The sequence below is a fragment of the Pagrus pagrus genome (assembly GCF_965226575.1).
Source record: "Pagrus pagrus genome assembly, chromosome: 2".
Taxonomy (NCBI): Eukaryota; Metazoa; Chordata; class Actinopteri; order Spariformes; family Sparidae; genus Pagrus; species Pagrus pagrus.
In genome coordinates, this window is record NC_140186.1 from 15,495,253 (window position 1) to 15,608,465 (window position 113,213).

Genomic DNA, 113,213 nt, shown 5'->3' on the forward strand with positions numbered 1-113,213 from the left:
GGAAAGCTCAATACAGCTGAAATTAATGGATCAAAGGAGAAGAAGAATGGTGTGAAAAATGGGAATGTGAGACAGAGGAAGATCGAGATGAAAAGGGAGTGAATGAAAATCACACGTGTAAGACTTTCAGAGGAGAGACTTATGGCTGCCTGTTTGAAAAGCAGATTAATGTTTGACTCCATGCGGTACAGGCCATCAGCGACTGATGATGAACGGCAGTACTTGGCACCGACGCGCTATAAACATAACGGCTCCCAAAGATGGCGCGAAGACAGATACCCGAGATCTGCTCCAGCGGTCGCTACGTAGGGCCGTGTAGACGACGAGGGCCGTAATGAGAAGAGACACGCAGACCAGTCGGTCCTCTAAATTACGCCCGGCTGTTTAATGTGCCTCCGCCGAGCGAGTCGCATTTCCCAACTCCCAATGGGTTGAACAAAACGTGCCATGACTGAAGGAGTGATTGCCTGTCTGTCACGCTTTCACGCAATCAGTGTGCATGTGATACATGCTGATTGCAACACGCTTAGAGCATGTTAAGCTGCATGGGTGGGGAAGGGAGGAATTTTCAAAGGAAAACATGATTACGGGAATTCCTTGAAGATTATTTATAGGATCTTTATGTACTGCTCTGTACTTCATGCCAATAGTATAGCGATGGTTTATTTATCTATACAGCAGATCATGCATATATTCTATTTATACAACTCTCTCTCTCTCCCCAGACATTCGCATTGCACATGTGGGGTAAAGCAACATATCTGGATTTTGTATACCGTTGTTGGTCTCACATTGTTTGCCTGAAGAATTGCTCTCATCTTCAGTGAGCACAAACTCCCATCAGAGTAAACAAACACACCCACACGCACACACCCAGATGCGCTTTTGACTACACAAGCCATTGAGCAGCACTGTGTATGTCTGCCGCTCTCCTCCCTAAGTGGCCAATTGCTGTCAATCACCGAGCCGACACAAGCAATTTTAGATCCTAATCACGCTAATTGAAGTAATGAAATGGAGGGCCAGGTGGACTGGGCTAAAACAAACACAACTAACGCAGCCGATGATGGAGATGGACAACGGAGAGCGTGCTGCACTGGAGAGCTGCGATGTCGTGGGAGGGGCTGAACCGGCCTGGCTGGAGCGTGAGGGGTTAATAACTGAATGGATATTCTAAATATATTTCTCAAGAGCCACTGGAGTGAAGGGCGCTGAGATTCATTGTACATGTCACACAAACAAGAAGCACATAGAATACAAACAGACACAAAAGAGGCAGAAATTAGAAAAGCACTCAGCGAGGTCATTACTCCACCAGAGCAGCATAATTCTTTAAATCTGTTACTTTGATAGGAGAAAATATTTTTCTGCATCAGGATGGGAGTCGTCATCAGAATACACGCAGCGACAGACATCATGATGATTGGCTGATGGTGGTCATGATTTTTGAAGCATACTCAAATCCTGTTTGAGGGTATTAGGGATTTGTGCAAGGATGAATTGCGGAAAATTTCAAGTGAGTCACGCTCATTAGGACTGTTAAGGCTTTCGACTTGATCATGTGCCAAAAGCATCATAAATAGTTTGAATTTAGCACATTTTTCTTAACTAAACAACAAAATACTGGTTGTGTTTCTGTTTTCTGATCAGACAACCCTGTCATCTGGACAACAGTCAATACAGTCGGAGTGTTCCTGGTCTGTTCTGTCACCTCTATGGTCTAGGTTTAGCGAGGTTAGGTTTAGCGATAACTCTCACAGCTGCCAGAGGTCCTAATTTGGAAAACAGACATTTTGAAGAGGCTACAGCCGGACGACAAAACAAAGGAAAAACAAACACGAAGTCTCTCAATAAGGTGTTGAGCCACCATGTGCCGCCAGAATAGCTTCACTGCACCTTGGCATTAACCGAAGTATTCACTGGAGGGATGGAGCACCATTCTTCCAAAGATATTCCCTTGTTTGGAGCACTGTCCAACATTTTGGTCCAAAATGTCCCATACTGTATGTGTCCAATTGGGTTGTAGTCTCTGCATAGTCAGACCTAACTCCACAGCGCTCTGTCAGCGCTGGAGGATGGTCTGGTAGCACCAAGTTCAACACACACTGGTTTTTATGTTTCTTTAAGTGAATAAGGATTGTCATAGATGGGCTAAACCCAGGATGCAGCAATGGTGCCCCTGGCATTAAAATGGCTTAATCCCCACAAAAACAGCTGCTAACGTCTTTGTGTAACTTGCCATTTTCAGCGTGTAGTTTGCTAGCTTGGAGGTGGTGGTTGTTGCTTCATGTAGCGAAGGGGATTTTGAAAACAATAATTCGCAGATAGCAGAAGGAAGACGGCGATGCCATCTGAAGCAGGTGTCCAATAGTAAGCTTTATACTAACAGACTACATCTGGTGTGTCAGACTAATTGGGTTGAGATCTGATGAAGATCACAGCAGATGAATCACATCATCATGCCCTATGGATGGAGGCATTGTCATCTTGAAAGAGACCCTCCCGTCAGGATAGAGATGTTTCATCACAGGATGAAGATAAGATAAGGTAAGTTCCTGTTAAGTGCTCGGGTTTGTAATTTACGCAACAGCAATTGAATACAACACAGAAGCTATTTGTTGCTTTCCAGACGGCAAACCTTCATGTGGGACTCGGATTTGGGTTTGGACGTCAGAGACAGAACGCCTGTCAGGTTCAGGTCAGGCTCGACCTGGAGCCACTGGACCCCCTTACTGTAGCGGTCAAGCATTCTGGCCTGTACCGTTCTCTTGGTGTAGGCCACACATGTACTCGCCCACTTGACGAGAATATCAGTGTTTTGCAGCACTTAACTCTCAAATGTGCTTTTATCTTTGTAATGAGGGGTTTATGCACTGCACCCCCTCTGTAATACCCCTCTCTATGTGATTGTCGCTGTGGCTGTTCTTGCTGAAACAGTCTAATCACGTCCTTCACCGACATTCTACGTCACTCGAAGAAGAGTTGCTCCTATGTTTTTCTTTACGTATCACACTAAAGCACGAGCACCACGGTCATCAAATGTGCGCTGTCGACTACAATTTGCTGATGTGTCTCCCGCAGATCGACATGCAGTGACTCACTGTTTCTACTGAAACATGAGCCAGTTGAGCCGTCTTTGTGACTGAAGCTCCTGCCCCAACAATGAACTTTCTGTGAAAGTCACGTAGATCTTTTTTCTCTTATCATCGTCATACAAAATCAGTGCTTAGCATTTTCATGTATATATGCCAGAGACAGGCTGTACACTTGCGTGGAAGCATCTGCATTTGTTATAATTCTCCATTACGTACAAATGTGAAATAGCAGTGAGCATCGGAGTCATTATACTATTCAAATCATTAGTCCCACAACATACCACGTTTTCACTTTGCACCCAGGCAGATTGACACATAGCTCGCACACACATGCACAGGAATGCACCGCTCATGTTAAATAGTCATTGAAGTGCCGATGCCAGGCTTCTGAGTTTACGGTTGGTCACGCACTGTCGCCACAAAGAGCCTTGATTAATGAGAGTATACGAGGTAGGGAGATGGGGAAACATGACAGGAAAGAAAAGTAAGATGGCAAAAGTGAATAGGGAGAAAAGAAAGGGATGAAATGAAGAGGAAAAGAAGGAACAAATGAACTAAGCAAAATAGGCATGAAGGGTAACAAGAAAGAAAGGAGCTTGAGCTGTAAGGTTTGATTTGTTTATTATTATCTGATAAATTGTGTCAAATTTATTGAGATGTTTCATTCAAATGTTTGGTTCCATGCGTTGGATTTGAAGTTATTTGCTATTTGAAAAAACAGAAAACAGTAGTAGGCCTATCAGTAGCCTGTCCCGGAAAGCTATTATGGTCATGGTTTTAGTTGTGGTTTTGTTATTTCCTGTTTTATTTTGAAGTTCTGCCCTCATGTGTTCTGTTTTAGTTTCCATGTCCTCCCTTTGTGTGGTTTCCCTTTTCCCTTTTTCTGTGTTCACCTGTGTCCTATAAGTTAATCAGCTCTTGTATATATAGTCTGTGTGCTTCCTGCTGTCTTTGTCAGTTTGTCTGTTCCTCTGTCTCAGGTCTGTTCCTCTGTCTGGTTTCATCTCAACGTCGTTTCCCCATTTGGTGGTTGTGACTTAGAAAACAGAGTGAGTTCTTAAAAAATCTTGCTTTTAGTTAACTAAAATGACTGAATTGTTCTTGTCAATGTCTGTGAGGTCAGGAGTTACAAAGAAAACCACATTATAAGAGAATTCTTGTAATGTGTTAAGCATTGCTCTCCTATAACAGCCACAGACTCACGATGTACAGCTGAAAGACCAAAAGGATCAAAAGATAACGTCATCTTTAGCCTCAAGCAGAGATGAGGAGCAGGCTTCTGTTGAGCTCACTTCCTTCCAACTACACACCCCCCAAATTTAATTTTCCCACTTTTTAGTCTTCAGCCCTTAACTGACGCTGACTCAAGCAACATCACTTAAGGACATTTGTCAGATTTTGCTCAGCTCCCTGCGGAGCCACAAAAGCTTCATACAATTATTTTCACATATGCACCAGTCCTCCCCAAGACCTGTAAACAGACTTTGATGTGTAAAATTGGTGGAATCCCTTTAAGCGTTTTATATTTTTTCACATACTGTATCTGTTCACAGAAAATTGTCAAAATCAAAACACTCGTTCCTTGGCAGATGATCTAAATTTGCACAGTATGTCACTGAATAGATACTCTTCCAATTAACAGGCAGACAGTCAAGCAAATGGGAACCAAAATTGACCTCCCTGGCAGGAAAAAGACACACAGATCCACTCAGATTGGCTTCACGTTCACGTGAGGCTTCACCCATCTTTGTACTCTCCTTCTGTTCCCTCTTTGTTTTTCGTATTATCTTTCCACTCGCCTGCTGTCCAGTCAGAAGACAATCAATCCCAAAGGGGCCAAACCAGCCTGTGTCTGATCCATAAACAACCGATAGTAATGCAATCAGGTCTGGCACTCCATCTTATCTTCACCTATCTTAACACCTCTCCAGCACTTCTTCCTCCTCAGACAACCCCACCCTCCGCTTCCCCCAGCACTGATTTCATGTCACGGCTCTGAAATGAGACTGTCGCTTTCAGTATTGGTGCAGATAGGAGGGAACAGAGGGCGAGAATGAAATATTTTTCTCAGCCACAGACATCTGTTCCTGTCTCTTCATTTGGGACAATCTCCTTATTGCTGCTTTGTATAATTCTTGTCTAATTACCACCTCTTCCTCCACGCCTAGCCTGATAAGCAAACACTGGAGCTGGTTTAAATAAGTCCGCTGATGTGATTGCAGGAAGCGGCGGGGGCACAAATATTGAACCAAAATGAACAAAAACAGTTTGCTGGCCATCTGTCAGCTTGTACAGCAAAACGTACTCAAGATCTAGATAATCATATATTATGAAGCAGAGAGGAGACGTCTGTCAGTCCCATTAAAGTGTGAGAGGCTATATCTAAAACATGATCTGTACAAAATGAACCAAAGCTGATTCCAGTTGTAGAAGCTTCACTATAAATTATTGCTACAGCAAATAACTGCATTTTCTGCAAGCTTACCTTGTTCAGCCACAAAAAGAAATTAAAGAAATAGAAAATTGAAATCTGTGTTTGCTCTGTTTTAATCTGATTGTCCTTCTTGTTAGTCTTTGCTGATGATGATGTGAATGAGGTATCTCTATTGTATGAAGCCGCACCTCACCTGAGGATTATATAATGAAGGGTGATTATCCAGCTAAATATGTCGGGATTAGAGATGTAGCCGTCTGCCTCTGTCCTCAAGAGCAAAAAGGGCAATGATATTGTCTTACTGCAGATATGTTAGGGCGGCAGATGAGCCATTCTGTGACTCCGGATTAATTTATATGTTTCATTTCAGTTTATTTCAGTTTGATTCAAGATGCGGAGTCATGAAACCTTTACAAATCTGATCGACCAACCTGTGCAAATTCCAGTCAATATGAAACTGACAAAAAGACAACAGGGGACAAATTTGTACCTGTCTGGTCAGACAATGAACACAAGAGTGGGACACAAAATGAATATTAGGAAATCTTACATTAAACTAATACGAAGGGATAACATTAAAGTACAACAGCAGATACAAAACAGTGTATTCTCCTAAACAACTGAAGTAGATGAGGACTTGTTTTAAAACCTAATAAAACAACATAAAAATGGCTCCATACAGCTCATCCGGTGTAACCCAAGTCTCCGGGAGCCTGGTCACCCCAAATTGATTTGAAAAGATGTTATTTACCTCTACTGCAGCAACTACAGATCGGGTGTGCGCTAACACTAAGCTCATCAGGGTGAACAGTGTAGATATAGGCTTCAAAATGGTAAATAACGTCTTTTCAAATCAATTTGGGGTCTAGGGGCTCTCTGAGACTTGGATTTGGCCGGATGAGCTGTATGTTTGTTTTTTTTCCGTTATGTTTTCATCAGCTGTGCAGGAAAATGCTGCTTTACGAAACTTCAACTGACTTTCTGTCTGCATGGGGTTATGGCTAAATTTTCACTTTTGTGAAAACTTCTCCTTACATAACAATAGCCTCAGATTGATCCACAATATTACTCTACCCAGTAAACATAATTCTTATTGAACACCACACAAACACACCATATGGCTTACGTTTCAAGCTCACTCCATTATTCCTGATGACTTGGTTGTGACCAAATAATACGCCTATAGAGAGATGCAATGAAAAATTAACTTTTGGGATCTAGCCTCGGAGTGGAGCATTTCTAATATCGTTGCTTATTCAATATTTATGTTTAGTTGTTGCCTTTAATGAACACGATTACACATGAGGGGTTGCGACTAGCACTGATGTGTCTGTAACTGCAGGACCGAGAGGACTGAACACTGTGGAAGCTTTTACATGGCTTTGATTACAACTAAGACGTTGAAACAATGAGTTTAGGAGAGTGCCGGTGAGTTTTATGGATACGGATGGAAGCAGTCTTTTCTATGCTCACTAAGTGATCCTTGGTAAACTGATTCGACATTCAGAAGATCTGCACATGATGAACAGTCATGTTGAAGCTTGGATATTAATTCAAGTGCTGCAGCAAGTGGCTGAAGGATGTATACTGTATATATGGCAATAAGTGTGAAAAAAGCCCAATGGAAGAGGGGAGATTTCATAGTTCAAGAAGTTAATTAACTCACAGCTGAAAAAAAAAAAAAAAATGGGAACGTCCATTTAAGCCTGAAGTGACAAGTCCACATACTGACGTGTGGGATGTTAAATGTCAGCAGTATAATGACAGTGGATTTACTTTTTGAGCTTTAAGCTAAAGACGTTTTGTAAAGCTGTCCCTGCAGTGGTGTGTGTGTGTGTGTGTGTGTGTGTGTGTGTGTGTGTGTGTGCTTCACATTTACATACTGTAGCTTGAGTGACAATCCTGTCCTCTTTGTTCTGTTCATCCCTTCATCACATAGTCTTTGCTTCACTGATTGACTCCTGTTAGTCAGGCAGAGCATATAGGGAGCCACTTCCCATAGAGCACCACACAGTTCATTGACAGCCAAATTGTCCCAAACATGATTGCTGTTTTCGCTGAAAGGACGCCTGAAAGTTCACCTGTAAACTTCTTTATGTTGAAGCTTGACATTTGTTTTTCTCTTATTCATGCTGTTCTAATGCTCTGCTTCGGTTTAGGCAAAAAAAACCCGCTTGGTTAGGGTTCGGAAAACATCACGATTTGCCTGTTTGGCAACCTTGTGGCTTATTATAACAGCTCCACCTTCCCCTCCATGTCTGGATGTGAAAGTCAGCTAGTGAGCATATAATGAGAGCGTGACATGCCATGCAAACACTTGTCAACCTTGAAACCCTGGCTGCTAACATTGTTTCCTGGTGACTTGGCTGGTAAACAAGGTCAAAATTGTCTTTGTCTCAGATTTGATACTTTTCCTCCCAATAAAAGTAGCCTGAACAACACATTTTCAGCCCCTCTGACCATCAAAGAGGTTCAACTGTCCATACAAACTATTGTTCCTCTCCTTGGCATTTTGCTTTGCTCTGAAGTGGTCAGTGTATGAACTTTGTCTCACTTCACTGGACAAACCTGCTGCACGACCTATGACTCACGGAAATGTCACATCTCGCTTTGAAATGCCCATAAATGCAAAATCACCGAATCTCCTCTCATGGTCGGAAAAATATGCTGTAATTTTGCAGATGCATGAGTTGTCGGGTCTACTGAAGCGATTTTAAATGGGTAGATGATAGCCCAGCAAGTAGAGCAAAAAACTTTCTTGTGCTCATGAGAAAACAAAAACTGCACGCAAGGCATAATCTAATTTTTATGCTCTCTTCCCCTGTCACAGTTTCTCTCACTTTGTCTTCCTCCCTCTCTCTTTATTTGCCCAGCGAGGCGGTGCTGCAGTGGGAATCTGTTGAGGAACGTATTCCCCTGTGCGTTCAGACCCTCGCCACGCTCAAATATGCTTAGTGCGTCCAGCGAAAGCACTTATTTAGCGCTTTGCTTTTCATGAAGAAGTGGAAACTTCACCTCTTACCTTCACAGAAAGACAAGGGAGTGCAATAATGTTGTCGATTTCATGCACCAGTCAGCTCCCAATGGAGTGTAGACCTTTGAATTGTTTACTGAAGTGGAAATAAACTTTTGTATTTGGCTTGGCTTGGATTGGCTGGACGCAGTGGTGCAGTTTTGAGCAAAATCTTGCACATGCTGATTAGAAGGCCATATGCTGAGCAGATGCAGTGATGTAAGGGGCATTTTTCCAACCCTGACTCAGACAAATTAGATGAATGTCCTACTGCTTTGTTACATTCTGATGAAAGTGCACAAATACAGGACTTTGGCACTGGAGACCTGCTCATGGTTAGTGCGTTGTTACAGTTAGCAAAATGGTTGGGACCCAAATGCAAAACAGCACGGCAGGCAGGTTAAGAAACAAAAAGCAAGCTTCAATAATTTTACCTGAAGCCCAAAAATTTGACATTGACAGCTGTTTCAGGTATTTGAGTGACAAAGAAGAGCAAAGGAAATGGATCATGTTCACCATGAAATATATTTCACAAATACACGTTATCACCAACCCAATGTTTGCTTTCTTCCGCCATGTTTCAGCGTCATATGATGTCAACTCGCGTACCAAAGTTTTCTCTGACTTTCCGAGTTGTTGCTCCTACATGAGGGGGCATTCACTTGAACTTTCCCCCGTCAGAAATACGTTTTTCCGATTATTCTAACACCACATGAACACGCTATTAAATGCACGGGGAATAATAAACAAATGAAATGCAGGTGTACGCAGAAAGAAGGGCGGGAAAGAGATAAAGACGGGAAGTGGAAAGTCACAACAAGACACATGAGGATGAATTCTACAAAATTAAACAGGCAACATCTTAATTTAAAATCAAAACCATGACACGTGGTTAGCTTTAAGGCAACAAAAACACTGGCTGTGAATACATGTTGGTACACTGTTGGTACACTGTTGAGTTTTTTCTGCATTTAATCAAGACCATGACGTTTACGACATGTCCAAGTGCTGCGAGGAGCCTAAACATAAGCATAAAACATTTACAGCTCAGTCTCATCGAGTGGTTATTACATTGAGTTACTTTGCCATGTGGGATATTGATAACCATGTAATGATATACTTTACAGAATTCAAGATCGCGCAATCGCTTAGAGAAAATCGATGACCCTGATTATAAAACACAAAAGTACAAAATGTGAACTGTTTCACACATTTCTATAGCTTGTCTGTCATCGTCTCCTCCTGTCAGGCTCTTGGAAGCAGGAACACAGATTTTTCTCAGACATTTCTCAGACTGTCTTTTTGAGACCGTCTTTTTCATCATCTGTGACACCAGCAGTTCTTGGCTGCATGAAAGCTGATTCAGTCCTCGGTATATTTCTACAGTCGACGTCGGGAGACACTTTCAACAGACATACTCTCCTGTGGGTTGAACTAAGGACTCACTAACGGCTGACAGACTCTAAAAGACACTTGAGGACACTAACAATGAGGTTACAAAAACCCCAAAATGCAACAGTTTCTGCAGGAGGACACACTTTCTATTCAAGAAAATCCCCTCCATGATTTCACACCAATTTCCAGACAATATGTCAGCTTGTATTGAGACAATACAGTTGTTTTCAGAATGCCGTCTTGACTGCGTGGCACTACATTATTTCCAAGCGCGTGCACATGCAGTATGCAGGTATGACGGCATTAGAAATAGATTCATCTATCTATATGTATATGTCTTAACTGAGGTAACTGACTTATTTTAACCCAAACCATAATCTTTTCCTCAACCTAACCAAGTAGTTTAGATGCTTAAACCAACCAAAATGCGAGTGTTTAACAACATTAATTTAATTTTCATTATAAGTGACTAAGGTCACCTAACTGTTGTTATCATCAAATCCTTTCCTACAAATCCAAATACACAAAGATAATAAGGGCAAAAAACTACAGGGAGAGTGTGTATTTTCGGAATAACAGGCTGTCGACCCAATGGGACATCTTTTTGGACTATATGGGTTTATGGGAACAACAGGCAGCCCCCGTTGAAAATTTGTAGCATTGGAACATAATTTCAGGAGACGGTTGATTTTTCCCAGTTAAGAATTAAATGTCACACAGTTATTGATTATATTTGGGCCCTATGAATGCTCCAGAGAAGAAAATAAAAAGGAACATTATTGGCATTATGTCGATTCATTAAAAGTAATTGTCCTCTGTGTTTAGGGAAACATGTTTGTATCTGAGCAAGAGGCATACTCTGAGGGTCTATTGGAGGGGTCTCATAGTTAATGATGTGTTCACTTATTGGTGACGGATAATGTCATATCAGGAACTAATTGCCTGCACTGTTGCCTCATTAAGCACAGCGTGACGTCTTGCCACGGGGCACTGACTGCACACCTCGCTACAGTCACTGTTATTTCAACACGTCCTCGATTCACTCCTTCATCTCCTTCATCTCCTTCATCTCATGCTCTGCTGTTCATTCTCCTGTCATGTTCTGCATTTACGCTCCCTTTATTGTGTGAATAGGAGGCCTTCTTTTCTCCATATTATGAAAGGACTCAGGGATTTCATTTCTCGCTGTGGAGATTGGTCTGACATCCTCACGCAATCCACCTTTTAATTCAGCCGTCCTGTCAATATCTCCATGTTTCTCTGACATTTTTACTTCACATCCTCCTTCTCTAATCTCTCTATCCCTATGCATCCCCTTTCGTCTGTCTATTTTCTGCTCTTTAACATTTGCATCCTCTCTTCCATTTCATCTCTTTTTCTCTCCGTCTTATTCTCTGCAGTCACCTTCACACTCCTGATCTGGAGCAGTTGGCTCGCCTCTCCCCCTTCTCTCGCCATCCATTCACCCCTCCACTTCGCACATGCCCACTGCCCTGCCTCTGGGCCACACTTCCCTCCTCCACCCCCCTCCCCTCTATCTCAACCTCTCCCCCTCTTTTATTTATGGGAATATGCTGATGGGGCAAACCCAGGTAAAGATAGAATATTTCTCGGTACGCAGGGGTGAGAAACAGAAATTGAAATAGAAAAAGAAGCGAGGAGGCGAAAGAGTGAAAGTGCACACGCAATTAATCACAGAGCTGTCATTTGTCCTAAAAAGCAAAGCTATTCATCAAAGGGAGCAGAGGAAAAAATAAAGGGTGAGCAAAGAGAAGAGGGGAGTGAGAAAAATATGTATCACAGTATCTATGCAAAATCTAATTGGGTCAGTGGCAAATAATGTGGCTGTGTTAGTGCTGAGCTTCACTTGGGAGTTACAACAGCAGGCTGGTTGGAGATCAGCGTCAGTGGGTGAGTGATTCAACCTCATGAGAGATAAAAACAACAAATAAGACAACCTCAAACCCCCTCAGCAACCTGACTCGCTACGCTTCAAATCCAATCGCTTGTTTCTTACAAAACCATTTAAGCTGCTATATGAAACATGGAATAGAGACCAAAACACATCACCTAAATGTCGGAGGGACTTCTCTCCAAGAGTACACATAAATGGAAAGAGGGAGAGGTATAAAATAAACAAAGAGTGAAATAACACATTTAACCTGAGGGAATATCCTTCTGTCAATCTGTCATTTTATTTGACAGGGGTCATTCTTTCTCTTGCATTGCTGGCTTGGCTTGTCACAAAACGTTAGAAAAATGAAAACTTGAATTCAGATTTTTTTCTTTTTTAAAAACACGTCTGCTCTTTTTGTGTGCGCCCCTGCTTGTCAGAGTTAAGGACAAATCGCTGGTAGGGTTAATGGGATCTGTCTGCGCTGGAAAAGCCCTCCAGAGAGAGAGGAAGACTGATAAAATGAGGGAAAGGTGAAAGTGGAAGGTGATATCAGTGGTGGATGATAGCAGCGGTGGGAAAGGTAGAGGGAGATGCCTCTTGTGTGAGGCCAGAAGGCATGCAGGGGCTGAAGTTGGGGACGTGGCGCGTGGTGAGAAGAATAATGCACCTTGACAGAACAGCACTCTCTGCCAACACGACCAATGATTCCCCCCGAAGCAGAGTGATGTGGAGCGCAAGCAGCACCTGTGACACCAACTGCCACCCCGGGGGAACATCAGCAACCAGCCACCTGTTAAAAAAATGCACTCGGCAGCATCACACTGCCTATTAAATTCATTACATTTCTTGTCATTGACGTTGCTTTGAGATGTGATGACTTCAAATGCCACTAATGTCAGATAGTCACGGAAAATTAGCATCGTGTCGCTATCATCAGGAAAGTTATCTATCTATTACCGCACAATGACAAAAAAGTGTAACATTTTTCCTTTTTCAAATGAACTCACAAACAATAAAACACACCCTTGCTTAAATCACTATACTCATGATCAGTAGCTACAGTATTGTTTTGATATCAGCTGGCGAAGCGAATTTCACCAGAACACCAGACATCAAGGGTGTTTGTGTGATATCCTCTGAATAAAGTCAGCATTCACCAGAGACCTCTGGTTCTTTCTGTTATACACTGTTAGACAGTGTCTTTTATTTTTCTCCATCTCCTCTCTGGACGTTCATGAAGTACATTTCCCCTTCAGCAGTCCAATAAGACAGAATAGCAGTACATAGCGGATTTCATCTGCTCTGAACTTGTTGTTGCAGAGGTTGAGACGTGAGAGTGAAGATAAATTCACTTTTTATCCCAAAAGTTCCAAAAATAAACTCTGTGCTCTCCTCGTCTCAGGGTGTTTATTCCTCCAGAAGCTACAGGCTCAGCCCACAGCTGTCTCCCTCAAAACTCACAAGCTCCAGCAGCTATCTGCCGGCTCAAAGTGAGCTGGCTTCTGTCCTTCTACTCTTGTCTGTTACATATCCTATCCAGCGTGAGCGTGCATGGCCTATTGATACAGATGATGACATGAATTTCTTTTACCCTCATTGAAAGTAAGGGAAAGCGGGAGAGAAAGACGGACGGAAAGAAACAGAGCGTACTGGACAAATGCTGCCCTTCACCTATTGTGTATATTCTTTTCATGTCTGTGACATATTTTACAGATACAGACTTTGAATTTGAATATGACTGTCCACAGATAGTTTTCAGGTGTAGTTCTGCAGCGAGGCACATGCTTTGCAGAAAAAACGGGATACTCTGAATCTCTTGATGATGTGGCGCGGTGTGGCTGCTCTAACCTGCGCGGAAATGAAAAACAAGATGTTACACCGTGCACATGCATTAGGGAAGAACTGAAACTAGCGATCCAAGGGCTATCGCTAGCATTAGCTGTCTTTCTTTCATAAGTGCAGTTGTGGCAATGGCAAAAGATCGGACTGTCATAACCTACAACAAATAGTAGTCATGTAAGCTCAACACTTTATACATCACCCAGTGATTTGATTCATGACACTGAGTGAAATACTGAGTCATGGAGGAGGCTAACGCAGGGAGTGCTCATATCACACATGGGCACCAGCTAACGTCGACCGTGGCGCTAGTTAAAAATGTATGTTTGGTTAGGGAGCGGTGTCGTGACACACTCAGCATCGCAATGTAAAAGAAGCAGAGAAGTAACTCAGGAATTCAAGATATGTCTGCATGTTCTTTCAAGGACGAGTGTAGGATAGGGCGAGTGTTTCGTTTGATCTTTATCAGGAAATTTATGCATTTTCCCATCTTGTGTGGTGCCAAATGTTGAAAAATTCAGCATGCGGCACTGCTACAGTATGTAAATAGAGGTTTACTTAATCTCAAAGCTAATGGCTGGCTGAGAGGCTGGGGAGGCTGTGGTCGTACACTTAATGGAAAACCTGCACGGCTTTGTGCTGTAGTAATGGGAGGAGATTATCTTGCCATGCAGAAGGACTGGATGAATGCTCCTCCACAAATTGGTCGTCCCCTCTCCCTCTTTCCCACCAATCTCTCTCTCCCTCTCTCATTCTAGATGTTAATTATTTATATTGTATACAAGAGCGACGTGAATGCTTTAATCATGCTGAAATGGAGGCTGAGGGATGTACGTTTGCATTTTATTTTTCTTTACACACTCTATTATTTGTCACTGAGGTAGGTTTTATGATTTCTTTTGTTTGCAAACGATGCAGCATTACTAAATAATAATTCTCATCTGGTTTGCATCTCGCATCTTTTTCCGTCTTTGACTATCATTTACTTTTGTCAGCTCACGGGCAGTGCCACTGTGTTACATATCCATCTGACAGACTACCTAATGTTTACCCCAGAAAGATCAATACCACAGCGCCATTGTCCAGACTTCATTCTTCAAGCACAATTGATTGCGTTTCTTCCTCAGAACTGTCCCGGACGCGGTAAACCAGACAAATCCATGTGGTTTGATGTCACTGCGGATGAAAATGGTGTCAATTAAGCCTGTGCCTGTCGAATGTACTTATCACCTCGCTCACCGCATTGTCAATCTGTGGTTATGATGTTGTCACCTTTCCATTCATATAATATTGAGTGTAGGAGTCATCTGAAGTCACTCATTGAGTCACCGGTGAGTCAGTATTCAACTTAAATGTACAATATGTCACTTTTGCCGCTATAGGGGGCTCTGTATCAAAGAAACAAAACAAAAGACATTTGCTGAGAGTTGTTTAAGGAGGGTTCAGAGCCTGAATTTAAACACAAACAAGCGTTAACATTAGCTTGCGTCTATTGCACAGTAAAGTAATCTGGGGAGTGTTTGGGGAGGATAAATGATCCTGCCATCAAACTCACCATTGCTGACTAAAATCTATCTGATGTGACTCAGGCACAAATGTTGAAGATGAGGTAATGCTTTAAAGGTTCATTCATGTTCAGTTTAGTCTCTTTGGCTGACGTGCCTATCCCGGAAGTATCGACAGGCGACCACATGAAACGCACCGTTACCTTGAGTAAACTTTGGGGTACTCTAAGTTCACAACTCAACAAAATATATAACAAAGGTCAAGTCATTTTTTTTGTTTTTTGTTACAGAGTTACATATTATATCTGTAATTAAAACATGTTTTGTTCTGCATGTGTTATTGTTTCTCCATGCTTTGTTGTATTTAAGAAAGGTCTTTTTCACACATTGCCCAGGGCACTACAGAGGAAATACAGCCTTTTAGCCATGTCAAGTTGAGTCATGCGGTCGTGTCACCGCAGACACGACACCTGTCTCACGGGTGAAAGTCCTGTGGTAGTTGTTCCTTTTAATAAATTAGCTGACTTTCTCCTTTTCTCTCATAATTAATAAAACAAAAAGTACTGTAGACACTAGACTACATCTTAATAAGCTTCTTGCACAGACAAGCAGTTCTTTGTGGGGAGGATGGTCTGAACTAAACTGTAACTGAAAGTGTCTTAAAAACCTTTTGTACAAAGTTTGTGCCAAATTAAAAAGTTCTTAAGCCAATTTATTTCCCAACTGAAAGGTCCAAATGCTGCTTAAAAGCCCTCACATACTGCCAGGAATAAAAATATGATGTTTTTTTTTTTTTGGCGGAGTCTAAAAGTACTGGCAACAAATACACAACATAACATAACATATGATATAAAATCCCCAAGAAAGCCAAAAGCCCTGAATTCCCTCCGCCAAGGATGTTATGGATTCACCCTTGTCTGTTTGATTGTTGGTTGGTTGGTTTGTCAGTTAGATTTCACAACAATTACTAAATGTATTTCCACAAAACTTGGACAGAAGATGGGTCTTGGCCCCATTAACTTTTGGTGCGGATCCGGATAAAGAGACAGAGCCAGGATTTTTTTCGTCACTTTTCTTTAACATTGGCAGAGAGGGTGATTTTCAACGTTGTCGTTAATTTCTCATTGAATAATGCATGAATCTTGATCTCTGTGTAAATCACCCGTGACCTAAAGGTGTTGACGCTACAGTAAGAGCCCTCTTGGTATAGTAAACTGTGTCTCTTGGGTGCTCAGCCACATGGAGAGTGTCTGAGAGTCCTGGTGGTCAGCAGGTCAGCTGTGAGAGCTCTGCAGATGCTTGATCGCTGACGCTGTGGGTGGAGCAAGCACTCACCTATGCATAGTTTCACACGTGCACTTTTTCATTTTTTGCTCCAAAGGGACGTAGATAATGACTCTATGAGGACCGTGAGAGGACTCTGTCATCTCCCCAGAAAACCAGAGGTACCAGTACTTCAGCAGCACTTCTGCATTCATTCCGAGCTACTTCAGGCATGTATCCCGTGTCTACAGCGCATATTTATAGACAGATAGTTTGGCATCGGTAGACTGAGCATTCATTTATCTCATTTCAGCTCATTTAGCCCTCATGTTCTTTTTGCAAATTAATGAATATACAGTGTAATGGTCTGTTAGCGCAATATTGATGAGATGACGCTGATAGTAATGAGATGCCCAAAGTAAATCAAAGTGTTTACAGATTGGCGAGCACACGCAGTCACCTCACATCTTCCTCCAGCTGACCATTAATTTAATTGACCAGCGTTGTTGTTGTTCATCTGTTACTTTTCAACCGTGGAAAATTAGATGGTTATCAATTAGTGATTTGATGGTTTTCCAACCATTAATGCGTCATTGAAATGTTTATTTTCTGTGTTCTCTATCTTGCTCTAATCAAAGGAGCCCTCCTGCTATTTGTGACATAGAAGAAGTGTTTTGGCTCTCTTTCTTAGTGAGTTTTTCATTTTTTATGGCCATTTTAATCCTTTGAAGTCTTCTTTTCAACCTACCTACCTCTCAACTTTTAATGTTTTCCTTTTGAAATGTATTCCTCTTAACCCTTTCAGCTTTATTCTCATAGAACCCAATTTTGTTAGTATCATAATAACCAGTTTTTTCCCTTCATATATTTTCTTCTTCCCTTCTGACTTTATAATCCCTGTAATCATTTTTACTACCCCAAATAAGGAAGTATTTCATGTTTTATGCAGTATCTGGGCTATTCTTGAACTATTTATATATTCATTTCTTTACCAAAAGGTTATTTCAGAACAAGCAATCTACAGTGTGTTAGTGTTGTGGTTTTTACTTTCAAAAAAGTAATGCATTACTTCACAGATTTATGTAAATGTGTGCCCTAACATGTGCCCTATGTAACAATTGTAACTTGGCGTAAAAAATGAGACCTTCCCCGTCTCTCTCAGTTGCCTCGTCTCACTGACTCTCTAAAATCGCTAACAGAGAACAACATTAGCTAACGTCAGTCTAGAAATGGAGTCTGCTAACATAAACTAACAACGGGCTTACAGCACAACACAGAAGTTCCACGGAGCCCCTAAACGTTACATATGTCCACATCAGCTTTATCATTATAAGAAGGAAATAAACAAGAGCTTTCTTTTATGCTCTTTAAATGACAAATGAACTGCATTTAATGGGACAAACACACTCAAACAAACTCCCTTGAGTCCCTCGCTCACCAAACCATGGCTTTATAAGTCTAGTCCAACTTAATTGACATACAGTATTTATCACTAAAGCAGTGGTTTCACCACATAAGGGGGAGGAATCCAACACAGCGACTGTCGAGAGGCTCTTCAGCCTCGGCAGCTTTAGTGCAGACTATGATTCGAGAGATGTCAGGTGAGCGTTGTGAAAGCGAGCATGATAAGGCACGTTTGATGAGTTTTTCAGTCCATTATGCAAATATTTGAATTAAAAACTGTACTGTGATTACTGAGAAACAGTAAAGCGTAACAGTAAAGCGTTACTGCCAAACTGCCGATGTTGTCTTTAGGATTGATTAGACCTCAGACAGGTATAACTCAATGTTAAACTCATTTATTTCACCTTTATTTTAGCAGGAATTCCCACTGAAATCAAGAACTGGACCTGGCCGAGGTATCAGCCGTACAAAATCACAACATATCGTATCATAATCAAAACATTATAAACAAATATCACATAAAAGAGAAGAATAGGTATTCAAACAACATGGCTCCCCTAAGTACCACCAACAGAAGCTCCTCTCACCCACAGAAAACACTGCTCCTGAACACCTCATCAGTAGTCCCGCCTTAAAGTCCATGACTTTGTGACATCACACTACGTCACTTTGTCATACAGGTGCATAATTTATGCCTCACGGCAAGTTTGGCACGTGAAAATTGCTTTAGCAGAGCTGCTCTGTTGTTGTTAGCAGTGGCGGCTCAGGCGTGTGTGAGCTGACCAATCAGAGCAGTCTGGGTATTCAGGAGTGGGAAGCTTAAAGAGACAGGAGCTAAAACCGACAGAGGGGGATTACAGAGCTGCAGCACTGGGCAGTACGAGGAAACTGATGTGGGTGATGTCCAACCCACCAAATCCAAAGTGAGTGAGATGTATTGCTTTTGTAATAAAATGTAAAGAAGACTGCTACACTGAGTCAAGGCTTGATAAAATGGCGGAGGCTGCATGCATATACAATATGTCATCATCGTCAATCACAGGTGTAATCAAAATGACAGAAATACAAATTGACGTGTTTGATATTTGTGCGGGGCGTGCTTTGTAAAATGTCAAAACCCATCACAGACACCGATGATATGATTCATTGTTTCCGTACAGAGCATGACGTCTCCAACAGCAGAACATTAGTGGTTTAACTCCATTCCTTCTCCTTCTCGTTCATCCTTTCATTCTTGTGGTCCAGAAGTAATTTACTGCAGCATCACCCCGAACAGATCCACACTGTTATTGATGTATTGTCGTGTTTGGTTCGTTTTATTACTGTGGCAGGTGTCAGACGATACTGCGAGGGCTGCCACAGTTGGATGCGTGCTGACAAACACACACACAATCACTGACACACACATATGCTTGGCTGATATTGGCCATAGTCATAACCAACACAAAGTAATCTGGCAGTGTGATTGTATGGCTGGCAGAGTATTTTGTTCAGCTAAGTCAACACGTAGAATTTAATTTCCTCTCTCCGTCCTTCAGCTTGTGGGGGTTTTTGTCTTTCTGATCCCGGGGCAATGTTTCCTTTTGTGTGATGTTTTCACACTAATGTTCCTCTCTTTCTACTGTTTATACATCTGCCTATGTGTGCTTGTTTTTACTGGTGTCTCCCTGTGTTTGTCTGTGTGATGTCAGTCTGTCTCCTCATCTGTCTCTCCGTCTTGCTCTGCCCGTCCGTCCGTGACTTTCTCTCTCATCTCACACACACTCGCGCCTGCTTTTTTCCCGGGTTTCCTTAAATCCATCCCCAATGCTGAGAAAGTGAGTGACGGCACTATATGCACAGTCTGCAAACGACTGACTGGGATTTTAACCAGATACGTCACAAGTAAAGGGGAAGGGGAAGAGGGAGGGACAGGGGAGAGGAGAGGAGGAGAAACCAACAGAGACAGGCAGAGAAAGAGGGAGAGAGAGAGTACAGAGGGATATATTGACTCAAAGCTGGTCTGCGTGCTCCTCAGTGTGTGAGAAACAGGACGTGAGAGCAGGCAAGATGGAGTGCTGGCACAGATGAAGACTGTCCCTGGGTATGTATTTCTGGCTATATTTGTGCATGTCTGAGTGTGTGCGCGCACATGTGCCTGCATGTGTGCGTCTGGATGTAAGAGGGGCGAGAGCGGCTGAGTTTGTGAGCAACATGCTGCAAGTGATCATCCGTATGTGGGTACCAGAGCAGTGAATTTGGGTGTTGTTACATAAGACGAGTGTGAGTGACTGAATGAGTGTAGGTATCGAAGATGGGACCCGGCAGTTTGGGGTCTTTATCTGGTCTAAATGCACATGTGTGTGAGAGAGAGAACGAGAGAGAGAGACGGCGAGAGTCTGTTTAAGTGCTGCAACTTAGTATAGTGAGGAAGGAGGGATGTGCTGCCAGAAAGGCAGTTCACAACTGAGTCAAGTCTTGTTCTGTTTGGATGGGTAGGACGGCTGCAGTGTGTGTTCAGGTTCTGAACACGTATGTCAGTGTGTGTGAAAGATGGAGAGAGTCGCTATGTTTTATGACGCGTGAGAGGTGAGTTAAGTCAAACAACATCTTCAGTATTTCCTCCCACACTGTGGAGTCCCCTCAGTACCCGTCTGGTTCTGCTCCTGGGGTGTTTTTCGTTCCATTGAGACGATGTCGACGTTAAGAGTCTTATCTACTGACAGGCATGCTGTATATGAAAACGCACAGGAGGTCGTGCACGTTGATTTAAAGCAACAAAATGAACTTCCTTGAGAAAGATAGTTGATTGTTGAGTCACATCCCCAGACAGTCAAATACTGGCGCTTTGGGTTAGCAGCCGCCCCAAGGCGTCAACTCACGGATCAACTAGCTTTCTTCAGGAAGTTTCATTTTGTTGTTTAAACCAAAGTCTGAAAATCTGAACTTAACCAAAAGCAAATGTAACCAGTTAAACAGCAAATGGACGGACTCTGCACGCAAGCACTGCGAGGAAACAATTGATTCAACCCCTGATCGACAGAGAATAAATCTGCGACAGTTCTGATGAGCGATTGATTGTTTGAGCCATTTCTCAATCAAAAATGCCAATGAATTTGCTTCTTTTCCGTGTTTTATGTAATTGTTAATGGATTATCTTTAAGTCAGACAAAACAAGCATTTCCACGAAGTCAGATTGGGCTCTGGGAATCTTCATATTTTCCGGACATTTTGTAATCCAAATGGCGAAATCGATTAACTGAAAAGAAAAGATGGATTAACCGGTACGGGTGAAATTGATAATCATTAGTCGCAGCCTCAGTCACCACAAGACAAATAAAGAGGTTATTTATTTGTGTTCACATAACAAACGCATCCGTCACAAACTAGAAAAATAAACATATTTAATTTGAGGTACAGATTAGATTTACAAAATGCACATAAACGGAGAGAGCGAGTTGGGAGTTGATACTAACCAGCAGCGACATGATAGACGTAACATATCGGGGTGATGACAGGTGACATGCATCCTGTAATGACCTGCCTATGTAGCCGTGTTAACAGTGGTGATTTAGTTGTGTCATCTAGTGAAGGTACTTGTTAATGAAGTGGATCTGCGATTGTGCTACTGCCTGTTTCATTATCTACTTCTTTCCATCTTCATCAGTTAAAAGTTTTTAATCTGGGACAGCGGCGCCAGTAAACAAAGAAAACATCCTCACATCCCAGTTTGAAGTCCGTCCCCGTGATCACCGAAATCAAAACGGTTCTTGAAATAATAAACGGAGCTGTGGCACAGTGGGAGTGCGGAAGAAAGAGCATGTCTTGGGTCTCTCTTAATCACTGCGAGGAAAGTAGGAAATGATAGCATTTGGCTTAACGAGGTTTGGAGTTCGGCAACAGTTATTACGCTTCATTTAGCGACAAATATGCTAAGGACTAAGAAAAGCTTCGAATGGTATTATGTAAATATTGCTCAGGGGACTTGCAGATGAGAGAGAGGAGTGAAAGAGAGTGATAAGGGGAGGATTAAAGTGAAGTGCAGATACACAAGTGACATCACTTGTTCGTACTTTACAGCACTACATCTGAATATTAATTCATAGCACAGTCTTGGTGTGCTGACACAATGTGTGAGTCACACTTGAAGTGCCAAAAGGTTCTGGCAAAAATCTATTCTGGCTTTTGAGGAGCCAGATTTGCGTCAACTGATGAACACAGACGCATATTACAGCTTCCTCGACGATGCATGAGATGTGCTGCGAATGTTAACATATTGCTAATATTGACTTGAATAGAGCCGAACCCCTGCTGCTACTGCTGCTGTACAAAAAAAAAGTTGAGATCTCAGCTGAGAAGGAGGATGTGACTGTGTTGTTTTGTCTTTTTCCTCTAGTTCTGAGCCTCATGTTCCTCCCCTCTGCTATGATCCCTGCTGTTAATCTCTTTGTCCTTCCTCATCCATTTCTTTCTCTGTCCGTCTCATCCCCTCACTGTCATCCCACAGTCCCGTTCGACAGTCCACATGAGCGTCTCCAAGCCCCCGCCGCCCCCCTCCACCTCCCACCTGACCATTCCCCCTTCCTCCACCTCCACCCCTTCCTCGTCCGCCTCCTCCCCCTCGGCGACACCTCACTCCACCACTATCCCTCCTCCCTCGCCGGTCAAGATCTCTATGCAGGAGCACTTTGCCATCAACGTGTGCCCAGGCCCCATCCTCCCCATCCCACAGATCTCTGACTTCTTCCCACGTTTCCACGACTACCCCTGCACTCCTCCGCCTCCGAGGGAGAAGAAGATCCTAAAAGAGGAGACTTTCAACGGGGAGACGGGTGGAGGATACAGGGACGGGGAGAGGAGGGAGAGCAACGATGGAGACAGGGAGGAGGTGCTCGACTCTGATGATGATGACAGTGAGTTCTGAGAGGAGCGAACAAAGTTTTGTGCGTGTTTGTTTATTCATGTGGAGATTAATAGGCAAGAAAAACAACACTTCCAGCAGTTGTTTTATTCTCACTCAAAATGAGTTTCTTCATTTTCTGCAGAAGGACAACATATTTTTTTCAGAGTAAATGTGGAGTCAAGCATTTTTCCCAGAGTGTTTGTCACTCCTACTTTATGTGACACAGCGCCTCCGATGATTTATTGGACAATGTTGCAGCCTGCAAGTTTCTGCTCATATCCAAACAGTAATCAAAAAAGACAGATCAATTCACATTAAGCAGCCTCATGTTTTAAGAGGCCATCTGCTACAAATATGACTCAGAGCTTTTGAGTGTGTGTGTGTGTGAGACCGAGTGCGTCTGTCCCTTCACTGCCAGTAATTGCCGTGGTTTGTCTTGTTTTCAGCCTACCTGGGAACGTTGGAGTTCACCCTGCTCTTTGATCAGGAGAACAACTGTCTTCATTGTACGATCAACAAGGCAAAGGTACACACGATTTCAATATCTTCTCCATATAAACAGCCCTCTGTATGTTCGCCTCTGTATGCGCAGTTGCGTAATCTTCCTTGAAGGCCCCGATGAGAACAATTCCCCTGTAATGCTTTTATGCTCGCACAAGACGTCAGACTGCTCTCTCTCAACATTTTTAAAGTAACGAGCTCGCCACGCACCCTCGGCAGCTCGACAATCCCAGACTCTGGCTCTGTGAAATGCTGGGTAATGGTGTTCTGCTGCTTTTGGTGTGGCTATCGTACAAGGACACAAGCCTTGTATTACATATTGTGTACTGTCACATGATGTTAATTATGTAAATCTCGTTGAACGGTTCCCTTGAGGACAACACAAAAGGAGTCTAGGAGGGTAGAAAATAGTGGCGTGGAGAGAAACACCCAGAGGCGGTGTTGAGATGTAACCACCGTGGAAGAGGTCTGACATATTCACTGTCTTTTTCTGACCCTGTCAGTTGTGTGACGTGTTTGAGGGCATGATGACGTCACTTTTGACATTACAGTGCATGTGTGTGTCTGCTTGTGTCCACAGGGACTGAAAGCCATGGACTCCAACGGGCTGGCTGATCCATACGTCAAGCTTCATCTTCTCCCCGGGGCTAGCAAGGTCACTACTCCAACCTCACCTCAGTGGCAATTAACGTAACATGCGACCACACTGGGCTGTCCCAGACACTGACACTCCCTTAGGAAAGTCCCACATCACACAGAAACTGCTGGCATGAGATGATCATTTATTGAAAAGCCCGAAAATAGAAAACATTTCATACATTATTCAACTGAAGAAAACAAACAACATTTTCTTTTTATATTTGTAAATAACAGTCTTCCTTGTCGATTCTTGTTTAGTAGACAGCATGAAAATGTCAAAAAGCGCTCGCAACATAACATGAGAACGCAGCAGCGGGTTAATTTGGTGTGTCGTTTTAAGCCGTTGAGCAGGGCACATTTTGGCTGGTTACTGCTTAATGTGGCTCGTCCAGTGCTCTGCTTTATCGAGCACAAACACGTTCTGGTCTGCTGCACAGCTCCTGTCTTGTTTTCAGCTCAAGCAGCAGGGAAGATAAGGTTCGCCACAACAGCAACCCCCCAGCTCCGTCAGAATGCAACCTGTTGTCGGCCATTTTGGCTCAAGGTTGACACGAAATGAGGTTATGAAAAGCATGCGGGGTGGGGGGGACACGGAGCCAAGATAGGTTGGGTGAGGCAACTGTCTGAGGTCTAAGGTGCTAACAATAACAACGTCTGGGGGATTTTTTGTCCTCCAGCCTTCCTCTGTCTGTCTTCTCTCCCATTGTTATCGCTCTCCTTTCCCCATTTTCCACCCATATCTCTGTCTCTATCTCTCTATCTGCCTGTGACCCTCTTTGACCTTGAAATACCAACAGTGTGCGGAGAAAAGGGAGACAACTGAGAGGGAGGAAAGGGGGGGAAAGAGAGAGAGGTGGAGTGGAGAAAGGGAGGGAGGGGGAGACAGATGAGGGGAGGACAGCAGCAGGTGGTTGTCATGGAAACAGGGAGGATTGTTACACGGCTCACGTCAACAGGCGAGTGTTGATGGGGGGAGAGGGGTGGTAGAGGTGGCGATGGGGGGGCGCAGAGAAAGCATCAATGAGTAGGTAGGCAACCATGAACTGCCGCTTGTTAAATACCCGCCAGACGGGGGCCACGTCACTCGCAAAGTGGGAACGTGCACATGCAGAAGTGAGCATGATGGACACACACTCACACACCTACTCTCGGCCACAGTCAGACTCTGCACGCAAGCACTGCGATGAATAATCCAGAACACAAAAGGTTTCAGTTTCTGTAAAGAATCGAGTTTCAAAATATTGAGAGTATAGGCACGCAGTGAAGTCCCACTCATCATCTTCCCTCTTCCTCAGTCTCGCGTCCTCCAGCACATGCTCTTTAACTGGAACACAGTCGAGCATGCTGTCTTGAGATGTCGAACACATGCTGTAACACATGCGGCGCATGACCTTGTGTGTATGCAGACACATGCTAAGGCTTTAGTCACAGTCACACAGAGGCGCTCTCTTCATCCGTCGGTCCTTCTCTGTCACTCCCTCTCTCACACACACACAAACATGCACACACACAGTCGCTCCCAGTGCCTCTGTCATGGTCATTGGTATGTTCCTCTGTCGATTCCTAATCGTGGTGCATGGAAAACTCGCACACAGCCAGACTGCTCAGCCACAGCCGTGGGAAGAAGGGATTGAGAGAGAGGCAGTGTGAAATACGTAAAAATATCCATGCAGACAGATGGAGAAGAAGAAGGCAGAGTGTGTGATGGACAGATGGAGGGCTAGAGATAAAACATTTAGAAACAGATGCAAAAGCACCGGTGTCGAGGGAAAATGGAGGCTGGGAGTGACAGAGGGCAGGGAAAGGGAACTTGTGTTTTAAGTGTTTGTAGATGTAACATGTGGCAGGATATGTGCTCAGAAAGCCAAGCCAATCCAATCAATAAGGGGTGATGATTGTTTGTGAAGCAGTTGTTGGCACACATACAGCTGTGAAACACCACCGCGAGTCGTGACTCTGCCTCCTGCACATTAATGAATCAAACAAACGACATGAATCGAAACAACTTGTTCCCTTCATGGACCAACCCCTGGAGGACTGACTCCTGTAGATAAACCAAAAGTTTCCTGCAGAAAATGAGGAATAAAAAGGTGACAGTAATGTGAAGAGAGGGAGGCAGAGAGGAGGCAGCACAGGCAGAACAATGGGATGTGGGGACAAAAACAGACCAAGAGAAAAAAGATGGAAGGGAAGGTTCAGCATCTGGCCCTGAGGCGTTAGCAAGAGGCTGACTGTGGCAGAGTGGAAAAGACAGACATGAGTAGGAGTGTTTGGAGAAAAAAGCCTCCATACTTTCTCTACCAACTGGACATTCAGAGTGAATGAACTGGCAGAGGTGCAGATATTTCTAACCACTTTATGCACTGTTAAAAGATGAGCTGTCGATTCTTCATATTTTTCTTATTGTCAACAAATCCCATGAAAAGACGAAAATCAAAAAATGTGTTTTAGTCCTCCGTCAATGCTTTCATACTTCTCCGTGGCAATCGGTGGCATTCATCCCTGAGTCGAATTGTTCCTCCTGAAGATGTAAATCTTTAAAAGTGGGTCACAAAGATATATTTTCGTTTTAAAGATAAAAAAACCTCCCTTAAAGCTGGGCAGTGCGGTTATTTCTCAAATGTTACTAAAACAGGAGTGAACAGTGCATTCGTTGGTGACTGATTAGAATAAATTACAGAGCTTGTGTTAGTAATAATGATTTTGTGTCTTATCCAACAAGGGGCACTTCACACATTTGAGGTCAGTTTGGTCAGTATAAGCCTGTGAAAATGGTTGTATAATGTCTTCTGTGGCTGTGAGAGGAGCTCCTTAAAGGGAAAAAAACCCTGATGATGTAAGCCCAAAAATCAGAAAGCCTGAGTTACAAACTACTCGAGAGGAGTATGAACAATCTGGGCAATTACCAGGCAGTGGTAGAGCTTCTCCCATAGCAGGGTCTCAATGGTGAGATAACTCAGTTTCTGCAGCTTTGATTTAGCTAATTCTTTTTAAAAAAATGTGTCTCTTGTGAATGCCCTAACTTTCCATCTGAGCAATCCCATGTAGCTTAAATCATTTCCCATCTCACAGGCAAAGCCAGAGATTGGGTTACCATAGAGCGGGAGATGTTCGCCAATGAAGCCAAGAAGTTTTCAACCACCAGACTCTGGGAACAAAGGCAATGTGTGGCCTTTTTAATTAAAGCCAACAAAGAAGGCTGATGACCAACCTATTCTCAGTGATTCCTCTGCTTCCGAGTATCCAGATCTCTCTGGACTTCCCTCTGAATATTTTGGATTTTAACAAGGTCTTTTATAAAGCTTGAGCTGCGTCATCATCCTACCATCCCTGTCACTGCGCCACCAACCTCCTTTTGGGGATGTTTCCATCCAACAGTCGGCTTTATTCACTCACTGCCCCTGAAACTCAAGCACTGGATAATACATGAGTGACTCCTTGGCAGCAGATATCTTCTGGTATCCTTGACACCAGCAGGAGCGTGATTCTTCTTTAAGGGACAAATCCCTCTGTTCCCACAGCGAGAAAGAGATACCCTTTTCAGCTCATACCCTCAGCTTTCAAACTGTCTTTTTTTTAAGTAGACCCCAGGAATGGCCATTACCTAGTGCGTAATAAGGAGGGGTAAAGTGGCAGATGGCTTTTAATGCACCAAGGCACTATGAATGACTGGTGATGCCTTTTGGTCTGACCAATGCTTCAGCAGTAGATTACTTTTCTCTGAGGCACACTGAGTAAGTTTCTTTTTGTATATTGGATTGGCAAAATGAAGCAGGAACACATACAAGGTGTGTCCGCCACAGGTTGTTAGACAGCCAGCTTTGTAAAGGTGGAGAAGTGTGAGCTCCATGTCTCCCAGGTGTTGTTCTTGGGGTTCATTGTCAATGCAGGCAGCATCCAGATGGACCCCACCAAGGTCACGGCAGTCACAGATTGTCACATCTCATTCTCTCAAGCAGTTGCGGTGCATCCTGGGATTTGCCAATTACCGCTGGTGCCTCATCCATAATTACAGTTCTGTGGCAGCCCCCTTCAAAAACCTTCATCTCCCAGGATACTACGTATGTGTGGTCCTGGTCTTCTGAGGAGGCCTTCGGGGAGCTAAAGCGTCGAACTATCCCCAACGGAGAGGAACTACTATATTGGCAATCATGAGCTGTCAAGCTAACTCTGGTTGAAAAGGGCTGAGATACCTGCGATGGATGCACATAGGCTCTCGTACATCAGTGTTTCTGTTGTTCCTTGATGTAACAGGGCAAGTGAGAGTTTATTGGGGACTCTCTGTTCTGCTCTCAGCACAATAACTCCTGCCAGGCTCCTGCCAGACTTCTCCAACTGCTGCCTGGTCCAACATCTACCTGTACTTTGTCACCTGTCTGCCTCCCTCTGATACTAACACAATCATTCTCACGGTTGTAGACCATTTTTCCAAAAACTGCTCCTTCCCTTTCTCTACTCAAATTACCCACAGCTAACACATGCTTTTCACCTACATGGTCTCCTCAGAGGCATTGTCTCTTGCCGAGAACCTCAATTCACCTCTCATTTCTGGAAGGGGTTTTGCAGTCTCATAAGGGCCACCATCAGCCTTTCCACTGGGTTTCACTTCCAGTCCAATGTGCAGATGGAGTGTATGATCCAGGAGATGGAGATGGCCCTGGGATACATCTCCTCCTGCAATCCTGCCTTGGTACAAACAACCTCTGTGGATAGGGAATGCACACAATGTCCTTCCGAGATCTGCCAGTGGCCCATTTCCATCGAATGCTCCCACAGGACTTACCTCTGACGGGGGAGTCCAGGAAATTGTCTCATCGGTTTGTGAGATTTCTCAAGTGATCAAAGATCCATCCATGATCGTTCTGGTCAATACGAATCACTCCACTTTCAGTGTCTCCCACCTGGCTCATCGATGGCCAAATTGTCTTCAGTCTTCCTTATATAATACTGACCAACACTTTTCAGACAATTTTCAACACAGAAGTGATTGAAGAGTTTTTCTGCAGTCCCTTGGACCAGCCTGGAGGGAAGTCATGAGCCGTCCACACGGGGGGTTCTGTCACGATAATAATTAATTCTAGTCCCATTTTTCCCTTTCCTTTTTCCCCTGCCGTGAACTAACCATCTGTTGTTTCAGATGTTAGTCCAACTACCCTGCAGTAGTCCCTGCATTTCTGACTTTCTCCACTACCTGACCTTCCCCGCCCACCTATACACCTGTCCTCACTTCCCCATCAGCCCAGAAGCATAGTGGCCCACTTCTATTCATTCTAATCCAGATTGTCTACTGTGCTTCTGTCTCAGACCTCCTGCCTGACACCTGGCTGCTAGCCTGGTGCTACCTGCCTGGCTTTGACCTTGGCCAAAGAGTCAACTTGATTTTATTTATTTATTTTTTATGTTACAGGCCTGGTCTTATATTAATGTTTTCAATTTAAATCTGTTTTTACCAAGCCTTTACAAGGACACGATACAAAATCAATGGACGGCCCCTTTTAATAGTTTCTGGGTAAAAATGGTGATTCAGTGTCTTGATACATTCTTGTATCAAACAAAAAAAAAGATTATACTTATTAGTTTGATCAATTTATTGTTGGTTTTCATCTTTTAATGGGTTTTGTTTACAATAAGAAAAATATAGAACGGTACAAGACTAAAATTTACTGCATTTCTATCCTCAAATGAGGTATTACAAATCTCAATCTGCAAGGTAACTAGCAACTTTCCTGTAAAGGTAAATATTTTCCAGCTCGGAACGGCCAATTAGTTCTAATTTGGCTCTACCAGGTCTAACCCACATTTTAAGACTGAAGAATATGTCTAGAGTTTTGTCATTTCAGCCAGAGGTCTGGCCTTGTAAGAGTTGTGTGCCAGAATATAGGTATCTAGGGAGTCATTAAAAATGCATTAAATAATATAATATAATATAAATATAATATAATATAAATCAAAGCTTAAACAAGATGAACACATCCTGAAGGAAACTGTGGGGAATGAGGCACCAAGTGGCTTTAAACTTTATTTATGGATGATGATGCCATTAAGGGCTCATGGGCATTTCCTCTTCTGGAAAGCTTTAATGTTTCATGCTGAATGTGTTGTGCAATTTAATTGGCTGCTGTGTCGTGTTGTGCTTGAGACAGAGTGCTTATTTTGGACGTCTGGTCGGTGTTAATGCACCGTCTTATCATGTTCGGAGGAGACAGACGGACAGGTGAAGCGAGGGAAGGGTAGGGAAGCCTCGCGTCCTCTCACTCTCCTCTACAAAGTAGGCAACAGATGTCCGCGATTTCCCGAGGGACAGAGATAAATGATGTTTCCCCACTCTTTTTCTCTCCGTCCTTCTTTCTTGATCTTTTTGTGTCACTCGTTTTGCTTCCTTTTCATGATCTTTTATTCTCTTTCTCTAATTTTGATCTGACGAGTTTGCTCCCTCACCCGTGAAACATTCCTCATTCCTCTTTTCTTTGTTTGATCCTTCCCTTTCCGTGAATTTCTTTTCATACGCCTTCTTCTTTATCTCCTTAGGCAAACAAGCTACGCACAAAAACCTTGAAGAATACGCTGAACCCAGTGTGGAACGAAACGCTGATATATCATGGCATCACAGCGGCCGACATGACCACCAAAACTCTCAGGTAGGCGCTCGGCTCTGAATTCCACTCTGGCCAGCAATTAGCACCATTCCCCAGACAGCTAAATGACCAGTTTATTATGCGAAAGGATGAAGATCCATGCTCCTAATCCTCCAGTGAACTGGCAACAGCCGCCTGTGCTTCCCACTGGGCTTTTCCAGGTAATTCATTATTGCAGCCAGGCGACGCCAGCCAACTGTTCTACTTGCTGTTGCTGCGGTAACTGCTCAGGTGCTGGCTGCGCGGTGATGCTCCGCCCACCTCCCCACAGCGTTCTCCGTATGGATTGATTGAGGTCAAGCGTAGCCATCTTGGCCCAAAAAGTCTGACGCACTCTTGTCATCCTGCATGCGTACGTTGATTCAGAGACGGAGTTCCGTGCGTGTTTTTGTTTGTGAACATGTGCGTTGCGCACAATCAGTGTCAGTTTGCTCAGCGGATTCATAATAGGGTTGGATGGCATTGTTTATCCTGAGGAAACACAAGCGCAGTCGGATGTATGCATGCACACACACATACAGCCAGAAGTGCGTGTACACCCATACACATGAATCTCGTCTGCTTCGCACACACAGATGCAGACAGTCAGGTGTGTGCTTATCCTCTTGTGTGTATGTCAAGGGCAATCACTGGCAGGAAAGAACATGCATTGCCCCTCCTCTGTACGTAGAGAAAACACACACACACGCACATTTGCAAACAACACACGTCCTTGAGCTTTTACTAAAACACACATTCGGAAATAACATTTACTCCCCCTCCCCAAACATAATCACACACACGTATACACATAAACAGCAGCTTGAGGAGAGACCCTTCAAACTATAGGAAACCCATCTGACCTCTGTTCAAGGACACAGCCTGCAGACACAAACCAGCATGGGGGCTCTGGGAAGCCAAAACGAGGAGGCAGAGTGTGACCAGTGTCAAACACGAGCTGACGAGAGAGAGAAAGGGAGAGGTGACTCCCAAGATCAACAAAGAGAGCAGGAGGAAAAGCGTGAATGATGTCAAGTGACAGATAAGGCATTGTGCAGGAGGAAACAAGGGAAGCCAAGATTGAAGAAGATGGTAGAATAGAGGGATGGAGAGGCTCCAAGGGTCAGCTGAAAGAGAGAGAGAGATTGGCTCACAGAGAGTGTAGAGAAATGGATAAAGTGATGAATGAAGAAATTCACTTAGCTGAGGAAAAAAGGTGGAGTGATGGGGAGGAGTTTACTCATAGGCGAAGAGAAAAAAACGAAAGAATGAGGACAGTGAGAAATGTGAGACAGCAGAGGAGCCGGAGTGAGTGAAAACGCTGTCTGACAACGAGGAAAGGGGGAAAAACCAAGCGACAGACAGAGAGAGGGGAAGAAAATCCGCTTTAAGTCTCTCTGGATGTGTTCAGCGCCAGCACGATACCTCAGCCAACAGACAGACTTTGTACTCATTACTCCACAGAAAGCAGCGGACAGTCAGAGAATGGAGAAACAGAGAGGGATCCCCGGAGAGATGTTTACTCACTTGGTTGTGCCCTGCTGCATCCCACTCTGCCGGTCACAGCGGGGCGCACAGGAAGGGGAGGCTGCACTCTTTGATCCCCCCGTGCTCTATACGCTGCTGAGCGTGAGGACTCTGTCCAGAATCAGCCTCTCTGTAGACGTGCCTGAAGGTCTGGACACTGCAGGCCAAGTTTATAATCAAACTGGGCCAATGTGAGCAAACCAATATTACACGTTAGATGAATGTGTTTTCAAGTGAGAACGAGGATTATCCCTAAGCAGTGATTTCATTTAGGTATTCTAAGTAGATATTAGAGTTGTAATCCTTTAGATCTAACTCTTGGTTGATTTTTTATTTATTTTATTTTTACAGTGATATCGAGGCTTAATATGACAGCAGACAATGCTTGAGCAGCTACGTTGTCAGAATAACATCAGAAGAGCAACTGGCTTATCTATTTATCCTGCAGCCAAACAAGCGCTCGCTGTATTAAAGGTCCCATGTCGTAGAAAGTAAGATTTCCTGTCTTTTTTATTAGAAAGCAGGATTAGGTGCTATATATTCAATTCAGTTCAGTTCAAAACTTTATTGCAGACTCATGGTCCAGATAGAAGACATTCCATAAAATTAGTTATAAATAAATAATGTTTCTTGAACATTAAAGCATGTGAACATTTTCTAGTAGAGACCCAGAATAAAAGTATGAACCTGAAACTGTGCCAGTCAGTCAAAAATCATTGCAATCGTAATATGAAAATGATCTTTTGACTGACTGTTTAAAAGCCAATTCTCTTGTGGCCCGATAGCCCTGTATGCATATGTAGACCATTTAGGGGCATCAGTATTGAACTTAGATGGTTTCCTTGCCAGTTAAAAACTCCTCTTAATATGTCGAAGTTTGAATTAATTTAAAACCAATGACACTCCCATCAGCCTCAACTTTTTGAGGTTAGTTTTAATTTGATATTACGTACATCAAGTGCCAAATTTTGGTTTGCGGCTGCAGTCTGATTTTATGCTGCACATGGTACCATTACTTTCCCACAGCAAATTCTCTGATGGGTTGGAGGTTTTAATAGCCTGTTGCCTGTAGCTCTTCATCTCACAGCTCATAGTGGCCACTCCTTTTTTCTCCCAACACTACTGAAAATGATTCACTTACAAAAATGTTTCATTTTCCTGTTTTTTGTGATCAAACATCGACAATGGAAGGCAATGTTCAGTCAGAGTAGCAGTAATTTAACACGGCTCTGACAGTGAACAGCTGTTATCACTTAGATTAAAATAAATTGTGCTGGATTATATGTATGCATCCTTTCCAGGGAATCCTTCATGCTTAGTTTGGTAATAGTCTAGCGGACCCTGCAACTACCTATTAAAGCTAGGCTACTATATAGAGCAGTAATTGCTGAATGTGACACATGGTTAGAGCTGGAGAGGGCGGCCCAGGACCAGGGGCGGTGGAGAGGAGTTGTGGATGACCTGTGTTTCACGAGGAGAGAAAGGGTTTAAGTCAAGTGAGTCAAGTCGGTTATTGCTGATCATGAATATTATCCAAAATGGCGTGAACATCTGGAAGCAGTTTCTTACTGTTTTCTTTCTCCAGCTCATATCAGAGAGATAAAAGCTGGAGCGCAGCCAAAAAGCTTTTGAAACATTAAAAATTTCTTTGGTGTCAAGTCCATTCTGCTGCACCGCTCTTTGTGCTGGAGGATAAATGCTGTCGAAAGAGATGCAGTGGGGAAAGTGAAGGGAGAGGACGTGGTTTCGTGCATTTATTTATTTATTTCGCCCTTTCATTCACTCATTTGCAGTTACGGTGATTATATAAAGCCATTATGTCCAGGCAAAATGCACTCAAATAGAGAGGCAGGACTAAATAGAAGCTAGTTATGAAATGGCCTGGAGACAAAAAAAAAAAAAAAATCTCTCAAAGTTGTAACTGCATAATTTTTTTTTAATATTCTGTATTCAACAAACCTATTCCTCAGTGTGCAGACTTTATCTCTAAGGGGTCACTGTAGGTCCTGTCTGTTATTAAGCATCAACCAGCTGAGTTAGCTAATAACTAATGTCCTCAATCCACAGTTCACAGCTGGCCTCATACCGGCTAATCCTTCATTTGGTGCAGCAAGGCTGTCCAAGGTGCTCAGATCTTGAAAGGCAACCAAACTGGAATACACTGCAAATATCTCCACCTCAAGTTATTAGTCTGTCATTGAGTCTTAAAATCGTTTTACTTATCTCCAGTAAAAGTCTGCTTGTTTCAAAGGCTGATTTTGTGAGCTGTCACTAATTTCTAGAGGATATCTGAAACATGAATGAGTATATTAATCAGTCTCTTTTGATGTTTGAAAATGAGGCTGATTGAGTTGCTCTGAAGATGTTTCATCGCAGTGAGGCCAACACGATTTTGAGATTAGGTCCAAATTTCTCAGTTCCTGCAGTCTGTCTCTGCCTTTGGGTACATTTCAAATGATGTAGAAAGCAGGGACAGTGATAATGTGGTCCCTCCGTCCTTCCCCTCATTTAAATGACACAACACTTTTTGGTGCATTTTAATGCACAAAAACAATTCAGGGGAATTGTACATTTGTGTCTTTTGGGGAGAATATCATCGTTAAGACTCCTTGTGGCTTTTATCACTAAAGCCGTTATCAGGCTGCCAGTTAACAGAGGAGAGATGGATCATGTGGGTGTTGTGATGAGAGGTGGGTATCAAAAGATCCAGTGTGTGTGTGCGTGTGTGTGTTAAAGAACTACCAACATGATGTCAGTACTAGGTCTAGTCTCTCCCTCCATTTCTTCCCTCTATCTCTCCGTTCCTCTGTCAGACTTGGTAATAGACTCGCACTGTCCTCGGCTGTGGGGAGATAGGGACAAATGTAGGACTTGATTTGGTATTGGATGGAGGTAGAGGCTGAGATTGGCTACTGGATGCCTCAGGTGAGACGTGCAGTTGGGTACTGATGAGGTCGGGGGCAAGAAGTCTTTGATTAAGTGTTAGATGTCTGAGTGAGAATGATGCTTTTGGGTGGGGTTGATTGATTTTTTTTTGTGTGTGCCATGCTTGCAACAATGTCATTCTGTAGGTTCACAATATTTCCACACTGAAATATCTCAATAACTATCGGATGAACTGCTGTGACATTTTGTTCAGACGTTCATGGTCCCTAGATGACGAATCCTAATAACTTTAGTGATCTCACATTGTCTTTAGTGCCTCCGTGAGGTTGACGGTGTTGTTTTTGGTGAAACATTTCAACGTGTATTAAATTAATTACTATGAAAGTTCACACAGACATTCAGGTTCCACACGAGGAATGTGGTGATAATTATCTAGTGCAGTGTTCTTCAGTCTCCTTCCAAAGATTGGCTCATCATGAAGCTTTTAATTTGAAATTTAAATTTAATTTGTAAAGATACTTGTACTAAGATAGTAAAAATGCTAAACACAGGGACGTCACTTTGTGTGGAAAAGTGTCGGGGATGTAACGGCTCCGATAAAGATTTAAACATTTTAAAATGGTATTCAACATTTGTATGAAAAAGGGAGATAAGTCCAGCAAATAAGATGTAATGATCTGCTGTATGTGCTGATTACATCTATTATGTAATGAACAATAACAGTTTTCGTGCACATGTTGAGGTGCATTTGCTTGGCCTTAGTTTATAGCGTACTCTTATTGGGTTTTGTCAGAATTCCTCACCGGATCAGCAGCAGCCAGTTTCAACTGCAGGTTCTGAAGGAGAGCAGAAGGCTCTCATTTGTGGGCTGAAAGTAACTGTCTGGACTTCTCAGCTCTTGCAGACTCGCGGATTTGCAGCCACGTTTGTGGGACGTCTGCGAGTGCTGAGGGCTGTCCAAACCCACAGTTCATCCAGCCCTGAAGGGCCAATAAGCAGACTGTTTTTAGACTTTCAGAGAGTTTGCTTGGGGTGCAGACTTAATTGATTTAAACACCTACAGAGGGTGGACACTTGGACTCAGCCAACCTTTCTTGGCACGAGATATTGATCAGAACGCTTTTAACAAATTACCCTTTTGTAAAGCGACGGGGACAAAACTGTCCATTTCAAGAAGTGTTCCCACTGTGGATGACACCTATGGTTTTTGTTGTCATTGTGAGAACGTTGGCATGCTGAGAGTTTAGCTTGCTGGTGTGCCTTCACAAAGCTGCAAGCACGATGGTGGACTCATCGTCTTGTAACAAGAAATCAGTTGATTAGTATTCAACAGAAGACTCTCTGTTGAATACTAATCAACTGACTAATTTACTGACTGATTAACTTTGAGACTTTAAAATACTGTCTGATATTAAAGTTATATTTGCATCTCTCAGAGCCTGGAAGTCATTGCTGGGATTTCCCCGCAAACATCGGAGTATCATTTTAAGCCTTCATAATATTAACATCTTGAATTTTCTATCTGGCATGTAACACACTGAATCATTCAAGTGGACTTGGAACAGTTGAATTAATATTTGGGAACATGAAGTAATGGCCAAATGTAGAAAAGACTTTCATCCAACAAATCCTTGTAACATGGATTAAAAGCAATATGGCATATTTTCTAAGTACATATATATCAAGTTTCAGATACCAGCGAGCTGCATATTACACGGCAATGATCCTTTGAAGAAAACATATAATATACGAGAGCGAAGATCTTCCTTGTTGTGAGTTTTTAGTTGGCACCCTTCTTACTTGTTTGAGACCATTAAAAGAGACACATTCACAGGTACAGACACCATGCAGGAGTGCTGAAACACCCTCGTCATCTGATGTAACTCGCGAGGCAGATTTCATCAATGACTAACCACTAAAATTGGCACCTCAGGTCGAACAGATTCAACGAGCATCTGTTTGTTTTCGGGAGGAATGATAAAGCCTGATGATTGTGGGAGAGGGTGCGAGGAAACGGATGGAGCGCTTGCACCGTTAAAGCCAAAAGTTTGGGGTGAAACCGGCGTCTCATTTCACAGCAAACCCTCGCCTCATCAGAGACGCCCTACATGTATGACAGAGCAAAGGCACATAAATCATCTGACAGCGGCGGCCGTGAGTCAGAGTTATTCCGGAGCTTCTGCTAGAGATACTCATCAGTTATGACTAAAAGGCTGAAACCGGCATGTCAAACGTCCAAATGTCAGAGAGACAGGAAGAGAACAGGAAGAGGGGAAGGTGTGTGTGTGTGTGTGTGTGTGTGTGTGTGTGTGTGTGTGTGTGTGTGTGTGTGTGTGTGTGTGTGTGTGTGTGTGTGTGTGTGTGGAGTGCAGAGCAAGGGGGAAATCAAGAGCAGCGACAGTCCATCTGGGAATATTCGAGCACAGAGGGAATACAGACGCAGGTGATGGTGATGCGAGGACTTTTTTGTAGCTGATGAAATATTCACCCTCCATCAAACATTGGCATCAGTTTAAATAAGTGCACCCTGTGGAAGAATTCATTTCACAACACTGTGGCAATATAGAAGAAGATACAGTTGTCTTTTTTCAAATTCAGAGTGCAACCAAAGGGAGACATGAAGGGGAAAACCAACAGCTGAGAGATTAATCTCGGTTGTAGCTGGAAGCAATCAAGTCATCTCTACTGTGCTGACATCCCGCTCAATAACACTGTTTGTGTGTAAAGTCGGGGTGTATGATATTGATTTTTTGCCTATGTCCAATACGCTGATATTTTCAAACTCGTTTTGTGACGCCAGTACCGATAAATGCACTTTTTTTCCCCACCTAATTGCAGAGAACATCAAGTCTCTCTTGTAATGAAATTAACACGTTAATAAACAAATTGTTATGTATGTAGACATTCACTGAGCAATGTGCGGGCATAATTAAAGCATCATCTCATTGGCAGAAATGTTCAGCACGTTAGCATTTAGCCCAAAGCACCATTATGCCTAAGTACAGCCTCAAAGAGCCACGAGCATGCACGGCTGTAGACTCATAGTTGTTTTTATTAAGTATCACAGGAGGCTTCATCTAGACAGTTACTCCATGAAAGCACTGCGGTAATGAATGCAAATGCATTGACAGCAGTCCTTTTAATTTGTTTAACCTGCATACAACATATAATCAATTCAGGGAACCGCAGAAGGAAAAACTGATTACCTGCCTTCAGCTTTAAATCTCTTTCCTCTAACATGTTTCAATTACAACAAATTAGTGTCTGACTGAGTAACAGCCAACAGCCAAGAAGGACATTGATTGAAATCCTCTGAAAACCCTGTTTCTCTTCAGCATTCACGCAACTTATCATCATTCATGAGGCTGCTCATGTGAAACCGCAGAGAACTCGTCTTGTGTTGCAGATGGAGGCGCTGATTGATTGTTCTGATGCACTTTGGATATATTTGGCACACCGTCTACGGCGGCTTCACAATAATGAGCGGAGCAAGGCAGCAGCAGCAGCCGGGTTCTCGTGCAACTTTTCTCTGACTCACCTGCCTCTCTCCTCTCCCATCTCTGCATCTGTATGCATCGTCCGCCTGGTGAAGGCTGTGCGTGTGTGACATGGACAGACTCGGACGAAATGAATTCATCGGTGAGGTGAGAGTGGCTCTGAAGAAACTGAAAGAGGGCGAGAACAAGCGCTACAATATGGGCCTGGAGAGAATTGCACAGGTACGTACAATATGTGTGTGTGTACGTGTGGGCGTGCACAGACTGTTCGCATAAATATCAAATGGGTTTCTCTGGACATATACATCAAGATGTGTCCTATTTCCATTGTGCATGTTTGCCCGGGGGCTATCAGGCATCAATCTCAAATGCTGCATTATAAAGTGTAATGGATATTCACCTGCAGGCTCTGTAGGCTATAACCATGATGTCTATCTCTCTCTCTCTCATTTCAGAATAAAGAAACTAACAATCAAACAGTGGAGCAGGGGGCGGTCGTGGCAGAGGAGGAGGTAAAACTGTCATCAGCTTTATCATCACCGATCTTATTATTAACATTTTCAACCAAAACGCAGCTAATCTTTTCAGCAATTCTAATCGAGCCTGTATTTTCGCCATAAGAGAAACAGACATTTTAATTGATTTATTGGTATTGATAAAATCTTTACGCAGACAAAAAAATATTGCATCAACAGAGCTTGTAGAAAGGAGCAGATTAAAGTATCACTTTTCTTTAAAAACATTATTATGATTGTGAATTAATAATTAAAAAAAATGAATTCTGACAGTTGGTTACAGAGTCTAACAAGGTTTCTCAGCGCCGTTGATATCATGTGGGATCTGTTTCGTCAGTTTGTGGGGAAGAAAACTTAAACCCTACACTTCTACACTGTCCGCCCAAGCATACTATACTAGCGTTAGCGATGTTAGCATTAGTGACATTTGTGTTAGCTAGCATTAGCGTTAGTACAAGCTCCGAGGAAGAGCTCCAGGCTTTGAAGCAAACTTTCATAGTGGCCAAACCGTGTAGTTATAAGATCACTTGATGCACCGGGGCCCAGTTGGGACTTTTTCCCATAAGGTTACATTGTGAAGAGAGGCTGTAAAGTGGCTGTGGAGTGCCACATTTAGTGGCTGAATGTTATCAGTAACACCTTTAATTGTAACTTTACTACATTTTTATTCCATGTATGTGTCTAAAGCATGAACTCTAACAGAGCAGGGTGATAGGAAACTCCTCCTTACAGCAACATGTTGTAGATCACACCATAGCTGCCGGTCAGTCCAGTGTTTTCCCTCCTCCGGTGGTCTTTATCTCAGTTCTCCTCATGATTTTAGAGACATAGGCTAATAGCTTTTTGGTCCCTGATTAGACTCAGTTTATGGTTCAATATGGAGATTAAAAGGAGAAGCAGGCGGTGTCATTTCGCCGGGCCTCAGATAAGACCTTTAATTACAAGCTTTAATTTGAATACTCCTGTGGCCGGCCCATCCAAACACACCTACACATCCTAGGTAGGGAAAATGTTGCAACAAATCACAGCTAATCTATTCTCTAGCATTATTTTAATTACATTTACATTGAGCAAAAAAGTGTTTTGGAGAAACTTTGTTGACCCTGGTCCAGGATTCCCCGCTGTGTATTCACTGAAGAGGCAAAAGTCAGCCTGAAAACAGGTGCTGTGTCTGACACTGTTGTTTTCTGTGTCCCCAGCGTGGCCGCATCCTGGTGTCACTATGCTATAACACAGAGAAGAGCTGCCTGCTGGTTGGGATCATACGCTGCGCCCATCTGGCTGCCATGGACTCCAATGGCTACTCTGACCCTTTCGTCAAAATGTAAGTCATGCCTGATATTCATGAACAGACCAGGTTTGCTACAAATTATGCTCATGTGCAGCTATTCTGCATCAGCAGTTCACATTCAATGGCAGTGTTCCCTGATAATGTAGGATGTGGTGTGTTTCCTCAGTGTGTTGGTTTTCATGGAGGGTTCAGCAATGGTATGTGTTAAAGTTTCGGTGTTTAGGATTTAGAGAAATTTAGGAGGATGTATTGGCAGAAATTCAATATGATATTCAAGATTATGTTTTTCTTAGTGTATAATCACCTGAAACTAAGAAATGTGTGTTTTTGTTACCTAAGAATGAGTCTTTTATATCTACATTGGGAGCGGGGCCTCTTCCACACAGTCTGCCATGCTGCCCCGCCATGTTTCTACAGGAGCCCAGGACAGACAAACTGAACAATGGCCTTTTTATGTTTGTCGCGATTTTAGTTGCAGCCGTAGGAGGGTGAGGCGAGGGGGTCTCAGTTGGTTGCAATCTGTAACCTCACCACTAGATGCCACTTTAAAGGAAAATTAGCCTTTAGTGTGTTTTACGGATTTTTATCGCAGGATGAGATAAAAACACACAGGATAAGTTGATTGTGATGTTTATCCTCACATCAGTGTCTTAAAAAAGCTGTCTGGCTCGATACCTTCAGTCCTAGATTGATTTTCTGATTTATCTTGAATTGCCATAAGGGGGAGCATCTTGTCAGTCATTGTAAGGGTGTTTACACATATAGTCCCCTTTAAACAAAGCAAACTCAGTCCTCTTGAAGTGGATCAAAGAGTGGACCAACAGAAAAGAGACCAAGTTCATTTTGTCTTCACGTCAGTTTGATTGAGAGAGGACCCGGTTCTCTTCCTGGTCCAGTTCAGATCAGACGGGGCCTCAGTCCTCTTTCTGTTCACACTATAGTGGAGCTCCCGGGGACCTTCACTGCTTTGGGTTATCGGTAGTTTTCACTTGGAACAAGATGGCTGCTGCTCCTTGTCTTATCCACACCCGCTGTTCATATTAACTTTGTTTGTATGTTTTGATTATGATCACTTACTTGCTTATTTTGACACCAGGAGACAACAAACAAATACGCGGACGGGATTGATTCATTTCAAAAATTAAAACATTAAACAATAGATCATCTTATTTTACAAGCAATATAACTTTATTAAAATCAAGCATTTTCCTAACAGGACTTTGAACACTGAATAATTATTATTATTGCTAGTCACTGTTATTACTTACTTATTGGTTGTTAATTTATTGCTTTTACCATCATCCTTGATTACCACAAAATCTTCACATCACACAATCAGCTTCATGCCAGTGAAAGAGGTCTCTGGGGCTGTTTCACCACCACTCACATTTTCTTTTAATCATTTTTCATCTGTTAGCTGCTCCTCCATTTCCTTTGAGAATTGCATTGTGGGGGAAATAATAGTTAAAGCTCCTGTTAGCGAGACAGACATGCATTGCAATTCATATATACTTACATCCAGCTTAAGTATTTGGTTAGTTGGGAATGACACTCGAAAATCAACTATCTTACCAACAGGAGCTTTAAGAATAAAGCATCTTTTGTTTACATATGACAAAAGCAACAAAAGGTAACAGACGCCATCACACATTTGACTTCACTACACTTTTATACTTCTTTTAAACGTTTCTATCTAAATATTCCATTCACTATCCTAATATAAATGCTGTCGTCTACAATTACATCCGACCCGTTCCCATGGGTGCTGACGTTGCTGTGTGTCGTCAGATAACTGCTCCCTCATGAAGTCGGTGTAGATGGATTTGCCACAAGTTGTGTTGAGTTTACAAGCAGGAATTCCTACTTGAGTAGTGCTGCTTGCTTTTCTTTATTTGGTGTGAGGGTGGACATGTTTTGGTCTTGCGTTGTCTGGAACGCAGCATTAGTGTGTAGCATGGACACAGTTTAGATTAAAGGGTATGGAGACTGCTCATAGATCCAAGAGTTACAGTGTGTAACCTTCGTTCTTCACACTTCCATCTTGACCGGATTGAGTGGGCAAAGCCAGATGCCCTGCTTTGACACCAGCATGATACAACACCCATCGACAGGAAACGCTAAAGTGTGGGCGAACGGATGTAAAACCGCTATACGTCTGATTGGCATTGCTCACTAAAAACATATCACCATGACAACCGAAAGGTCACATGATAAAGGTGTCGGATCGGACGGCTGCCTGTAGTGCCAGTGGAAACGTTGAAATGTCAACGCCAGAGGACAGGAAAAGGGAAGAATAAGCCATAAACCAATAATAAACAGTTGTTTGTTGTGGCCCTAGACTTATCTTCCCAATCATATTGTCGTAGCATTTTGATAGACTGAGCGCTTCTCTTAGCCGGTGCAGATCTTTTCAAAGTGTGAAACATGGAGGCGATGAAAGGCGAACTGACCATCACCGCACACCTGAGCCCACCTGCCTGACAGATAAAACCCACACAGCTCAATCTCTGATCAGCCTGATGCACTTAAATACCAACAGTTCAGGGAGTGAGAGAGCTCCCACACATAACAGGACAACCGGTCGTGTAACCAGCACCACCTCCAGTAGTAGGAGGCTTCGAGGTAGAAGGAGCAGCCGGTTGGTGAGATTGCTTCTAAAGGAAGTTTCAAAGCAGCTTTTGGTTTCCTCAGTTGATTAGACTGTGATAAGAGTGCAGTTATTTAAGGTTCAATGAAAGACAAGCTACTTTTGTTTTAGATTTCGACCCGTTTGACCAGGAGGTTTCTTTGTGGCCCAAGGATGATGGTAAAAGATGCAGAAAAAGAGATGGATTAGCCCTCGTACCCTCCTGATCCGCTATGTGCTTGATGTAGAATCTGCTGGATCTGCTACATGCTGCTGCCGGCGGCATGTGAGCGAATGTGCGCTGATGTCATTCAGAGACTTTTGTTTGGCTTTTTTTATTTTTTATACTTAACAATTTCAATAATTTATTTATATACTGAAAGGAAATTGAATCAACTGGCTAGCGTGCTTGCCACATGATGCATTGTTGATCTCAAAGGGGAGCTCTCTGGCTCCTCTGCAATATGCAGTTACCCATAACACCCCTGTCTTTGTAAATCCATAGAGAAGTTTACATCCATCACGACCGACTATAAGTCCAGCATACATGACAAAGTGGCTGACCTTAATGCAGAGTGAAGGAGAGCCTGTCTGCGCAAAAAAAAGAGGGCATCAGTCATTTCAGTAAATGCCAAAAAAATGACATTTGTTTACATTGAAGTGACAAAGCCCCGTAGCGTCAGACATATGACTAGTGAGACGTCGCTCTACAAATAAATGGTGGGACAATAAAATGTCAGTGTTCAGTATTTAAGGTAACGGTGCATTTCTTTCGGTCGCCATAGACGTCACCACAGCCTGCCTGGAAGTAGGGCAGGCATGCTTTGGCTCCTCTCCGGGGAGGGTCCATCCCGGGCGCGGCGCAGCTCAACAGCTGGTAATAGAAATGCAGGCATGGTTTGACTCAGCGCAGCCAAAAGCGCGATTGAAGAAGCCCAACATGACTGGCTTGGGGGGAGTAAGCTGGCTAATCAGGGTTGGCGGTCTGTTCCCATGTTCCTCTTTTTCATATATTAGTGTCTTTCGGCAAAACACTGAACCCCAAATTGCTCCTGATGGTCAAGCCAACACTGTGCGTGACGTGTTAAAGGATAAATGAGAGGCAGTTGTTAGTTACTTGATCCCAAATCTCTAAACTGAAACAAAACATTCTGAAGTTTAATTTCGGGGACTTGTAGATGGAGGATAGGAAGCAGATGGGATCCACTTGTGTTTTGGTTTTTCTTTCAATAATGAGAGGTTTGGTCTGAATGAGAAAGACAGCTGCAATTATGATATTGAAAAACATTTTTATCTGATGCTGCGCTCAGTAGGTTGTATAAGTGGGAAATATTCACCCACAGTTTGGGGATTTTGAAAGTCTTCTGTGCTTTTGTAGAGGGAGGAGATAAACAAGAAACAGACAAAAAAGGAAAACTCTTTCTCTTGCGCAGACATGCACGTGGATACTCTCTTCCCTCTCTCTGAGGTATTGATTTGTTCCACCACTTGCTCATTCTGACGGACAATGTTTTGGAGTCCACCAAGAAATCACTTATGCACCCAGAGTGTCTCGCTCTTCCTCGTCTTTCTGTCACTGTTTTATACTCATGCTGCATTTTATCCCTCCCCTTGTTCATTCCACCGCCTGTTTCTTTTTGTACAGTCTCTAAGTGTACATGATTTGTTTAAGCCTCTGCTCCAATTCTTATTTCTGGCACTTATGTTGTTTCGCTGTTTCATTTGTCCCCCTGCCAGAGTTTCCTTTTGTTCTCTTTCATACCGGGGACTCTCAGAATCATCACAAAGAGCCTCTTTTACCTCAGCGTTCAGTGGTCGGTCTGCAGAGTATACACTGCTCTCTTAATGCATCCTTTTGTGATTTCCAACATAAATAATACAGTGAAGCTTTAATGAAGTTAACTTTTAACAAAAAAAAAAAAAAGGTGAACGTATTGCTGGCGTAAGTAAATGGCGTCTCTAGAGTATACCGGCCAAATTAAGTCGATATAGGAGTAATGAATAAATTTGCTTCGCTAGCTTTCTGACTTATTCCACTGTCAGAGCGGTGATGTCCTGCAGCTGTAACTAAAGCTGATCTTGATGCCAGTCTGTCTATATCCATGCTGTGTGTGTGTGCGTGTGTGTGTGTGTGTGTGTGCGTGTGTGTGTGCGCGCGTTCATTTGTCCAGAGGGCTTTTCCAGTTGGTCTTTTCTCTCTGTGACTCTCAATCAGCCTTTAGAAGCCATTCAAGTGACACAAGGTCAGAATTATCTCAGAACTAATTTGTCTTCCATTTAAAAGGACAAATTAGCATTTAAAGACTAAATGAGTTTGCATCCTTCAGAAGGACCTACGCCCCTCTCCCCCTGCTCTTCACACATTACCTTAAATATGTAAAAATTAAATTATTCTGTCAGAGAAAAGACATGTGAAGGCAGAAAAAAGTGCAAAACATGTCAGATATTTCCTGCTGACCAAGCTCGCTGCCGTCTTTTACAGTTTTGTTCTCTCTCTCTTTTTTCCTGTGAGCGCTTGTGTGAAGTGTAAATCACGACTCTGCAGCAGGCGTATATTTAGCTCCTCTTTCCCAATTGTCACTCATTTTTTATATCACATTTTTTTGTTGTTTTTTTGCATCTCTGTGTCATAACTTCGGTTCCTCTTTTTAACACTGGCTCCCTCTCCCTCATCGCTCGCTGTCACTTTTGAATTTTAGTTGTTTCTCACTCTCTTTCGCAGCGATGCTCTCATTCTCACTTTGTCTCGTGTAACCTAAACTCGCTGTCAGGACGATTTTAGGGACCAAATTCTCATGATCCTGACAGTTAGAGAGTTGTCAAGCTGTCATGTGATTGAGTCATGTGGGTCCAATGACACAAGGGACAAAGACAGAAAGAAGATGAAAGAATGTTGCTCATTCTCACTGGTTCTCACCAATGATGACACTTTTAATATTGACAGCAGGGCTGCTAATGTTTCCACTTTGTGAGTCTGTGTGTCATCATAGCAAAATGTGCTCCTGTAGATGCCTTTTTGCAGCAGGAACTACCGAAGCCATTTGACTTCTTTTCCTTCTTTGGACAGATTTCGTCAATGCGTTACCATCACAATCATACAAGATGTAGTCGTGAAACTTTACAGGTGTGTAGTGGAGGTCAAAGTGGAGATGGGTGTGGTCCGACCCATCAGTGCTCAGTGTCCGAGTTACAAGCAGTTGTCCCGAAATCCTGTCCTAATTGTATCCTACAAGAATTATGGTTGTTTTCTTTTTAGCTGTGTTCAATAGTGCCTCAAATGAATAAACAGCTACTGCGAGGGCGACTCTATGACGTTGAATTAAAAACAAATTACAGAGGGCAATTAAACCAAACATCGCTGGTGTTGTGGATAATGATTTACACACTGTTTGGCCTACATACAACAAAGTCATTGTATTTTTTTCCCTCATGACAGGAAGCTGAATTCCTGAATACAAATAATTTGACTAGTGATGAGGACCGAGATGAGTTTGGACTATTGTACAATAGTCCAAACTCATCTTGTATTTTGTATAGAAGCTGCGTTCATCCACTGTCTTTGTGCACGTCCGCAGCTGGCCGTATTTAGGAATGAACAAACTTTAAGACGTGGACAACAAAGTCAACAGCGCTCTCTTTCTGTGCAAAGAGTCAATCTGAAGCTCACGAGCAGCAGACTGAGTTAACCAAATAACGGTAGTCTCTTCAGAGGTTAGACGTTTCTTTTAATTTGACATTCAGCAAACCTAAAGTAAGATATAGTGACATAAAGATGACATTTTATCCAGTTATATAGAAATGTTACATCAGAAGATATCCTCTTGATTGGCTGATATGTACAGGAGAAGTAATTAGAGTGACTAATTACTCTTTGATTGCATATAAAGGCATGTGAGTAGAAAAACAGACAAAGAGCCTCTCAAATACAGAGAACAACTACAAATAATGAGATGAAAAGAAAGCGATAAAACGAACAACATGTAATAGAAAAAAGACGAGCTGCTGACTGTAGTGCTGTGTGGTAAAGTGCGGATGACAACAAAGTCATTAACATCTGCATTACATCTGAAAAAACTACCTTCATAACTCAAGTACGCTCAAGATGTTGTTGAGAAACATGTTTTAAAGTTCTGGTGTTAGGTTTGAACACGCGACATGGTGTTTCTGTTATTTTGTCCACCCCATTCTTAAAATAAATTGTCCTTACTTGCCCTTATTTCAACAATTTAGAAAAACAAAACACTTTTACGGCGCAGTATTTAAACTTCATCATCATTATAGAAGAGAACAGCTGCCAGCTGCTGTTAACCTTATCGGTCCGTGGAGGTTTGTGACACATGGAGAAAACAGTCAGTGTGTACAGCACAGAAGTATATGATTAGTTAGTTTACTGTATTTTTCAGTGAACAACCTACTTTTTAAGGAAGCGGCGAACAAAAACTGAAGGGATAATCCTCCCTATCTCTGTGGACCAGCCTTCCATGGTGCGAATTACTCTTCACATTGAATTTTCTACGGTAATTCGACCACAGTTTGGTTGCTGCTACTCGGAATATTTTTATTTATGCCACAATTATTATGAATGTCGCTGTCAAATGATGTTTTGTTATTGTGGAAATTGGAATCCCCCGCCTTGGAGCCGTATGTAAAATGTGATTTGGCACAGCTCAGACTCAGATGTCCCCCGAGCTTTCACCTCACTGTCTCGCATGCTGCTGGTCAAACAGAGGCTTTGTTTGGCTGCCTCTCTCAATTGATTCCTTTCTTTCTTCTCGTTTCTTTTTTTGTGCAGGCGGTGCACGCAAGACCATGAGCACCGGGCATTTTGGAGGATAAATGCTTATTAGCTTATGGAGAAAATGACCTTTTTAAAATTGAATAAACACCTAACAGAGCCTGTTTGGGCACATAACTGGACCATCTTGAACTGGATCACCGCTATAATCTGGAGTGTAATAGGTGCACATGAGATTTATTACTAGAGGAAGAATTTAAGAAGATGTCTGTCTCTCCTTTCAGGGGGATTTCACCAAAGAGGAGAGTTGTTGAGAAAAATCTCTAATTATTTGTTTCGTAAACAAGCAAAACTTTTTCACTTTTCATTATTTGCACACATTTTGTTGCACAGGTGTTAGCTGTAAGTTAGCTGGCAAAGGACGCACCGACCGTGTCTGTGGTGCATCTTTTGCTCAAGTCGAAACATTTTCAGCCTGTGCATACGCACTTTCACGCCATCTTGGGTGAATTTGTGTCTTTCCATAGATTTTGTGCTGCCGCGAAAAATTCTCTTTATGTTGTCTGAACACACAGTAAAGGACACCCCGGGACTTAAAATTGAGAAGTTTCTCAGTCAAATCATTTCAATAACTTGACGAAACTACACTGAACCTATTGGAATAGCTTTAGTGTAGTTTTGTCACATTATTGAAATAACTTTGATACAATACCTTGAAAAATTGACAAAACATTGGTGGCACAAAATTTCTGATTTTAATAAAAAGATTAAACTTACAAGGCTTGTTTGCTGTGAGTTAAGCACAACAGCATATAAATCAAATTCACATCTGGGGGACGCAGGGCTACGTAGGCATTACAGTGGTGCATGTGTCAATTTGAGAGGAGAGCGAAAAAAAGCAGCTAGTACTGGAGTATCATTTAAGCCACCTTAAATAATCCGTATCGATATTTATCAGTATTTTGATACTTTTGACAACACTAGTGCGAGCAGAGGACTCCCACGAGGATCCAAAATGAATGTTCTGCAAAGATTTCAAGTGAAATTTGACATGTGAATTTGCACTGACAGTGCTGAACTTTGAGCCAGAGAGTCTAAAATTGAAACAAAGAAAAGGTGTCTGCGTCATCCTTTCCAAAAGTTTCAGTTTCTTCCCTTCTAGTCCGAAACACTGAGAGCGGAGTTTCTCAACATTGTCACTCTGGAAGCAGTAGGCCAAAACAGAAATTCCCATGTACACGTGGACAGGGCCGTAAACTTATGGTTATTATTCAGTAGCTGCACCAGCTGACAAGACCAGACACCTCCCACCTGCATGATGATTCATCAGCTCATGTTTCTAACCCACCCATCCACCACAGGATCATCCGCATATTTAAATGTTTGTAGTGAATAGTATGAGGAGACTGCTTCATATAATATACTCGCTGCACCATCATCACCATCTCGTGATCTCTCAGACTTATCTAGCAAGCCCTTGGCTGGTCAAGGCCCAGTTTGAAACCTGCTGCAGGAAACCAAATAACGCTGTGAACATGTACACACTCTGATATTGAGGCGTTATGACGGCGAACAATGTGTGTTTCCATCTTTTAGTTGTCAGCAACCATCAGGAGGACTAAAGTCATATTGTCTCTGATAACTACAACTTACCCCAATCATTTCACATCATCAAAAACATTTGACATTGACATTTTCAGGCTGTGACAAACTACAGTGGCTCATGTTTTTATGCCACCACCTTGCTTTCTGTCAGTTCCTCCTCCGCCGCCTCCTGTTCCTTCCCCTCCTCCACCCCCCCAATCCTTCACTCGCTCTGATTCCGGCTCTGCAGTGACAACCCCAAGCCCATCTCATGCATCAGCTGTCAGGCCAGGATTCGTCACTGGCGGGGGGGGAGGCTGGAAGAGTGAGATATCTCACCGCCTGAACATCTTGACTTGGAATTTATGCTGATGATGACTCCAATTGCCCTCTAGCGATCCTTCTGTTGCCTCTTCGCTGGAGCGTATAGTTCTCCAACATTGGCTGATTATGATCTTGCTGTGGTCTCTCTTTCTGTTTCTCTTTCACTCTCCCGCCGTCCCCGCCTTTGTTCAAAAGACTTCTGGGTCGCAATTATCTCTGAAAGAGATTTTGCAGACTTTTCGTCTCCCTTTGTTCCAGCCAAGTTTACAGTCACGACAGGGCAGACGATTACAAGTAAAATGAATTATTTGATCTCAGAAATGAGGATTGTCTTGTTTGAAAGGTAAAATGCATTTGAGGATCTCTATTGTACAAACACTCACACACAGTTACACCTTTTGTCCCATGCAGCTCAGCAATCGCCCCATTTCTGGATATCTGGAGATGAACCAGAGAAATAGTTTGAGATATTGGGGAAAAACGCTTGTTGAACGTTGGATGAGAAGATGAATACTGCTCTCACATCTGTATATGAGAGCAACTTTGTCCTTGAGTCATGCCTCCACCCCTTTATGAGTGAAAGCAGCTCCTCTAATTTGGCTGGCGGTAAAAGCGAAATTTGAGGTCTGAATTTTAATAGCATCTTCTAAGAATACCTTATCGCTTTCTGGCTATAAGGATCCCAAATCCTACGATTAGTCAGGAAAAAAATCATGTTTTGTTGTCGTCGAACTACAATCAGCATCATTTTATGGGAGAAAATAAAGAAATAGGAGTTGATGGGTGTCATTCCTGTCTGCCTCCATCAAAGTGTTTATCACTTGACCTTTTACTAGAGAACAGGTCGGCTTTACTCTTTGCTGTTTATAAGGTTCATTATTAGAAGGTGGGTCATCCCAATTTATGTAAATTATTAACGTTAGAGTACCCTCTGCTCCCTGTGGTCGCTCAGCTGGACAGACTGTTACAACCAAACGCCATATTTTTATTTTTTCACAGTGAAAACCTTAGTTACACAATCACAAAAACTCTTTTCTGAATTATTTTGACTTACATGTCATTTACTCAGTAACATCATTAACTAACCTGTGATGAAGTGTTTGACACAGACCGATACGTATTGACTGTCCTGGTGCCACAGTTTACCATTTTCATCCTGTCTGTGGACGGCCTGAAGCATCAGATCTCTTCTCTTACTGTCCTTTGTTAGTCTGAAAAGTTAAGAAAATTGTACACTGTGGCCCTTTTTTATTGTTTAAATTGCAACACAGCGTCTTTTAAGCATGGTAGTGCTATCTTTTTTCAATTTGGTGCCGACACACAAGGGGGCATGGTCGTTCTGCCAACAGGCACATATATAGCTACAGCCAGTTAGCTTAGCTTAGCATAATGACAGGGAATAGAAGGAAACAGCTAGCCTTAAACCTGCATTCTTTCAAGTGTTTATGGTCTCAATCGTCAGTTTCAAGTCTTCTCCAATACAGCATGATGTTCATTTTGTAACTTGTGGTCCCATTTAGAGTAAAACAGACCATGAAGCGTGGCATGCTTTAGGGTGTGGCTACCTTGTGATTAACATGTCATGTCATGTCCCCCTCGCTTCCAAATATGGTCTCACCTGGCTCCAAAAAACCAAGATGGTGATGGCCATGATGACAAACTCGAGACAAAAAATGTTAGTGTACAAACCAATGTGTGACGTCCAAAGGTAACAAAATCTTCCAACCAGCAGCTGTGTAAGGCTTGTTGTTTCCCCACGTTTCCAGTGTCAATGCTGAGCTAACCAGTGTCGGGCTGTAGCTTCATTTTTAACAGGTTTTTGATTAACTCATCTTTCTCTTGGCAAGAAAGTGAATAAGCGTATTTCCCAAAATGTCAAACTCTCCCCTTAACTTCAAGACTTGTGTTATCCTGAGGTTGGAACAACCTGGAAAGTCCCAGTGGATTTATGCTCTCTTTCTTCTCTCTTTTCCAGCATCTTGCAGCCAGATATGGGGAAAAAGTCCAAGTACAAGACTTCAGTGAAGAAAAAGACTCTCAACCCCGAATTCAATGAGGTACAACATGTCTTCTGCTCTGCAACTGACTACAATACACCTGGCAACTTCTTTGATTTTTTTTCCTGAGCTCAGAATGATTAAGCATACCTTTTTAATATTATATCAAATCTGACACTCTCTTCACAGCATCAATCTGCATGCTTCTATTGAAAACGCACTAAATTACGTATTCAGCTCCTTTCAACTCTCGTGTTTATGAATCATTGATATAAATATGCTCTTGTGTGCACCACCTGCACAGGAGTTTTCATATGATGTTCCCCTGGACCAGCTGGCAAAGAAAACCCTGGAGATATCTGTGTGGGACTACGACTTGGGAATGAGCAACGACTTCATAGGTAGGCTGAGAAAAACGAAAGCAGCCGCAGCAGCAGCCGCAGCAGAAGCAGAGCAGATGACTGTACAAGACTGTTTGAATGAAAGTGATGCAATTGCAGAAATCATAAAAACCAGGCCGAGCGTGGGCGGAGAGACGAGTAAAAAAAAAAAAAAGAGCGATGATGAGGGGTAATTATGAGGCTTGAGGAGTACGATTGCAAAGGAGAGTTTGAGTGGAAAGGGAAATGGAGAAGCTTTAGAAATCAAAAAGTAAAAAGACGTTCGCCTCTGGATCCGCATCCTTCGTGGACTTGGCACATCAGATCGCTGCTCCTTCATCAGACTGCTTAACAGCTTTGGCATGGCCTGATGTGTATATCACGGCAAAGGAGCACATGGGAGCTTAGGGACTGATGGGGAAGTAGCGGGGAGGCACAGTGAGAATGGATTACCACCCTGCGAGCTTGAACGCCTTCAGATCAAAGCGTTTTTTACTCCGTCTAATGCGAGTGTGTGCACATGTGTGTGCGATGCAGTGGGTGGGTGGGAGACACCCTCTGTTTAGATAAGCCCAGTGAGTTATTAGCCCTGCTGGGAGAAAAGGCCATCGGTCTAACATACAGCTCCAGATAACAGCCATTCCCCTGACCATTATCATTACAGGTTTAGCTACAGCAGCCTGCCAGTTATGTTAATTGGAGCTGGGAGAAAAATGACACCGAGACAGAGAGGAATGGCGAAAAGGAGTTAATAAAGAGGGCCGAGCGAACACAATCCCGGTGCACTATTGTAACAGTGAGAGCAATAACAAGTGGGCTAATAGGCTTAGCAGAAGATATAGAGGATGTCACACGGTAAGAGGTGAGATTTCAGAGATACATCAAGGAGAACGCTTAGGAACGTGGCAAGAAATGTGAGCGCAAGAGTCCATAAGAAACCACTGCAATAAATCAAGTGGAGGATGTGGGAAAGTTCGATACGCAAGGAGAGATGGAAGCCCCATGCTTGACCGCAAAGCTCAACTAAACCTCTTATTTTGAGTTGTGAACGTCGAGGTGCACATGTACAGTGTCTATAATGTAACTGCTAAAGAAACTAAAGAGACACTAAAGATAAAAGTGTTTTTAAGTCTTTTGGCACACATGAAGACTCAAGTAGGGGTTAGTCAGTCTGTTGACTTATACCAGTGTCAGTGCAGATACTGATCTTAATAAGCAGATCAGTTATTTATCATGATGTGCATAGGCGTAAATCCCAGGAGGGACACGACCCCGCCATCCGAGGAAAAATGTTATTTGTCACACTGCACAGTACCGTAAAACACATGTATAATCATCACCCGTCTATATTTCTGCTGCACTTAATAAGCGTGCAGGTTGCTCTCATGTTAGCTCGTGGTTAGCTAATGTTTTCTAGCCCTCCACCGTAATATTGACCAGCGTTTGCAGCTGTCTGATTTTGAGTCGATAAGAGAAGCTGGCAATGCAACGTAGCTCTCTGTAGCTGTCAGAGTGACAAAGTGTTTGTGAGCAAAGTTACAGCACGACTTTTTTGTGCCCCTCAGGAATTTCTCTTTTTTTAAAAAAATGTATGTAGTCGTCCTCCCCAGAGTTGATATCAGATTTCGCCCCTGGTGATGTGACTGATCCACTTCAAAGACAGTTTCTTCATGAATGTCAATGTAAATTCCAGCGATTCCGCTATAAAGTATGTACATCAACTTCGTCACAGGGAGCCATTGACTCAGTTCAAGTGTCAAATCAGTGCCCTGCCTCATGTCACCCTCAGTAGAAATATTTCCAGTAAGTTTGGATTGGTACACGAAGTACACACTTTCTCAGGATCCACTGTTCCCCACTTTAATATTCTGTTAATGCACCTTAACACTCCTATTTTTTTTGGGTCAAAAATCTTAACCCTGGGAACATAAGAATGACTCTGTTGGATTTGGCATCAGGATAGAAAAAGTTTGCATTTCATCTCAAGTCTTAAATATTTGAGAGGAAGTTCAAGTACTGAGGCAACATTTCGTAGAAATTGGCCTCTCTGTCAATTTGTCAGACGTAATGTAGATGCTAACTACGAACAAAACTCATTACATTGTAACAAAGTTATGTGTTGAAACTTGTATCTGGAAGTAAACGTGTGTAAGGCTGTGATCCTGCAGAAACAAGTGATAGCTGTGACAGACACTATTCACCCTATTACAAGACACTGTACCATCAAAAGTCAAAAGTCTTGTCGAGCAAATTTGACACAAGTCTTAATAAGAAAATTGCAAGTGAGTTACAAATCATCCAGCTGTTTGTAGTTCTTCACAATCATCTTGTGCAGCGTAAGGCCCAGGATGCAGCGATGGGGCCCCTGCAAATAGTGTCTTAGACTTTCAAAAACTTTAACGTGCTCTGAGAGGCAATTTGTGGTGCAGCACAGAACCTACACACATTAAAAACACATTAGACAACAACAACTGTAGCCTAAAATCATGTTTAGCAGCCATTCAGTGCCATCACAGTCCAGGCAGACATTTAAAGTGTGTCAACAATTATCATAAAAAAATGAGTAGTATACTGCACATTACCCATGTCCACATATTTCCCCAGACTCCTCCATCACGCACCCTGTTTAATTGAGTTATTGACATGGGAATAAATGAGTTTCTGTGTATCTGCTCAGTCAGCCTGATCAGATACAGCTGCTACAGGTGCTACAGGTGGTACAGGTGGTACAGGTCAGCCTGCTGCTGTGTCAGGGTGGAACTTGTTTTGGTTAAACATTTGGCATTAAAATGGCTTAAGCCCTAAGAAAACACAGGTAAAGACTGCTAGTATGTTTATTTCGTACCATTAGCAATCAGGTGAGGATGACTTGCCATTTTCAGCATTGACGTAGGTTGCTCAGAGGATGTTATTGTTGTTTCCTGTAGAGACGAGAGTTTGAAATGCTGGCGTGAAATACGCAGATAGCAGAAGGGAAGAGAATGCCAATGGCGGGTGGTCTACTTATGGTGAGTCACGCTAGCTTCAAATTAATGGTTTTATACAAAATGCCATTCACATACGTCTAAGGCAGAGTGTTCAGTGCCTGCCATCAAAGGGAAAGGGCTGAGGAGTAATGATTCATACAAATGTAGATGATGCCGCACGTTTGGTCTTCAAAGGCACCGATGGCTTGGGATTGCTCATTTGGGAAAGTGATAAAAATTGTAGAATGCAGGCCACAAAAGGAGGGGGGGAGGTATCGCGCAGATCATCAAGCATTTTTCAAAGCTTGATGATCTGGTTAGCATTTCTTTTTAATCATAGTGATGTGTGCAGGTCGACAGTTCTGCTAGATACGTACGCACTGAGACAAAAGTGCAGCAGAGGAACATTTTGTGAGGAGACAGCACACAGGCTTCAACCTGATGTCGTGATGCACACGTGCTCGCCAGCCTGGTTGTCAGGCTCGCCCTCGTCTGTGTCATCTCCTCCGACTTCGGTTCCTCATCCTTCTTCTGTCCTCCTACGCATGTCAGTCTGGCTGACCGTTTGTTTGTCATTAACAACCCGCAGGCTCAGGGAACACTCCATCGATCTCTGCTCGGAGGTGGTGGGAGTGTTGCGGGGGCGGCGGCGGAGGTGACAAAGTGTTTGTGCGTGATCATCCTATATGGAAACTCTATCAACAGGTCCTGAGCTGCTCTCCAAGTTGTGTGTGTCCGTGTGAAAGGGAAGTTGTGGACGATACGGGGTAGGAAACACTTTGAGGCTGCTCGTCTCCTCCCAGCGGCGGCGTCTCAGGCGGCGTTCAGTGCCGAGCTCAGATGAGACGCAGATCAACAATCGAGCCTCGTCTGCTCGCGGCAGTCATTTTCCAAGGTGCTGTTAGAGGGCTGCATTGCCAAAATACCATGTTTAAAACTTCACGCTCCATTAACTGTGCAATCACAGCCGAGGGAATGGCTTTGTAATAACCTCGGTGTGACAACTGCCGGCATCTCTCGGCCTTACAGTCTGCCTCTCCAGCAACGCCTCCATCACCTCGAGCTCACTTTCACCTGAGTCATTTCCTGCTTCTCTGAATAATTACCCCCCTCCCCCTGCTCTTTCAATAAATCTTTCCTTATCTAAATCTCTCTTTCCTGTAATTCCCCAGCTACCTGTCTATTTCTCTTCCTCCCTGCCTGGAGGAATTTTATCTCAGATGTCTGTTTGCTTCCTTCTTTGCTCCCATGTCTGTCCACCAGTTAAATAATAATCTTTATTGGCATGAAGATCAATTGCATTTTTATTATTTATTAGATCTTAACTAGAAAATAAAATGCTTGTCACTCTGCCCCCTGTTTGCTGTTCTAATGCTGCTAGTGGTGGAATGAAACTAATTACAATACATTTAAGTACAAGTTTTTAGTTGTTATACATTGTTAAATGATTCATACATTCGTACAAGCATTAGCTGTCTGAGTTTTTAGCAGTTTAACCAAAAATAGATTGTTCCCCAAGCTAATTATAGGTTGTAATTTACAGCATCAATAATGACAATTTATAGGAGACGGTGTGAAAACATGTAGGCGTGATGAACACACAGGGAATTATCACCTGAATCTGCAGCATCCCTCTGCTTTACAGAGCTCCATAAAGAGTTTCAGCTCATCAACCTCAACTGTACTGTTTTGTTTCAGTCTCACAGCTCTCAGAGGGTCGTTTACGGCCGCAGCAGGCAGGTGTTTTCATAGAAAAGGCTCTAAAAACCCTCTGTGCACTACCCGCTCAGCAGGCTGATGAACACAGTAGAGAATTTACCAGCTACAGAGACTCATGTTTTCCTTATGAGTTGGTATAAAAACAGAGCTAAAAGAGAGTGGATGTTTCACATACATTCATCAGGTGTAAGGTTGGGGACCATTGACATTATAACCGATATGGTACCTGGAATTTGGTACAGGTGTCCAGCTGTACCTTTTTCTGGTACTTTGCTTTCTCTGTAAAAACAATGTTTTATTATTAGTTGTAAAATAGTTGTTTACTTACTCACGTCAGCTGAGGCTGCTGCAGGGGCTCTTACCTAGGCTTTCAGGCTATCAAACATGGCACACTATTCAGCTTTTATATATTTTTTTACCCTGTTTTTCCTCAGGTTGTCAGGTTCAATACAAAGGGACCCAAACGCAGAGACCGAGGCAGGCAGGTTGAAAATGAGCTTTAATCAAAACTGAAATCCAAGGTACGAGCAACAAACGGCACGCAAAATGCAGAAAACAAGCAGTAACCCAAGAGCAAAAAGCAAAACAAAGTAGAAACCAGAAAAGACACAAGGAATCAGGAAGCAAATGCAGATAAAGACGATGAGACGACAGAATCGTGCAACAGGCACAAAACAGATGCACCAACAAAGAGTGAGGGGAAAACACTGGCTTAAATACACAGAGGGTGATTAACTAATGACACACAGGTGTACACAGAAAAAGGGCGGGGAACCAGACAACAGGAGGAAGTTGAAATGTCAGTGTTGTGTTTACAACTTGATCCCACTGCCTCGACACTCCCCAGAAAGTTACTGCAGGTTTATATGTCTTTAAAAAATGGTCCTCCATTTCACGAAAAAGTCTGGAGCAAGTCAGAACTTCTTTTGTTCTTCTTTTCTCTCCTATTAATCGTCTCACGATGCCTCAGGTTTATCTTGCGCCCCTTTGGAGGGGCCTGACCCCGAGGTTGGAAAGCACTTGACTCAACCACTGACCTGTAGATAAAGAAGTTGGAACAGGCTCCACCTGGACCAGCCGCAGCAGTACAATCGATGCATTGGTGTTAAAGGTCCAATTTGTAAGAATGTTGATTTTTGAGTTTCACGCCCAACTGGTCAGATACCGACGCTTTGGGATTGTAGGTCGGGTGGACCGCTCTCCCAAGGCGTCAATGTTTGATGAGTTAGGAATGAGACTCAAAAATCAACTTTCTCACAAAATTGGATCTTTAACAGTCACACTTTATAATAACCTTTATTAACAAATGGTAAATGTACAGTTAATTAAACTTCAGTAGTTATGCCACTGTTGACAAACAATGAAATGCTTTATTAACTATTTATTAAGCAATTGTTAATGTTAAGTTGCAACTGATGTTTATAACACTTAGTAAATGCTTAATGAATACTGTGTAGCTCATCTATAAACATTACTTGGATGGTCATTATGAAGCTGCAACAGATGTATTCAAACCTTAACAATCGCTAAACTGAAATTTAATCAACTATAAATGTACCATTTATTAATGATGGCTATCCAATTTAAAAATATAATAATATATCAGTCTGGAATTGCTTCTCTGCAAAAGTTGAATTTGTTATCAAGTATATTTACATTGTTGTGTTAGTATTTCAACTAAAACCTCAGTGCTTCTAACACTAATGGTCTTTCACTGATTCCTCACAGTTTCTGCCTCCTTTCGTAAAGCCACCCACAGTTTCCCATCACCTCCTGATGCTTCCTCTCTGTTTCTGGCTCTGTGTTTGCAGGTGGAGTGGAGCTGGGCATCAATGCAAGTGGACAGAGACTCAAACACTGGTTCGAGTGTCTCAAAAACAAAGGGAAGAAAGTGGAGTTCTGGCATACGCTCACACAGCAAGGAGCCCCGAGCAGTGACAAACCGGACTAGATTACACAAGACATCCGTGCACACACACACACTAACACACACAAACACACACATACACACATTTGTCTCACTGGAAGATGGTTGATAACAGAGACCAAGTAATGCAGTAACAGAGGCAAAGGATAAAACATGCAATAATAATAATGTTGAAAATGAAATCCATCATATAATTACAGCACCGAGTATTAGTATATGATATTCATACTAATATTAGTGATGGTAATGATGTGTATCTGAATACATTTTGGAAATGTATTTTTTTCTAAAGGTGAACCAAATTGTGACGATGTCCTCATTAAAGTGTTGACGTAACGAAACAGTACTCACAAAAATTGTGCTTTAGACCTTACTGTATCTGTGGAAGACGCTCATATTCTGTCATTCAGATTTACACCTAATATTGAAGAAATTTGAGATTAATGTACTCAAACTTCATTCAGTGAAAGGGGCCAAATGTATGTGCACCCTAGTGACTCATAATGTGGTATATAGTTGCAGGAGAGGGGATGTTATGAAAGGGGGAAGTCTCTATTTTAGTGATCTGATGCAAAACAAACACACCGTATTATAAAGCACAAAATGATCCATTTGGTGGATTTGTACCTTTACCGTTTCAGTGTTCTTATGTCTTTCATTGTCTTTCAGTGATGGTGGCTTTCTATACACCTTCATGTCAGGCATTAACGTGTCAGTATATGTGTATGTGTGTGTGTGTGCGTGCGTGTGTGCATGAGGGCTACGAGAATATGAGTGCCTACATTTTCTGTCTGTGCAGTGTGTGTGTGTGTCTGTCTGCATTCACGCCATGCCGCCCCATTCAAGATGTCTCCACGTGACTCCCGAAGCACAGAGGTGTGAAGAAATAATAACAAAGGACAAGAGAGACACATGAGAGAGAGAAATCCTCCGCCACCGCCGCAGGTCTCAGTGGTGCGAGTGTTCCTGGCTGGAGGACACTGACAAGCTGTCAATCATGAGTGCCAGACCTTTGCCATCCCTTTCTCCCATCGCCAGACAGTCACAGGGCGACTGTAAGGAATATATCCTGATACGTAACCTCTGACCGCTCTTTTGGACTTTCCTGATGAAACGCTAAAGTTGTATCCGCAGATATTGCTTTTGAAGTTTGTGCTTTCACTTGCCGCTGCATGGTATGAACTAGCAGCTCCAATTCTGCTCCAACAGAGTTCACAGATGATGCAACATTTTCTCCCTGCAGGGCAACATCACAGCATTAATATATTAACGTGACAATTTTGATTATGTGATGTGTGAGAATATGGCTGCCTAAAGCTGGAAAATCAGCCCTAATCCACCACTGTACACCCGCACACACCGAGAGGATCCAAAAAAATATAAATATATTAGTGAAATCTGGCTGAAATCAGCCATCAGAGAGAGTCACTGCTGTGATCAATGTTGCATTCATCTTGTTACTTCCAAATTATTAGATATCAGGTCTATAGTGGTATCAAGTTCATCCTCTGGACAGGCTACACAGTATCACAGTAGTTTGTGAAGTAGTGATGAAATTTGATCTATAGGATCTATGTACTGTACATAGGACACAAGTCCCTTCATGTGAATAACTAAAATTATATTTTCCTAACCTTAACCAAAGTGCGTTTGTTGCCTACACCTCACTGCAGACTGGATATGTACCCTGGTTTCTGGTGTGATCGTCCTGGGCCCTCATTTATCAACAGCGTGTACACCCAGATGTGAGATTTATAAGACAGAATTTTAACCTTTTCTACACAACGTTGATAAATGGGGGCCCTGGCTGAACACCTCCCTGCGACTCCAGCACTGTTCATAAATGCAGTGTTTCATTCAGTCAAAGCAACCGGGTGCAGGCATGAAAGATAGCTGCACTGAAAGTCATAAACAGTTAAAAATTGTCCATGTACACGAATCCTGTAGACTTTATTTCATTACAACTTTAACCAACTGCTGTGATACTTTGTTGGAACAGAGGATAAGATCGCTGGGACCACTGTGTCCGTGTCTGTAGAACAGGATTGCCTGCTGAGATAAACTGTGTGCTGACAAAGACGATGGATCCTCCCTTACTACCACACACACAAACACACACACACATACACAAATATATACGTCCACGTACACACATAGTTTAATGTTGGGAGGTAAAATGTGGTTACACCGTCTATGGAAACACATTTGGCAGCGGGGAGCAATTGACATGCGTTATGTGTCTCTGTCCACATCTCTGCGTATCGATGGTGTACATGGGCTCGACTATCACTGAATTGTCTAAAAGTCTGCCAGGATATCAGATGCACTCCCCCGTTTCGTCTAACACTACAGCTCTGGCCATACACTGGTTCACAACAGCACACCCACAGTCGGTCAGTGGCCTCCGGGAGTTTTCTAACTGTTGAATCGATCCGGCTGCTCATATTCTTGGTGTCCTTCAGCAACCTTGTGTCTCATCGTCGACTGCAAAAAAATGGATCCTCCGCTGGTGAATTAGGTTTCGAATAAAAAGGGCTTGGGCATTATCAAAGCTTGGAACTAAACAAACTGTTTTAACAGAAAGCCTAAACATATTTTCAGTTCAATGACTCAATAAGAGGAGGGTTGGGCAGGGATGGCGGGTTTTATTCTGTACTTTTTCTATGCACATCAAAACATCCAGCACGTCAGCAGTGAGATAATCAAACCAAAACAACAACATTATCGTGTTATCCAGGCATCAAAGATGCTTTTCTGGGAATACTCAGTGCTTTGATTGGGGCTGGGCCCGGTGACAGTGATCTAATAGAGTTCACATTTCCGGCTGGATGGTGGCTTATTCCTGTCTCTGGATCTGTTGGTTTTGTTTACAGTCAACCGAATTTTCTGACTCTTGTCTATTGACCCCGCTTTGCTTATGTAATCAGTTTTATCTGCAATACAGCTGCATGTTTAGCAATTACTATCAGCTTGTATAATAGAGTGCAACCTTAGCTGATCATTCTGAATGCTGATGTGTTTACAGTCTATGCCATCTATTCAGTCTCCTACCATCAGTGTTTGTTTGTTTGTTTGTTTGTGAATACGATGATTCAGGGTATTTTTTGCTCAGTTGCAAGCTCTTGATTTAAAGAAAACAAAACCTTTACTGTCACAGATTTTGACACTTGTCTTCCTTAATAAATTGATATTAAAGTGGTAATGATGCAGGAGAGCAGGGGCGAATGAGATGGGAATTCACTACTGCAGTCCCTGTGCATTCAAAGTCTATGTCAATCACACAGTGTGGCTGCCATCCTGTGGTGGGTTTGTGTAACTACTTCGCAAAATAAATTGAAGTTGTTTCAGTGGTTGTCTGTCTTCCTTTTAATGATCCACATTGTGCTAGATACTTCAAAAACATGACAGGCAGCAAATGTGTTTTGTGAACGTGTTTATTCATCATCCTTTAAAATGATACACACGCAGGGCTTTATATATGTTTTTGTGAGGGTTGCTTCTCACTTGAGTAACTACTGAAACTGAATTTATCTAGAGTTATATCGAGTTTGAATTTTCAGAAGAAGCAAAGCAAGATAATCAAATGGCTTTCCGCACATTTGCCTCCGTTTCCACTCCGCCCATCTTCTCTCTCACGGGTCAGTCACTCTGCCAATAAAGAGCGGCACGTTGGCCTGGTCACTCCAAAGCAGCATGACAAAAGGCCGCAGGGCAGAGAAGGAAGAGAAGGAGCGGGAGAATGAAGCAGAGGTGACCGCTCCGGCCTCAACTCCTTGTTCGGTCAGCGCAAGGAAAGCTCTGTGTCTGACGTCGTCCAAAACCAGCATGTCTTCAGAGTAGAGGCCACACAGGTTGGAACCCTCCAAGAGTGATAACAGTCCTGGTTGAGGGGAAAGAAAAATGAAGGAAGATGATGGTGGAGGTCAAAAGCAGGGAAGTAAACGGATCAGATACAGGGAGATCAGAGAGCAGATGGGGAGACATGAGCTGCAAGTCTGGACTGCTAGCTGCACATCTTTTTGAGCTAACTAGCTAATTGTAGCTGGATTAAGCAGTTATTCTGGTGATATGCTGACTTTATTTGTTTTGAGTATAATTTTGAAATTGAAAGTTTTACATATGGCATCTTTAACTATTGTATACTGCCTGGTAGATAAGGAAATACACAAACTTTATGCATTAATGGTTGATGATGTGGTGCGAATAAGCTTTATTTGAGAGTGACTTACAGAGAAGAATATAAAAGATGAACAAACCTAATTTCTTCATAAGTATGTGCATGTCCGGCTGCACATCCAGCTTGATTTGGGGCAGAGTGACCTCGACTTTCTCAGGAGAGCGTGTTTTCAAATGCTCTATCATCTGACGCACAGCCGTGTCCGTCATCCTCTCCTCCACCTGCTGCAGGTCAGACACCGTGTTGGAGGGAGGCAGCAGGATGTAAAGGCTGCTGTCACCTGTGAGAGCAAACCTCGCCACCTGTTGGCAGAGTTAAAAAATCCAGGTGTTACTGTGCAGTAGGGGTTCTTAAAGTCTATCACAGTGGTACGCCTAGGACCCCCCACCCAGTCTACTCTAATCTCAAAATAATACAGAAGAAGGTTAATATAAATGAATCAGAATCTGAATCAGGAGTCAAGGAATTTGCCTTTTTGTTCTGATGCATGACAAACATAGGAGGTAGAAAAATATAAAAAATGACCAAAAGGAAGTACGACTGTTCATGATGGTAACAGGTAACTATCATCCGCATTACTTTAATACTGAAGAAAACTTTAAAATATGAAGACTCTCAGGCAAATTTTGTAGTTATAAGAAGCATGTTTTTTTCTATGATTACTATGCAAATTTAGGGATAAATATGATATAAAAAATGTGCTTCATGTCTGTACAGTCAGATTACACCAAGTTGTGACTCAGAGAAGAACATGTGGCGCAATTTGCAGCACTCTAATGTTGCTAGTGTACCTTAATTGCCTTAACTCTTAGAGTACCTTTGCCTCACATCTCTCTCTACATGCCCTTCTTCAACTCCCCTCACAGTTTGAAAACCACTCAAGTAGTTTGTGGATGTGTGGGTTTAAGATAGATGTTGGCTGTTTGTTACCTGTGCCTTCAGCTCAACGATGTGCGCCATTACCAACAAGTAATTGTTCTGATAGAGGAGCGGCACCTTCTTCAGATCACCATCCAGTTTTGAGAAAAATCCTTTCTTGGGCTTCTCATCAAACTTGACCTTCCACTGACCTGATACACACAAATAGACAGTTTATAAGTTTCCACCGCTTTCACATAACACACAGTTGTGCACACACACTTTACTCACCACTAAAGGAGACAGCGTCAAGCATTATCAGCTGTGTACTAGGTGAGACTGAGTCAACCAGATGCTTGATTTTATTGTTGGTCTTATTTGCCACCCAGTTGTTGATCATCTGTGTGTTTTCCTCGCTGGACTCCAGCAGCTTCACGGGCTCCGCTTCATAGAACTGGATGGACTGGTTGGTAAAGGACTCAGTCAGATTCATTTCTGAGGAAGAGAACAGAGAAAATGTGATGCACCACGGATCCTTTGTGCTCCTCATGCACTCAGAATCTCTGTATCTATCTCTTTGAAAGCTTCAAAGAATGATTGTAATACGTGGGTTGTAGTAGATCTGAGAAGCCATCTGCAAGGAGCTGGCCAACTTCTCTTTCAGCTTCTTCAACTGGAAGTGAACACAGTGGAAGTCGTGAGGCACACAGACAGCCCTTTCAATGGCTCTGCGCGTGTCTCCCCTTGCACCTGAAGGTAACAGGATGAAGGAAAAAGCCATAATGTAGAAACACTGTAATGTAGAGACAACAGAAAGCTGAAAGGCAGGTCTGACATTTAATATAGGTCGAGAGAAACTCCTGTGACATTTAAAATCGAGAAACATTATGTTTATGTAACTTCCAAGTCTTATAAAAGTTTATGTTATGGTAACACTGGAAAATGCTGCCTTTTAGACCAAAAAATCCTAAAGGATACGGTTGCTAAAGGCAGAGTGTGATCTAATCAAACTAATAACTCTAGGTGGGATTGATCACAAGATTTACCCATACGCAGATGACACTGCTCTCTTGGAGTCTGACCCCCGAGCAATCAACCCCACACCTGCACCAGCTTATTATTTCCTTTTGAGATGTCTCAGGCCATACTACTTAAGAGGAATTCTGGGATTATTAAACATGGACAATATATTTACATGTTTGGGTGTGAAAATGATTAATTCTTGCTTAAAGTTTCGGAATCCATCCAGTAGATCACCTCTGCATGGTTGAGTTACATCCATTAAAAGTGCTTGTTTTTGCCGCCGACAGGCTGAGGATGTTATTTTAAGTGTCTGGCAACATTAAAGAAATGATTCCAACGGAGATATAGCTTTTTATTAATAATAAGTTCCACTTTGTAACCACAAACACAAGTCTTGCTCGAGGAGTCACGGTCTAAGATCTTGTGAACGGCGTTTGCCTAGAGGAACTGCCAAGAAGAATTTATTTACAAAGTCATGGCTGACTACTTAACCGAGTTTGACAATCTAGATGAGGAAACGACTGTAACAACTCAAATGATTTTAGATCAATACTTCTTGAACATGACTGTGTTTCTGGTTACAAAAAGGATCTTGCACCTTGGCAAAAAGGTCAAATTCTGAATTAATAATTTCCCTAATATTGTCAGACACAGGATATCAACCTCAGCCTGTCAGCACTTTTGATGGAAGTAACTTTGAAGGTTGGAGTTGCCTCAGAGGATGACACTGCAGCCATGATGAGGCAATCTACTGGACCAATTCCAGAACTTTTGGTAAGTTTGTATCATTTACACACCAACAAATTTAAATAGAGGACTCAGGTTTAGAAACACCTAAATTTCCCTTTAACTGGCAGAAAACTATGTCAAAATCACTGAGATGATCTGGATCCAATCATTCTGACCACCATACAGTTCAAAATAACTTATGACAAATTTCTGGGATTATCCTGGCAGACTCGTTCCAGCACTTTCGACAGATTCTTGATTTTTTTGGGGGATCTGCCGATTTTGTAAAACAGATTAACATGGTTCTTGGGCCACTCCTGAGCAGTTTTTGTGATGCGGCAGGCCACATAATCCTGTTGGGAGGGCCACTGCCATCAGGGAGTGCTCTTGCTATGAGTGGGTGTATTTGGTCTGCAGTGCTGTCAGTTCATAGACCCAAGAAAGAACATTACATTGTAAAAAAAATGATCAGTGTTAGTCACCTGTCAGTGGTTATAATGTTGAGTGTAAACTCTCAGTTTATACAAAAAAGGTTAAGTAATTTCCTGAACAGTGACACTGTAGTTTTTTAACATTTTTCAAACAGAAGGAAATCCTGTTTTTGTTGGGAAGTATTTTCAGCGATGGATTTGATGCACTTTGAAGTATTTCTTGCAGCAGGATGGTGTTTGTAGTTTTTTTATGAGTTACATAGATGTGACCAGGCTTTGACTATGCTTAGGAATAATTTCTTTAAATGATTCATACCTAACAACAAATGGGACAGTATCCCGCTGATACTGATGGGAGAGAAGAGCAAGTTGCTTGAGGGTTGAGATTCTTTGAGGTAAGAATACAGCTTCATGGAAAACTCTGTAATGGATTCCTGCAACATGGGTTCCCCCGTGCGACTGTTTTCATCCAGGCAGGGCTCCCACGCTGTGGTGAAGCTGTTGCACGAGAAACGAGTAGTCGGAGGAGGAACTGGAAGAAAGTTCGGCAGACAGGTAAAATGTACATGAATGTTGTGCCAAATTTTCATAACAAAACCTCAACATGGATTAGAAATTAAGTCATCTTAACTGCAGACAGAGGCGATTGCTCAATTTTATATTTTCTTTTTGATTTAAGTGCTGCCTTTGAAACTGTGGCTCACAGTATCCTCTTGCATCGCTTAGAGACTTGGTTAGGCATCAAAGGCATGGCTCTAAGCTTATTATACTCGGATCTCTCCAACAAAACCTTTCCTGTTGCTGTAGGAAACTTCTTCAACGTCTCATCTGACTTGTGGTGTCCCTCAAGGCTCCCCTTTTGAATTTAATTCATAAACATATTATTTTAAGCTGACAACACTCAAATATAGATGCCGTTAAACCCCTTGGATCCTAGCTGGCTGACTGAACTCAAAACCTCTCTGTCAGATATTGAAACCTTAATGCAAATGTAATAATGAGAAGTCAGGGGTCTTGCTCGGCTCTCTTGGAGTAAATCTGGGCAGTCTTTTATTAAGAAAGTGTTACAATGATAAAGTTAATTAGTATTATTTAGTTTGCTGGTAAAATGCTTAGATTGTTGTTAAAAAGCTAATTAGGAGCTTGATGTTTTTGCCATTTACTAAAATAAGTTCTGGTTCCAAATTGTACAGACTGTGTAACATAGCAGTCTATGGAAAAGGTTGCCAAACCTACCTTCAACAATAATGTTAACAGTGCTCAGCTTTTCCCCCTCAGCAGATTGACAAGAGTAAGTTCCAGCATCCTCCATCGCAGTGCGTCTGAGTACGATGGATTGATCATGGTCCATTGGATAAAGCTGTTCAACTTTCTCATCATCGCCTGTTGAACCGTCACCAAGATTTAGCCGTGTCATCATGCCAACACCCGTCTCTTTGTACCAAAGTGCATTGGCCGTGACTTGGCTGGAAGGTGGGAAATGGCACGGGAGTTGAACGTTGGAGCCTTCGTTTATCTTCATGGTGTAGACAATTGTTGCTGCAGAGAGAGACACAAACACTTTAAACTTGATCAGATTCAAGCTTTTTGTTGAATGTTGCATAGATGCATGTATGTATGTTCCTCACCAACGACTGTAATAAAGTATGTCCTTATGATCTCGACATCTGTCTCCTTTGCCAAACACACATAGTCGCCCTCGTCAGCAGCAGTTACAGGGGATATAGCGAGATACAAGCCATCCTTTTTAAGTGTTGTTGAACCAGGCGACTGGGCATTTATTTCTTTGCCTGTGTTTTAAGAAGAGATGTTTTTTTTAAAATGAAAAAACACATAACTGTATTCTTTTGTAATACAGTGAGAATAATGGTGGTAGTTGTGGAAATATTATAAGACCATTGAATTTCCAGGTTATGGCTGCATCAGTGAATTCAGTCTGAATTGAGAGACAGGGCAGCTCCAGAGTTGAACCAGGCATCACCCGGAGATGTGTGCATGATGATAGCTACACAGAAACACAGAAACAAGCTGCCATATAAAAGAGAAACCCTCATTTTCATTAAATAATTAATGGTTATTGAAAACATTGTTAAAGAGATCAATTCTACATTTCTCAGGTACGTTTACCTCAAAAAGGAGCTGCAGAAAGAGACAAAGTATGGCCTGTAGTCTCATCTAGAGCAGAGCAGAGAAAATCAAAGGAGATTAGTAAGTTGATAGAGTTGTTTTTTTAAGCGAGGATTTCAAAATAAATATGGCACCAAGCCGGAAACAAGATCGATATGTGGCGCAATCTGTGAAACCTAGTGATGTTGTCCACTTTTTAAACATTTTAAACTGTGATTCTCTATAGCTTCCACTTGGAGAGGGTATATCGTTGTTAAAACAAATCCCATAAAAAAACGAAGAGGAAGTCAAGTTATAGCAGTAATGCGTAATATACTGTGAATGATATTCCTTCAGTTCAGTGATTAAATCAACAAAAAGTCAAACACTGTAAAACACTGAATCACTCACTTTTCAACTTTCCAAATGTATCCAATTTCAGTCACCAGTTGTTGTTTTTTTTCCCAGTAATGTTTCTGCTCACACGATCTACCACCTCTGACTGTCTGCTGCCCTACACTGCAACCAACATTGACTAACCTGTGATTGTTGGTTTAGAGATGTTTGTTTGCTTAATGCAGGTCTTCTGACTTGCTGGAAATCACATGATTTCACATGCTGGCAACAGATACCAAGTGGGATGATTTATATTCTTGTTTTTATATGGCCTTTATTGCATTTATTTTGCATTGCATTTGCATTTATTGCTTATGATATTAGTGATTAAGTCCATCATCACTAAATGTTGACAAGTGGAACACAGTTACGAGTACTTGGGGGTGGATAAGCAGTTTCACTTTTGCTCATTTCCAATTTGCATAAAATAATGTTTTGGCCTGAAGTGTTTTACATAATTTGATTTTGCCAAAGGTTGCATGAGTAGGCTTACTACACACAGACAAAGACACCATGGAGGGAAAATACAAGCCGAGTTTGGCAGAAAACAGTATTATGGACATAAATCATCACATTCTTAGTGAACCAAGAATTTAATTGCACTGATAACATTTATTTCTGCATAAAGATATTGAATCTTGGAACAATATAGCAATAAAGGAGCAAAACGATGTAGGCAATGTGCCAACAAGTGTTTTAATTGGATCATTAAATGAATACATTGAATACAATGTACATTTAATAGCATTGTATGTTGATGGGTTTTGGACTTACCATGATCCCCTGCTAAATACCCAATTTGATTTACCAGTAAAAGTTTTTAGATTTGACTTAAATACTTTGATTTTTGCAAATATTTTGATGTAAATTCAACAAATTTTAGTTTTTCAATTTGAAACAAATGGCTTAGAAAGACAAAAGGGTCATACACTTCAGCCTTAATAATAATCATTTATCTTTTCTTCTCTAATTGCTGTTGTACTCTAACAGCTCATGTTACAGCTTTTTGTTTATCATAGGTAAATAATTGTAGCACTTCTTCATGTTCTGCTAAGGTTCCTGTTAGTATCTCCACCGAGGTTTTGTTTTCACCCATGTCCTTTTGTTTGTGTGTTTGTTGGTTGGTGGTTGGTGGTTGGTCAGCACAAAAACTACTTATCAGATTTCCACTAAACTTGGATGGAAGATGAGTCTTGGCCCAGAACAGACCCCAAAATCTTTTGGTGTGGATCCGGATAAAGAGACAGGTCCAGGACATTTTTTCTTACTTTCTTTAACATTGGGTGTTTTTTGACATTTGTGTTAATTCCTCAGGGAATAACACGTGGATCTTGAGGGAAAAAATCAGGCATATTTAGATGGCTGGTATCTGAGTGATTACAATTTGATGCAGATTTAAGATCTGGTCATTTAAAATTCTGGTTTAGCAGTTATGGGTTGTTTAAAAGTTCGAGTAATACAGGGCTATCGAGTTTGATACTGGATCCAGCTTGATTAAATCAAAGGGGACTGTTGGGCCTTGGCAGAGGTATGCACTCTACGGGGTGCCATTCTAGCATAAATAAAGTTTTAAAGAAACAACAATTTTCTATAATGTGTAACCAAATGTTATCTTTTGCAATGGTGGGATGTAACTAAGATCTTGTACTTGAGTACTGTACTTCACTTGAGTATTTTCTTTACCTCTACTGCACTAAAATGGACAGGGAAATGCTGTACTTTTTACTTCACAACATTTATTTGACAGCTTTAGTTACTAGTTACCTTAAAGGTTAAGATTTTCTAATACAAATCATGCAAACAGCCTATAAAATGCAATGTTTTGGTCTAGATGAAACTACCACCGAACAATAAATACAAGTAGAACTAACAACAACTAAGTAACTATTTTGATGATGAAGAAATTTGCTGTTGCTCGTTTTAATGGTTTAACTTCATTTTAATTCATTTTGAATTATTTGGAGATTTGGACCATTTACAAGCTAAACAATCAATCAAATACACCAATAAGAAAAATCATTAGTTGCAGTCCTAAATAGTAAAAAAAAATTAGCCCCACCACAGCAGTAAACAGCTAAGCTAACAGCTGCAGGGGGCAATGACCTGCCTACTTTTGCTTAAAATATTTTAAGCCAGCTTCATTTCCCTGATTACACTTACAGTCTTCTGCTTCAATGCAGGAATTGTACTTGTAATCGAGTACTTTAAGTAAACACTAGAGTAAACACTCCCCACCACTGATCTTATGTAAGCCAGTGGGTCGATCGACAAATCGACAGTCGATTAAGTGGACTGACTCCCGAGCAGATCTTTCTTTGGGCGTAATCAGTCGTGAGCAATCGAGAGCCGGGTGTTAGAAAAAAAAAAGGGACGAGGCTCAAAACTTCAACAAAAGCTTTTTTTCGCACTCGTAAACCCCACAAAGTTTGAAAGGGACGCTTTAAACAGAACTGCTACAGATTTTACAAGTATGTGACCCGTGTTTTAACGTCGTGGAGTCGAGTGGGGCTTCCCTGGAGAGAAGACTGACTTAAAGAAAGTAAGTTTTCATCCTGGTCATCTGATCGACTAGCGGAAAGAGAAACAACAATGGCAGAGACAAACAACACAGCCAGTTAACAAGCTTAGCTGCTCGTTTATTTCACTTCACCGTGGTCCAGTCCGCTCAAACATGTACTGGAGCTGTTTACTGGTTTCATGCCCGTTTTAGCTCACAAACTGGTTAACTTTATCGCATAGCTTGAAGATATGGTACTGCGGGCTATTTGTGTGTGCGTATGAGCATGCGTGTGTGCGTACTTTAAATGTTTAAAGAGAAACACACAGGCACACAGAGGCAAAAAGTAAAGTTAATCTCCAAACTAGTCCACGAAGTTAACTTTTAAGCTCCAAAACTCTGCCACACATAAGTGAGCACTGCAGGCAGTGAATGTCAGCACATAGACATCATAAAATACTGTGTGTGTACATGTTTTCTATATTGATTTTCTTGCTTTCTCTGAACCCACAGTGAGCATCAAGCTACAGGACCCCAGGGTGTAAGAGGCGATCACCATGGCAACGCAGTTCAGTATCGATGATGCCTTCGTGCTGGAAGGAGACGAGGAGGAGGGAGCTGTGTCCGATGGAGACACCGAGGGATGGAAGGGCAGAGACAAGGACAGAGAGGGAGGGGAGATGACATTCGGTCCTCTGACCTTCTCCAAACCTCAAAACCACCCCTCGCCTGCTGCCACCGGCTCCCTCGAACACAGTAACCTGAAGTATCAGGTACGCATGCACCTACTCGCGTGTACAAATATATGTTGTTCACTTGAAACTGCAACTCTTTCATCATCTGCTGCTTCTAGAATCTGGAAAATGAAGACGCTTTGGGCAGCAATGGCAATTCCTCTTTCAATAACTTCTTCAAAATCAGGTGGGTCCAACAGGCACGGCTGTCGATGTGACTCAGCTTCTCCTGCTTTTGACTGCTCGTTGTTTGAACATCTGTTTCCGCTCTCTCCTCACAGTGACCCCGCGACTCTGTCTTACTGCAGCTCCCAGTGGTCCTTCAGCACCTTGAGTTCTGTCACACAGCTTTCTGCACACTGCTGCGGGTACGTTCAAACAGCTCAAACACATACACGCTCACTGACACACGAACAACAACGAACACAGTCACTCTAATTAATGTCTTGTTTAGGTGGGTTTCCCATCCGCTGGTGAAGAAAAACAGAAGAGTCGTTCTTGCTTCATTCCTTCTCCTCATCACTGGAGTTGGTAAGTCTAAAGAACAGTTCTTGATTAGGCATTAAGTTAAAGATATCCAACCTGAATTTCATCCTGTGATATAGCCGTATGTAATAGAGAAGATGACGATCTATGATTGATGTTGCGCCCCTGGTATAATGTTTGTCCAATATTGCTTTTACTCTTTAAGATTAACGGCTTATAATTTACAGTCGATGGCTTCAAAATTTTTTATTTTTGTATGCATTTGTCTTTGGTGAAGTAGATAAAATTACATTTAAGTGACTAAAATATGAAATTATAACATAAACAGCACAGAAACCACTTTGAAATTATACATGTGCTCCGTTATTTTGATGCCAACATACTGCTTCGCATAGTTTTGCAAGTTTACACTTGTTAGTTTGCTCAGTGTTGTGTCATTCGTTGACATGATTAGCACATTGTACTTTGTACTCTTGTTGATCCTCTTTATATGACAGCTTTTTGCCAGCTTCAAGTAAATGGAAAAAAAGTGTTTAAATACTTAAAATAGTATTTTTCCAACTTTAATGATGTATTTTGTGTTTTGTGTTTTAGCTCTAATTTTCACTGGTGTTGTCATACAGCTGAATCCAAATGCAGGTAAGGACAAAAAAACCATACGGGTAAACTTTATTTAGTCCCTGTCCAGAAATGGCACTGTGTTGGTCCAGGTGCAAGATGTAGATAGTTGAATGAGTGGACACAGAAGCAGAAAAGCAGTGAAAGAAACAAACATTTCATGAAACAAATGCCGATGAAAATTACTAAACTGTAAACAAATCATCATTTTACAACAAAATACAAAACATCTAAAACACATGAATAAATGAAATGACCAATTTCATAACATATTTATTACATATTTACAAATTACAAGACAAAACAAAACATGTCCTTCTCTCTCTTCGTATTTGAATTGTATAATTCAGAACTAAATATTTATTCTGTATTTTGGCCGCCCACAGATGAAGCTCGGGGGCTTTCTGTGCAATCTTGTCTTCGTTTTGTTGCTGTGATACCATCACACACACACACACACACACACACACACACACACACACACACACACTGTGCCAGTTTGATGGTGGAGAAGCAGCAGTCAGTCCAAAGGCCAATGTCCTTTCCAGGATATAGAGTGTTTCTTAACCCAGAACTCAAGGCCTGTGAACTTTCTGTCCTGCCGATCTTAAAGCTCTTATTTTACAACTGTCATAAAGGAATAGAGCTGAAAAAAGAAAAAACATGTGGTTTGGCTGAGCCTAAGATATTTGAGTTGTAGATGAGAATCTTGATCTTTGATGATCCAGAAGATGGCTGAAGGTGAACAAAAAAACACCTTTCTGAAGCCTTTTGTGAGGTCAATGCACAGTAGCAGTACGCTATACAAGTAATATTATGATTGTCTCAGCTTACAATTTATCTGCTGCCAAGTACTGCACAAGTAAAAAACAACTGAGAAATAAATGACTGTGGAGGGATATCTATAAGAACAGGCACGTAGCTGTACCTTAGCTCATCACTTTTATTTGTTCTCATTTTGAATAAAAGGATAAAAAAGATTATGTTAGTAACTCTTTGGATGTAAGATTTAAGTAGTTTTTATTTTTCAGTCATTTAAGTCTCTTATAAAGGAATGGTTAGACATTTTGGGAATACACTTAATGTGCGTTTAAGTACACACATTTGGGTTATGTACAGGATGCAGTAACTTCCTGGACTCTTCTCTGGCTTCCTGGCAATCTCGCAGAGATGACAAGATTCCAGGAAGTTACTCTGCCTGGTCAAATAGTCCTGCACATAGTCGCCAGTACAACAATAAAACATTTTTTTTATACTTGTAAATCATTGACATGTATGAGGATTGGTGGTGCATCAAGCCAGTATATACCAGAGATGAGTGCTGCCATGTTGTGCTTGTAATGTTGTTAGGAGTCAGAGCTTGTGCAGCACTGTTTCGTGCTGTGGAGTCGAGGCATCGTTATGTTTCGTTATCGGTAAATCAATCATGAGGTTTCACCCCCTTTTTTATAGCATTGAAAAAGTAATTAAAACCAAACTTAGCAGTAAAACAAACACACATCAGATTGATGACAGAAACCATCTTGGGAAAAAATTTGTTTGATTTCTATTGAACTTTTTAGTTTTGCCTATGCCCAATCTGCTAACATATACAGAACGATATATAGAGTCAATGGGATGAACAGATATAAAATGTAAATTTGTGAGTTTTATATGTTTTTTATGACTTTTGGACTGAGCTGTATGTTAGCTGTTTCCTCCTGTTTTAAACATTTGTGCTAACAGTCTCCTGCCTGTAACTTCATAGTTATAGTACAGACATGTGAGCGGTATTGATCTTCTCATCTAACTCTCGACAAGAAAGCGAATAAGTAAATTTCCTAAACTATTCCTTTAATGTGTGGTTGTATTAATTGGGTCGTGACGTATTGAAACTGTCCTTGCAGGTGTTTCAAGTGCTATTTTCTTTGTACCTGGATTTCTGCTCTTCATCCCTGGAGGTAAACTGATCATTTGGTTCCCAGAACTTTTGTTTACTTTCCCTGGGCTTGTACCAGTAAATGGATGCCTTGTTTTGTAGACATTAACAACATGATTCCCTGTATCTCCTCCAGTGTACCATGTGATATACATCAGCTGTGCTGTCCGCGGAAGAAGAGGCTTCAAATTGTTCTACCTACCTTATTTTGAAAAATGACATTTTATGAGCTGACACCACATGTTCACTACGTTTCTTTGTTTGCTATCTTAAGATGAATTGTATTTTTTTGTCACGTGTAACAAAAATGTGTTGTCACATGGTTGTTTTTTCTTGTCATTGTTATGACCACTACTTATTCAACCACTCAGTGCCTCGACTATGTTTCCACTACATGAACTGAACTTGCTGTATATGTACACGAAAAAAGAAGGAGATTGGTCTTGCCTGTGTTTTCAATGTCGTGTGAATAATGACTGTGAAATTACAATTAAACTTTTGTATATTTTAATTTGTGTCATTTATGATTGTTCCCAAACGAGTGCAATGTTAGAGTCCTTCCCAGTGTGACATTAGTCTATAGACCCTGGATGATGATGTAACCTACAGCTGAGCTCACAAGGCAGTTTAAGTAAGGAATAATGCAACTACTGTCTTTTGAGATAATAGTTCTTCAACTGCAGTTTCATACCCAGTGGTCTTCAGTCCTGCCACTCAGGAAACTAATTCAATCAAAAACCACTTTGCTCCTCAAGTGCCAGACCATTACCATCCCAGTAGGATAACCAGCAGGAGCCCACTCTTCTTTGTGGTCAACATTTTATTCAGGTCTTTATAGATTCAAATAGCTTTTTCAACCAATTTTAACTCAGTGACCCCAGTTGGGGACTCATGTGGGGTCCAATTTAATTGAGGATGAATCTACCAGCACTCATTTTCTCAGTGGCATGGCTTGTGGAAAATGATGAAGAGATATAAGTTCAATAAAATATTGGGATAACAGTGGGATATTTAGTCTGCTGGCATCAAATCACAGCCCAAATCATTCTCTCCAGGTTTCAAGTACCAAACTGGTGGTGATAAGAAACCCAAAGTAAACCACTGTGGGACATTTAGGCACCGAATTTAGGTTTTCATTAAAAAAAAGTTGAATATTTTTAAATGTAATTTTTCAAAGTTGTGAACAAACCTGAACTTATGTGGCTCCATTAAATTAGAGGTTAGTGAGAAAATGTGTTTTATTTAATAATTAAGATAAATTAACTTATAGGAAAAGAAAAAGCAATTTTATTTGTATAGCACATTTCATACATTAAAGCAATTCACTCTGCGTTACAGGATAACAAAACAGCAAAACAGAAAAGATTTATAATTCAGAAGTGTAGAGGTACAGGTAAGAAACAGGAAACAGAATCTAAAATTAAACTAGGTGCAGTTTAAATCAAGGGATAATGAAAGATAAAATGATACAGTAAATACTCCTATATTTCGGTGCATAGATAAATTAAAATCAATTAAAATATATTAAATTACTAAAAACATATAAGATATATAAATAAAGGTAATATAAAATCTAAGAGGGTTTTATATTTTTAGCCTTTACTAGTTACTATTGGCAGTGCAAATAGGAAAGTTTGAAATGATGTAATTTACATAAAAGTGAGAGTTATGTAACTAGTGTCAACTTTTAAATAAATGAAATGGTGTAAATGTACAAAATTTCCATCTGAAATATAATAGCGATGAAGCATTACATGGAAATATTAAAATAATGTACAAGTACCAAGTTGTTACCTCCTTAAAAACACTACTTCAGTAGCTTTCTATTGCTCGTGATGTAAAACATGATGTATTGTATTGTATGATAAAAGTTAAAAGCCAAAGAAAAATGTGTGTGTGTAGTGAATTAAGACTTGATCTATGATGTAAAGTCTCACGTGTTTGTGTTGAAGAAAGTTATATTTTGTGCACAGCAGTCTTGCAGTACCAGCCTCTACGTGTGGAGGGCGCTCTGACGCCACCACGACACCACCGGCTTCGGCAAACATCGTCATTTGTCGTGAGCTCATACTCGGTCAAGGATGGAGGAAGAGGCACGCAAGCTCCTCGAAGAAGGAATAATAAAGAAGCTGGTCAGTCCTGGTAATGAAGACCTGTCGGACTTCCCCAACGGAACCAAGGTAAAACGACAGTGTCACTGGGTTGGCCGGGTTGAGTCCAGTCCTCTGAATTAATTTAAGAAATGCGACGAAGCACGTAGCTAATGCTATCAGTAGCTAACTTATACCTTGGATAACACCTTCGACTCTGTCAGTTAGTTTCATGTCGCACCAAACGCATTTCGCTTGTAGGAGAAAGCACTGGAAAGCTTTTGAGATTAGCTACCTTGTAGCGATTCATCACTAAATATGATAAAAGCTGTCTTTCTTTAGCCTGGTTACATTTTTTTTTTTCCTCTATTTTTTCCATCTGATTGAAAGATAGGGGGCGGGACAGGATGTCATGTGTTTACGTATGCTGATTGGTCAGCGTGTCACGTCAAACACTTTTCCGTTGTTGTGATTGGTCAGAATATGACGGGGTGCAGACGCTCTTCAGGCCTGTCAGATAAGAGCTCTTTTGTTTCCAGTAAATAAGCTGCATCGACCTCGTATCCTTCAAAAGGTGTTGTTATCACAAAGTTTGTTTTAATCACATAGTTCTGCTGAGCAGTATGTAATGTTGTCCGTGTATCTCTGCTTCACCAGGTGGTCTTCCATTACCGCACCAGCCTATGTGATGGCACAGTACTGGATGACTCCAGGACCATGGGGGGCCGCAGCAAACCCATGGAGCTCATCTTGGGCAAGAAGTTTAAACTAGCTGCGTGGGAAAGAGTGGTCATCACCATGAGACAAGGCGAAATTTCTGATTTTACTTGCGACACTAAGGTGAGTGAGCTGGCCGTCTGGGGTTTGATATGGCAGGAGCTATCTTGTTCTTTCCCTGCTTTGACCATTTCTGTTCACCCCTCAGCACACATCACTGTACCCGCTCGTGTCCCAGTCCCTAAGAAACATTAGTGCTGGAAAGGACCCACTGGAAGGCCAGAGGCACTGCTGCGGCATTGCCCAGATCCACTCCCACCACTCTCTAGGGCACAAGGACCTGGATGAGCTTCAGGCCAATCCACAGCCTCTTGTTTTCAGCATCGAGCTGCTGGAGGTGAGCAGGCAGGGGATTGCCCAGAGTTTAATATTAATGCTGGTATTTTATTGGGTTGCATTCAGATATAGGAGTGTTGTTTGATTTTTGTTTCTATCTTCGGGCCAACACAACACCTGAAGTTCAGGTGGTTCAGCCATAACCCTGTCTTGGAAGTTAAAAGTGATCATAATGTGGAGAATTGGGTTTCAAACTTCTGATTATTGGCTTTGCTGCATCAAGACATGATCTATCAGGAGAACATCATGATACATGTTAGAATCAGTTTTTTCCCCCTGTACCAATGTTATATAATTACTATAAACAGTCGCTATACAATAGTAAGAACAAATAATGGTTTTCGCCTCCTACGGTGTAAGTCCGAGCCACTGATCTTCAATCTCCTCTGCTCAGGTACTGCGTCCAGGATCGTTCCAGCTTGATGTGTGGGCCATGACAGATGAAGAGAAGCTAAGACTTGTGCCTGAGATCCACGAGCAGGGCAACCTGCTTTTCAAACAGGGCAAAATTTCAGAAGCCACAGAGAAGTACTACAATGGAGTCGCCTGCCTCAAAAATCTACAGATGAAGGTTAAAGCACAGTTGAAAACAAGAGAATAAAAATCAGATCCAGTTCAGTTAGTATTTATTTTCTCAGGTGCAAACACTTAAATCTGCATTGTTTCCCCCCTGTGACTGTTGTCTCGCCTCTCAGGAGCATCCTGGAGACGAAGCATGGGTGAAGTTGGACCATATGATCACACCACTGCTCCTCAACTACTGCCAGTGCAAGCTTCTCCAGGGCCAGTACTATGAAGTCATCGAACACTGCACATCCCTGCTCTTCAAATACGACGGTAAGGCTTTGACATCTGTTTGGATTTTAAAGCATTATATTTTTGAGGTGCGATTGTGCGGTGCGCTCAGTTGTACAGCTGATCAGGTGTTAGGAAGGTCCACAGTTATAGTCTATCTAGTTACGAAGTAGCTGTTACAATGGTACAAGGAGGATAAGTAATGACAGTTTTGTTATAGACACCGTTTCAGTTTATCAAGTTATCCCCCAACTCCCCTGGCAGTCACTGTTTTTTTGTAGTGGCTATACAGCTCTATGAATATTCTTCAGTGTTTGTGAAATTGCCTTTTCTTTTTAAAACGTTGCAAATTAGATTAGCGAAACCTACACATGAGCAGGACAGTGGGAGATTGTAAACAATGTGTCTTCACTTTTCCAGCAGTTGTGAAACAACACGTGAGATTTAGCCTGCAGCCTAGATCACGGAGACTTTAATCCACACTGTACATTTACTGTTGAAATGACAGCACTCCGCTAACTTTGCTTCTCTGCTCCATTTATATTCACTGTCACTTAAGCAGCTACACCACACTTATAACAATTATATTCTAGTAACATACACTGCTGCTGGGCAACAGCCAAAATCACGTAGCATTCAAATGAACACACATCGCTAATACTGTGCATAGTTAAAACCAAAGCCAATTTAAAATCCGACCGACTCCAGCAGCTATGACGAGTCTTAGTGAAGACCAGTTGGTGCAACAGGTCCCAGAAAATTGTTACGTTGTTGTACATAAATTAAATTATTTTCATTTATCTTGCCCAGCCTTTTGTCTTACACAAGAACTACGTTTCCTAAGGGTATTATACAGGTTTACTGTAATGTATTGGCTGAACCATGTAGCTAGTAGACTTGCAAACACATTGACCTCAGTTAAAGTTTCTGTTTTCATTATCCTGTAACTTATCCTCACAGGTTGGTGACTTAGACCTGTCTGTAAATGCTGTTTATCATATGAAGTTGTTGATAACCATGATCCTGGACCTGTTCGCAACTTGTGTTTATGTTCATATAAAGAATTTCCATTTATTCTCTTTGCCCCCCTCCCAACAGACAATGTGAAGGCCTACTACAAGCGGGCTAAGGCCCACGCTGCAGTGTGGAATGAGACAGAGGCACGGGCGGACTTTGCGAAGGTGTTGGAGCTGGACCACTCCCTGGAGCTGTCTGTTGCCAAGGAGCTGAGGATCATGGAGGAGAGGATCCGCAACAAAGAAAAGGAAGAAAAGGGTCGCTACAAAGGCCTATTCAGCACACCGCCTGCCACTGCCACTACCGTCAGTCTACTTTTTTTTTAATGGAACGAACTCATATCTGGCTACCAGATTTATAATATAAGCTTATTTGTTCTGTCTTCTTCCTTCTCACAGGGTTGAATCTCTCAGTGGGTTGGAACAAGAAAGAGGATGCCTGTGAATTCCAAGATGGAGGAGAAACCATAGACAGTGCTGGTGTTTCAGTCTTTATCCATGCTCCCAAGCCAAACACGCTGCCCTCCATGGTACACGTAGAAACATCTCACACACTGTCAGGTCTAACACACAAACGCACCCACGAGTCATCTAAGGGGCTTTTTTCATTCCTGCCTTATTGCAAACCCCCTCTCTAAAGGTGAAATTCAATGAAAGTCCAAAATCCTATAGAAACCTTATATCTGTCCTGACTAGAAGCACCATGTATTTACTTAGTGAACTCTGAATTTTCTTACTTGGCCTGTTCTGGGTTCAGAAGACGTTCGTGCTCACAGTAATGAGATGGGTTTTTTTTTACAGGATTTCCTGCAGTTTTGTTTTTTTTCCAATGTAATAATAAATTCATCTTCTGTTTGAGGAAAGTAATTGTATAGCAATTTATGTAGAAAACACCAATTTGCCACAGTATTAGGAAAAAGTAGCTTAAACCTTTTATTATTATATTGCTTTCTCTGAGATATGCGCAGAGCTGCTGGATAATCCTAAAATTACTTGTAATCGTGGCCCAACACACAGATTTCGGTGTATTCTGGACAGAAATGCTTTCCATTCAGAAACCCAAGAATCTTTTTTCTTTTCCTTTTTGCACAAGATATATCATGTACTCATATGCACACATCTGCCTTGCACCACCAGACCCACTTTCTTCATCTTGGTCACAGGAGAAGCACTGGAATGAGCATTCTCTCCTGGTAGATGCAACTTCGAAACCGAGGGGTTGGTCTGTGACAATCATTATATAATCAGACATGGACTTGTGTTACCTATTGCTTTCTCTTATGTACTTATTTCATATAGTAAGAAATACCACCATTATGTTGTTTTTTGTCGAGATGTACTCCGTAACACCCTCAGTATCTCCTTCACTTGCTTAGAGAGAGCGTGTCATTACCCCTGGTGTGAGGCAGCGAGACAGCAGCCCTCAACTGTCTGAAGTGAGATGTTATTGAGGTTGTGATTATGTAACTGAAAATAAATGTGTTTATCCCAGCTTTGAATCTTTTTAAATGTGTGACATGCAGACAAATGACTTATAGAAACGGCTAATCAATGTCCTTGTGTATTGGTTCAATTAGACATTCCTGAGTAAATGATTTATATCATGTTCATCGAGAAAGATGGAGTGTACTCAGCGAGCTCCATGCAAGTATAGTAGTTCAACCTTGAATTACGAGTTCAATAAACCTTTCATAGAAGCTGTCTACCTGCTAAGTCGTTAGCAAATTATTAATTGTGTTTCACAAATCAGCCACTGAAAGGGTTTTTTTTCCTGTTATTTAATTAAGATATACATACCGAACTGCAAAAATCTGGTTTACAAAATTTCCATACTAACAAATTGACTTGAGATGTACAGAGTTGTTGGGATTAAGAAACATCTAATGTGTGTTTACACTACAAAATATGATGAAAACAAAGCAAGGGTGAAAGGAAATGGGGTATAGTCAAGATGCTCAGATAAACAAAAAATATTAAGTGGTTTCAGAGTGCTGTTCAGAATAGAAACTTGATTTCATCACTACACTTTCTTGGTCATTTGCTGTCATTGAACAAATAGTACTAAGGTCTGTACTCAAAAATGTGTTAAAATTCTCCAGACTCTTATTTCAAAATAGATACAAAACTGCATTTTGCATACACCCCACAGGTCACAGGAAGTTTGTAATGAACAAAAACGTGTGGTGGAATGCAGGGGACAGTGGAGACGAGAAGGGCATAATGCACCTATAAAAAGCTGGCGGGGAAAAGGTGAGAGGATAAAACAAAAATGGTTGTAAAACAGACGATCTTGAAGCGGACAGGCTCCTACAGGGAAAGAGTGAGGGGTGAAGGGATCTTTCCGAAAGGTTATGTGCGGGCGCTTCTCTCCGTCTCTGCAAGACACTCCCTGACCAGTGCACGGGCGTGGATTATACCTGAACGAGACAAACACAAGGTGCAAGGAGGTGTTAAATTAACTGTTTGACATTAATGACGGCAAATTGGGAAAAAGTATTAGAAGCAATTTTCGCCCTCTGGTTCTACCTCCACTACAGAAGTCTAATGCATACAAGAACAGCTAGTCTTGCGGAGGTAATTGGACTGCAGGTCTAGTTAGAAGGCAGTTACTGAGGTTTCTAATGCGTGTGAATCTATTTCAATCACGCAGGTTCATTATTTTTACACATCCTCATTATTACACATGAAAAAAAGCCTTATGGAGGACCACAACTGAAGAACAAGTTCACCCGAAATCCATCCACTTTTCATCGCGTCGGGCTGACTACATAATGACTTGAATGAATTTTCAAGACAGAATCTGACAGTGTCAGAGACTTTCGTCTTACAAGTTTCAACAAAACGTGGTCTTGATATTTCCCACAACCAGACAACTCTTGATGACAAAATAAAGAGTTTTGTTATTGCACCAATTAATCAAATATTTCATTTTTTATATGTTATTCGGACTACAAAAGAACAAACATTCTTTGTTTATTTTACCTGCTGTTCCTCTGAACTCTGCCCTCATTTCTGTTCATGATAATTTAATGTTTGCTAATTTTGAATATCGATGGCAGACATCAAAAAGTACTGGGAATGACATTCACTGGCACATCAGTCCATTAAATGGCCTCAAAGACCACCACAGTCAACTAATCTGCCTCAGCTTTTGCCTCTTTCTGAACAAGTACATTATCACACTTTCGCCATGTTTGTTGTTGTCAGAAACTGGACGTGGAGCTGCCCTCTATTGGACGTACAGCTTTACATCAATGAGAAAGTAAAAGAACCCTTCCAGGTATGAGGGCAGTTACGGGTACTTTTTGAAATAGACGTATCTATTTTCGTACATAAAGGAGGCGTAAATTAACCTTTAAAGCAATTTATTGAGCATTTCCAAAACTTTCAAAACTCTAAAACAAACTGGTGATTGAAGCACAAACACACAGCAGGGACAACATCCACCTACACGCCACACACACAAATCATGAACATGTGAAATATACCTCTCTTTAGCCTCTCCATAGCGCTCTTGCTGCCAGCGTATGTAGGCCTGATCTCACGGCTCATCTCCTCGATGACGGACAGAAGCTCGCTGTAGGTGGACCCTTGAGACACTTTGACAGGCTGTATGTGGATTTGGGGGAGAAAGAAAAGATCCATAAAGACATGTCACAGCTGGAAGTTCACATCAAGTTAAGGCAAAGTGCAATGAAAAGTGTACATTTTTGCTAAAATGACATATATGAATGTAAAATAGAGGAACGCACAGGTATCTTTTTTTAAGTAAAAAAAATTCCAACTCCAACAACACTACTGCAACTACTTTATTGTCAGTTTAGTTATTCATTTAACATAAATAACATTCAAACATAAAGACATTTGTTTGTCTGTTGCTCCTTTCCTTTCCTTAATTTCCTCCTTTCTGCCAACAGATTTTTGACAGTTGATTAACTGGATCAGACTCTCTCTTACATCTTGTTGTATATCTGAATTTTGTAAATCTACCTCAACTGTGAACTGCGCCTTTGTTTTATTCTTTCTATTGGATGCATAGGTACAAAAATCCCCCAAAAATAAAAATCATACTTAAAATCACCCTAAAGGCCTTTACACACTGTAACACAGGGTTTTTTCATGGGATTAGTTGACACTTTTGACACTTTTCTAACTTCAGTTTTTTTGTCATGAGCACTTTAACAAAGAAAGCAATTATTACACAATGAAAAAGCGACAGCAGCCACTCATGTTGTGCAAATGTCAAGTCACAATGACAATAGCGGACCTGTTGATTGTTTGTCATCATCCTCTATTATAAAAAAATGACAAATAGCTATAAAGACAATGCGACAAACAACTCCAAGAACATGGGAGACCGCGTGCCCGGTGCACAGTTCACAATTAATGAGAAGTCTTAAAATAATAGCTCTTGAAGTTTTTGGCTCACCCTGGACTGGAATGATTGTTTGCAACATTTCTACATTTGCATTTCCAGCCCTAGTAAGGATTGTTATGCAAAAACACTGTCAAAGCCATGGTGCACAAGTACATGCTTGTACAGTACAGTATGGGTACTGCAGACATACCTGAACAAAGCCCATGGAGGGTGGGCCAAAGTCGCTAAAAGCCGGCCTAAAGTTGGACGATGAGGGCAGAGATGGAGAGGGGACAGACGAGCCTGGACAGAAGAGGAGAACAGATTTAACACTCAATAGCTGGAACTTACAAACTAACATGAAACAATAAGAAGAAACTCGCTTTTTGAAGATTTTATTTAATCTCAGTAAGTCAAGACTGTTCAGGGTGCTTTATCACATCTATACCACTGTATTGTATTGTTGATATGATTACATGCACCGTCTTTGCTAGGCTACCATTGATTTATAACAGGAACTAGACTGTTGTTCTGAATCACTTCCCATGACCATGGTGTAAAAATGTTTTATATCCTTTACACAGAGATAACAACTGGTTAAAGGCTGCATGTCCAACATTAAAGCTGTGTGGTGTTCGAACCCGGAGGTGTGTGGTTGGAGCCAGACGGCGCAGGAGCAATCGGTTTGTAGCTCATGGCGATTTCAGCAGGCAGCTCCCCGTACGACGCGCCACTTCCTTCGGTCCCGTCAACCCGGTGCTTATACAGCTTTACTGGTGGTTATGAGCTCCTAGGAGCTGATGGAAAGAAAACAGGCACAAACACAGAAACACACAAACAAATTTATACTCGCAGAATAACAATGGGAGCTAAGGTTTGGTCATTTCTGAACCGATATGTGAAATTCAAGCACACTAATTCGATATCTTCTCCAGAGTCTTTGTAGGACACCAATCTTTAAGGAGGCTCAATGTCAACCTTGATATATTTCTCAGTTTCTGACTATGAAAGCATCACATTAATGTTAATATTTCTCTGCCTTGCTTATAGGCACGCATAAATCACAGAACAGGACTTCTGACCCGTCACTGTACACCAGCAGGGGTGGGATTTTAGTTTTAGTATTTTGTGGGCATTTTTGTGGTTGAATAGAAAGTAGTGAGAGGACAGATAACAAGGGAGATGTCACAATTTAATATGTCGAAATAAATCAAATCAAAGATGCAACTAAGGCCCCCAGCCAGACTCAAACTGGGGAATTGTTGTTGTTAATGGTCGGCATTAGAGCTCAACCAATGGATCAGTTGGCCAAAATTACCCACCAATATTGGTATAATAACCTATCACAGATGTATTGGTATCTGCATAGATTATTAGATTATAATAAAGATAAAGAGGTTTGGGTTAATTTAAAATGATCAAGTTTACTGTTGCAGTGCACTGCTTTCATTTTAGACAATTGAGTTTATTGTAAAGCTGTAAAACATCCTGCCCTTATTCAAAAATACTGACACAAGTGTTTGATTACCACATTTGAGGGATCACTGTAAAAAATGTCAATGTATCGTTGATACTTCCTAATATTGGCATTGGCCACAAAAAATTGAGTGTTTGTCGGGCTCTACTCAGTTTGCAACATGGAGGTATCAATGACTTCCTAGTTGTTAGCCTTAGTAAGCCGCACAAAATCAAGTTGACATCAGATGTTCATTAGAAAATCATCAAGTAAACAGTTTTTTTCTATAAAACTCCAAAAAACATCTCTTACACACATTTATTTAGTTACTATGCACCACAGAGCATCATCGTACCTTAAACTTAACATACACCTTTGATTATGTTGTCATTATTCCCCAATGTCCTTTAAACGGTTTCCATCCTTTAAATACGTGTTGCATGTTGTGTTCCCTGCTGTGTTCAACATTGTTTATGCAATATGTAAAACACTTTGTAATGTCCTTCACTGATTACAAGACAGAAATTAATTTTGCTGCCAATACATAGAGCAACAGGGTGGCACGGTACTGAGTAGTGTTGGACATTGTATTTAATGATATGTACCTGAATAATGTGTGGCGAGGCGGAGGTTGACCAGCGATAACTACTAACATGTCAGTTCATCCTCCCAGCTAACAATGTCATTCAAATCTGGTGGGTGTTAAGAGGCTAACTGATAACAAGTTGGTCGTGAATGTTACTTGACAAGTGTCGTGTAGTCGCAGTTTACAAAGACCTTTCAGAGGCCGGATGTCTGAACGTGATCGTTCAAAGACACCAGACCACAGCCAGCCTTGCCTAATGAGACAATAGCTGACGTTAGCTTAGAGGAAGGTGTCAAGCTAACTACTACTTGGTAATGTTAGCTAGCTTAGATTAGCTAGCTCTTACCGGTTAGCATAACAACATAAGTAGAGCGCAGAAAAATGCTCCTGATACGACACTGATATTCAACACATAGAGAGCGGACGATAGAAAGGTTATCTACACTTGTGACCACTGAGAAGATCACAAAAAAGCAGTGGTATTGTTATTTTTACCTTTGTAAGGAGACTTAAAATCCTCTGTGGGAAAGGAGACCTGGCTCGTCTGCTGTGCGTGAGTCTGCGCAGTAGAGACGCGTAATGTACTACTGCGTTTTTTTAACTTTTAAAGCCATATGATTGGATGATAGAGAAACCTATGACGTCCCTCCCAAACGTGTGACGTCAAAATGTCTTTACGTACTTTGAACACAAAAAACAGGACATTGACTTTATTGTTAATTTATTGATTATGTATGGTAAATTTCACATATTATAAATGTGCCAACATTTACCTTATCTTTGTAGGTTTTCAATTTGCAGTCATTATTTATTATAACGTCTTATTTTTCTGTACATGACTGATAGCCTACGTTTGTATATTATACATAGTATATTATTATATAAATTGAATCGAAATGGATTCAACCAGGAAATGGGTAAAGAGTCAGAATCAACAGACATGCTGCTGAAAAATGGGACAAATAATGTGAAAAATGGAAATATGATTTGAACCATAAATATTTTCTCTGTTATGTACAGTATATATTTTGTTTGTTATTGTTCTTATTATTTCCTTCTGCACCTGGATAAATTGCATGGACTTTCAGTTATGGACTCAAAGTCATGTGAATCAGAAGATCCTTCTTCAAGGACAATCATGAACATTGCAATGTAACCCAGCCGCTTTTCACTTCCAGTTTTTCTTTGCCAGCGTTTCATCTTACCAGTGATGTCCCTGTCTGTTGTCCCTCAGTCTGTTGCATTTTTATTTGGCTGTTGTAAAACAAAAACAACAATAATAATACCTTTAAAAAAAAAAGAGAGAAGAAAATCAAATTAATTATAAACTATGAAAACAAGAGCAAATGACTGTTTGATTACTAGTGTTATTAGTTGAATGTCATATTATTATTTATTATTAAGCTTGTGATGGCCCTACGCCTTAGGCCAGTATCTGTTGTCCCTTTCCTGCCTGTGCTCCTCTTTTCAGGTTGTCCCCGGTCTGGCCCCTCCTCTTTCAGGGATGGGCGTCACCTGTTAAGAGCCTTTATAAGCCAGGTGATTCCAAGATGGCTCCCTCGCTCTGCCTCCTGGAAGGCTGGTGCCTGCTTGGGCGCTCCATTGTGTATTGTTTAGGTTGTGATTATGTTTAGTTAGCCTTTAGTTTGCTTCTGTTAAGTTGTCTTTAATAAATTATTTGATTTACTTAAGCAGTGACTATTTAGACCGCCCTTCTCTGTTGTGCTCCTGACTGAGCCGGGCATAACAAACTTAATCTTGCTATCATGTTTATTATTTATGCTCTCTTTCTTAATTTAATTCAATTTCTAACAATTGTACGTTCTACTTTTTTGTGCAATTTATCTGTTTTTTATACACTATAAGAAGAATGAAATGGATGTCAGGTTTTGATTTTCATGTCACATGTGCAGTGATGGAATGTAACTAATTAGGCACATTAACTCAAGTACTGTACTCAAGTCCAATTTTGAGGTACCTGTACTTTAATTGAGTATTTCTATTTTCTGCTATACTTTCACTCCACTTCATTTTGGAGACAAATATTGTAGTTTTTACCCAACTACATTTATTTGAAAATTGTAGTTACTAGTTACTTTGCAGATTGCCTGCTTCATCATTTTTAAATGTATTCATTTTAGTCAAGTCAAATTGAATCTTATCAAAATCGAGTCAAGTCGATCCCTGAGCCGTACCATGTGGTGGAAAAGTGGACAACAAAGCTGGTGGACTGCCCCTTTAAGGTTACTTTGCAGAGATAATAATAATAATAATAATAATAATAATAATAATAACAATAATAATAAGCAGAAGAAGTACATTTGAAGTAAAGAATAAAGAAAATGTAAAAGACATTTAATCCCTACTACTGAACCTGTTTTTCATGTACAATGTACCGTAGAGCTCCACCAGGTGGCTGAAGTCTTTCCATGTGTTCGTTCTTTGCATCCCTGCGCTCGATTATTCCTGTTCCAGTTGTTTGAAAAAAGCCTTTTACTTTCATAACATTTGAATTCTGTACTGCTTTTACCGCAGCAACACATTATTATTATTAGCTGCAAGGAAACACTTAGAGTTGTGTAACTTAATGGTATCCAGATTGTCTTTTATTCACCTGAGGTTAACAATATTCCATCTTCACTTAATGAAACCTGACTTAATTGTACTGAGACCTTCAACATTCCCCTAAAAAGACTGTTATTTGGCTCAGTCCTCAAGCACGAGTGGCTTAAAAGCTTTGGCAGATGTGTCCCCCATTAAAAACTGGAAAACCTCCTACTCACAACTACTTCAGAGATTTCACTTTGAAGCTTCACAATGAAAGCAAAGTAAAAAAAGAGGTCAATAATCTCACTTTTCCATATTACCTCAAAATAGAAGCAAGAAACCCAGATGATACCTTGTTGGTACACATGCCAGACCATTGGTTTTGAAGCTTTGTGTTTGGCATTGCATCCTTTGCGAGAGGGTGAAGCTGGATCCTACTGAAATCTATTTGTTAATCACAAAGTAGCAACGACCTAAATTACAACATGCTTTATTGTCCATTTTACCCTAAATGGGGCCATAATTTTAAAAACCAAAACCATGATGTATTGAAGAAGACTTTAAACTATTGATTGAGACCATAAACTCTTCTGAAAACTGTAACAGATAAAGTGAGAAGAAGGGTCATTTTCTCATAAACTCTGATACAATCCTTGAGGTCGGTTAATGATATATATATATAACAGAAAATATTCACAAATTAAGAAGCAGGAATCAAATAATTTTGTCAGTTTTTTCTTAAAAATTAAATTAATTAATTAATTAATATTATTACATTAGCAGAAATAACATTTTGGAAAAGGTTTTTTAAATGAGTTGGAGCATCTTTATGTAATGATCAAAAAGATGGAAGCATAAAAAACAGTGGTAATATGTCGTGTTTGCAATTAGTCTTAAGGACCAAGATGTGGAAAGATTGAGCTTTTAGTTTGGAGAACCTGTCAGAAGATGGAAAAGAGGGACCACTGCAGGGATTATGAGCAGCAAATTGCAGAGCTAATGGTTCATCTTTTGTCAGAAAGGAGGGGAATTGATTGAAAGAATTTCTGGACCATTACATTATGCTGAAGAAGTGCAACCGTGTACCCTGAAAATTACACTTATATAGCACTATATTCTTTCAATTTACATTAAGTGCTGCCTTGATTTTTCTTCAAAGGTTTTTTTCTTTGAGTAAATGAAGTGTTTCTTCTATCTACTGCATGAAAGTCCACAAGGATACAGTTAACAAACTCACTTCCCAGTATGACAACATATATATCTGAAGACCGAGGGTTCATTTTAGGGATAGGGAACCGACAGGATCAGTTCGAGTCAGTCATAATGAAAACAAATCATTGATTTGTGAGATGTATTTCTTGATGTTGAATATTCATAATAATACCTTATGAAATCAAGGGTTTTTACTCTAAGTTGGACATTGTGAGAGTCAAACATGCACCGATAGATCAAGGATTTACTGTAAGTCTAAAAAGGGAATCACAGGACTGAGTTTTATTTGGAAAACTGAAAGGTCCAGGAGAAATACTATTATTACTACCACCAACTGGGCCTTTGTCTGTGCTCCCCTGTGGTTATTCGTCAGAGTAGATTTCTGCAATCTGGTTAGTGTGCAGAGAGGAGAAATGATCAGGGCAATGGTAGTAGAGGATGAAATTTAAAACAAAGTGGCAGGAGTTGACTGATCAGTATTCAAATTTGGATCAAAACATTTTGATACAGAAAATTGTTTTGCATATTGTTTCCACAGTATGAACCATAGACAAATTATTATTACACAGAAATAAATACAGAAAAGCAGGACTGCGTCTCACAGTATGAAAAAAGAAATGTCTTTCCAGTCATTAACAGAAATCTGGAAACACAGTCTCTCTATTTACTGTAATAAACACAGGGATAGTGGTGGGAAAAGGTACTCTGTTAAAGGTACCAATACAACATTGCAAAAATGCTCGATTAGAAGTAAAAGTCATGCAGTCAAATTCATACTTAAAGGTCCAGTGTGTAGGATTTAGCCAAATATAGCAGAAATTCTAATATTCAGAATTCATTACTGTATAATCACCTGAAACTAATAATCCTTGTGTTTTTGTTACCTGAGAATGAGCCTTGTATATCTACCTTAATCTATCTATCTATCTATCTTAAGGTTTTAGGATTAAAAAGTGGATTTATCTTCACTCCTGTTAATCAATCTGATCGGCGGTGACCTCCATTGTCGGGTGTTTATGTTCTGTAATGGTGACTGCCGACTGGAGCTGGAGGGGAAATGTACTCAGTAAAAGTAAACGTACATTAGCACTAATAGCAAATTATATTTAACGTAAAATTATTTGTTCAGCTGTTCCCCTAGTGCAGCCAAAACAGCTCTGACCTGTCAAGACATGGACTTCAGACCTCTGAGGGTGTCCTGTCGAGTCTGGCACCAGGGTGTTTTATAGTGGATCCTCTGGGTCCTGTATGTTGGGGGGTGGCCATCGGGTGGTGTTGTTGTGATGAGGGGGTGCACTTGGTCCACAACAGTGTTGACACACGTCAACGACATTGTTCACATGAATGCCAGCACCCAAGGTTTCCCAGCAGAATATCGCTTTGTGATGAGATGATCAATGTTATTCACGTCACCTGTCAGTGGTTTTAATGTTGTGGCTGATCGGTGTATTATGACACTGTATGTTGACACTGACCATCAATGTGTAAACAGCATTTAACTGCTGTAGCTGGTCAAGGTGGAGCTAGTTATAAATGTAAAGTTTGGTATTTTACTCCAGTGGTTGTTCCATTTCTATAATCTCTGTCCATTTCATCGCAGACTACCAAGTCTTTTTTCTTGTGTGAACTCTTTGCACCTTGAAAAGACATGAAATAAAATAAACTTCAAGGCAACAGGCGTTTGGAAAAGGTTCACTAAACCATTTGGTAAGAAGGACATTTATGACAATGAAAAATTCCAATGGGTTTTTCAATGTTAAGGCAGCATTTAAGATCTTTGAATTATTCTTCTGAGCAAATTGGACAGTTATTAACAGATTTGTGTTTAGAGCTTGAGATAATTTGGCTATAAATGTCAGACAATATTATGGTAAATATATTACAATTATAGAAACACACGTTATTTTATAGAAACTTTGGCTCTGAGTTGACACAGGCAAATACCTTAGATAAGTCTGTATGAGTGCAAAGAGGCCTTCATGAACCCCTTTGTTGGCTGAATATGCAGTTACAGGCTTACAGAGTGTAAATTGTATTTTCATGACCAGAAAGCCACTTACTCACAGGGCTGGCCTTCAGAAATATGAACACTTTTTTTGTGCTTTGATGATGTTTCTCGCTGTGCTTAAAACCCTGGTCAGCAGGTACTCTTGTTCATTAAATAGAGAAAAAACATTTTAGCTGGCTTTGATATTGAAGTGACTCTTCAATGAAGCAATCTGACAGCTTGTATCAGCAGGTAATTTGTTGGCTTAGACTGACTCACATATTTATCCATCAATACAAACTCAAGTCAAGTGCGTAAAGTTAAATTTTATTTTAAAAAGCCCCAAATCATAAATTGCAATTTACCTCAGGAGGGCTTAACAATCTGTACCGGACAAACTTACCCACAATTTTAATGAATTTTAGGTGTAAACATAAGGTGTGAGATGTATTGCAAATCTAGAGGTCATATATATATTTATGCATTATATTTATGACAAAATCTATGCTCATGATATAACATGTGGTCAGGCATTACACCAACTGTAAAGTCAGTATAGTCTATCTGATCTCTTCTATTTCCTTCATCTGATCACACCAGCATCTAATACAAAGTGCCTCCAAGGAGACAAAATCACATTTTTCAAGAAAAGTGCTTGAGATTTAGTGAGTATTGTATGTATTGTGTGTAGCATTAACTCCTGGCAGGACAGTGAACATTTATGCTTTCTCAGAAGAGTTTTCCCAACAGGATCTTTTGGTTACACAAGAGAAAAGACTTTAAGGCTGAAGACTAACTGTTTGGTTTGGTAAATGCACGTCTGGCTGTAACAGTGACACCTTAATTAAAGAGCAGCACACATCACTTTCTTGAGCTTTCCCAGGGGACCATCTGGGAGTGTCTCTCAGACAGCTCTCAAGATATCAAACACATAAAAACTTGTTTCACTCATTCCCTTCCGCTCCGTGTCTTGACTACAAGCAGACGGGTTTGTTACTCGCACAAGTCAGGCAACAAATAGGCTCCCATTTTCATATGTGCTTTGCCTCAGCTCTGTGCACACTCACACCTGTGTCTCAATGGGATTACCACGACCGGAAGTGTTCATTTAAGCTTCAAGTCTATATTGTTCGATAATACTGTGTAAACATGAGGTTGATGCCCGACAGAGTGTGCTGCTCTCTGAGCTTTCTGCTCTTTGTAATACTGTAGCAACAGCCCATGCTTTGTTTGTTATTTAAACCAAAATTCAAATGTTACTTTTTGTCAGTATTTGTATTGTGTTCACTGTCGATTTACCTCAGCAGTGGCATTTCTTGACCCTGGCTGTATTTTTCTGCAGCTTCAGAGACTTTTTGTACCCGCCGCTTCAAAAATGAATCCGCCGCTCCTACATCCATGTGTTTCTCAACAATTAACTGCAGCTCAGTCTGTGCCTCGTTTAAATGTGCCATTTAACTTTCATACTGTTAATGCCTCACTTAAGATACATGGTTGCAGATGAAGAGGCCATCTTACTAATTTCACTCTTGAGAGCTCTGTGGGTGTTCACTGAATTTCCTTGACTTTCTCAGAAACAGGAGGAATTCATGTTTCATAATAAGGGTCCCTCAAGAGTCACATTATAGTTGTTTATCTCACATCGTGAGGGTTTTATCCATGAAATATTAAAATCTTTCTGCGAAACCTGCTGCTGCTCCTGCCAGACCACAGTCACAATCAACCACTAGCCCCATTCACACTGCTGTTTGCATGCCGGGATCCTGCGACAATTCTCCGCATCCGCCTCTGTGTGGAAGTCTCAGATGCGGCGAACGGTGAAATTTTGCTGTTTGACTTTTGGTGAGATATTGCATCATTTAAACATTTATTGGTTGCATTGTATTGCACCATTTCATATTCTGTCCTATCATATCTTATGATGATAGGATAGAATATTGTATCATTTAGGGCATTTAGCAGACTCTTTTGTCCAAAGCTTACTTACAGTAATTCATACATACACTGATGGCAGTGGCTGCCATTCAAGGTGCTAACCAGCTCATCAGGAGCAGTTTGAGGTTCAGTATCTCGCCCAAAGAAACTTTGACATACAGACCAGGGGAATCAAACTAGCGGCCTTCCGATAACAAGACGCAGGCTCTACCCCTGAGCCACAGCCTCCCATATCATATTGTATTGTACCGTATCATATTCTGTCCTATCATTTCTTATCTTAGCATATTGTATTGTATCATATCACATCGTATTGTATGGTATAGTATTGTATCATATTCTGTCCTATAATATCTTATATAATGTGTTTTATTATAGTTTTTCAGAGTTTACTTGATTTTTCAAACAGGGGAATACTTTGGTGGACTGTCTACAGGCATTGTATGAGTCCAAACCTCTCGCTCCGTTCCTTTCGATTCTAGGTGTGGAGTCTTCGTGTTTCTCCCGTTTTCTTGCCTTGGAAGGGAGATGACTCCTCTATGGCATCAGGCTAAGAAAAGAGAAAAGGGAGAATGGAGAGAAAAGTGTGAATCGAAGGCAAAGCGAAAGTCAGAAAGGGATGGATATGTATCTGTAGAAATGAGAACAATATAAGAAAAACACCATCAATATGAGGTAGAACGTGTTGCGTTTGAGTGGGATACATATACAATATCAGTAACAGCTTTATTGAGGTGACAGACTCACTTTGTCATTTTCTTGGGGCAAAGATTCTCTGAATTGGATTGTCGATGGTTTGAATGATGAATAAGAAAGAAACTGGACAGGGCAGCAGGAAAAAGATGAGTGTTTAATGGAAAGAAAATTGTCAGACCTTTCACAGAACTCGATTTAGATGGTGAAAGTCATTCAGTATTCAGTGTAATCATAAAACTCACCTTGAACTCTACGGATACACTTAAGGCTGAGCAATTGATTTTGATGTTTTATATCTGACATGGACAATTGAACACCATTTATTTCAGGATATAGAATGAGAGCGACAGCAGAGTCGTCAGGGTGTGAGTGTGTTCAACACAAAATGGTGTGTGTTGTTTTGAGCTGTTAAGGGATAATTATCACTGTCCAGAGGTTTGTGTTGAGGGTTATAACACACATTATTGTTGGTGTTGAATTCAGTTTCTAAAGAACTTCCAGAATCATTTGAAGTATAACGCTGGCATCATTTATCTTTTATAAACCCATCTAATCCGTGGATCAACCACACAGAATCCTATGAGGAACCACTGGCAGCTTCAGGTGTAGAAGAAGCAACTGTTTGTCCGAAAACAATAATGGCGGCTCCAAAGTATTTCTTGTGAAATGGGCAGAGAAGGCCACTGAAGGCTTTTCTCAGTGGAAAAAAGGTCTTCGTTCTACTCCCGACTGGCTCCTGTTAAAGTTTGATATACCATTTCTGCTGGTGGTAGCGGGCTCCTACTGTTGATCTGATTGGCTGCAATCAGACATACCCTTGGTCCAAACACCTGCCAAGTTTTTTTATTGTTTTATTTTCTGCTCTTGTCTACACACTGCCTTTCCAGATAGATCTGTGTAATCATCTAGTATAATACATTCTTTATTGTGTGTGTAAAATGTGTCTCCACTCCTCTGAGACACATTTTACATCTCTCTGTTACTGTAGATATCAACAATGATCTTGCTGCACAGAGCTAGTCTTTTGTTTGCAGAGAATTCATTTGTACAATAAATAGTATGTCGGGTGAGAGGTACGGTGGCCCTGAAGTGCAAATCACAACGGCAAATCAGAACACAACAACAACAAAACAGAAAACACAACAACAAATTACTAAACACAACAACAAATCAAAAACCACAACAACAAATCAAAAAACACAACCACAAATCAGAAAACACAACAACAAAACAGGAAACACAACAACAAAACAGAAAACACAACAACAAATTACTAAACGCAAAAACAAATCAAAAAACACAACCACAAATCAGAAAACACAACAACAAAACAGGAAACACAACAACAAAACAGAAAACACAACAACAAATTACTAAACGCAACAACAAATCAAAAAACACAACAACAAAACAGAAAACACAACAACAAATTACTAAACACAACAACAAAACAGAAAACACAACAACAAATTACTAAACACAACAACAAATCAAAAAACACAACAACAAAACAGAAAACACAACAACAAATTACTAAACACAACAACAAATCAAAAAACACAACAACAAAAAAGAAAACACAACAACAAATCAGAAAACACAACAACAAAAAAGAAAACACAACAACAAAAAAGAAAACACAACAACAAATCAGAAAACACAACAACAAATCAAAAAACACAACAACAAAAAAGAAAACACAACAACAAATCAGAAAACACAACAACAAAAAAGAAAACACAACAACAAAAAAGAAAACACAACAACAAATCAGAAAACACAACAACAAAAAAGAAAACACAACAACAAAAAAGAAAACGGCGGTGTTGTCCTTCCGGTTCAAAGGACGGACCAGTCCAATCAGCGACGATTCATGTCGCCCGAGAGTACCTACCTTTTCCGGTTTGGTTAATGTCGTGTTTTCTGATTTGTTGTTGTGTTTTCTTTTTTGTTGTTGTGTTTTCTTTTTTGTTGTGTTTTCTGATTTGTTGTTGTGTTTTCTTTTTTGTTGTTGTGTATTCTTTTTTGTTGTTGTGTTTTCTGATTTGTTGTTGTGTTTTCTTTTTTGTTGTTGTGTTTTCTGATTTGTTGTTGTGTTTTCTTTTTTGTTGTTGTGTTTTCTTTTTTGTTGTTGTGTTTTCTTTTTTGTTGTGTTTTCTGATTTGTTGTTGTGTTTTCTTTTTTGTTGTTGTGTTTTCTTTTTTGTTGTTGTGTTTTCTGATTTGTTGTTGTGTTTTCTTTTTTGTTGTTGTGTTTTCTGATTTGTTGTTGTGGTTTTTGATTTGTTGTTGTGTTTAGTAATTTGTTGTTGTGTTTTCTGTTTTGTTGTTGTGTTTTCTGTTTTGTTGTTGTGTTTTTTGATTTGTTGTTGCGTTTAGTAATTTGTTGTTGTGTTTTCTGTTTTGTTGTTGTGTTTCCTGTTTTGTTGTTGTGTTTTCTGATTTGTGGTTGTGTTTTTTGATTTGTTGTTGTGGTTTTTGATTTGTTGTTGTGTTTAGTAATTTGTTGTTGTGTTTTCTGTTTTGTTGTTGTTGTGTTCTGATTTGCCGTTGTGATTTGCACTTCAGGGCCACCGTAGAGAGGTAATCCAGGGCAGCTTGTTTAGGACATTTTTGTTGTAGACAAAGAACTGAAGTTTATTTTTGTTGGGAATTGAAAAGGAGATTTTTAATGTGATCTTATGTTATTCATTGTAAATTTCCCCTTAGAATCGAGGTATTTTACTTCATTTATACCCTTTGGATCTTAAAGGTCCACTTTGTAAGAAAATTGATTTTTGAGTCTCATTTCCAACTCATCAAATACTGACGCTTTGGGATGGCAACCGACCTGACCTAAAATCCCCAAGAGTTGGGAACAAGATGGCTGTGGCTCAGGAGGTAGAGCAGGTCGTCCAGTAATTTAAAGGTTTGGGGTCTCTATCCCCCGGCTCCCCAGGTTGCACGTCGATGTATCCTTGCGCAAGATACTGAACCCAAAATTAAAATAAAATCTTTACAAAGGGATATTTGACTTTCTTGTACCTTTTTTTTTGTGTTTTTTTTTTAACCTCTCTTGAATATTAGTTGAAGTATTATTCATTACTAATTTTATTAGTAGCAGTGCTCATATACATACTGTGGCACAGTTAAATCAGGCCAACTTTATTTAAACAGCCCATTGTCACAAATTGAAAATTTACCTGGAGGAACCTCACAATCTGTCCTCTATCCTTTGGATCCAAACAACACGGACACACAGATTCGGAAAAAGGATTCATGAAAGATAATATTAGCGAATATAAAGCCGCATAAAAAAACAATACATACATTTGAAGGAGAGAAGAAGAGACTCTGTAGTGAGCTAAGAATTGGACCTTTTTTGGTCCAATTGAAAACAAGAATTCAGAACATTGCAGAACATTGAAAATAACACTTCTCCCAATAGCCATTTCCTTTTTTCTGTTTTCCACGTCTTGTTGGTTGACCCACTGTGCTACCTTTGTGGTGCATTTGTGCTGTTACTTGCAGCAGGAATGTGAAATAAATTACAGGAGCAAAACAGAAGACTAGGAGATACTGCTGAGAATTGTAAGCAGTCAAAACGCCGGCAGCAGGTAGAATATATATGACAAGGGGCGACAGCATAGCAAACTGAGCTCTGCTCAAAAAGAAAGAGGAAAACAGGTAAACAGAAAAGGTTCAGAAACTGCACGATTGCCGATGTAGCTTAGAGCATTTTTCAACTCCCCCTGACTCGGGGAGAATGTCTGGAACATCAGCCTGTCCTCACCAGATAAATGGCAGAATAAGTCGTCCGTGCAAGCAGTTGATCATTGCCCATATTTACGTAACTTTTACTGTTTGGTGGTGAAAAAAAACAACTGTAAAAATCCCAATTTGACCCATATACCCTGATCTCAGTGCTATGAAAAGGCTGATTGTTGTATTGATAAGCAGGCAGGTTTTGTTACTTACTGATCTAGTAGAAAGAATAACTGTTTTTAACTGTGTCACGTCCCGGTGGGAGACATATCAGCTGGGGAGCAGACTTTGACACAACACTGGAGCGCTCTACACCGAGTGAATGACCATTCTTGTTTTACCTCAGTTTCTATCACTCTCCCTCTTTGCCTTCTTTGCCTCCTTCATCAGTGAGGTTCCTCTTCTTTTGCAGTTTCCACAATTATTACAGTTGTTCCACCGTTACCTGGGGATAGCAACTGGGGAAAGCAATGCCTCTTCCTGTTTTGGTTGCAAAATGGCAGACACACTTCCTTTGGGCCAATATTCGACTCATTTTCCAGAAAAGTTGTCTAATGCCAGTTTAAGTAATGTGTTTCTCTTACATCACCTGTGCAACTATCATGGTCCTGTCATTTCTGTTTCATTTTATCTGTGTTTTATGTGTTTTCTGGGTTTTTGTGGTGTCTTTCGCTCTGTATCCCTCCTGTGTTCCTGTGCTCCTCCCCAGTCTGCTTTCCCTTCACACCGCACTGCATCTCCTTCATTAGCGCAGCCCTGTTCCCAGTGTACTTTCTAGCCTATCAGCTCCTTCCCTGTTCCTTGTGTTTTTCCACTCATTATCCTCACTTGTGTTTCTCCGCCTCACTCCGCCTGCACCTCATCCCCCTGTTAGTTTAGTTTGTATTTAAGTCCAGTTTTTAGTTCAGTCTTTGTCAAGTCATCTGTGTTTCCCGTTCCCAATGTTGTGTTTGCCTGTTCTTTTTGTGCCGTACTGAATACTAATAATAATATTAATACCAGACTACGGAGCAGCTTCAGGCCGTGAGACTTGACCTCAACTCATCTAACTTGTAGCTTTGTTGCCCAAACCGAACTAAACTGCCACCTATTTTGTAGGTTAACCACGTGTCGACGAAGGTCCGTTGCACCTGTCGCTGATATTCCCCAACAGTCAGATAATGAAGATAGTGAATCATGTTTTGAGACAGCAGGATTTTTTGAAAAGTGCTGCTTTGGACCTCTGTATCTACTTGTTATTTTGTAGCTTTACTACAACAAAAGTAAATGTTGTTTGAGTAATCAATAAACAATGAGTCATAACTAGTTTTGTGTCGCATAGAGGCTAATTCAGAGTTATTTAGGAGCGACTCATGGAGAAAGTGGTAAATATGTTTCTTATGCCTCTGTAACTGTGTTGCAAGACATACCTCAGGAGAACATGTGTTGTCACATGCTGTCAGTACTGTTTATGTATAGCACGTTAAGTGAAAGATTATATATATCTAAACTCCGCTGACCTTGACAGAAGGTGAGAAATTGCTTGCTGGAATTATTTATTTTTCCATTACTGCATCTGGAAGTTTTCTGTTGGGGTTAATGTCACACATAAGCAGCAGGTCAATAACGTACAGCTTCTTTGATTGCTGATGTGACATTTTGAGCTCCTCTCTATTTCGAGACATTCCCCTCTGACTTCTGTATCGAGGTATCAACCCATCAGTGTTTTGTTTATTATTTCATGAGTGCTGAGTGTTTGCAGGCAATTTCCACCACATTTTGCACCATATTGACATCTCTACAATCTGTGTCTTATCACGTTCATATTACCTGATTTTGACCTGACTTTCATATCTGGAGGTGGAGCTGATGGTGGTGGAGTTACAGGCAAGCCAGTGGCCGCAGATTGAGACTGCGTTTCAACATTTGGAAGTGTGACACTTCTGTATATTGTGAAGAGACGTCAGGACACAAGCCAATCGCCAGAATAAATGTTAGCTAAGTACTACAATTAATGTTTCTTCAAGTTGCAACTTTACGTCTGTTTAGGTCGAATTGTCTTTTTCTCTCCTGTCACAACGCTGCGCTTATGCTCTGCTTAGGTTTAGGCACACAAAACACTTGGTTAGGGTTAAGGAAAACATCATTGATTGACTTAAAATACCTGTTTTACTCTCCACAATCACTTCCTGTCAAAAATAGCCGGTTTTGGGCAGAAAACAAAAATGGATGGAAATGTCAGCAGGTAATTTCCACCACTCACTTTTCAAGCACAAAAGCAGCTCAAAATATCCCCACGTCTCCTTAAAAATGGTTTAGTCACCACGAAAATGGCTGGAATTATCCCCAGGTGAGACTTGAACTATGGTTGGCTATTTGGTAGACTTGTTGGCTGTAATAACACCACCCGCATCCCTTCCACCTTCTGATGTGAAAGTCAGCTAACAAGCATTTCATGTGAACGTGATATGCCATTTGCGTTTAAATGTCAGTCTTGGATGCATCTTGGACGTTAACAGCTAACATTATATCCTGGTGCTGGGCTGCAGGACATTTTCCAGCCAGTTTGTGGCAAACATGATCTTTTCCTGACATTAACCAAGTGGTTTTTGTAAGTAAACCTAACCGGAGCATAAGCACAGCGTTATCACTGGATAATATTGAAAACATAGTTGCAACATAAAGAAATGTATTTTTAATGTATCCATGGTTTGCAGAAATGTATATTCCGACTGGGCTGTTCCATAATCAGATTATTAACTAAAATAATGTTATTTTAATGTTAATATACTGTATTAGATTCTGCTGATTTCAAAAAGAGTTGAAAGGATTATAAACAGCACACTGAACATACTGACTTATCACTAATGCATCGTCCAGTGTGGTGCAGGGAGCTGATGAGATGGCTGTTATGGTGGTTCTGGTTCCCAGAGCTGAGGACAACAGAATGAATGCCTGTGAAAAATGACTCATGGCCATGTCTGAAATCTATCCATTCCCTTCTTATTCACTGCTGTCGATATATAATGTTGCTTTCTGGAGTTTTCCAGCTGCACAGCAACAATCAGGAATTGTCGGACTCCAGGAGCAAAGTAAAAAAATCTTAACAAACATGCCGAAAAATGGTGCATGAGTACAGTATGAGTGTTGTGTGGGTGGAAGTGGGCTTGATGGGTGCCATAAAAAAAATAGTACAAAGTTCCCTCTTGTCCCTCCATTGCAGCTCAACACAATGAGGAGATGTTCTGAAGACTGATTAAGCCTCACAGATACGCTCAATAATGTGTTTTTGCTCAGAGCGAGGACTAAAGATTTTCTTCTTACGTTAGTGTCTCAAATGACTCACTCATTGTCAATGTACAGATTGTACATAAAAGAAGCCAAATATAAAGTAACTGCTTTGTTCTTTTCTAAAGTATCGTTAATTACTTCGCTCATAACAATCATTCACCCACAGAACAAAGAGTCGACCTGACCTAGCAGGAACATTCATGATTGTACCCTGTCGTCCTGCACGAGGACCTTTTTTCTCCAAGTCAATACCTCAACAGCCGCGGACAGAGTAATTATTTTGCACGTCAGCCGCTAATAACAGGTTATGGTTATTGCCTCAGCAATACTCATCCTTTGTGTATTTATGAATCTACATGATGTTCCTTATAAAAGGTTTTTCTTTATTTTTCATGATTTTACAGAAAAGCTACAAAATAACATATTTTGTAAGTAAAGTGGAAACAAAGCAAAATATGTTTTATATTTTAGATTCTTCAAAGTAGCTGCCTTTTGCTTTGATGGCCAACCCAGTCGCCAGAATTAAATGTTGACACTTGACATTCCTGCAAACAACAGATGTTCAAATTTATACCCACCATATTAACATTTATACAATACGTGTCAAATCCTCTTTACATTACATGTATAGAGCTGATTTTCATGTCGGGCGATGGACGTGGTAACCCTAAGTGTTTTTGTGCCTAAACCTAACCAGGCTAAACCTAAAAAAAAAAACATATACCCAACATTTATTCTGGTGTCTGGGCTTTGCACACTGTTGGTTCTATCAATCACCTTGAATGGTTTTCCAGCAGTCTTGTAGGAGTTCTCATATTCACCGAGCACTTTTCCTTCACTCTGCCTGGAGTGTTTTGGGTCATTCTGCTGTTGAAAGACAAATGAAGATCCCACGAGACCACAAACCAGATGGGATGGCATGTCACTGCAGAATGCTGTAGTAGCCTTGAATATGAGTTAAAATGCCAAACGTATCACAGTATCCTCCTCCCTCCATGCTTTACGGTGGGAAACATACATCCAGATACCATCCGTTCACCTTCACTGTGTCTCACAAAGACACAGCGGTTGGAGCCATCAGACCAAACAATAGTTTTTCACTGCTCTATTGTCTATTGTTTGTGTTTCTTTCTCCCTCAGTGGTGTTTTTTTTTTTGTTTTTTTTGCAGAAATTTGACAATGGCCTGATTCCAGAAGTTTCCTCCAAACTCCAAACTCTGTCAGGCATTTATTTGGGCTGATAACTGATATCTGTGGACGGTCCCTATTGAACTTATCCTCTGCAGCAGAGGTAACTCTCGGTCTTCATTTCCTCATGAGAGCCAGTTTCATCACAGCTCAGTGTTCTTCAATCTGGCCCATTAACTGCAGGTCAGGGGCCCCGAGGACCAGGACTGAAGAACACTGTCATAACCTTTGATGGTTTTTGCGACTGCTCATGAAATTTTCAAGACGGTTATGTCTTAAAGGTTCAGTGTGTAGGATACAAGGTGATTGAGGAGTAGAAATTAAAAATGATTTTCATATGTTTCCATTAGTATATAATATAGTATATATATATATATGTATATATATATATATATATATATAGTATTTAATCACTGTATACCAACACTGCCTCCACACAACACAGCTGATGTCACAAATGCAAGAAATTACACTAATAAATTTAAGATAAGGCAAAATAGTCCAGGTGACTACTTCATATTCTGTTTCCACTTTACAGTTGACCTCCTAATTCCTCATGTTATTTCATAATTTTGATGTCTGCAGTAACAATGTACAATGTTGAAAATAATAAAAATAAGGAAAAACATCATTAACTCATTGCCTACAAGTCTGTTGCTTTTTACAACCCAACCTCCTGCACTCAAAGTTTTTATGTTTGTTCCTTGTTGACCTCCACAAACTCAACTGTTAAAGCAAGAAAAGTGTAGGTGGATGTGATTTAAATTCAAAAACATTTTGTCAGTTAGCACTGGCTTGGCTGGGTAAAAAACAAAGTTATGTGAGTAAGTTCAGGAGGGGAACTTGTCCGTCGCACTCATTGTATTACATTTACTTTATCTACATTTACTGTGATCGATGTTTCTATCAGTGTTCCTTTTATCAAAATGAACAGAAAATACAATAAGAAACTTTACAAAAGAAAGCAGAACCAAAGGAAACATGAAGTTACAAGGACATGTTGGATTTTTCATATTTGCATGAAGCAGAAGAAGAAGAGGAAAGAAAAGATCACAGAATTACATTGTCTCTTTATCTAAACATATAAAGATCCTTCTCAAAGGAATGGCTGCAGGTTTTTTTTCATTCATACCTGAGTCATCTTATTCAAATACGTTGAATGTGAGATGACAGAACAGAAAAAACACAAAGTGAGCACAGCTATTAACGAAAGTTTAAAGCTTTTCCTCTGAAGGTTGATTAATCACATAAGCATGATAGAGAAAACACTTGACTTGAAGTGCCAGAATAATATATAGTGACAAACTCAAAGTTTAATGTCGGTCACCCACCTCTTGTCGACCATAGTGGTTCAGGTGCTGGTTCGGAGGTTCCAGAGTGGCACCAACACATTGCTGGTCTAGAAGAAACAACCACTTACGTCAGGGGCTGGGGGCGGGGTTATCGCTACCAAGGACCAACTAAATTATGCCATTTTGAAACACCAGAGCTAGTGTAAGGTGTTCTGACTTATCCATGGGAGAATGAACAGAAGTCTTTGACAATTTTCACGTATCAAAGCAACAATGGTCTGAGGACCAGTCATGTTTAGATGCCTATAGGCCTGTAAAGCCAGGAGCAACACTGACTAAAAAGTCAATACTGTCCATCATAGTTGTTCCCAGAATGCCAGGAAATTGGAGACGTGTGCAGTGACTGATTGATGTGACTCCATGGTGGCTCTCATACCCATGGAAATGCAAATCAGTTCTTAAAAAAAACTTTGAACCGGCAATAGCACCAGCCCAGAACCAGCACTTGGTTCACTTTGGTTGAGAAGAGGTAACTGTCGGGGTCAAAAAGACTCTACCTATGAGTAGAGTTAGTGAAGCCTGAAATTTGCAGTTCACTGAAAGTGGCAGCTCTTTTCAATTTCACACATCTTCAGTCAAAGGACTAACCTTGAATCCAATCAGAACAGAGAACTTCACAAAGATCCAGTCCTATCTGCTCGTAAATGTGCAGAGAGTAGGATCCTCCTGTCTGCTGCTATGTCTGGCCATTACTGCTTGGTGTTCATGTGGTGATGTAGAGAGGGGGGAGGGGTGCTAACTGCAAAACGAACTTGAAGTTAGCCAAAACTATGAAATTGCTTCCAGCAGCTTTGGCAACCAGATGGTGCAAAGGTTAAAGCACTCTACCCAAACAGAAGTCCTAACAGCCGCTGGAAGTTGGGTTTATTTGTGTTTGAACTGGTGGTGTTCGCTAATGGGAAGGCAGTGAGGGATCGTCACTGGCTAAGTGGCTTGATGGTGCCTGTGAGAAGAAAAAAAGGTATCCGGTACTGAATGTAAGCACTCTGTATAGGAAAAGTAGCAGAAAATATGAGAAAATAGAATGCCAAGTGTTTTGTAAAGTAGTTTTTCCATCATTACAGAGATATAAAGCTTGTTTCTGGCATTTTCATAATGGACAAATGTAGTCCATGCCCGTACTTGCACAATCAACTGAAGGCTGACTCATGCTCAGAGCGCGTTGTGCTTCTGCCTAATCATCCCTCTTTCAATTTGCAACTTATGCAACAGCCATGTTCTGTAAAAGGCACTGTGTTGACACGGCTGGTCAGGGTGACCTTTATCATATGTCGAGCTCTCAGGTATCAGATCTTTTTGTGCCATTTTTTTTTCTTTTCGTGTCTCGAGGTCTTCCATCAGTGACAGACTGAAGAGCAGTTCAGGGAAGGTCTCAGTTCTTAAGTGGAGGTGGGTTCATGTAAGTATTGCAGGCAGGACTATTTGAGGCAATGTGTGGTTGTAAGCCATCACCCCTCTTAAAGAAAATGGACAAAAAGTCAGATTGTCACTCACAAATGTGTGAGTGTTTGACTGTCCTGTTACGCACTGGGACTGAGTGAAGAAGTTACAGGACTAGTCCAGCTGGTTGAATGCTGGTGTTTCTCAATTGTCTGCCGCACTTTCAAATTTAATGCTGTGGGCGGTTGTTACGTTATCAATCTTAAGGCGGTGATAATCTAAACGTATGATATGTGCAAGGATGTCTGCCGAGTATTGAGTGGAGGGCTGGGCGGAGCAGGGGGCGAGAGTTGCTGCACAGCTGCCTAGAGCCAGCTAGAGAGTCTGGATTAGAGCCAGACAGTCTGCAGGTATATTTACCATGTTTACTATTTTAGTTTAGCATGTGAGCATGCTAGTTGCTAGTTAGCAGGTACAGTTGAGGCTGATAGGAAAGTCATTGTTTTTGTGCTATATGGTCAAAGCATTGGTATAAGAGTGGAATTATTATCCGATGATGGCGTAGACGGATCACCTCTTTATCACTCAGTTATCCTTTTGGAAACTTTCAGTAGTTGTCGAGACAAAGAAAAATGGAAGAAAAAATGTCAGCCTTGTTATGGTATGAGAAAAATTTAGAGGATCAGTGATGTCAGTATGATTCATTGTCTGAGGATTGTGAATGTCTGTACAAAGTCTAATGGTAATCCTTCAACCTGGACAAAAATGATGGGCTGACAATGCCATCCTTTTAGTTTGGACTCTACCATTGAGTTGCCTTCCTCATTGTTGTCTCTGGATGTGTGTTTGGCATCACAGAGGTGCTAAACTGTAACTGCAAATGGGTTACAAAAAGTTGGGTGACTTTGCAGATCTGCGTTTGTGAGATTTGTCTTTAATCCTGACCAGACATGCTTCCAGGATGCTGGAGAACAGCCGCATCATGAGTGGAACAGAGCTCCTGGGAATGAGTAGACAGAGACCCGAAGGATGGTTTAACTCTGTCGTATCCCTCCTCACTGCATCGTAATTCTTCAGAATGCAGACTGGAACAAAAAGTCAACTTCCTGTTTGTCTCAAACACGCAAAACAACTATGGATCAGTTACAGTATGGGGGGATCTTTTACAAGTTGAGTGGTGATTGCAAAGTTAGTCCTGTCTGTCTGCTGCATAGGAAACCCAAAAGTCATTAAATGCCAAAGAAGCTGTTTTACATTTTTTTATGCGCTAATAGAGAGTGACAGCAGCAGCGAGCAGAAGGTTTTGCAGTGAAAATGGTTCTGCTAAATGTGTGTCTGAAAATAACTACATAGCCTTTTTTGGATCTGCATGTCTTGATGATTGTGAGCAAACGACACATAACAGCAATTTCAGATTCTGGTGAATTATGAATGATAGCTACATGCTGCTGAAGAGAGAAACATATAATATCTTTTTTTAAGAAGCTCTTAGCTGGAGACTGTTCATGAAACTGCCTCTCCTTTGACTAGTCATCAGCAGCATTTCTATATCAAACGTCATCAAAACAACATTTCAGATCATTGAAAGGCATTCCTTGCTCCTGGCATGGAGGTTAATGGACTCAGCATTTACTGTATGGTTTCAGGGACTTTCTGGTTGGCATAACCCAAATACAAAAAGACTGTTATTCTGCATTATTCTACAGAGAGAGAACATTGTGCTGCGAGAGCCAGAACCCGATCCCCCTGAACTTGATGCCATTTTACACTGTTTTTGTATTTTTGCCTTAATCAGACGTCGACAGTGTTAGAGACAGACAGGAGAAAGAGGGTTATATCATTCACATCCATTTATTTCTAACCCTCTTCTACGATTGGCATCCTGTCTTTTATCAAGGCTAGCATTAGTGTCTCATTAACGCATGTTTTAATCTTTTCTCTCCTATCAGCTCTATTATGGTCTTCACCAACCCCTGAAGGAAGCATCTGGCTGATAAATGCTCCACTGTTTTGTTAAAGTAAATGAGCAATGTGTAAGATATGGCAAGAATTTTAGTTTAAAAACATTCAAAAATGAAGAAGAATGCAGAATGTGAAGAAACAACATTGTTAATGTTTTGTCAAAGCATGTGTATTGTGTTGAAGAGACGTCTACCGAAGTTAACTGTTGGTGTGTGACTGTTCAGTACCAGTCTGGTGTAGCTACAGCAACGGATAGCGAGCTAGGAACAGCGGTTGTCTGTTACTCTGGTGATATGCTGCCCTCTATGTTTTTTGCGCTACTTTTAAATTCTTGCCATATTTGACAAATTACACCTTTAAAGCCAAACAATGACTTGGCTAGGTTTAGGTAAAAAAATGTGGTTTGAGTTTTAATTTTTATATTTTAGGAGCTTTTCATTTTGGGCTTTTATTTAATGTTTAAAATAATACAATATCACAATTAAACACATTATTCAAGTTACGAAACAATCGTAGTCAGGCTTAAAAAACAATGTTGACTGTTGGATGGGAGCAGGAAACCAACAGCAGCCTTGTGTCCGTGATTGGCTTTTTTCACACGAATGAAAATATACACCTTTCACATGTGAATTACACACATTTACATATTATATAACTTTTTTTCACATGTGGATTAGGATGTGAAAAAAAAACATGACACATGACATCAGGTGAAATTTGCCACTTTATATATGACTTCTAAATTAACACATCTGAAATTTTAACACGCAAAAAGAAAAATATGTCACACGTGAACGGATTGTTCAGAGTGTCTTTTTTCACAAATGAATGAAAATTTCCACATCAGAAATGTTCTTTTTTTTACGCTTGAATTTAACAAGGTCATACGTTGGCTTTTTTACATCTGGATTAGTCGAGTCAAGTTTATTTCTAGAGCACATTTGAAAACAACAAGCGTTGACCAAAGTACTTTACGAAGAGATTACATAAAACACAGGAATTTAAGCAAAGCACAGGAATAGATAAAACATAACACAAGCAGCATTACATAACAATATAAAATGCAAAGACAATAAAAAACACTGTCTCGTGTCAGTTTCTACATGTGGAAACAATGCTGAAACGCCACTGATGCTGCCTCTCACCATGTTTTGCTCTGTGTTTTCAGCTGCTAAATTCACCAGCTGGTCGTCAGCATCTGTCTGCTGTTTGGTGCTGGGCAGGTAATATACAGTGGATTTGTCAGAGGCTTTTCTGTGAAAATAGCTGCCTGCTGTGTTTGGTAAGAGCAGCGAGAGAGAACCTGAACGGTAAAGTAGTCACTGATCCATTGGTAATGAAAAATGAATTATAGTAGCTTTGAAGTTAAAACTGTTTTCTTAAGCCTCGATGAGTCACCTAGACGTAACGGTAACTTTAAAAATAATGTGGCCAAAATCAACAACACACTCATCCAAGTTGTTCTGGGGGGCAAACAAATCCATTTTGTAATGGTTTTCTGGGTTGACAAAGGTCCCTCTGGCACACCCAAATTGGGCTCTCTCTCCCACGAGCCAGAAAATACCACTACCTGCTGCTACCTGTCGATCACACACGTCACCTGTCTCTGGTGAGCACATGGGTTCCACAGCAGCACTCCTGAAGTCATTAGGCTGTATGTGGTATAAGTGTGTTTAAAGGGACAAAACAAGACACATTAAAGATTCAAGATTCAGTTTAGGTATAATAACTCGACCCGGAGTGTTCAACATGAATAAATATTGAAATGATTTCCTCCCGGTGTGAACTCTCACCGCTGTTTGTAATCTTGTTAAGGTTGTGAGCCTTTTTTTGACCAGTCGTGGGTTCACTGTATGAACAGGAGGGGGGCCTGCGGTGCTGAGAAGTAAGGAGGAGGTGTAACTGACAATCTGAACTGTCTGTTCATTTTTCATTTGCAGAGTGTACTCCTTCAGCCCAGGGTGTTAAGTTTTCCAATCAGTTTCATGGGGGAGATCGTATTGAATGCTGGGCTGGAATCAACAAACAGTGTTCTGACGGAGGTGCTGTTATTTTCAAGGTGTGTGAAGACTGGAGAGGCGTGGAAATGTGGAAATGTGGAAATGTTTCCAGCTCTCCTTTTTCTATCAGGAGCAGAATGTCTCATGCAATCCCATGATTGAACTACATTACATGTCCATTCTTTATTCTTTTGATGGTAAGATCACCAAGATTAGTTGTTTTAATTTAACATACTTTAACAATATATATTTTAACATTCACAAATTACAGCAAAATACTACAACAAACAAATGTTTAAAGACAGACAGGCACAGAAAAACACACTTATGGGGTTAACTCACGACACCATCTGCCCACTTGACTACAACGGGGTCTAGAGCCTTCAGCTGCTCCCTCTTTTGATTTTATATAACTTACTGTATTAGTTTTTATTGTTTTTCATTGTCTTGTTTGATTGTAATGATGTGTGCTATGTGGCTGTTTGCTTGTATTTCTTTACTTGCTCTTATAAGGTGTCCTTGAGTGCTTTGAAAGGCGCCTATAAATAAAATGGATTATTATTATTTACACAAATTCCTGACCAATTACCTCTGGACGATGAAACTAAATCAGCAAGTGGAGAGTTGTTGTCAGATTTTAATTTGGGCAATTAAATAATACAACCAAGAAATTGAGTAAAAATTCCTGGCTTTTTTCACTGTTTTTCTGTTTCATAATTGACATACAATGGATTTCTTTCAAAAGAAACACTGAATACTCGAAACACCGGGCCTATATTTTCACCATCTCTCACTGCTATTTCTGCTGCGTGAATAGCAGTGAGGTTTCCTATTCCATTGTATCCATTGTATTTAACAATGCTGGATCTCAGTATTGTAATTACAGTGCCCTTCAAAGCTGAAAATATATGACACATACAGTATTTTTCTGTGATTGTCATGAGCAGAAAATCTGTTATTTAACATAATCTCTATCGGATGTTTGACACGGTGTTAATAAAAAGTTAAAATGGTTTTCAAACAATTTGTATAATTGTGTATAAACACCTTGCTGATTACATGTGCTTTAGTTTCCTTATACTCCACATGTTCTGCAAACCATCTGCAGGGCATTAATGGTTGCCCAAACAGTGCCCTTTCACTGGACTTCATGGTGCCATAGAAACAGACCTTGAACTTTCTTTGTTATTCTTTCAAATGCAAATGTGCTTTCTCCCATTTCATTTTCTCCACATAAGATGGTCCAGCAGGTATGAATGCCTACCCTGCACCTATTTTAAAACATGTAGTTTGCGTCCTTTCATCGGCAGAGAGGCAGTGAACTTTCCGTATGCACACTATACAATAGGTGCAGAGATGAATCAAGCCTGTAAAGGTTGCACTATGCAACGGCTGGAATGCTGGGGCCGGATGTATCATTGATATGTACACACAAAAACCATGCGTACGCCTTTTCTCATACAGAAATAATGGAGGAATATGTGGTGAGAATGTGTGTACCTCAGGCAGACCATGCAAACACTTATTTTTCTAGAGGTGGCTGCAGGTGAGATAATGAGGTGGACATGAAACATAATGATGTAAGTGATGTAACCTTAGAGGAAAACATTTTTTTTAGGCTGTTTGTCAGTTTCCTTGATTGTTATTTTGCCATCTACACAGCAATCAGTATGTTACTCAGAGGTGCAACTTGTTTTAAGTCCGTCTCCTGACATTAATTTAATCCCTGAATACTCATCTCTGTTCCTCACAATTATATATTTGGAGGGACATGAAACCCTGGCTGTCTGAGTTTTTTTTGTTTTTTGTACACTGCAGTTCTCAAGCTGAAATGCTCAGCCATATTTACTGGTTGTTTTGCTCATTATGTCTTGTATAATACAAAAAACACCATTTGGGCAAGTTAACAAGGTTACGAGTGATGAATTTATTCTTTATATTTACTTTCTACCTATAATCTTTGCATTTGTGAAGCACCTTGTAAATGCTGTTTCAGTATGAGCTCTGCAGTGTAATTATTGATCAGCCTACAATGATGATTGAGATGTTGCTACTGTAATGTGTTCCTGCTATACAGTAAATAGCCTCAACTGTGCGCACGCTAACAATGACAGCTGTTCCGATGTTGTTGGACAACCTTGTTGATGAAACACAATAAGTTATTTTTTTTCTTTGCCTCAAATGAATGGTGGAGCAGGCACAAGTGCAAATTATAAACACATGTTCAAGAGCCTTTTTCAACCATTTATGGATAATTGTATAGTTTGTGTTCATGCGCCAGTCTTCACAATGTTCAACATTTATCTTCCTTTCTCCACTTGGACCAATAGAATGGACTCTCAGTGATAGAAAGCTTTACATGAAATCATGTGAATCATAAGCACCTCTACGAAGGACAATCACGAACACTGCATCGCACCCAGCCTCTTTTCACTTCCAGTTTTTCTTTGCCAAGCATTTCCTTCTGTCTGTCTTTTGTATCCTTTTTCAAAAAAGACCATTATGTTTAAAAAAAATAATGTGTGCATTTTTCTGTCTGTGTCTTTACACACAGCTTCAGTCATGAATATACAGAGTTTTATACATCAGGCCCCTGGTCTTTAAAAAACACAACAACACAGACAGTGTAGGACTGGTTGATGTGTACCTGAGGTATACGTTGAATAACATTCTGCCTTACAATTCTGTAACGTCCAAAGTTGCAGTTGATCAAATGGTTAAAGCATTTTTTCAACATGACAGATTCCACTAGTGATTATTTGGATATGTGGGCAATATGAAATAATGGAGGTGAACAAATGAACTGTGACCTTGCTCTGATGGTGACCCCAGAAATTCACAGTGATGATGCTGAGAGCTTTGTTTTTAGCAAGACTTTTAACACTGATCCAAAATGTAAGTGACATATTTGGTCTGCATGCATTTTTACTGTCAACCCAGTTCAAAAACCTTTTCCAGCGCCTAAAAGCATAGGGAAAATATTAACTTGACAAAAGTGACAATATTAGCTGCTTTTGGACGCTTACAACAGCTTTGAAAATGTGACCTACTGAATTTATTAATTAAAGGTGTAATATGTAACATTTAACATGTGTTAAAATGTATGAAAACCACTAGAATTTTGTTGTGTTGTTAAGTTTTGTACTTATATTATCCAAATGTTTCCAACCATGTTTAAACAAAGAGAAGACTGAAAAAAAAAATTCAAGGTAACAGTGTGTTTCATTTGGTTGCCTGTCGCTATAATTTCAGGTGATAGGTGAAGGAGGAAGTCTGCAAACATGACTAAACATAATGCATGTCCTTGTCTGTAAAAATCTGTGCCTGAGTCACGTCAGCTATGTTTGTATGTATCAACAATGGTGGTTGTTTAACAATGAAGACTACCATGAACTCCCATGATCCCGAGCTACTTCACGTTGTCATCAAATTACATCATTTGTCTTCATTGTTTTGACTGAGGGACCCCTAGCAGCAGAAAATATACAGGCTAGTCTGTGTCTAAACTGCACATCATCTGATAGACTAAAGGCACCTTTAGATCGTGCAACAACAACGAACATGTCATAAAAGTCTGTAATGTAAACATTGTGTAAAAAGTTCACAGTTTGCATAATCCTGTTAAATGTTAAAATATTGAAGTTATAAATTGTTTAAAACTAGTTAGTTGTTGGCATCTTCTCATAAGCAAAGCTTCTGCATGCCGAACTCGTTACATTATGTGACATGTACAGCATGTAACGAGCTGGGTACACTGCGTGCATGGGCCGAGGGGCTGCATTTCACCGACCTACATGCTCAAAACAAGTCACCAAGAGTTACAGCACATGAACAGAAGCAGCAGCTGTGTTGAGGAACTGCATAGATGTCAACACCTATCACATGCGCACATGTATGCACGCATATGCACGTGTACGCACGCATGAGCACGTTTTAAGGTGCGCTCCGGTACTTAAACAAAACGCACTACACCCCGGTGAAATGGGTTTAATAAAATCTTAGTCACAAGCTATGTCAGACAGAAAATCAATGCGAAATTGAGATTGTTGACATTTGTCTCAGACATCCCAAAATCAGACAATGTAAAGTAGCATTTAAAG

At 41.0% G+C, this 113,213-nt stretch overlaps 5 protein-coding genes across 6 annotated transcripts; 3 read left to right on the forward strand and 2 right to left on the reverse strand.

Moving 5' to 3' along the window:
- Positions 1-19,806: 19,806 nt before the first annotated feature.
- Positions 19,807-61,802, forward strand: doc2g (double C2-like domains, gamma). The gene is made up of 11 exons (XM_084343006.1): positions 19,807-19,928; positions 22,332-22,737; positions 23,174-23,253; positions 23,809-23,883; positions 30,396-30,505; positions 38,487-38,613; positions 38,847-38,903; positions 40,106-40,230; positions 51,442-51,523; positions 51,768-51,864; positions 58,340-61,802. The coding sequence occupies exons 2-11, from the start codon at positions 22,350-22,352 to the stop codon at positions 58,477-58,479; spliced, it is 1,281 nt and encodes a 426-aa protein (XP_084199132.1). The 5' UTR covers positions 19,807-19,928; positions 22,332-22,349; the 3' UTR covers positions 58,480-61,802.
- Positions 61,803-61,926: 124 nt separating this feature from the next.
- Positions 61,927-68,266, reverse strand: serping1 (serpin peptidase inhibitor, clade G (C1 inhibitor), member 1). Its single transcript, XM_084368961.1, has 11 exons — positions 68,191-68,266; positions 67,801-67,848; positions 67,570-67,678; positions 67,302-67,463; positions 66,910-67,212; positions 65,990-66,205; positions 64,097-64,240; positions 63,782-63,985; positions 63,563-63,702; positions 62,712-62,934; positions 61,927-62,335 (listed from the first exon to the last, which is right to left on the reverse strand). Exons 2-11 carry the CDS (start codon positions 67,846-67,848, stop codon positions 62,088-62,090), a joined length of 1,797 nt encoding a protein of 598 aa, XP_084225087.1. The 5' UTR covers positions 68,191-68,266; the 3' UTR covers positions 61,927-62,087.
- Positions 68,267-70,480: 2,214 nt separating this feature from the next.
- On the forward strand, positions 70,481-74,939 carry tmem134 (transmembrane protein 134). Of its 2 annotated transcripts, none has more exons than XM_084373093.1 (8): positions 70,481-70,714; positions 71,186-71,445; positions 71,526-71,593; positions 71,688-71,774; positions 71,861-71,937; positions 72,487-72,531; positions 74,397-74,450; positions 74,565-74,939. In XM_084373093.1, exons 2-8 carry the CDS (start codon positions 71,230-71,232, stop codon positions 74,645-74,647), a joined length of 630 nt encoding a protein of 209 aa, XP_084229219.1. In that variant the 5' UTR covers positions 70,481-70,714; positions 71,186-71,229; the 3' UTR covers positions 74,648-74,939. The 2 variants fall into 2 exon arrangements, with proteins under 2 accessions (XP_084229219.1, XP_084229220.1); XM_084373094.1 differs by lacking the exon at positions 70,481-70,714 and adding an exon at positions 70,783-70,848.
- Positions 74,940-76,466: 1,527 nt separating this feature from the next.
- Positions 76,467-80,933, forward strand: aip (aryl hydrocarbon receptor interacting protein). Its single transcript, XM_084342871.1, has 7 exons — positions 76,467-76,608; positions 77,176-77,358; positions 77,444-77,632; positions 78,026-78,202; positions 78,327-78,468; positions 79,525-79,748; positions 79,842-80,933. Exons 1-7 carry the CDS (start codon positions 76,510-76,512, stop codon positions 79,845-79,847), a joined length of 1,020 nt encoding a protein of 339 aa, XP_084198997.1. The 5' UTR covers positions 76,467-76,509; the 3' UTR covers positions 79,848-80,933.
- On the reverse strand, positions 80,256-86,427 carry cdk2ap2 (cyclin dependent kinase 2 associated protein 2). The gene is made up of 5 exons (XM_084342877.1): positions 86,337-86,427; positions 84,441-84,596; positions 84,011-84,102; positions 82,931-83,051; positions 80,256-81,859 (listed from the first exon to the last, which is right to left on the reverse strand). The coding sequence occupies exons 2-5, from the start codon at positions 84,493-84,495 to the stop codon at positions 81,792-81,794; spliced, it is 336 nt and encodes a 111-aa protein (XP_084199003.1). The 5' UTR covers positions 84,496-84,596; positions 86,337-86,427; the 3' UTR covers positions 80,256-81,791.
- Between the last annotated feature and the right edge of the window lie 26,786 nt (positions 86,428-113,213).

What these genes read in the sequence shown, in the direction of transcription:
- serping1 (XM_084368961.1), bottom strand. Translation starts at nt 67,848, where the DNA reads ATGAGACTACAGGCCATACTTTGTCTCTTTCTGCAGCTCCTTTTTGAG. An exon ending in CATAACCTGGAAATTCAATG is followed by an intron (nt 67,464 to 67,569) that starts GTCTTATAATAT and finishes CTTAAAACACAG; the next exon opens with GCAAAGAAATAAATGCCCAG. An exon ending in TGTTAACATTATTGTTGAAG is followed by an intron (nt 66,206 to 66,909) that starts GTAGGTTTGGCA and finishes ACTTTCTTCCAG; the next exon opens with TTCCTCCTCCGACTACTCGT.
- cdk2ap2 (XM_084342877.1), bottom strand. Translation starts at nt 84,495, where the DNA reads ATGAGCTACAAACCGATTGCTCCTGCGCCGTCTGGCTCCAACCACACA. An exon ending in CTCCAACCACACACCTCCGG is followed by an intron (nt 84,103 to 84,440) that starts GTTCGAACACCA and finishes TCTTCTGTCCAG; the next exon opens with GCTCGTCTGTCCCCTCTCCA. An exon ending in CCTCCATGGGCTTTGTTCAG is followed by an intron (nt 83,052 to 84,010) that starts GTATGTCTGCAG and finishes ATCCACATACAG; the next exon opens with CCTGTCAAAGTGTCTCAAGG.
- doc2g (XM_084343006.1), top strand. Translation starts at nt 22,350, where the DNA reads ATGAGCGTCTCCAAGCCCCCGCCGCCCCCCTCCACCTCCCACCTGACC. An exon ending in CGACTCTGATGATGATGACA is followed by an intron (nt 22,738 to 23,173) that starts GTGAGTTCTGAG and finishes TCTTGTTTTCAG; the next exon opens with CCTACCTGGGAACGTTGGAG. An exon ending in TCAACCCCGAATTCAATGAG is followed by an intron (nt 51,524 to 51,767) that starts GTACAACATGTC and finishes CCACCTGCACAG; the next exon opens with GAGTTTTCATATGATGTTCC.
- aip (XM_084342871.1), top strand. Translation starts at nt 76,510, where the DNA reads ATGGAGGAAGAGGCACGCAAGCTCCTCGAAGAAGGAATAATAAAGAAG. An exon ending in ACTTCCCCAACGGAACCAAG is followed by an intron (nt 76,609 to 77,175) that starts GTAAAACGACAG and finishes CTGCTTCACCAG; the next exon opens with GTGGTCTTCCATTACCGCAC. An exon ending in TCAGCATCGAGCTGCTGGAG is followed by an intron (nt 77,633 to 78,025) that starts GTGAGCAGGCAG and finishes TCCTCTGCTCAG; the next exon opens with GTACTGCGTCCAGGATCGTT.
- tmem134 (XM_084373093.1), top strand. Translation starts at nt 71,230, where the DNA reads ATGGCAACGCAGTTCAGTATCGATGATGCCTTCGTGCTGGAAGGAGAC. An exon ending in ACAGCTGAATCCAAATGCAG is followed by an intron (nt 72,532 to 74,396) that starts GTAAGGACAAAA and finishes CTGTCCTTGCAG; the next exon opens with GTGTTTCAAGTGCTATTTTC. An exon ending in TCTGCTCTTCATCCCTGGAG is followed by an intron (nt 74,451 to 74,564) that starts GTAAACTGATCA and finishes TATCTCCTCCAG; the next exon opens with TGTACCATGTGATATACATC.